Raw genomic sequence first — 144,179 nt, 5'->3', positions numbered from 1 at the left:
AATAAAGATTGTCTCCTGGCTGTCTGAGTACCTACTTAGTCAGAATGTAATCTTAAAGATCCATCAACAATTTGCACATCAAAAGAGGGGACATTGTTTCTACTTTTCACATAGACAAAACTGGTCCAGCCACCTACTGGGAGTCAGCATAAAGTTGATAAGTTGGTATTCAGTAAGATAGCTGAATAAAATCTAATTAATCATACATTTAGTATTCTAAAATCAATATTCAAATAAACGCTTGAATATACCTTTTTACATATGATTCTATATCCAAATTCTACTAGCAACTTCCGGAATGTTTTACATATAATACATAACATTATATAACCAAATAACTAATGTCACATTTATTACACTGTTTCCTTATCTTTCTTATGTTAGATTATTGATTAATAATGATTGACCCCTATCAACTCCCTGGTCCTGGTTGCTCGCTGCACAAACCTAACTTAATCGCTGCGAGCCGAGGGCCATGGGAGGAGGGCCGTTATTCTGTATGTAGCGAGTTATCAGGACCTGGGGGTGATTACATCTACCTGAATCTGGGACAGCTGGGACCACTGCCTATAAGGTGCTGGAGTAATGCCTATTACTGTGTATGGGTGTCTGTCTCTAATATCTTCAGTGGCTGAGTCTAATATACTCTGGGTGAGAAGTACAATGTAAAGGTGTCTCTTACCTGAGGAACAATAGAAGATGCATAACTAAGAGAGCGGCATCCAAAAACTGCCAAGGAAATGGACAGACAGAAGAGCAGAAGATTTGTCACAAGAAGAATAGAGTCAATCAAATATCCTCCAATCTGTTGGAAAATAATTGTTGTACAATGAGATGAGAGCAAAGACATGGAAGAAACCTCCTGCAGAAAAAGAGCACCTGGTACATCCAGTCTGCCCTTACAGATTCAGCAATCACTAACATGACATCGCGATGATTGTGCTAAATAGCGCTGCGGAATAAGGTGGCGCTCAGCAAATACAGATCATTATTATTACATTGTAACTGGAGTTTATATTGGTACCATTTTTGGGTACATATAATTTATTGCAAAACACATCAATGATGCCCCTGTTTCTTTTTTTTCACAGCATTAGGGCGCTTTCCCACTAGCCATATGTTTTCTTGCAATGCAAGAGCGAGTGAAAAGACAAGCCTCACAGCGCTACGTCAAGTCAGCGATGTCGCTCATTGTCTTAAATAGGGCCGGCGTCAGCAGCGTCAGCAGCATTGAAAACATAGGGAGTAAATCGCAGAATTCTGCCACAGTTGTGGAATGAATTATGAATGGCTCAGCACCCTCTGTGATTGGCTGAGTGCTGTGACCAATCATAGGCATCGCTCAGCTGTCATTTAATGACTGAATGCTGCCTGTGATTGGCTGAGCACTGAGTCAATCAGATCAGCGCTTTGTTGGGGCAGGGACTTTTCAATACCCGTCCTCCAGAAGACAGAAGCCGACTGCCGTGACGGAGGGAAGAGCTGGACGGCTCTTCTAGGGGAGTATACATTTTTTTTTTAACTTTTATTGTCAGCTAGCGATGATTTTCAGGGAAGGGCTTATATTTCCAGCCCTTCCCGGAAAATCATGCTGCGGGGGTTGCCTGCAACCACTGCTTTCAATGGGGTCACAACAGCGCGGGCCCCATTGAAAGCAATGGGAGAGCATCGCGGACTTCTGCTACGGCTATCACAGCTGTGGCGGAGGATTCCTTCATCCCCGCGGTCGCTGGTCAGCTGTGGCAGAAGTCCACAATGTACTCCCTATGTTTTCAATGGGGTTGGTGCTGCTGCCGCCGGCCCCATTGTAGACACAGAGTGATATTGCAGATTTTCTCTGCGCTGTGAAGCTTGAATGTAAAAATCACAAATGAATATGAAATCACTAAAAAATCATTGGTTTTATAATCATGGGTTTCACTCGCTCCCGCATCGCAGGAAACAATATCCTAGTGGGTAGGCGCCCTGAGGCTGGTGTCATACGAGCAATTGTGATGTTCTTGCGATATTTAAGTGTCAGCGATGGTTTTTCTTGAGAATAATCTGGCATTGCATCGCTGCCCCCCCCCCCCCACATTAAAATCGCGGGGATTTTTAACGCGAAAGTCAACAGGAATTTCCAATGTTAAAATCACATCGCAACACGTTGAGACGCAATAAAAAGGAGGCTCCATAGGAAAACATAGGGGATTAAAGAAAAGCGCAAAACGCAGAAAGATAGGAAAAGCTGCGCTTTTTTTCTCACTCCACATCGCATCAGTGAAAACGCTGCTAATGGGAAGGAAACCGTTGTAAATCATTGGTTTCATGATCTGCTTTTTTTACTGACTCTCGCCTCAGGTGAATTTTTATATCCCTGTACGGGATTTGAACCATAAAAGTGCTGATCGCTATGATAATGCATTGTTCTGCTTCTGTCATGGCAGGCCCAGACACCGTCGTATGTTGTCTGATTACATCACGGAGGGTCGATGAGGTTACAGAGGGAGTGCGCTCCTCTGAGCCCTGTACACTGATCATGGCATGAGAGCGGGGATTGGCATTCTCATCGATCCCCGCTGTTGCAGCGGGAGTCTGGCCACCATTCGCACTCGGCTTGTGCTGCGGGATGGCGCGGGATCACTTCTGAGCCTGCACCATCCACAGGAGGTAAGTTTTCGTGCTGTTGCATTTACTACCACCCTGCCAGGGGGTGAATGTACGTCCTGTGGCGTTAGGGGGTTCAAACTGTGTAAAAAAAATCATGGATAGGAGGACAAACATGGTAGCTATGCGTTTCGGCTAAACACCTTCTTCATAGTGTCACCTACTGCCTGATATACACATGTACAAACATCACGCGATGGAGAGATTAAATACGACATACGGGGCTCAAATCATTAGAATTCTGTAGCTTATTGGTCATTCGTAATGGAGGGATAGGGCTTGTCGGAGATTTAAGCCATTCGGAGCCCTGCATAGCAAAACCCACATCCACTTGGCTTCCGGGCTCCATAAAAGCCGCCTGGCGTCTCCAACTCTTTATCCTCTAAGCACTTTCTCAAAGCTTTGGCATATTAATGAGGTACCAGCACCAAGGAGAAGTGTCTAGCGGCAGCAGATACAGCCGCCACTGCAACGTTTTCTGTGGATCCGGACCTTTAACTCAGAGAAGTGTGACCCGCATACATTATAAGACCTACAAGTAATACGATATATCCCCATACAGCAACTGCAATTCAAAAAGCTCTGTTCTGCAGATCCGATATCTGCCTGGAAAGAAACCCCCAAAGGATAACCAGGTATTACCAGCGTTCAGCTGCATACCGGGGGACAAAGCAGACCCGAGGGAGGGAGGTGGGTTCCTATTATATCTTATACAGTAGAACCTCAACTAATGTCATTAATCCATCCGGAAGCAATGGACTTTAGTAGAAATCAATTTTAGTTGAGGACATTATTTCCATAGGAATTAATGTAAACCCAATTAATTGGTTCTACAAGTTCCAAAAAACACCCCAAACCCCAATTAATAGAGAATAACTCTGGTCTGTAATACCAAAAACAATAACAATACAGAATGAATATAAAACACTACTGGAAAGAATAAATTACCATTGCAGGGACACCATTATAGCAGTACGTATCACTGTGTTATCTGTGCTTTGACATAGGACTGCAGGGACATCATTATAGCAGTACATATCACTGTGTTATCTGTGGTTTGACATAGGTGTGCAGGGACATCATTATAGCAGTACGTATCACTGTGTTATCTGTGGTTTGACATAGGACTGCAGGGACGCGCCCTTTCACTTCCAGTAGCAGGGTGTGGTTCACTAGTGAGCAGGTGCTAGCAGCTCCAGGTCTCTCTCTCTCTTTCTCCTCCAGGGCCTGGGACTTTTTGCTCTTTCCTACCCAGGAGGGAGTGAGGTCCTGGGCTATGGCTAGAGGGAGGACCACTACCCCCCTCTCCGGAGCCAGCCGGCGGAGGATGGGGATGCTTCGCAACCGGCTACCCAGGAGGGGCTGAGGAGATCTAGCAGGAGACGCAGCGATGTGTCTCCTGCACCCCTCCTGGAGACCACCCGAGGTGGCCGTCGGGCTAGCCAGGGTGAGGGACGGCGGCCCTCCGGGACCTCGGCTGCTGGGACTTCCAGCAAAGGCCCTCCTGGAGCCAGGCCAGGTACTCCTGGGGGAAACCCCAGTCCTACCATCGAGCACTGGGGGACACTGCGGCCTAGGGAGGATGTAACCGTCTTTGCTGCCAGGCTCGCTTCAAGGACCCAGGAGTACCGTGAGGCCGGTGGCACCATCAGAAGGCTTCAGGAGGAGTTAAAGGGGTTGTCCCGAGGCAGCAAGTGGGTCTATACACTTCTGCATGGCCATAATAATGCACTTTGTAATGTACATTGTGCATTAATTATGAGCCATACAGAAGTTATAAAAAGTTTTATACTTACCTGCTCCGTTGCTGGCGTCCTCGTCTCCATGGTGCCGACTAATTTTCGCCCTCCGATGGCCAAATTAGCCGCGCTTGCGCAGTCCGGGTCTTCTTCTTTTCTGAATGGGGCTCCGTGTAGCTCCGTGTAGCTCCGCCCCGTCACGTGCCAATTCCAGCCAATCAGGAGGCTGGAATCGGCAATGGACCGCACAGAAGCCCTGCGGTCCATGAAGACAGAGGATCCCGGCGGCCATCTTCAGCAGGTGAGTATGAAGACGCCGGACCGCCGGGATTCAGGTAAGCGCTGTGCGGGTGGTTTTTTTAACCCCTGCATCGGGGTTGTCTCGCGCCGAACGGGGGGGGGGGGGGGGGTTAAAAAAAAAAAAACCCGTTTCGGCGCGGGACAACCCCTTTAAAGGCAGCCAGGTCCCTGGCCAACAATTCAGGTGGGTCAAGGAGGGCCCAATACAACCAGGCCGTCCAGGAATTGAAAAGCGAGATCCTCACCCTGGTTGAGAGGAGGGCGGACATCTTAAGGGGTGCAGGTCCGTTCGCAGAGAAGTTGGTGAATGGTGACCGGTTTGAAGGGTCTCAGCCGGCTCTGGCTGGGGTCTGTGAGGATATGAAGGGCCTAGTGTCCAAGATGGAGCAGGCCCCTGCTGGAGAACTGCAGACAGCGGATAGTCAGCAGTCCCTGTGCAGTGACCTTCCAGCTGGGCAAGCTACTATTATTTCAAGCTCAGACTCCTCTGGGGAAGAGGGCGAGGACAGCGGCCCAGGGGGGCAACTAATGGCGTACATAAGTCACCTGGAATCCCCTGGAGGCCTGGAGGGTCTCTATTTTGGCAATGACCTTCCTGAGCGAGACCCCCAGGCTAAAAAGAAGAAAAGTGGCAAAAAGATCACCCAGGTGGAGTACAGGTACGTCAGCCTCCCTGGGCAAGCCTCTGAACCAGGGGAGGGGGGTAGCTGCATGGGTAGCCCCCAGGTCCGACCCAGCCTGGACTCTGCTAATGTGGGTTCAGTGCAAAGGAAGGGGGAGAGTACTAGGCATCCTGATCCAAACACCCCCCCGGTTCGTAATAAAAGGAGGGGTGACGGGCAGAAGCTGGTGTCTGACAGTGAGATTCCTAAGAGTGGGGGTCATCCGGCGTCGGATGATCCAGGTAAAATATCAAAAAAGGCTGCGAAGGTGGGGGGTCATCCGGCGTCGGATGATCCAGATACAATGACAAAAAAGGTTGCGGAGGTGGGGGGTGCACCGGCATCAGGTGGCCCCCAAAAAGGCCCTGCGGCGGGCCTAAGTAAGGGGGGTCTCCCGGCGTCGGGTGATCCCAAGAGTTCAGGGAAGGTGGAGGAAAAGATGGGGGGTCATGCGGCGTCGGCTGGCCCCCCGAAGGGCCCTGCGGTGGGCCTGGATAAAGGGGGTTGCCCGGCGTTGGGTGGCCACCAGAAAGGCCCTGCGGCGGGCCTAAGTAAGGGGGGTCTCCCGGCGCCGGGTGATCCCAAGAGTTCAGGGAAGGTGGAGGAAAAGATGGGGGGTCATCCGGCGTCGGCTGGCCCCCAGAAAGGCCCTGCGGCGGGCCTAAGTAAGGGGGGTCACCCACCAGCAGGTGATCCCATAGGTTCACGGAAGGTGGGGGGTCATCCGGCGTCGGGTGGCCCCCAGAAAGGCCCTGCGGTGTGCCTGGAAAAAGGGGATTGCCCGGCGTCGGGTGATCCCAAACATCCTGGGAGTTTGGGGGGCCATCCGGCGTCGGGTGGCCCCAATAAGGGCCCTGCGGTGGACCCTAAAAAAAGTGGAGACCCAAAACGCCGGAATTCCTTTGCCGGGGTTACACGAAATATGATGGCAGGAGGCGGAGCCAAAGGTCGTGAATGCGTGGCTGGAAGTCCCTTTCCCCCCAGTGCTAAGGGGGGTGGGTCTGGAGGCTCGGAGGGGACTATATTTAAGAAACCCACCCTGGGTTGCTCCCCTGCAGGCAAGGGGGGAGCGGCTGGGAAACCTCCGAGCCGCCAGGTGCCCCTTACTCTTCCGGCCAAGAGAGAAGCCATTACCGGTCTGGTCGCAAAGAATAGGGAGAATGATGAGCGTGAGAGTATGGAAGGCATGGAGGTGTGTGAAAGGGATGAAGGGAGCAACATCATGGTGAGAGGTGTGCGTGAGGGAGAGTCCAGGGGTGTGGGGAATTTAAATAATACAAGATTAAATGTTGGGGTCTCTGCTGGTGGAGGAGTATCGGAGGGAGGTACAGGTAAATTTACAAAAGTCACAAGTGAGGGTGGAGTGTCTGGTGGTTGGGGGAGGAGTGGGGGCCCTGGTCCAGCTGCTGCCCCGGCGGTGACTGCTCCTAGAAGCTACGCTAGTGTTGCCGCCAGGGTAAGTGGGGGACCTTCACCTCCCGGCTTCAGGGACCCCAGGTCACACGAGCTATTCCTATCCGCCTTAAAGAGGGGAGAGAGGTCGGTCACTATAGAGGGTGAAAAGCACGACCTATCCTTTTGGATAGATAGGTTTGGCACAGGGGCCTTCCGAGAGCAAAGGCAGGGAGAAGAGGCATGGTCGCTTCCTACAGCCGGGCAGGGGGGGTCCAGAAGGAATGTGGTTCGTCTCCGATGGGGAGGCAGTGAAGCCTGCCCTAACCGTGCTAGGGTGGTGGAGCTTCTCCTCGGGATGGAATTCAGGGTGAGTGACATCTTTGCCCTGATCCACCCCTTTGGGACCTCCCTGTTTGATGTTAGCTTCGTGAGACCAGAGGGGCTCGAGCTCTTCTGGTCAAAATACGAGCTGGCTCAGACGGAGCCCGAGTGGCGGGATTTTGCAGTTCAAGCAATTACCCGCCAGAATGACACTAAGAGAGTGACCGTTCTGACTAGTAACGAGTCTCTCTCTTATGTTGACATCATGACCTGGATGGGCAGGTATGGGGAGATTCTCCATCCTCCCCAGAAAAACAGGGATGCACACGGTATCTGGTCAGGGGCCTGGACTTTCATGGTAAAGTTGAAACGTGCAGGTAATTCCGTTACCCACATCCCTTCTTCTGCATTCCTGGGAAGGGACAGGATTCTGGTTTTCTACCAGGGGCAGCCAAAGGTCTGCCACAGGTGCGGGGACCCCACACATTTCAGCGCACAGTGTAAGGTGCTGGTGTGTGCGCTGTGTGGGGGCAGAGACCACCCATCCTCCTCCTGTGGCAGCATTCGGTGTAACCTGTGTGGTGCTTTAGGGCACCCATTCAGTCGTTGCCCCTTATCCTGTGCCAACATCGGCCGAGCCCAGTCAGAGGGCCAGCGGGCCCGTCGCTCCGGGGGCGAAGCTGGTGGCAGCAGGGAGGAGGAAGAGCTACGGGGTCTCGGCGGGGTGCCTGGCCAGCCAGGGCAGGAGGGGAGTCGAGCTGCTGAGGCCCCAAGGGATAGCGATGTGGATGAGGAAACCAGAAGGATGGAGAGAGAGGAGGTGGCTGCCAGTTCTGCCGGATCCTCCCGCGAAGAAAGTGCGGACGAGGAAAGCGAGAAATGGCAAAAGCAGAAAAAAAAGGGTAAGGGAAGAACAAGAAAGAAAAATAGGGGTTCTTCCTCTCTAGAGTGGGATGACTCGGTCCCACTCACTCTGGTGCAGATACCAAAGGAAGGCCCCATCAGTTCCCTTACGGTCGACCTCTCTAACCGGTACCAAGCTCTCAATAACACCTCCTCTTCCCTGCCAGGGGGAGAGGCTGGGGGTGAGGTACCGGAGGTGGTGGCGGAGATAATTGAGGAAGGAACCCCGGGGGACGCTGGGTCTCTTTCTGTGGGGGACCCGGTTTCTTCCGGGAAGGGGGCCACCCTGAAGCCGGAAGGTGAAGGTAAGGATGAGTGTGGTGATATGGATGTTTCAATGTCATTAAAAAGAAATAAAGGAGAGACCTCTTCTTCCGACAGGGAGGAGGGGGAGAGTAAGAGGAAAGCCATCCAGCTCGATCACCAATGATGGCGGCACTCACCCTGTTGACGCTGGCATCCATTAATGTTGCCAGCATTAAGTCGTTTGCGGCCTTTGATTTTCTCAGCCGAGTTGAAGCTGACATTTTATTTTTGCAAGAGACCAGGCTGACAGATTTGTCGGTCATGAACAAAGCCAAGCGTGAGTGGAGGTGCGGAGCCTCCTATTGGTCTCTTGCGGCCGAGCCGTATAGCAGGGTGGCGGTCCTTTTTAAGACCGCACAGGTAGAATGCAGACGGGTTATCGAGCTGGAAATGGGGAGGTGCCTGATCTTGGATATTCTCATGGGAGGTCAAGAGTTGCGTCTTATTAACATCTATGGACCCCAGTCAAAGGAGGGGCGCAAAGACCTCTTTATGAGAATTAAGCCTTTCCTTTTTACAAGCCGGCAAGTGGTCTTCGGAGGAGACTTTAATAATGTCACGAGGCTCGGTGATAGAGGAGGTTCCAATAACCAGCTAGGCTATGATAGCGTCGCATTAAATAGAGTAGTTAGTGAGGCACGCCTTGTGGATGTCCACGTTCGGCATACCCCAGGGCGCACGGGATTCACTTGGTTTAGAGGTAGGTATTGCAGGTCTAGGATAGATAGGTTTTATTTAAAGGAGGAAGCCTTCCCCTCACCGTTATCAGTGGTGGAGGTGGAGTTCTCCGACCACTGTATGATTCTTTTTTCTCTGAATGTCACAGAGACCCCTCGGATGGGCAAAGGTTTATGGAAGTTGAATTCGTCACTCCTGGAAGAAGCGGAAATAAGACGGTCCTTTGAGGATTTTCTTCAGAGCCAGGAACCACTACTGGGCCTATGCAGCAGTAAGTCAGAGTGGTGGGAGATGTTCAAACATCGGGTAAGAAGGTTCTTCCGACAGATCTCCAACCTCAGAAGCCTGAACAGAAAGCGTATGTATCAGAGCCTGAGGAGGAAACTCGAGCGTTTGGTCTCGACTGGAGGTAGCCGCGAGGAGATCTCCAGAGTGAAATCCTTGCTCAAGAGATGTCAGTATGATAGGCACGCATCTTTGGTTCTTGAGAGGGACTTTGGGAAGTACCGCTCGCCTGACCCCTACAAGAACTGTAAGATGTCAGTGAGTTGTAAATTGGTTATGGGTCTGCTAGACAGTACAGGCTCCCTGAAAAGGTCCAGATCAGGGATCCTGGAGGTCGTCAGATCCTTCTACTCACATCTCTTGGGCGGGAAAGAACTTAATCGGGACGGAATCTCGACTTTCCTGGCAGAAACCGTTCCCGAACCAGGAGTAGACCCCTCTCTTGGCGTTTTGACAGAAGCAATTACGGAAGATGAAGTCGGACTGGCGATTGATGGGCTCCGGTCCAAAAAGTCGCCAGGCCCAGACGGCTGTTACGGCACTCGGCCCCCCGAGCTCCAAGTGGGATGCCCTAATCTTCCCGCACCCCACTGTCCCTGCCTACTTGCCTCGGCCCTGGCTAACCCCAGGCGGACAACTGGACGGCGGTCCCTGCCCTGGCTAGGGACCTGGCGGCTGACAAGCGGGAAACTACCTAATGGGGGGAACAGAGTGCCGACAGAGGAGGCAGATGAATCAGACCAACAAAACTGACACCGAAGGGACAACAGGTTCCGACAACGACTTATGGAACCCCCTGCGACCCCTCCTTTTGCGATTTCCAGAGGACCGGTACCCCTTCTGTCCCACCCTGTACGGCTCAAATACCGACAGACTCTCCTCACAACGCAACTGCGTACGAGACCCCACCCCTTTCTTCCGTCCCCTATGCAGGGCATCGGTGGCGACATCAGCAGCAGGGCAGGCGGACGGGGTTTGAAGGTAAGTGAGACCTCGGGGACTGAGTGCGGTATCGACTGGGCAGGGAGGAAGGGAAGCGTGATGGCTATGGCAGGACGGCCCCCACTGGGTTAGCTCCCCAGTGGCCCAATCGAATTGGGGGTTGTGCAACGCCAGCCACGGCATCCCTAGTATCATGTCTACCGACATTTTCTCCATTACCAGGAACGATAGACCTTCCGAATGGCGACCCCCCCACCGTGAGTTGTAACACTGGGGTCCTCCATCGTACCAAGCCCGAAGCAAGAGGAGTAGCATCAATGCTAGCAAAACGAATTGGCGTCTTTAGCGCCACAAATTCAGCCCTCAGGGGCTCAACGAGACGCATGCTTATCAGGTTAGCGGCTGCTCCGGAATCAATAAACGCCTGCCCTAGGCGGGAGAAGTTCCGGAATCTAACCTGGCAGGGTATCAGAAGTCTAGGACGTACCTGAGGTCCTAGGCGACCCTCCCTGCAATCGCCTAGGACTGGAAGTCTTTCTGCCGATTCAGACTGTGGACGCTGAGGCCTCCAGGGGCAAGTTATCACCCGATGTCCAGCTTTCCCGCAGTAGAGACAGAGATTATGTAATAACCGAATCCGGCGTCGCTCCTCGGGGGCCAGCAGGTCCAGTTCCATAGGTTCGGGAACAGAGACTGGTACGGACGGGGAGGGAACAGGACAAATGACCTCCCTGACTCTATGGGTCGGTCTATCTTGCTTCCCAGCCCTGAGCCTCCTATCTGCCTTCACTGCTAACTCCATAGCCTCCTTTAAGGACCCGGGAATGGGATGGGAGATCAACAGTTCTTTGACCGCGTCCGAGAGGCCTTGCATAAAAACGTCTTTCAGGGCGCTATCGTTCCATGCAGTATCACCCGCAAAGCGTCTGAAACTGGAGCAATAATCCTCCACACAAAGCGACCCCTGATGCAGCGCCAGCAACCGAGAAACCGCCAACCCCACTCTGTCCGGTTCATCGAAGATGCCCCCAAGTTCCTGAAAAAAGGAGTCCACCGAATGCAGGGAGGGGGAACCCTCGGGAATGGAAAAGGCCCAAGTCTGGGCAGAGCCCCGCAGCAGGGACATTATGAGCCCGACCCTCTGGACCTCCGAGCCGGAAGAGCGGGGACGCATCCGAAAAAACAGGCGACACGCCTGTTGAAAAACGAAAAACTTGTTCCTCTCCCCAGAGAACACCTCGGGAAGAGGGCACTTGGGTTCGGGACTGGTAACGGCATTCTGCTCCTGCGACAATGCCCACTGCTCCTGGGCCACCATGCGAGCTGACAAATCCCGGATCACCGGCACCAGGTCTTGCAGCTGGTTTGCGAGGGCGCTGATCGCCGCCATGAAAAGAAAAACAGTATTTTAAGGGCCAGTTATTATGTTACGGCACTCGGCCCCCCGAGCGCCAAGTGGGATGCCCTAATCTTCCCGCACCCCACTGTCCCTGCCTACTTGCCTCGGCCCTGGCTAACCCCAGGCGGACAACTGGACGGCGGTCCCTGCCCTGGCTAGGGACCTGGCGGCTGACAAGCGGGAAACTACCTAATGGGGGGAACAGAGTGCCGACAGAGGAGGCAGATGAATCAGACCAACAAAACTGACAAGGCTGGAGATGGAACTCACAGGCAAACTGGCAGGGTGCTGGATAGCAACTAGTGCTGACTGGGCCAGTCTAGATTAGAGGCAAACAGAACCAACTAAAACGGACTGAGTAATAGGGAACCAGAGGGAGCTGACCGACAACTAGGGACTGACTGAGGAGAACCGCAGACAGACTGGCTAGGTGCATGCAGAACCAATAACTGGCAATGAGCTCACTTCACTGCCAGTCTTTTAACCACAAGGTTCCGCCCAGGGGCGGAGAGTGGGAGGAGGCAACTCCGCCCACTGCTGTATAAGAAGAACGGAGGAGGGCGGGCGGCACCCTACGGGCAGACACGCCCATGCCGCCGCCCACAGCTGCTGGGATAACCTCGACACAGGGCTCCAGGCCGCCGGAGCCGACGCCGGAGCGACGCGCCGCGCTGTATGGTAACAACGGCTTAACATCTGAGTTTTATAAAGCCTTTAAGGAAATTTTAGTTCCCCTCTTGACCGAGGTTTTTAATGAATGTCTATCCTTGGGCGTTCTGCCGGAGTCAATGAGGAAGTCGGCCCTAATTATTCTGTCAAAGGGTAAAGATCCGCTCCGTATTCAGAATTGGCGTCCCATAGCGCTCCTCAATACGGACAGAAAGATTCTGGCAAAAGTGCTGTTCAGTAGGTTGGTGAAATTTGCACCCCAGCTCCTTTCTGGGGCTCAGCACTGCTCTGTTCCCAGTCGAAGCACGTTTAGCGCCGTGCTGAGTGTCCGGGAGGCTGTGGAGCAGGGCAGGGCGGGTCTCTGGAAGGGGTTTTTACTTTCCCTGGATCAGGCTAAAGCTTTTGATCGAGTAAACCACGAGTACCTTTGGTCTGTCCTTTTGAGATACGGTCTGCCGGTGGGGTTCGTAAAATGGTTAAAAACATTGTATTCAGGGGCTGAGAGTTTCCCGCTCGTGAACGGTTGGGTTGGCCGTCCTTTTGTAGTCGGGTCTGGAGTTCGTCAGGGATGCCCTCTGAGCCCCTTGCTTTACGCGTTCGCTGTCGATCCCTTCCTCAGAAGGGTAGATGGGGGACCGTTGGCGGGGGTGAGGATGGACCCGGGGGTCCCGGACCTGGCCTTGAGGACAGTGGCGTACGCTGATGACGTTACTATCTTTGTCTCCTCTCAGGAGAAGGCGGGGTGGGTGATGTCGGAAGTTGTCCGCTACTCGGAGGTCTCCGGGTCAAAGATCAATCGGGAAAAGTGTGAGAGTCTCTGGCTGGGAGGGGGAGATCCTGCTTTTGATCTTCCGGACGCTCTCCCAGAACCCCAAGATTCCGCTAAAATTTTAGGCATCGATTTCGACCAAGGGAATTATCCCGAGAAAAACTGGGAAGGCAGATTGAGGAATGCCGCTCAAAAGGTGGATCAATGGAAAGGGTGGTCTTTGACCCTGAGAGAAAGGGTTTGCTTGATCAAGACTTACCTGCTCCCTTTGTTAATGTACTTGGGAAGTGTTTGCATTTTGCCAGAACCTCTTTGGTCACGGGTCTACAGCCTGTTCTTCCAGCTGTTATGGGGGAATAGGCTGAACCCAGTCAAGAGGGAGGTTACTTACCGTACGAGGAGACTAGGCGGGTTGGGTACGGTCAACCCAGTGGTATTCCTCGTGAATACATTTTTGAAAGCTAATATCGCAAACCTCTGGAAAGAGAGGGCTCCTCCATGGGTATCCTCCTGTAAGGGATGGTTTCGGCCGTTCTTCCAGGAGTGGGAGACAGGAGGGGCGTGTGAAGGACTTTCGTACACCGCACGGACATCTTCCGGCTTACGTTGCACCGGTTCTGAAGGTTTTACGCCAATGGGGGCTGACCGTGGGAGAACTGTTTCCCGGTGGGGGGCTGGATTCTTTCACCCTAGCTTTTTGTTTTGTTTTAAGTTAAAAGTTGAATAAAAGGCTTACGGGACCCGAACCAGGGCTGGAGGTAATGGTTATATTTTTGTTGTGGATTATTATGCATTATATGGGTTTGTGGGTGGTATTATATGTTTGTTTGTTTTTTTGGTGGGTGGTATCATGTTTCATGGGTGGTATTATGTGTTTTCGTGGGTGGTCTCTTTATGGGTGGTAATATGAGTTTTTGTGGGGGGCTAGTATTACGTTCTGTGTATTTAAAAAAAAAAAAAAACATATATATATATATATATATATATATATAGTGTTCATAAGCATGATTGGCAGGTATTGGCATCGGACCAGGGGATGGGTAGAGGGTAATGTGTGTGTAGTTTAGAGGGGAGGGGGGGGGGGAATAAATTTAAAAAAAATTTATATATATTCTTGTTTTACTAATGTGTGTTTTTTCTCTGTTTAGTAGGTTGGAATATGCAGCCCCACGGGATTATGGAATAGGTTGTTTTGTTTTTGTTGTGATCTGTTTTCTTATGTCAATTTTGTAGTATAAATGGGACGTGTGAGATTGGGGATGCGGCCAGACCGGTTTTTCACTCCTGTACGGTTTCTGTAAAATTTTGTAAATATGAATATGTTTGGCTATTATTTCTTGCAAATATTTCTGTTTTGTAAATGTGTATACATGCTTCTTGCGAATGTATTTGGCAAATTTTTGTTATTTTGTTATATTACGCCCTGTAATGTTTTTCAATTTTATAATAAAAAGATTATCACTGTTATCTGTGCTTTGACATAGGACTGCAGGGACATCATTATAGCAGTACGTATCAGTGTTATCTGTGCTTTGACATAGGACTGCAGTATTTATTTGCAAACGTTTCTTGACTACTCATCTGTACAGAACTTACATTTTGCAGTACAGTGGGGATTCAGGAGGCAGGCAGCATTCATCCGGAACTTTGGGGATTCAGCTGCTGTACTGTGTCAGGAGGCAGGCAGACACAGCAACGTTCAGCCGGCACTGTGGAGAAGGGAGGAGTAGGCGCGCGCTGATGCAGGAGAAGCAGGAAGTGACTGGCATCAGCTGCGCGTCGGCTCACTGAGCGGCGCCCGGGGTCATGGAGTGGGCGGTGTCCTTATCTGAGGAATGCAACTTTATTTGAGGGACCGCCACTGCCCTGACACATCGACTTAAGTTAAAAACAGCTTTACTTAAAGGGGTTGTCCCGCGCCGAGACGGGTTTTTTTTTTCACCCCCCCCCCCCCCCCCCGTTCGGCGCGAGACAACCCCGATGCAGGGGTTAAAAAAGAACACCGGACAGCGCTTATCTGAATCCCCGCGCTCCGGTGACTTCTTACTTACCCGGTGAAGATGGCCGCCGGCATCTTCTCCCTCGGTGGACCGCAGGGCTTCTGTGCGGTCCATTGCCGATTCCAGCTTCCTGATTGGCTGGAATAGGCACGTGACGGGGCGGAGCTACACGGAGCCCAATTGAGAAAAGCAGAAGACCCGGACTGCGCAAGCGCGTCTAATTTGGCCATTAGACGGCGAAAATTAGATGGCAACCATGGAGACGAGGACGCCAGCAACGGAGCAGGTAAGTGAATAACTTTTTATAACTTCTGTATGGCTCATAATTAATGCACAATGTACATTACAAAGTGCATTAATATGGCCATACAGAAGTGTATAGACCCACTTGCTGCCGCGGGACAACCCCTTTAAGAGCAATGCTACTCAAGGGCTTACTGTATTACCAGGAATTAGCTTCCATACAATCACGTCTTCCGGTAACGTGGGGAACAGTCTGTGGGACTAGGCACTGAATACTCTGTGGAGAAGAGCTTGGCCTCGCGGATTACCTTCATACTCCCGGCACTTCGCCATTCTTCTATCCAGTAAATGATGTCTTAGCATTTCATCTACTCTCTCATGGAGATTAGCCTCCGCCCATAAGAGCAGCCCGTGCCTGGGGTTCTACTGAAGACTTCATGACATTGGTACAGAGAAGTGTAAAAAAGATTGTTGACTGTGACTCTGAAAAGGGGACGTCCAAAAAATTAGGTTGGAATTAAATAGCAGGTGAGACGCAGATTCCTGGAGTTCTGATTTACACAAGTAACAACTTCCTGACCTTGTCGACCCCCCCCCCCCCCCCCCCCCATACCGGAAGTAAATCATTAACATAACGACCGTACCATCTGACACGGGGAGTGAGCGGTCTATCAAACAGTTCTAATGGCCAAAGGCAAACAATCCCCCCTAGGTGATACCCCAAAGGCAACATGAAAGTTCACGTAGCGCTCATATGATCCGGGAATGTTCTGTGCTTTCGTAACATTCTGCTATAAGATGCCGTCTTCGTAGGGTAGAGTTTATCTTTCATACATATGATGCATGTTACATATCCTGTGGGGTGGATATGCACTCGTGTTCGTGGAAAATGACGCACAGATTACAAGAAATAGCGTGATATGTGTGATTGATATGCGGTGTCAGTGTGGAACCAATGGGAACCTCACAGGAAGACACTGGTAACGATTGGTGCGACGTGTGCCTGAAACCAGCGGGTGTCTATATATGGTACTTATGTGACACATATTTGATATTTCTGTGCATATTTATGGACTTTTTCTATTTTTTTTCGACATTTGTGCGTTTTTTGTGTGTGGAGGGCAACTGTGCAATAATTGCGATATTTGTGCGATTATATGTGCGATAGTTTTGGACATTTCTGTGAATATTTCCGCGGTCTATAACAGGAGAATCCATCTAGGATGCCGAGGTGAAATGTCTGCAGGCCTGTCCATTCATAATAAGCTGAAGGAGATGCAGTCTGCCTTTATGCACTAAAACCAATGGGTGTCTATATGTGGTATTTATGGGACAGGCGTGTGATATCCACGTGGATATTTAGGATCTTTATGTGATCTTCATGTGATTTTTGCTTGCGGAGAACAACTGTGTGTCAATCATGATCGTTGTCCAATATTCATGTGATACTTATGCGGATGTTATTGGGATTTTTGTGCGATATCTATCCAATATTTTTGTGATATTTCTGCCAATATGTGTGCGGTTTACAACAGGTAATAACTCATTTATAAGACGCGGGTTTGAACTGCCCATATTGTTCCATTTATAATAAGTTAAAGTAGATTCAATTTGCCTTTATTCGCTGAAATCTGAGATCAATGTGCGTCTATAGATGGTGTTGGGTTAGGGCGGAGGAAGAAGGTAGGGGTACTTAAATAATGACCTCATTGAAGGGGGACAGGCACTTGGTCTGTATCTGGGATAGTGCAGTTAAGCTGTGAGAGGCCGTTTACCGGACGACACGCGTCTAGCGGGTTTATCTGTTACCCACTATGTAATAGAAGAAAATAATAAAGGAAGAAAAATGTTTTGCACTGAGACTCGGCTTACTTATTTGTCATGGAGAAACTTTCCAGCTGCTGGACCGGAGTGGTATTAGTGTACCTTGACGCCACCGGAAGCTAGGGGTTTAACAGGAGGAACGCCTCTCTCACACCGCCAGCTCCTGATAGGGTGAAGGGACGAAGGTCCTAGTCGCACTGTGTGGGTTTATCAGTGCCAGCGCTGCAGCCTTACGCGGAGGGTTACTCTTCTGCTTAAGCTTACATTATGAGATGTAAATGGTGCCATGGTACAGCGGCAACATGCCACCATTTACAGGTAATAATGTAAGATGACTCAGAATACTAACCCTTTAGCGTAAGGCTGCAGCGCTACCACAAAGAAATCCAGACGCTTCAGCGCGTGTGCTTGGTGGTGGCCACCATGTGAGGCATGGCCTCTTAGGCGGCCACCAGGGCACCCCCTCTGTCAGGCCCGGCATCTCTCCTCTCCGTGTAGCCGGCCGCATCACTGCTCACTCTGTGCCGCTGCCGGCAAAGCACTGTGAGTAGGGGCAGCCGCCAACTCTCCGCTCCCTTCCGGCGGCCGCATCAGTGGTCCCTCACTGCCGCTCCCACCAAAGGAAACTCCCACAAGTTGCACTGCCTTCTGCTCTGTCGCCGGGGAACCAACTTAGTGCTGGGGGTGCGTGCCAGCAGCGGCGGCGGCGGCATCCACTGTATGGCTTCTCTAGAGATCTGAGCAGCCCTTCCTGGACCTGAAGCAGAGGACGCTGTCCAGCCAATCAGCATCAGTGGGCGTTACTCCCTGTCAATCTTGACTCCACCAGGAATTCCTGGTGGTGTCAAGATGCACTAATACCCACCGGAGTTACCTGTGAACTTCCAAAGACGCAGGAAAAGGTGAGCTTACAATTTTTCTAGTTATTGCATTGGCCTGGATGGCTAACTTCCAAAAGCCTATGTAGAAATTAGTAATAGTATAGATTAGATTTAACAGGGTTTTGGTGGTGCTGACTTATTCATTTCCACACAGACTTTTGGAAGATGGCCACCTAGGCCGACACTTTAGGCTTTATTCTCACGAGTGCATATCTGCCATAATTTTACAGCCGGACGATATATGCTACGTTGGGAGCGGAAAATCTGGTGAACAGGCGCACAAATCAAACATTTGTGCGCCTGTTCAGATGGCCTGATGAGCGCGGCGCAAATGTGCATAGCTCACCAGTCCATCGCCCATTTCCCCTCCCTCGCCATCGTAGGCTCACCTCTTGTTTTTCCCGTTCTGTGCAATCGGAGGGGGCGGAGCTAAGCGCCAGTCCACCCCACCTCCTCCTATTGGTGGCTATGGACAAGGGGCAGGCACTTAGCTCTGCCCACTTCCCACACCTTGTCCATAGCCATTAATGGGAGGCGGCCCCTCCAATTGCACAACACGAGCAGGGACGAACGAGAGGCTGCTAAACTCCCTCCCACCTACGGCCGCTGCCATAGGAGCCCATGCTGCGGCCGACGTATTCTGTCCCAAAACATAGTTTCAGGACTATCTTTTGGGTCCGACGTAAAAATCAGTTTCAGAGAAAGGAAAGGAGAGGAGAGAGCGTTGCAGTCAGTTCTCATTCAAGTCAATATTGCTGTATTCTTCATTGTGTTCAATTCACTGCATGCTGCTGTACCTACCTGTACCATGACCAAGTACAGGAGATTCTGTATTATTAAGTCATGCCTCAGCAAAGTACATCTGCGTCTTCCCAGATTATCACAACAAGCTACTGGACTAGTCTCAATTATTTCATCGGGATTCCATCCTGAGGCGTACTGGCGTCACGCGTGACAAAACAGGCCTTCCTGTTAAGCATACCACGGTACGTTCTTTGGGCCACTGCACAACCCCCGCGCAGACCACCCTTTGTGCCACTGTGGGGAGGGACCACAGAGCCCCCTGTGACAACCCTTCTACATACCCCGTGGTCTCCCTCACTAAGAAAGCACTGAGGGGCACAATAAACCCTCCCTTATCAGCCAATCTCACCAACAAATCTGTGGTTTTAATCTCCCACATCGCTTGTCCACGAGTCTGTAGTCATCCAATAGAAAATAACACCAATGAATGCAAATATGGAGGAAAAACCGATAGAAGGTAAATACAACAGAGACCTAGAGGTAGGTTGGCTCCACAATACGGAGTAAGACCTGCTCTGAAGGAGGCCACATTGAATAGATTACTGTTGTAGCCTCTGGGTAGGTGAACCTGATTCCACCAATGCACCGATACAAACACTCATTGCTTCGGTATTAGCTACTTTAAAAAACAAAAGGTCTTGGACTTACAATTCTTCTGTGGCACATCCTGCCAGAGGGACACCAGATGATCGCCAGGTCTACACAAGTCAACACCAGCCCAATGACACTGAAGGTTATAGTCAATATGGTCAACGACAGAGAACCTTTGATCTGTTCAAGACAAAAAGCAGAAAGGTCATTAAAAGCCAAATGTTGATGTCATCTGCAGCTCTTCCTCTCTGATATAACTGAGGTTTTTCAGATTGGGGCAAGGACTACAAATTAAGCTGGAAGGCCTCCAACAAAACCGTAGGATTACAGGTTGGACTTCATGGACCTGCTCCTAGTTTCAGCCTGATCACGTAGGTTACTTTGTTGACTGTGACATACGTTACATCCACATTGAGAACTGAGCTCATCTATGGTCTTATGCACTTGGCTATATCCAGGAGACTGCCATGGCTCCATACTGTAGGCAGACCCGTGGCAGGCTCCATACTGTACGCAGACCCGTGGCAGGCTCCATACTGTAGGCAGACCCGTGGCAGGCTCCATACTGTAGGCAGACCCGTGGCAGGCTCCATACTGTACGCAGACCCGTGGCAGGCTCCAGTGCATGCCATATTCCGGATGTTCTGTACTTTACCTGAAGAAGCAATGATTCTAGGAGAATACCGTGCCTCAAGAAGCTGTCACTGTGCAACATAGAATTTTTCTTGTGTGGCCTACTTAGAAAACTAAGGGTGGTTCCACATCTGCGTTGGGGGTTTCGCTTTTCTGTTCTACTTGGAAAGCAGGAAAAGGGAATTCCTGCAGCTCCATCTAAGGGCTCCTGTCCACGGGCGATTTTTCACTGCGCTCCCCACGGCGATGATCCGGCCGCGAGGAATGCAGTGAATGCTTTCCATAGACTAACTATGGAAAGCGCAGCCCCCTGTCCACAGCGATTCTCACTCGCGGGATTTGTTGCGATTCTCTGCGGTGAGCCTATCTGTCAGATAGGCTCAGCGTGGAGAGCCATCAGCTCTTCCCTGCTCCCTGGAGGCGGCTCCCGCGGGATATCACTACGCCCGTGGGCAGGCTGCCTTAGGTTAGAACGCAACAGCACCGAATGGACCTTATTGACTATAATGGGGTCCGTTTGCTTTCTGCTCAGTTGTCTGGCCTTTAGCTGGAAGAAAAAGTCCTGTATGCAGCGCTTTTCTTCCAGTATTTTGCGCCTAATCTGCACTGTAACCCCCAACCGGAAGGTGCAGTGCAGATGTGAGACCACCCTAAGAAGCTCTGATCCTGGATCAGCATCCCAACGATCACTGCACAATCTGAAAAAAAACATTTCATGTTGCTTTTATTACAAGAGGTGAGCAAGGAAATTGCATCACAGGCTCCATTTGGTACTGAAAACCGTAAGTGAGCAGCATAAAACCTCCATGAACTGTTGTCAGTAATTGAAAAAAACAAAATTTCAACACTTTTATATACACCGCGTTTCACCAAAAGTAAGACCTACCCTGATAATAAGCCCTATGCTGGGGGGGGGGGGCAAAATATAAGTCCTGGCCCGAAAATAAGACCCAGCTACACTATGTGAAAAAAATGCAATACTCACCTAGTAGGAGCCGTCTGATGGACATTGTCTTCATTCAGCCATACTATGTCTGGGTCCCTCCCGCTGCTCTCCGGTGTATCATCAGGCTTCCGCAATGATAGAATATCTCTTGCTGGTAACGGGGTTTGAAAACGCTGCCTCCAGCAAGAGATTGCTCTGATTGGTTCTTGGGTGCTGCTGCTCAGTCAATCAGAGCCAGCACTTGATGAACCAATCACAGCCATTCAATGAGTGATTACATCATCCTTGGCACAGTAAACAGGAAAGCTGGAAGTGGATGCTGAAAGAATCAGTTTCAGCACAGGTCCAGTATTTTGTTCATCTATCACTGTGTAAGCAGCAGGCGCTGCCCGCCTACACCCTGCCCGCCCACACCCTGCCTGCCCACACCCTGCCCGCCCACACCCTGCCCGCCCACACCCTTGCAGAAGAGCAGCATGCAGATGCTGAAAGAAGCAACCTATGACCATAGTGATAGGTCCCTCCCCCTTCGGTCCGGTACCAAGGCCAAAGAGGGGGACTGGGGGCACATGTGAGGGGGGCCAGCATTTCCTAGGGCCGGTCTGAAGAGCACTGACAAGCACTGTTTGTTCCCCTCCGCCAGCCAGAGACATGGCCAGGGAGGGTTGGAAGTTGAAGAGGCCCCCACCATCATGTTGGAGCCACTGGGTACCAACATTTTCGCTGAGCCTCATTGAGCCTTAAGAGACAACAGATTCCAGCGCCTTATGTGATATAGCAGTGACAGGGCTAGCGCTTCACTACTATGAACACTTGGCCCCAGATAAGGAATAGCGAAGTGTAGCAGAAGGTTTTGGTGCACTATAAAAGAATAGCAGCTGCGCCATCAAGGCCCGTGCAGCGAGTGCAGGCGCAGCTTAAGGTGCCAGCAGCATTGGGCGCCGTGTGAAAAAGAAAAGTACCCCAGCAGCAGTAAGATCATACCAGAGACATGGTGGCTGCCGCTGTGTGCCACCAGCAGCGTAATGGTGCTATACCCATGCTTGGGGAGGGCAGCGCAGGGTAACAGAGGGCCTCAGGGCCTGGATGACTTAGAGGACCGGAAGACATGCGCTGCATGGAAGGAGAGGGAGTCTCCGTTCCTGCAGGGACGTGGTTCGAAGAAGATGAGGCCTTGTACCCGTATATGACAGCGATGTGGATCCAAGAGGCTGCCAGACCTGTAAGCCGGTCCGATGACGTCCCTGTGCGCACACTGTGACATTATGTAGGACGAGATCAGAGAAGTATCTCCCTGACGTATGACCGTGAGGTGGGGTTTATGGTTAGCAGTGCTAGTTAGTGAGCGGAGAGGCAGCAAGCAATGTAATGTGTGTGCAAGGTGTATAGTATTGGGGCGCAGGGCGATATCTCTTAGTATTGGGGCGCAGGGCGATATCTCTTAGTATTGGGGCGCAGGGCGATATCTCTTAGTATTGGGGCGCAGGGCGATATCTCTTAGTATTGGGGCGCAGGGCGATATCTCTTAGTATTGGGGCGCAGGGCGATATCTCTTAGTATTGGGGCGCAGGGCGATATCTCTTACTGCCATACACCAGTAAGAGATATTGTGAGACGAGTGCGAAACAGTAATGCTACAATGTAGATGAGAATGTACGGAGATGTTGATTCCCACCAATGGAGCGTCAGTCCTCGGTGAGGCGGAGCTCTAAAATTTAGGATGTATCCTGGCACCAACGTTAGGCCAAGTAGTGATGCCACGGACCTTGGAGAAATAGTACCACGTTTGAGTATGGAGTATTACTACAAAGATGTGAGTCACTGGATGGTCACCCCAAGAGGAGGAGAAAAATGTACCTCTGCATCTACGGTGCTGCGGAGTACGGGGGCGAATGTACCCGCTATTGGTGGGACTTCTGGTTTATGTTAACATCGCATTTAATGTACTTGTACAGAAGTACTAATTACCCTGTTTGTTCAGTAAAATATATCCTCCATCTGTCATCGCTGCTTCATCCCAGCCGTGTACCACCTGACCGCTACAACTGAACAACTCAAAGCCGCCATGATGGATCCCAGGGCTGCATGCGAAGCAGAGGGGGGGCTGAATGGACGCAGCAGGACTGATTTTAAAAGGGTTCCTTGGGGAAGAAGCCTCTGCTTACTGCAAAAACAAAATGCCTGCGCCAAAAATGGGCTAAAGAACGTGTGAAATGGACTACTGAGCAACGGAAAGGGGGGATTATTCTGAGAGGAGTCCAAAATGAACGGTCTAGATGGTCAACAGATGGCTTGTGATAGAAGCAATGAAGGGTTCAGCCCGGACTGTCGTGGCTCCACTGAAGATGTCCCAGATGGTTGGGGGTGTTTTCTTATGAACAGATGGGTCAACTTGAGTTTATCATGGGTCTTTGTGATGCCTGAGAGTAAAGAGACTCAGAAAGTACTTATCAACCTCTGGTTCCATAAAACACCCCGCGACCATTTCCAAAACCCCTTCTTGCCTGCGCCCCATCGTTGTGCAGCCGACATAGAGGCCACGGGCGCTCCACCAAATATTAGCGTCAGCAGATGTTATTACAGCAAGCATTTCCCCTTTGGTAGTTGGATGTTCTATCTGTTGGCGCCCCCTTTTGTTCACAATAGATACAGCAGTGCAGACGGTTCCGGATTCTCACACGTTGCGCTAAATTCATAAATGAAATGCTTAGTTTTTTTCTATGATTTCCCGCGGTCCGCAGAGGTTTTACGCTGCTTACTTACTGGTTCAGTACAAACCCTGAATAGAGCATCTTGTCCGCCGCGGTGTGATCAGAGGTTTGATTCTACGGGTTTGTTACAGGTTTATTGTACAAGTTGTTACCCTCCATAAGAGGCAGAGGTGATGGGCTGAGCGCTGGGCCCTTTCTGCAGTCATCGTCTTTGCTTACTATTTACTAAAGGCCCATTTAGACCCAACGATTCTCGCTCAAAAATCGCTCAAAGTCGTCTTTTCAGCAAGAATCGTTGGGTCTAGCTGTACGGACATCGTGCAGTTTTCATTAATGAGTCGTTCATCGTTTGTTTCAGCTAGTATCCCGCTCGGAGAACACAGCCAGAGTATGAAGAAGACGAGCGGTCCAGCTGTGTTCTGCATACCCCGCTCAGAGCGCTTAGCTATACACCAGCTGTGCACTCCGTGAACACAGATGCTGGCACTCCTACAGTGATTTTCGAGGAAGGGCTTTAACTCTTTTTACAGCTCCGGTATCAGAAGACGTCCAGCAGGGTATTCTTACTATATATTACTGGCCACTCTGTTGTCGGGAGCCTCTCCAGCATGTCCCATATCGCAGTACTGGCTCCTGCTAGCAGATGGCGCTATTGTATAATGGCAGAAAGAGAAAAACCCCTAGGAAACCCTGAATCCAAAATTGGATTGCAAAGGGTTAAATATAAGCCCTTTGCTGAAAATCATCCCTAGAATGTGTTAAAAATAAAAATCTATATATATATACTCACCTCTCCACCTCTGCCAGGGCTCAGCCGCATGTAGCCGGGTCTTCTCCCTGCACTGCTCTGAAGTTCTTTCATCAGGTGGGGATTTTAAATCCCCGCCTGTTGAAAGGGCTGTATCTGATTGGCTGAGCGCTCAGCCATTCAATGAATGACAGCTAAGCGCTGCCTGTGATTGGACACAATGCTCAGCCAATTGCAGGCAGCGCTCGGCCATTCATTGATTTGATGGATGATCGTACTAGTGATCATTCTTCACTATAAGCCAATTCTCGGCCAATGCAGGAACAAACCAATGAGCACTGATTGACATGGCACTCATTAGATTGGGCTGAGGACTGGCCAGGTCTAAGAGGACCCTTCGAGGTGTGTAGGCTCATGGACTAGATTACAGACTTGATCACATAGGGGCATTACTCACCAGGGCGATGCTGGGTTTGGCCTGAGCCGCTACTGTCAGGGATCCTGCAATGATGTACTGAAAAATAATGAATCCCATTAATCAGCTTGTAAGGTGCTGCCCATCGCGGGGAGGCGCTGATTGGTGCACATGTGCATATAGCGCCTCGCCTCCCATTACTTTATCTAACAGCTGAAGCTGGAGGTCTACGGGCGGCTTCAGACGGGCGTCAGCGCAGATATGCTCACCTCAGCGCAGCGTATCGGTGGTGCGCGGTCCTGTACCTTTTTGCCTGTTTATATGCCTGAATGACACCCCCCCCCCCCCCCTATTTAGCCTAATGAGGCCCAGCTGTGTTCTATTCTTCACAAAATTGTACAGCCAATTGCGTATTTGCGCACTCCTATGGACTTATATGGGCGCTTTGGTGTGCAAATACGCAAAAAGATAGAGCAGGTACTATTTTTTTGTGTGCGACCGAAATCTGTGTAAGAAAATAGTTCATGAGAACGAACGCCTTGGCATCAATGGATTCTATTCTGTGTATTGCTCTATGTTTGGGCGCAACTGCACATCCTATCGGCACAAAATCGCGCATAACTGCACAATTTTGCGGTATCAGTTGCTAACACCAGGGAATAATTAGGCTGCTGATCCGGTTGAAAACTGTCATGGTAGATGTGAACCGGCCCGGCAAAAATGTACAGTAAAATGGTTGGGAATGCACGCAAAAGGACATTATCGCGCTTCACTAGAGCAAAATCCCCAGCGGGTGCCGCACAATACCGAGGTCAGATCTCTGTACTTACGATGATTGGACCCCAGAATGGAATTCCACTGGGTAATGAAATGGAAAATGTGGTGAAAAACAGACCGACCCCAACAGCAACCTGCAAGATGGCGGCCAAGATCAGCGCGATCTGCAAGTAAAACACAATCAGATTTCCATATCAGCCGGCTGTTATTTCTGGTCTTTTAGATATATAAGTTGCACCACGGACTCCGTTTGTACTTAAAAACAGCTTCTTTATTTCAGACAAGTAGTTCATTCATGAGGAGTGAGACATGGCGCCGTTCAATAATAGTGCAGAGCGGGGCTGGGCTCCCATCATAGCAACGCTCCGGACTGTACGTCCTCTTTCAAGACGGGGAGGGGGGGGGGGGGGATCTGTAAATAAAGATAAACAACCCCCACAAAGAACCAAGAAGCTCAGTCAGTTCCTGAGAACACACTCTGATGTCATCGCTGAGGTCACTAGCCCTCCTGCAGAGCGTTTAGACAGACAGACATCGCGGCTGGGGGGCTGGCTTCTCGCTGAGCGGAGGGCGTTTACATGGCACGAGATCCAGTGATGGTTTTTATGCTAAATGAAAGTGACCGATAATGACTTGCGAACGAATAGTGAGGGATTATTCTGCATTTACACCGCACCATCATCGCTCAGATATGTTTGAACAAATTGTGAGCGATGATCGTTACATGTAAATGGGCCGTAACATGGCAACCTACTGCAGGCCCCCAGGACGGCCATACAGAGATGCCCATCAAGCTGTGCCCAAGGCAAAAATCACTATAAACTGCAATACTCAAGTATTGCAGTATATAGTACAAGATGTCAAACGATCACAGCTTTAAGTCCCCCGTGAGGACAAAATAAAAGTGTAAACAAAGGTTTAATAAAAGTTTCTTAAGAGTTAAAAAAGTAAAGAATAACTTTTCCTATTAAAAAAGCTAGCAATTACAGCCACGTATTTGGTGTAAAAGTCCAAACGGTTTATATATCACACTGTTTATTTGGCGAGGGAAGGATGGAATGCTGGAATTGGGATTTTTATTTTTTTTTTCTTTAGTTTTTTTTGAATTCCAACTCACTAAAAATGTGAATGAAAGGTGATGCTGCAGATGTGCGCCCCTGAATGGTGGTGATACCAACTAGAGCCCACTCACACAATGAGCCCTCACACAGCCCAACTGACAAAGAAGGCTACGGGTCTCAGAATACGGAGACAGAAGGCAATTTGAGTTTAAGAAAAAAAAAATTAATTTTTAAAAATAGAAAAGAGTTAAAAAACTAAATGAACTCGGTATCACCGTAACCATGGTGACCCAGAGAACAAAGTCTGGAGGCCATTTGTAAAGCACAGTGAATGCTGTAAAAACTAAACCCACCAAAAATGGCGCAATTGCACTTTTTACATTTCACCTCACCTAAAATGTTACCTTTTTCTGTACATTATGCAGCACATAAAATGGCATAATTAAAAAAATACAACTCCTCCCACAAAGACCAGCGAGTCCGGAGACGGCTGCGCCAATGGAAAGATTACAAACGATGGAGATGGTAAGTGATAACTTTCTGATAAGGTTCAGCTGCTTCTGTCTGTCACGGCCGCGCCGCAGTACGATCAGCACAGCATCCACAGCCTCATGTTCTCCCTACAGCCCACACATCCTCCCTGCACTCCACGGCTCCCACCTGAAGGATTCTGGGTAATAGACAGACAAACGTCAGAGGCTCAGCATGGTGTGCACAGTCTGCTCCTCCAAGTGCGGCAGGAGAGGGAGGAACAAGCTGTGTTACCTGGGCATCGTCTCAGGGCCTAAACAGGCGGGTGTGATGCAGTATACATCATAACGGGGTGAAAGGTAACCACCGAGTTCAATGGTTTCGTTTCACTAGCGGGATTCTGGCGCGTTAATACTACGTGTGAGAAAGACCGCGCAGCACCTATCTTCCCGCTGTATTTTTCAAATTTGCAGAGCTTGAACAGCCCCCCAAAAACTACCCGGTGCATGCGCTAATAGGAGCCGTAGCGGCGAGCGTATTAGCGCACGCCCCGTGTTTTCGCCCTCACGTCATGATGAGGCGCAGCAGCATTAAGCCCGGATTCACATGTGCGCTCTTCTGTATGAACATTTTGTGTGCACGACATGCAGAGAGCACAACCCGTGATCAGGGAAGAACACATCTTGGACTCATGAAACCTGTTGGACATTGCAAGGGCTGAGAACATCAGGCAATGGTTTTTGCACAATCAGTGTCCCCTATATTGGCCTCAGTAGTAATAATTACCCCTGTATTGGCCCGAATAGTACTAGTGACCTCTCCAGTGGCCTCGGTAGTAATAGGGACCCCTATGTCAGCTTCAGTATTAGTAGTGGCACAGTACCCGCCCCCCCTCTCGCCCTCTCCCCCAAGACCGATATAGTTACCTCTTCCTCATCTTCAAAACAGAGAATACCAGCCGGGGAGCCGCGGTATCCTGACTGGTAATCAACTTCATGGTGACCAGGCGTCCCGAAAGAGGGGCAAAAGCGAGACAGACTGTTACGGTATACTACCCTTGATACGCCAGCCCGGGTGCCCTAGATCTCACCCACAACCCCCCTGCATACTTGCCTCCACTCCTGGCTAACCCCAGGCGGGCAACTGGGTGGCGATCCCTACTCTCACTACGGACCGAAAAAGGGACGCTGGCGTACCCGGATAGAAAGGGTAGAACACCGACAGAAAAGGCAGATGTAAATAACCAACATGAACAATACTAAGCAGACCTGAGGCAGATGGAAAAACATGGTGGATAATAGCAAGGTATAGCAGACAAGATGACAGAAGCAGGAGACCAACAGAGGCAGACTAGCTAGCACACTGAGGGAAACCAATTACTGGCAGTGATTGCAAGTGCCCGACCTTGAAACAAAAGCCTCCGCCCAGAGGGAGACAGCCAACTCCCAACAGACACAACCGAAAGTGAGCTTGTGCGCGACAGCTGCACGCACAGGTGTGTGCACACACGGCGCTGTGCACCACCAGCACCACGCCAGCCAGGCACCTGCACCCCCGGCAGCCAAACAACAAGCTGGGGGGACGTGCCCTGACTGCGGGACCCCGCACACCACCGCCGCGGAAGGACCAGCAACCGTCGCATGGTAACACAGACATCCCAAAAGCGGGACAGGAGGCCGTCCCGCTTAAGGACCCTGAAGAAAGCAGCACATAAGGTCCCAAAGCAGGACTGTCCCCCCTAAATCGGGATGTCTGGTCACCTTATGTTGCATCAGTGCCACTCGTCCAGATGTGATGCAAGAAGAATAGAGTCAGAATATTCAATGTTCTGACATCTTTAGAATGCTGTTTTGTGGGGTTTGACAAGGTCCGTAGTACACACTGATGCCGCACACTAGGGGGCGCTCCAGGCATTATCTTCCGTTCCCTTGTGCTTTGATTGCATAAAAATGCGGTTTGTCTGAAGGTTTTAGAGGCTAATTTATGAGGATTATGGTCCACCAGCAACTTAATCCAGTCGGTCTCATTTATCAAAATGGTCTAAGGGTGTGAAATACTGCGGAATCTCGTCAGCAGAGATGCAGCCAGACGGCAGGCTAGACCTCCCCTCACAAAGGCGCTTTACACCGTGATTAGCGCAACGCTTTCAGTACTGCGCTAATCGCTATACAACACTTTTATTGTTTTCAATGGGACCGCTCACATAGGCGCAGACAGCGGCTCGATCGCTCCACTTTTCAGCACCGCGATTTTTGAGCAATGCATGTTCTACTTTTGGGCATTTCAGCATTTTTAAACGTTGTGCGTCGCCCATCGAAATGAATGGGCAGCATTTTTTACAGCGCTAAACGCCCGAGCTACACTGCCTGATTAAAAAAAAGGAATACTCACCTAGCAGGCGCCGTCCGGGTCCCTGCTGCTGCCCTCCGGGTCCCTGCTAGCTTCAGTGAAGTTGTCAGCCTCCAACAGACCATCTTTTGCTTGTAACAGGGTTGAAAAACCCGCCTTCATAGTAGGCTGCCTGGAACTGCATGGATTGCTGCATAATTAGAGCCGTCTCCCATTGCTGCAGCCCGACAAAACTGTAATGAGGTAAGTAGGCCGGCCGCTTAATGTATCAATACCCGGAGGAAGAACACCAAGTGTGACAGTGCCTGTGAAGAGCCATATCTGACAGTCTACATCCAGAACATGGAGAGCAGACATGCCTGATACATGGGCTGTAGACAGACAACAGCGGGTAACCACTGTATGACTAACGCCAGACAGGCAGATATCAGAGCTTGGCCTTCACTCAGAGCCCATCTTCCGGCCTGTATATGCAGCACCCAAGACACAAGGCCCACACTGAGGAGCTGGGAGGGTACAGGTGTCACTTGTCACGGTGGCTCTACAAGACTCCTCCCCGGAGGGACACAAAGAACCTTGGCCAAGGCCCCGCCAGGTCTCTTCCAGGCAATGCTGGGTGGCGGTTACCTGAATAAGTGTAGTGGACTGTGTGAGTTGTCACGCGTGACGCCACCGTTTCTTCAGACCGTTGATTCTCTGGTGGTGGAAATAATGAGAGCCCACACATGGATAAACTTGAAAAACTCAATCCCTGGGAACGAGCCGGGAGCGGTGAACTTTACGGCATGCTTTGTAGAAATACTTTTTTCACAGAGGTGACTAGTGTCCAGAATCCCTAAACTATTATTCACTGACTGGACCAAAATAATATATAACCTTTAATATTACCCTTAAAATCTATCAAAGAGACCAAAGAAACAAGCGTCTAGTAATGATATGTTCCTACAAGAGTGGAGAACGTGTCGGGGTGAACACACTTGTTTTCCTTTAATATTTGATGAGAAAACTGAACTTAAGTGCAGATACTGTATCCCTGGAGATTTATGGGGGACAAGGAATCCTGTCTCATCGCCGGTAGTTTATAAGGGAGGCAGACAGCAACACATCAAAGTGCTATCAATGTCAGGGAAGATCAGTAGATTTACTATCCCACAACCAATGGAGTCGGAATGGACCACCTACTCGTGCAAGAGAGGAAGTGCTAACCTCCCAGACAGGAAACTGTGGCCAGTGGAGGTTCACAATGATAGCAGGTGATATCTAGTGTTATCAAGGAAAGGTGTCAACCTCTCAGAAGGACCAGAGGGAGATGCAAGACGTATCCCAATATATTGTTCACAAGGAGGGGGTAGTCAGTCATCCAGTGCCGTCTCCACTCGGTGACTGAGTCTGTCACCCTCCCGTTGATGGATGCAATCCTGAGTCTAACCTCTATATTACATAGGTCAGCTGCCTCATTAACATAATATTCTTTCCGTCTTTTCTCTCCCAAACCTTCCTAATTTCGTTCCCCCCTTTTGCAGTTTCTGCCTATCTCTTACTAGTTAGAGAGTAGTTGTATTCCCATGTAGTAGTTATCACAAAAAAGAAAAATGGAGTCGTGTGATAACATGACTAAGTTAACATGAATAAAGAATGATAAAAGGATGAAACCGACAACCCTGCTGGTAGGTTGTCAGGGCAAATGCGCCGCCTCCACGTCAGCTCATTTATAGGGATTGACTGGACACACCCATCTGGGTGGATACAAAAATAGTGTCCAATCACCACCGATCTATTTGCATGAGATACGCCCCCGCTACCAGATCAGATGTCAGATTTGTATCCTGTCGTCATGGTGACCGGAGACGCTCACTCTGTTTTAATAGAAAAGCGGGGCAGATGGATAGTCCTCTGTGGCAGTGTGCGGACGCCCCTATTACTAGTGCCTTCCACCAATCTGCAGGATCTGATCGCTTATGCAGGCCCGTATTGCTGTTAAATCTGTATAATTACGGAGTATAAGCTGAACTCCGTCTGTCCGGCCCATTTGGGGCCTTCTACCGACGTCAGAGCAGTGTCAGATGGTCCCGCCGCTCAAAAGAACGTGACGTGATGATGTCACGACGTCTGCGCATGTGCGGTTGTGCAATATCCAGCGCATGCGCCATAGACCATCATTAAGGATGCGTGCCATAGCATAGTATAGTGGAACGCAGCGTATGTGACGCCACGACGTCTGTGCATGCGCAGTCCTATTTTTATCGATCCCCTAAAAATTAGGACTTCTTCTATGCGGAGCATCAACAGCGCGCAATAAGTTAGCGCCCGCGTGGTATGCGTCCATTAGAAATCCTGCAATCATCCTCAACCATATATACTTAGAAGATGGTTGATTTTAATGGGGACATCAAAAATGCATATATGTATATACTATCAGCCCCCATAGCAATGAGGCGCGCAACACGAGTGCGCTACGTTATGAAACCGATCTGGTGAGTAAAAAGGCTAAATGGAGAATGATAAGTCGCGAGGACCTAACTGTATACAAGAGGAGAGGGAGTAGAGGACCTAACTGTATACTAGAGGAGAGGGAGTAGAGGACCTAACTGTATACTAGAGGAGAGGGAGTAGAGGACCTAACTGTATACTAGAGGAGAGGGAGTAGAGGACCTAACTGTATACAAGAGGAGAGGGAGTAGAGGACCTAACTGTATACAAGAGGAGAGGGAGTAGAGGACCTAACTGTATACAAGAGGAGAGGGAGTAGAGGACCTAACTGTATACAAGAGGAGAGGGAGTAGAGGACCTAACTGTATACTAGAGGAGAGGGAGTAGAGGACCTAACTGTATACTAGAGGAGAGGGAGTAGAGGACCTAACTGTATACTAGAGGAGAGGGAGTAGAGGACCTAACTGTATACTAGAGGAGAGGGAGCATACTCATGGATGCAGCTAAATGTTAGATATCGAGGATAGGATGAATCCCCCGGATCGGAGAGACGGACAGCATGGTCTATCCGGAGTGAGGAGTAAGCACATACATACTAACGGCGCAGATGGTTAAATAGAACAATTAAAAGAGATTCTCATTAAGGCATCCGGATTAAACTATTTAGTCTGTACATCCATCTGGCCTCTTTTTGGAGCAGAAGCCTATCGATATTACCGTGACGACCAAAGGTACGTATGCTCTCAATTCCCTGAAACCGCCAATGGCTCACATCGCCGTCATGTCGTTCCCAGAGATGGTTCGCAATGGGAGTATTTCCGTTTCTTTTCACATTGCCTATGTGCACTAGAATTCTTCTGCGCAGTTGCTGGGTCGTCTTCCCTATGTAATTGAGTGAGCACGAACACGTTGCCGTATATACGACATTAGATGACCTGCAAGAGATTGATGTCGATGCACTCACAAATGAGGAACTTTTGTTTATGTAAGGGCGAGCCGCGCAATTTGAAGAGGGTAAAGTACCCTGGAGGTTATGTCGCCCAAGCCACGTTTTATCCGCCGCTGCTGTTTCCACGTGACTGTTGCCTATCTCTTAAGCTTCTACTTCTTCTAAATGTTATGGCTGGGCGATCGGGCAATTGGCTTTTATGTTGTCGTCTTCTTTCAGTATAACCTAAAACTGATTAAGGATATTGCGAATCTCCGGAGCGCCGGTATCAAAAGCATCTGTAATCCACATAATATCAGATCGTCTTTTGTACTAGCTCAGATCCATGTTGGTTCTCTGAGACCGTTCTTGCTTCTCTAATTATTTCTTCTGGATAACCTCGTTCCTGAAACCTCACTGATAGTTTCCCGGCCTCTTCGGTAAAATCTCGTACCGAGGAGCAGTTCCCGTTGGCGCGAATAAACTGGCCTTTCGGGATCCCTTTCCTTAAGGAATAAGGGTGATGACTGTCCCAAGATAAATAGGAGTTTGTGTTTTCCTGAAGACGCTAGTGGCGAGGGTCCCAGACGACTCTTTCATTATTTGAAGGTGCAAAAATGAAATTGAGGACTGATTACATTCCGATGTCATTCTCAATTTGAGATCATTGTCACTGAGTTTGTCAATAAAAGATTTGAATGATTGCTGGTCGCCTGACGGGTTGGTTTCCTTATGAATTTTTGGGAGGATGTAGAAAGTGGCGATTTCTGGATGTTTGGGGAGCAAAATTTCAAGTTCGGTGGTCGAAATTAATTTTAATATGTGCGCCTCATTGACAATCGAGGATAGTTCTTTTGATAATGCTTCATTTGGATCTGATGGTAAATTGGGATAAGTATCTCTGTATCCTGGGACTAGTCACACAGACCTTAATATATTTAGAGCGATTCCAAAATGACTACATATCCCCCTTATCTGAGGGTTTTACCAATATATTTTCGTCACTTTCCAACCTCTTAAGAGCCAACATTTGTGTGTTAGATATATTGCAATCCCCTCTGTGCCTAGTAGGTTTGATGTTCTTTATTTCTTTCTGGATGATCTTATCAAATGTGTCAAGAAGAGGACATTGGGTCAGGGGGGGGGATGTATTCTTCGATTTGAGCTGTGTAAAGGGACCCTCTCCTGGTGCTCTGGTTGTCTCTTTATCAAGAGCCTGCAGGTCTCTGAGGCCCTGCATATCCTGAGGTGTAAGTCCATATCACAGAGCTCTAATTCTGTCTTGTTGGAAAAAGTATTTCCTCCATTTAACTTAGCGTATGAAGAGGTAGATGTCCTTCACCCAGACGAAGCAGTTGAATTGCGTCGTAGGGAGGAAGGACAGCCCCCTCTCCAAAACGCAAACCTCCACTGGCGACAATTTCCTGTCTGAGAGGTTAGCAATACATAATTTGTCCTCTCTTGCATGAGTAGGTGGTCCATTCCGACTCCATTGGTTGTGGGATAATAAATCTACTGATCTTTCCTGACATTGATAGCACTTTGATGTTTTGGTCAGGGGCGAAACTATAGAGGATGCAGGGGATGCGGTTGCACCCGGGCCCAGGAGCCTTAGGAGGCCCATAAGGCCCCCCTTCTCCATATAGGGAACCCAGTACTATGAGTAAAGCATTATAGATGGGGGCCCTGTTACAAGTTTTGCATCGGGGCCCAGGAGCCTCAAGTTACGCCTCTGGTGTTGGTGTCTGCCTCCCTTATAAACTACCGGCGAGGAGACAGGATTTCTTGTTCCCCATAAATCTCCAGGGATACAGTATCTGCACTTAAGTTCAGTTTTGTCATCAAATATTAAAGGAAAACAAGTGTGTTCACCCCGACACATTCTCAACTCTTGTAGGAACATATCATTACTGGACGCTTGATTCTTTGGTCTCTTTGATAGATTTTAATGGTAATATTAAAGGTTAGATTTTATTTTGGTCCAGTCCGTGAATAAAACTTTGTAGAAATACAGCTCACTCGTGCAGGTGAAGACAACGTTAGTAGATGGTGAGGGAGGAACAACCAAGGAAGAAATCCGACCTACAGTCTGTTATCTGTGATGCTCCGCTCCTGGACACACACATTCTCCGGGACTCAAGATAACTCCAGAGGGAGACACAACTCTCTGCTGACACTCGCCCAGTACTCTTGGGATAGACGCTTCCCGGCGGACTCTTTTTCTCCTTTCACTCCTCAGAGGTGGTTCCTAGAATGGTGGACATCCGAATACCTCTCCTCTTCTTCTGTCACTTCACCACATGAGGGTTGAAGGTACCCCCATGTGGCCAGCACTCCACTCCTAAGCGTTGAAGATGATGGAAGTAAGCTGAAGACCCACACCTAACTCTCAATCACTCATATTTATAATCATACTAGCTGATGTACCCGGCTTTGCCTGAGTTAATTTGTACATGTTGTTTGCACTGAAAACTTTATGACATTGTGGTTACTTCAGAGGAACCGAGGAATAAAATATGTATACACATAGGGGTGAGGTAGATTCTCCTCAGACTGCATGTACTGATGTCCCTCTGCAGAATGTGCCACCCCTCCCACTCTCCTCACTTTATACCCTTAAGGGTAACACCTTTTTTTAAATTTCAAGTTAACCCAGACTAGTTTGTAGACCCATCTTAGCCTTAAAGGCATGCTTTATCCCTGCAGTCCATGGCTGCTTTACAACATTTCAGTATATACACAGAGGTCAGTTAGATTCTCCTCAGTATATACACACAGGTCAGTTCTATTCTCCACCATATATACACATAGAGGTGAGGTAGATTCTCCTCAGTATACAAATCATTTCCCTAGGCTTTATGGTTTCTGAGAAAAGAACTGTCCTGTATCGCAGATTTTCACAGTTTTTCATGCTTAAAATTGAATATTGAAGTTGTGTCACCTATACTTTTCCTATGTAGAATCTAAGCAATGGTTGTGCCAAATTTCATGTTTGTACGACTCCGGGAAGTTAGAGAATTAGATTAGGTACATTACACAAGGGTGCGTTTACTTTTGCACTTAGCATTGAATAATCAATTTGTAACTCCTTTACTTTTCTTACTTCGTATCTACAGAATGCTCCTGCCAAATTTCACCTTTGTATAACACCGGGAAGTTAGAGAATTCGTGGTGAGTCAGTCAGTGAGGGCTTTTGCCTATTTATATATAGATACTAGCTGATATACCTGGCTTCGCCTGAGTTAATTTGGTACTGGTGTTTATCTGGTGTTCACACGGAAAATCTTATGAAGTCGTGGTTACTTTAGAGATACCGGAAAAAAATATGTTCACCATTTTGCATAGTTCTCTGCGTTACCCAGGAAACACCACGTGGAGGTAACCATGCGACGTTTCCTTTATATAAAATGACATCAGGAAGTGAGAGAATTAGATTACATACGTAAAATTTAGATGCTAATTCCTTTGTGCTTAGAATTGAATAATTGAGTTGGGACCCATTAGCTTTTCCTATTTATGACATAATCAATGCTCGTGCCAAATTTCAAGTTTTATGACATCAGAAAGTGAGAGAATTAGATTCCGTACGTAACATTTGGACGCTAATTCTTTTGCGCTTAGAATTGAATAATCGAGTTGGGACCATTAACTGTTCCTATTTATGACATAATCAATGCTCCTGCCAAATTTGATGCTTGTTCGAGTATTAGGGTACTCGAGATGCTCGTTACTCGAGACGAACACCACGTGGTACTCAAGTCAATTCCATTTCCTTCCCTGCATGTTTAGCGCCATTTTCTGGCCAATAGACATGCAGGGAAGGCATCACAACTTCCTCCTGTGACGTTCCAGCCCTATCCCACCCCCCTGCAGTGAGTGGCTGGCGAGATCAAGTGACCGCCGAGTACTTAAAGCGGTCCCGCCCGCGGCTCGCCTCACACACACTGGGAGAGATTAGGGAGAGTGCTGCTGCTCCTATAGGGAAAGTGTTAGTGTAGGATCCTGTGTACAAGAACCCCAATGGTGCTTCTTAGGGCCACATCTGACCGTGTGCATTACTGTTGTGGCTGACTGGGAGCAGTTTTGCACAATTTTTTTTTTTTCATCTCGGGCTGTGCAGGCCATTACAGCTATAGCGTTCTCAGTCTGCAGTCTATTATACAGAGTATAGGGAAAGTGCTGCTGCTGATATAGGGAAAGTGTTAGCAGAGGTGCTGTCTTCAAGAACCCCAACGGTCCTTCTTAGGACTACATCTGACCAAGTGCATTTTAATGGGTGACTGCTGGGAGTTGTGGAGCTTGCATTTTACTATTACGCAGCTAGGTCTGTTTGCAGCCTTCCGTAATAATTTTTTCTGCCTGGAGGGCGCGTTAAAATACCGCTGTCAGCGTGAAAGTGTACGCAAATAATTCCATACTTATTCATACCGTTCCCTGTCTGCAGTGAATTAGACAACGGTCTCACCCCAAAACAGTTCCGCTATATTACCGGGGCCACTGCAGAGTATTTCAGCTCTGCCGCTGTGCAGAGCGTCTCACAATACATTTTCCTTGGTGGGGTTGAGATCGTCGCAGTTACCAGCACTATCCACTGGCTTTAGAGTCTTCTCCCACTCCACACAGCCTCTATTATCTACAAGTCTCTGCGAGCAGTAAATTACCCCTAGGTATCAGCGCAAGACAGCAGGTTACTTTTTTCTTGTCACAGCATAGAGCCTCCGCTATCTACAAGTCTCTGTGTGCGGTGAATTAGCCCCAGTTGTCAGTGCTGTACAGTGGGGTAATTTATTTGGGCCCTGCTCTATTCTTAATCCGCCATGATGAGGAGTAGGGGTAAGGGTCGAGGACGTGGACGCGGACGTCCAAGTGAGGGTGTGGGCACAGGCCGAGTTCCTGGTCCAGGTGAATCACAGCCGGCTGCTGCGGGATTAGGAGAGAGGCGAGTTTCTGGGGTCCCCAGCTTCATATCACAATTTATGGGTCCGCGTGGTAGACCTTTATTACAAACAGAGCAGTGCGAGCAGGTCCTGTCGTGGATGGCAGAAAATGCATCCAGCAATGTATCGACCACCCAGTCTTCTACGCAGTCCACTACTCCTAGCTTAGGGACTGCGACTCTGAATCCTCTGGCTGCTGATCCTCCTTCCTCCCAGCCTCCTCACTCCATGAAAATGACAGATTCTGAGCAGGCAGACTCCCAGGAACTGTTCTCGGGTCCCTGCCATGAGTGGGAAAACCTGGTTCCTCTCTCACCTGAGGAGTTTGTCGTGACCGATGCCCAACCATTGGAAAGTTCCCGGAGTCCGGGTGATGAGGCTGGGGACTTCCGGCAACTATCTCAAGGGCTTTCAGTGGGTGAGGAGGATGATGATGAGACACAGTTGTCTGTCAGTGAGGTAGTAGTAAGGGCAGTAAGTCCGAGGGAGGAGCGCACAGAGGATTCGGAGGAAGAGCAGCTGGACAATGAAGTGACTGACCCCACCTGGTTTGCTGAGCCTATTGAGTACAGGTCTTCAGAGGGGGAGGCAAGTGCAGCAGCAGGACAGGTTGGAAGAGGCAGTGGGGTGGCCAGGGGTAGAGGCAGGGCCAGACCAAGGAATCCCCCAACTGTTTCCCAAACCACCCCGTTGCGGCAAGCCTCCGTGCAGAGGGCTAGGTGTTCAAAGGTGTGGATGTTTTTCAGTGAGAGCGCGGACAATCGGCAAACAGTGGTGTGCAACCTGTGTCGCACCAAGATCAGCCGGGGAGCCACCACTACCAGCCTCCCCACCACCAGCATCCACAGGCATATGATGGCCAAGCACCCCACAAGGTGGGATGAAGGCTGTTCACCACTTGCGGGTCACACCACTGCCTCTCCCCCTGTGCCGCAACCTGCCACACAGATCCAACCCCTCTCTCAGGACACAGGCACGAGCGCCTCCCGGTCTGCACCCACACCCTCACCTCCACTGTCCTCCACCCCATCCAGCAATGTCTCCCAGCACAGCGTTCAGCTGTCGCTAGCGCAAGCGTTCGAGCGAAAGCGCAAATATGCCGCCACGCACCTGCACACACAAGCTTTAAACGTGCACATTACCAAATTAATCAGCCTGAAGATGCTGCCGTATAGGCTTGTGGAAACGGAGGCTTTCAAAAACATGATGGCGGCGACAGTCCCGCGCTACTCTGTCCCCAGTCGCCACTATTTTTCCTGGTGTGCCGTCCCAGCCCTGCACCACCACGTCTCCCGCAACATTATACACGCCCTCACCAACGCGGTTACTGGGAAGGTCCACTTAACCACGGACACGTGGACAAGTACTGTCGGCAGGGCCACTATATCTCCCTGATGGCACATTGGGTGAATTTAGTGGAGGCTGGGACCGAGTCAGAGCCTAGGACCGCTCAGGTACTACCCATCCCCAGAATAGCGGGTCCTACCTCGGTGCTGGTATCTGCGGCAGTTTATGCCACCTCCACTAAACCCTCCCCCTCCTCCTCCAACGCAACCTCTACCTCGCAATTAAGAAGTGTGAGCAGCACGTCGCCAGCAGTCAGTGTGGGGCGGCGCGGCAGCACAGCGGTGGGCAAGCGTCAGCAGGCCGTGCTGAAACTAATCAGCTTAGGAGAAAAGAGGCACATGGCCCCCGAACTGTTGCAGGGTCTGACAGAGCAGATCGACCTCTGGCTTTGGCCACTGAGCCTCCAACCGGGCATGGTCGTGTGTGACAACGGCCGTAACCTGGTGGCGGCTCTGCAGCTCGGCAGCCTCACGCACGTGCCATGCCTGGCCCACATCTTCAATTTGGTTGTTCAGCGGTTTCTGAAAAACTACCCACACTTGTCTGACCTCCTCGGCAAGGTGCGCCGCGTCTGCGCACATTTCCGCAAGTCCACCACGGACGCTGCCACCTTGCGGACCCAGCAACATCGGTTTAATCTGCAAGAGCACTGACTGCTGTGCGATGTGCCCACACGGTGGAACTCTATGCTCCACATGTTGGCCAGGCTCTATGAGCAGCGTAGAGCTATAGTGGAATACCAACTCCAACATGGGCGGCATAGTGGTAGTCAGCCTCCCCAATTCTTTACCAAGGAGTGGGCCTGGATGGCAGACATCTGCCAGGTCCTCGGAAACTTTGAGGAGTCTACCCAAATGGTGAGCGGCGATGCTGCAATCATTAGCGTCACCATCTCGCTGCTATGCCTGCTGAGAATTTCGCTGCAAAGCATAAAGGCTGACGCTTTGCGGTCGGAACAGGAGACGGTGGATGAGAGTATGTCGTTTGATAGCCAGACCAGCCTCATGTCTATATCTCACCGCGTTTTGGAGGAGGAGGGGAAAGAGACAGCTGGGCCCACTGCAGAGGGTACCCATGCTGCTTGCCTCTCATCTGTTCAGCGTGTATGGGCTGTGGAGGAGGAGGATCCTGAAAGTCATCTTCCTAGTGAGGACAGCCATGTCTTGCGTACAGGTACCCTGGCACACATTGCTGACTTCATGTTAGGCTGCCTTTCTCTTGACCCTCGCGTTAGATGCATTCTGGCCACTACGGATTACTGGGTGTACACCCTTCTCGACCCACGGTATAAGGAGAACCTTTTCACTCTCATTCCCGAAGAGGAAAGGGGTACGAGAGTGATGTAATAGCACAGGGCCCTGGTGGACAAACTGATGCTAAACTTCCCATCTGACAGCGCTATTGGCAGAAAGCGCAGTTCCGAAGGCCAAGTAGCAGGGGAGGCACGAGATCAGGCAGCATGTTCAGCACAGGCAGGGGAACACTCTCCAAGGCCTTTGCCAGCTTTATGGCTCCCCAGCAAGACTGCGTCACCACTCCCCAGTCAAGGCTGAGTCAGATGGAGCACTGTAAAAAGATGGTGAGGGAGTACGTAGCCGATCGTACCACTGTCCTCCGTGATGCCTCTGCTCCATACAACTATTGTGTGTCAAAGCTGGACACGTTGCACGAACTTGCGCTGTACGCCTCGGAGGTGCTGGCTTGCCCTGCCGCTAGCGTCTTGTCAGAGAGAGTGTTTAGTGCAGCTGGGGGAATCATCACAGATAAGCGTACCCGTCTGTCAACTGCCAGTGCCGATATGCTTACACTCATAAAGATGAACAAAGCCTGGATTTCCCCAGACTTCTCTTCTATACCGGCGGAGAGCAGCGGAACCTAAATATACTTTTCGTTGCAACCGCTGATAAAAGCATTCTTCTCTATCACCGGAAAAAAGGGGCATTTAGCTTTGTCAATCTGTCTCTGATATTAGTCCTCCTACTCCTACTCCTCCTCCTGAAACATCATGTCATCACGCTGAATTGCAAATTTTTCTGCGGCCCAAAAGGCTCATCTAACAATTTTTTTCCAATTTTTCAAAGTTTCAAAAGTATTGATACTTTACCAGAAACCATTTTTTTTTCACAGGGCTGCCTCCAGGCTCTGTTACAAATTAAGCAACAGCGAGCTGTATCTTTTAAAAAATATTTATGGGTTTCATCTGCCCTCGCGGTTGAGCAATTTTTCAGGGGTACATTTGTACTGTTGGTACACTAATTTTTCTGGCCCTCGCCTATACTCTTATCCAACTAATTTTTCCCGCCTGCAACCCCCAATGTTTCAGGGGTTCGCCTATACTCTTGCTACAGAAATTTTACTAGGGTCTGCCTGCCTATACTTCTGCCACATTAATGTTACAGGGGTCTGCCTATACTTCTGCCACATAAATGTTACAGGGGTCTGCCTATACTTCTGCTACAGAAATGTTACAGGGGTCTGCCTATACTTCTGCTACAGAAATGTTACAGGGGTCTGCCTATACTTCAGCTTCAGAAATGTTACAGGGGTCTGCCTATACTTCTGCTACAGAAATGTTACAGGGGTCTGCCTATACTTCTGCTACAGAAATGTTACAGGGGTCTGCCTGTACTTCTGCTACAGAAATGTTACAGGGGTCTGCCTATACTTCTGCTACAGAAATGTTACAGGGGTCTGCCTATACTTCAGCTTCAGAAATGTTACAGGGGCCTGCCTATACTTCTGCTACAGAAATGTTACAGGGGTCTGCCTATACTTCTGCTACAGAAATGTTACAGGGGTCTGCCTATACTTCTGTTACAGAAATGTTACAGGGGTCTGCCTGTACTTCTGCTACAGAAATGTTACAGGGGTCTGCCTATACTTCAGCTTCAGCAATGTTACAGGGGTCTGCCTATACTTCTGCTACAGAAATGTTACTGGGGTCTGCCTAGACTTCTGCTACAGAAATGTTACTGGGGTCTGCCTAGACTTCAGCTTCAGAAATGTTACAGGGGTCTGCCTATACTTCTGCTACAGAAATGTTACTGGGGTCTGCCTAGACTTCTGCTACAGAAATGTTACTGGGGTCTGCTAGACGTCTGCTACATAAATGTTACTGGGGTCTGTCTATACTCTTGCTACAGAAATGTTACTGGGGTCTGCCTAGACTTCTGCAACATAAGTGTTACTGGGGTCTGCCTATACTTCTGCAACAGAAATGTTACTGGGGTCTGCTTATACCTTTGCTACAGGAACGTTACTGGGGTCCGCCTATACTTCTGCTACAGAAATGGTACAGGGGTCTGCCTATACTTCTGCAACAGAAATGTTACTGGGGTCTGCTTATACCTTTTCTACAGGAATATGGGTGCACTAAGTCTTCCCATCGCGGTGTTCTACCTATCTGGCCCAAAAACACTGTCTGACTAGGGCATGGAGTGTGGGCCGAGGCCAGTATGTATTTTCTCTCGTGTTCCCACAGTTATCCGGGGCACTGCATTGGGACAAACAAGAGGAGCGATACAGCGCTAATGAGACGTTCACAGCTGTACCAGCATCGGAGTCCGCTGTAGGCCCGCGATTGCAGAGGGTTTGTGCAGAGGCCTATGTCCTGGATGCAGTGAAAGTCTGCCATGTTTGGGCACTCTGATTTCTTTATGTGTACTGTCTTTAAATTCCTTGGACCCACCCATGCTGTGGGTGCACACAGACTTCCCATAGCGGTGTTTGACCTGTATGGCACAAAGATACTGACTAACTTGGGTAGGGGGCAGAGTGCAGATGGCTTTCGCCTTGCGTAGTTGATGAGGTATCCGACACCCAAACACAATGAGTAGTGTGTGGACACATGGAGTCCCCATTGCTATGTCACTCGCAGCACCTTGGGACACACAAGGTGGAGGCTGGGACCGAGCATGTAACCCAGGAGAAGTGGCAGCGGTGTGTCCCGCAGGCAGTGCTTGTGCTTTGTTGGAGGTAGTGTGGTGCTTAGCTAAGGTATGCATTGCTAATGAGGGTTTATCTGAAGTAAAAATCGTTAGGGGGGGGGGGGGGTGGAGGCTCTTGCCCCTATTGTGGCTTAATAGTGAGACCTGGGAGCCTGAGATGCAGCCATGCATGCTGCCCCTGCCCTTCCCTATCCATTTTTATGGTGTTTCCATGACTTTCGGATGTTTTCCAGAGTTTCACAAGTGAAGACCTATTTAGAGCATCGGTCATATACAAAAATGCTCGAGTCACCCATTGACTTCAATGGGGTTTGTTACTCAAAACGAACCCTCGAGCATCGCGGAAAGTTGGACTCGAGCAACGAGCACCCGAGCATTTTGGTGCTCGCTCATCTCTAAGTATGACAATTATGGAGGGGCCAGAAATAGGTGTTTTGGGCCACTACATGTACTATCACATGTGTGACAATGTCCACTGCTGACCAGGGAATGTCCCACAACCCCCCCGGTAACGACATGAAGTACCGGCTGTATGTTGGGCACCCTGGATATTTGCCAGCTCTTCTGGGAGATCTCGCCTTTTTCTAGGAGTCTCCCAGACCTTCTTGGAAAGTTGAAAGTGTGATTTAGAGTAAAGTATACAAATAATCCGGTCACTCACCCCGAGGGCTCTGGGTTTGCCATTTAGAAAGATTTGATAGAACGCTGATGATTCTGTACTTTGAGGGATGACAGCAGCAAAGCTCCATTGTGGAGCCGCCGTGGGGACCTTCCACATCTGGAGGTCGGGTGCAGCATTATATCCAGGAGGAGCATGATACTGTGGAAGCCTGTAAGGCGGAGCAGTAGGGGTCGTATCGCTGGCTGACGCTTCATGGCTGTGAGCACCGGCTTCATTCACTGATGACATCATGGAAGCTTACCGCATAAGAAGTAGTGGAGAAAAATGTAAAAAGTAGTGGAGCCCTCTGAGCGGCGCCGCGACGGAGGAGTAAATACCACCTTGTCATCATACCGGGATCTGTATGTTGCTTCCCTTCCAGCTAATTAGCATTAAATGTCTGAGCCCAGGGGACCACCAGGACACAATAACAAGGCACCAGCTGCACCCGGGGGATCCTAGGACTACAAGGGAACATTAACTCATCGTCAACCAGACGTCCTCATTGCCAGTCTACAATGTGTAGATGTCTTTATAGCGGCTGCAGCTCTACAAAAATGATCCTGATTTGGTGCAATTCTGAAAATTGCATTAAAAAAGTGTCAAAATAATGCCACAAAACTGTGCAGAATGACAGATATTTTTGTCACAATGATCCCGCGGGCACAATGATGGCGACAAGACCCGGGCTGTACTGCAGAGCCTTGTTTCTGCTGCCACTACCAACATCAGAGGAAACTTCGGCCCCAGCAGTTAACCCCTTCCGTGCTGCGATCAGACATGATCACAGCACTGTACAGAGGAGGCAGTCCTCTTCCATTGGTGATCGCTCTTCCCGGCAGCAGAATTTCTTGGACTGGAATCACTAAGGAGGTTTTTACTAATCATTGTTTTGGGTCATTCTGCATTTTGAAAAATGTTATTATTTTTTTTTTTACAAAACAGCTGTTTCTTTCACCCTCTCCAAAACCTTTATTGCACCTCGACCCATCCACACAATGCTGAGATGCCTTAGTGTACGCCATCGCACTAAGAGCTCTATCACACGTGAATACACAGCATATTATACATGTATCTGTACACGTGTAACACGCAGTGAATAGAGCCCAGTGACTGCAGGGATTCATTCACAGCGGCGGACTGAAAGTCATGAGTAATCCGGCCTCGTAGGTCAGGAGAACTCTTATTATGTATCTCATTCATCTAATTCTCGATCTCTGTAGATGTCAGATGCCCAGCGTGGCTCACTTTATATCTTTCGCTTGTATTATACTGTAATGCGCATTTTTCCCACCGTGAAATAAATAACAAAGAGATTGTTTTAAAAAAACAAAAGAGCGTCCTGATAAACGATTCGCAGCGCGTCCCATCTTAGTGTATGAGGCACCACATAGCCCATTATAATGAATGGTCGGGTTTAAACCTGCAGACTCTCTACATATTCGCAAATCAATTGGATTCTGTGCGTTTTTTACGGAGAGAAAATCAGCATATTTTGGTGTGTGAACACGCAGCCTACTCACGGACCGACATAGGCATACGCCCGAGGGAAAGAGTGCTAAAAGACATTGTAAGAGAAGAGTTCTCTGTCTTGGTTTGTGTTCCTTCATCCGCTTTTTTACTGATACACAAAATAGGGAGAGTGCTGTCACTCTGCATGATGCAGTCAGGGAGCAGCCGGTGTGGATGGGGAGCAGTCGGCAAGGGCAGGGAACAGCTGATGCAGGTGGGGAGCTGTCGGGGCGGCCCGTCTTTGTGACTCAGAGCTCAGCTCTGAGTCAAACTTGAAACTGGGTTCATTCTGAGATGCCACTGAGTCTTAGACTAAAGCCTACATGGGGGTGGTATTATTGTATTATGTCGCCACCGGAAGATAGGGGTGGCAATGTAATACAGCTGTCAAAAAACATTGTCACGCCCCCAGCTTGTGATTGGCTGGGGGGGTGTTTAATGGCCGAAGTGTCGTCCTGACATCTGCTGCAGCATTGCGAGCGTCAGCGGCACGGAGCACATAGCCGGCTGCAGGGATGGAGAAGAGAGACGGCTGGGGGGACGGACATGTGCAGGCTGCTGATGGAAGCGAGGATAGCTGCTCTGGTGAGAGTGCTCAGTGCAGAGTGAGGATTGCTTTTTGTCTTGTCTGCAGCCTTTAGGGTGAGGGTTTGTTTTCTTCTTTGGCTTACATTATTAGCTGTTAATGCTGGCATTTTAGAGCTGTAACATGCCAGCATTTACAGCAACGATTCCAAGCCTAACAGAAAAAGTAACCTTCATCCTAAGGCTGTAGGCCATGCAACAATCTATCCACACACTGCTAGGACCTTCTAACATTGACCCAATTAGGAGCTAGGGGTGTGACAGGGGGGTTCCCACTGTCAAACCCCTAGCTTCCGGTGGCATCAAGATACAATAATACCCATGGGGGCTCTGTGCATAGCTGTCCCTGTGGTTGGAGCACTCCAGTGGTGTTTTTTTATTCATTATGCAGATATCCCCCCTAACGTGTGCGTGTGTGTATATATATATATATATATATATATCTATGTGTATGTGTGTGTGTATATATAATGTGTGTATGTGTGTGTGTATGTGTGTGTAATATATATGTGTGTATATGTGTGTGTAATATATATATGTGTATGTGAACTAGTGTTGCCTTGATTAGTCGTTTCTCTCACACAACATATGTTCGGATTTATTATTCTTTTCATTTATAGGGTCAGGTCTCCTGTCCTGACCCGGGTATCTAATACTTCCCTCTCTTCTTATCCCCTCCCTATTTTTAATTAGGGAAAGATAGGGAGAGGCATGTCGGGTTCCAGTGTAGGGTCACCCTTTTTGGGTCGGTTACTCCACTTGCTCATCCGGATAATATAGTTTGGGACATTACAGGGTGCAGGTAGGTTTTATATACTTTGATTACTTATAGAATTGAAATGTTAATTAAAGGATGCAATCCACTTACCTGTCAATCCCTAAACATGTTTTATGGCTGTGCCTATATATTTTGGCCAGCGTTTATTCCTGATATTCTGTGAGCATACTGGGCGGACAGCTACATAATGAATAAAATATATATATACCAGGGTGACCCTTTAAAGTTTAATGTAGTTCCATGAGCTGCAGGTTTGCAGGGCAATGTGAGGAGGGATTGGGCCAGAGGCTGGGCTATGAGAACGTGCACAAAGAACAATGGCCTGACCGGGGAGTTATTACAAAGGACAGAGTCTGTGAAGGGATTCTTCATGATACTGAAGGGACAATAACTTAGAGAAGGAAACACAAAGTGAGAGACGTGACCACGAAAAGAGGAAGAGAAGAAACCTAGAAGAAGCCAGCGCTGCATCATTGAGAGTGAACAAGTAGGATAGAGACCGAAAACCAGCGGACAGAATACTCATACCCCTGGTTTAAAAAAAAAGTGTCCCAGACTGACTTTTAATTGGTTACCAGGGGCTTGATGTGTGAGCCCGCCCACCTCATGAGCCCCGCCCAACCAGCAATCTTCACATGCCGTGACTCTTCTTGTGTCTTGCCATTGCACAAGATTTGTCCTGGCCCTGAAAAACATGGCCGCCTGATCCTAACTATCCCAGTGTTGGGGGTGGAGGAGGGGGAGATTGGTCACGTGACCATTAACATGCTTGCCATGATTTGGAGCTGTAGTTGCTGAGGAGTGGGGTGGTTGTACACCATGCACATTATTGAAGAGTGGAGGGGTTAGTTTCAGCGCTGCTGCTCCCCTCTGAGGGGAGGGAGTAGTGTTGCAGATATCTGCGCACTTCTTTCAGGGATTAATATTGGAGCTTCATGGTCACATTTATCTGGGAGCTTTGCTAGTCACTTGTGAAGAGAGCTTCCACCCGGGGCTGGTGGAACGTTAAAGGGGTTGTCCCGCGGCAGCAAGTGGGTCTATACACTTCTGTATGGCCATAATAATGCACTTTGTAATGTACATTGTGCATTAATTATGAGCCATACAGAAGTTATTCACTTACCTGTTCCGTTGCTGGCGTCCTCGTCTCCATGGTTGCCGTCTAATTTTCGCCGTCTAATGGCCAAATTAGACGTGCTTGCGCAGTCCGGGTCTTCTTATCTTCTCAATGGGGCTCCGTGTAGCTCCGTGTAGCTCCGCCCCGTCACGTGCCGATTCCAGCCAATCAGGAGGCTGGAATCGGCAATGGACCACACAGAAGCCCTGCGGTCCACGGAGGGAGAAGATGCCGGCGGCCATCTTCACCGGGTAAGTAAGAAGTCACCGGAGCGCGGGGATTCAGGTAAGCGCTGTCCGGTGATCTTTTTTAACCCCTGCATCGGGGTTGTCTCGCGCCAAACGGGGGGGGGGGGGGGGTTTGAAAAAAAAAAAAACGTTTCGGCGCGGGACAACCCCTTTAATGGTCATTTCTTGCCAGGTTAGAGTCACATAAGTGGGCTTTCTTGGATTGTAGCATTGATGGCCTATTCTCAGCACCAGGATTCGTGTGAGTCATCCATCTAAGACCTAATTTCTAACATTGAACATTGACAGGGCTTGTTTCATTCGAGACAATTCCTTTCAGAACGCACCCCAGGGGGGATCAGCTGCTTGGACTGGATTCTGCTCCCAGTACCTCCGTCAAACTACTGATTTTGTTAGTGAAAACCATGGCCAGCAATACAAGGACAGGTTATAGTCCATCACAATGGGAGTTACTCTTAGAGAACCCTCTCCATACTGGCTCATAGACAGGGATCCTAGTGGGGGACCCTGCTCCATAGCATCCTATTGGCCATATGCACAGAGGTGGTCTTCTTGGGACAACCCTTGAAGTAATCTTTTATTGTTTCACAGATTAGGCTGTCTCCACACCTAGGATATTCACTCTCCTCCTTGGTTATGAAGATCCCTGCCCATCAGTGACATGGGGTTCCTTGGAGATAGGCATAAGCTGAGAGGGAGTAATCGGTTTTACAGTCCGTTCCTTACCAGTGCATGTGGCTACGACTCCAGTGCAGCCATCTTCATTACCGGTATACTGTGGCTCCGGTTCACTATGTTTGGAATTCCGTACTGGCATAAATTGCCCGGTCACATGGGTCTTGGACCAGTATTCGACGAGGAACACAACTCAGACAATGCATGTTAATGGCAACTGTTAACTTTATTCAACTGAAATTGAGGCAACACACTAAGTTCAGCCATTATGGGCCGGCTGGCTGCTTCAGCGGGCGTGGGACCGCTTTCTTTTGTAGATGGCCCAGGTATCATTCTGCTATTCAGGACTCACTGGCTACAATTGCGGGGTTCTTGTCAGGACTCTCACAGAAGCTCTTGCCTCTTCCCCTGCAGACTCACATTCCTCATCTCTCATTTAGAAAAAAATGTACTTGGGTCCCCCCCACAATACACCACTGAAAAAGATCATATTTATTGATACAAGGGGAGTTTAGAAGTATTTGAAGCTGCCTTTGCATCAGTAAGTATGGCCATACATTTGGTCCCGCATGTTTAGATCCCCTTTACACTGACAGATGATCGCTTAAAAGTCGCTCAAACGACCGTTTGAGTGACCGTTTTGAGCAATCATCTTTGCATACCTTACAGTAGCTACTATACAGTTATGCAGGTGGAGCGGGACACAGCCGCGGTTGCTAATAGAATAATACAGCTGTTTTGCATAAGCAAACAACTGCATTGTTCTGCAGGCTTACAGCCTGTGCCCCGCTGTGAATTCACAGCAGGACACAGGTACAGAGAATCTTATTAGCGCAGCCTACTGTGACAACAGCCGGCTGTGCTGAAAACAGCTGATCGCTCAATTCAAGAAAACTTGAAGAGAGGAAGGAACGACTCGTGCCTGAAAACTGCACAATGTCAGTGCATTTAGACGCAACGAGAATCGCTCAAAAGACGGCTTTAAGTGATTTTTGAGTGATTCTCGTTGTGTCTAAATGGGCCTTTAGTCGGGCTTTTCATTTTCATGTAGGAACTTGCAAGACAATGAAGCTCTTGAAGCAGGGTGTGAGCTTGCACATTTGGAGACCAGAGGTGTCAGTAGCCACGTGACTAGCACCATACAGAACCTTCTCTCTATGCAATTGGAAGACCAAGTGTCCAGCAGCGGTGGAGGGAATGTCATGGGTATTTTGCACATGTGCAGACTGGGACTTGTGGGCATCCTGCTGGTGGTTCCCCCTCTATCCGTGTGGCCTTTTTCAGTGGCATGCTGTAATTTGACCCCATATTTGATGACTAGCTTATAATATAACACAATGCATTGCTGTGCAGGCAGATGTTCAGTTATCCGTACCATCCTTGGACCATTACATTCCGCTTAGACAGGGCAATTGGAATGTTGCACTTTCGATGTCTGATGTGCCTGAAAATGATCAAATTAACTTGATTATGACTAACATTTAGAAAGAAGATAGATGCATTACATAACATATCCCATTGGTGTTGCCAGCAGGACCGTCCTCCATCTGTACAGAACACGTGTGCACCCTTGTAATCCATCTGACTATTGTACAGGCAGGACTGTGACATCTAAAAACTATTAGTGAATATGTAATATGCCATAACAAGTCCCTGATAGTAATGGGCTCCAAACTGGGTAGCCTTCTGAAAGATCTTTGGGGCCATTTCATATTAGAGTGCTTTATGGTGCCAGTACTTGAAGAGACTGTCCCCATCTTTTCGCATCCCTCTCTGAGTAGTGCCTGTCACGGTGATTACGGTGATATCTCTCCTGTGTGGATCTGTGCAGTGCTTTTGGAGAAACCTGCCTTTTTATCAGAAGCAACAAATGCCTAGAGGGCTACTTAAAGTAGTTGTGACTATTCATCAGCTACAGTCTAGCTCCACCCACCCTGCCCTCCAGCCAATGACTGACTGCTGTCTGCCTATTACTAAACATAAACAAACAATATCAAAAGAAGGAAAACAGTTGCAGCGCTATAGAGGTCATGTAGATGACATATACCCCCCCAAAAAGCGGCATGCAAAGAAAGGCAATGACTTAAGTTTTGGGGGGAGATCATAAACCCTCCCATACATCCACCGATCAGTAGACAGTGTATCCTATAAGCTGAGTGTTCTCTTCTCTGCTTCTTGTTATAGCGCCCCCTTGTTATAGTCCTGGGTATAATAGATGATGGGAGAGATCTCTGTACTGGCCCCTGATATATTATACATAGTTATTAGAGCGCCCCCTTGTTACAGTCCTGGGTATAACAGATGATGGGAGAGATCTCTGTACTGACCCCTGATATATTATACATAGTTATTAGAGCGCCCCCTTGTCACAGTCCTGTGTATAATAGATGATGGGAGAGATCTCTGTACTGACCTCTGATATATCTATACATAGTTATTAGAGCACCCCTTGTTACAGTCCTAGGTATAATAGATGATGGGAGAGATCTCTGTACAGACCTCTGATATATCTATACATAGTTATTAGAGCACCCCCTTGTTACAGTCCTAGGTATAATAGATGATGGGAGAGATCTCTGTATTGTCCCCTGATATATCTATACATAGTTATTAGAGCGCCCCCTTGTTACAGTCCTGGGTATAATAGATGATGGGAGAGATCTCTGTACTGACCCCTGATATATCTATACATAGTTATTAGAGCGCCCCCTTGTTACAGTCCTAGGTATAATAGATGATGGGAGAGATCTCTGTACTGACCCCTGATATATCTATACATAGTTATTAGAGCGCCCCCTTGTTACAGTCCTGGGTATAATAGATAATGGGAGAGATCTCTGTACTGACCCCTGATATATCTATACATAGTTATTAGAGCGCCCCCTTGTTACAGTCCTGGGTATAATACATGATGGGAGAGATCTCTGTACTGACCCCTGATATATCTATACATAGTTATTAGAGAGCCCCCTTGTTACAGTCCTGGGTATAATAGATGATGGGAGAGATCTCTGTACTGACCCCTGATATATCTATACAGAGTTATTAGAGCGCCCCCTTGTTACAGTCCTGGGTATAACAGATGATGGGAGAGATCTCTGTACTGACCCCTGATATATTATACATAGTTATTAGAGTGCCCCCTTGTTACAGTCCTGGGTATAATAGATGATGGGAGAGATCTCTGTACAGACCCCTGATATATCTATACATAGTTATTAGAGCGCCCCCTTGTTACAGTCCTGGGTATAATAGATGATGGTAGAGATCTCTGTATTTTCCCCTGATATATCTATACATAGTTATTAGAGTGCCCCCTTGTTACAGTCCTGGGTATAATAGATGATGGGAGAGATCTCTGTACTGACCCCTGATATATCTATACATAGTTATTAGAGAGCCCCCTTGTTACAGTCCTGGGTATAATAGATGAGGGGAGAGATCTCTGTACTGACCCCTGATATATTATACATAGTTATTAGAGCGCCCCCTTGTTACAGTCCTGGGTATAATAGATGATGGGAGAGATCTCTGTACTGACTCCTGATATATCTATATATAGTTATTAGAGCGCCCCCTTGTTACAGTCCTGGGTATAATAGATGATGGCAGAGATCTCTGTACTGACCCCTGATATATCTATACATAGTTATTAGAGCGCCCCCTTGTTACAGTCCTGGGTATAATAGATGATGGGAGAGATCTCTGTACTGACCCCTGATATATTTATACATAGTTATTAGAGCGCCCCCTTGTTAGAGTCCTGGGTATAATAGATGATGGGAGAGATCTCTGTACTGACCCTGATATATTATACACAGTTATTAGAGCGCCCCCTTGTTACAGTCCTGGGTATAATAGATGATGGGAGAGATCTCTGTACTGTCCCCTGATATATTATACACAGTTATTAGAGCGCCCCCTTGTTACAGTCCTGGGTATAATAGATGATGGGAGAGATCTCTGCAATGTCCCTGATATATCTATACATAGTTATTACAGCGCCCCCTTGTTACAGTCCTGGGTATAATAGATGATGGGAGAGATCTCTGTACTGACCCCTGATATATCTATACATAGTTATTAGAGCGCCCCCTTGTTACAGTCCTGGGTATAATAGATTATAGAAGAGATCTCTGTACTGACCCCTGATATATCTATACATAGTCATTAGAGCGCCCCCTTGTTACAGTCCTGGGTATACCTGAGGAATACTTGGCAGGTGTTTCATAGAGCGCCCTCCGGAGACAGCAGAATATATGAAAAGGGACAGCAGTAACACATCACTGACCAGAAAAAGCACAGAGGTTGCCATTCCTTCCTACAAACACAATACAGGTGATTAACAAAACTACAATATGAAAAATAAAAATAGTTAAATCATCACAGACATTTATAACCCATTATAAAGGCAATATTCCCAGATTTTAGGTGTTCTTAAATATGTGTATTGGAGAGATGACAACCAGGAGAAAAAGCCATGGCCTAGGCATAACCCAGTGAGACGTTCATCAATGTACTTATTTACAGATGTAGCAATCATTAACTTGACATTAAGGTGGTTTGATAACAGTTTACAGCATTGTAGTGCTCTGAAGTTATCAGGTGTGCCAGTCATGTTAATAATTGCTATATCTGTACATTGGTAATAAGGTTACTCAGCACCTGTTGACACTTTCTTGTAGCATTTCCAGTCTTCAAGGAATCTATTCTGTTAGATTATTGAAAAGTCCGTCCTTTAGGTTGGCAAGTTTCTCCTTTAAAATACAAATGCAGATTCTGAAAGAAGGCGATACGAATCCCCCGGAGAGCCACATCGCCCTCCTCCCCTCAATGAAGGGAGACCGTGAGCAGAATGCATCATACACAACGCCTTCCTGGGGCAGGACCATGTCGGATGAAGAATACAGAACGTGACAGTCCCAAGAACACTGGGCTTTAGGAAGCAGAGAGACAAAGAACACACAGCGGCACAGGGCTGTTAGAATGTATAAATGGCGGCATAGAAGGATATCAGCGCTGACACCGCTGGCCAAGGGCTTGGAGCTCTGATATTCACCCCCTGGTGGATCACTGGTTTTGCTGTATTTGGCATTCCTCCCATTGCGCAGTTCTATGGGGATACTTCGTAACAGTTGTATCTTTACACACATCACAGGATCTCATCTGGTTGTTTATATTACTGGATCATTTTTGTGACAACTTTGTCCCGTTGCTCCTCGTCTTCCACATTGTGGCCTCTATTATATTCAATAGCTATTATTATATTGTGCATTGTCTTCATTTATTTCACACTCTAATATTCGGTTCTGCTCTTCTCGCTTCTAGTGTTTGATAGACGTCCGTACAGACCGAAACATCACATTGTTTGGATTGTCAACGCGGTAGAACTCACAATTCTTGAATTGCATTTTGGAGTGCAGAATTCTTCATTTTGTCTAACTTTGGATTGGGACTCCTTCTCGCCATTTGAGTTGCTATATGGTCGGCACCCCAGAGGGTTGTTGGATATAGCCAGAGAAACCTGGGAGGCCGACTCTACTCCCTATAGGAGCGTCATAGAGCACGTGGCTCAGATGCAGGACCGCATTAATACTGGAATGCTCATTGTCAGGGAACACTTGCAGAGGGCACAGGAGGCCCAAAGCAGAGTGTAGAATCATTCTGCCAGGGTGAGAACTTTTAGTCCCGGTGACCGGGTTCTCATCTTGGTGCCTACTGTAGAGAGTAAATTCCTCACTAGATGGCAGGGTCCCTACAAAATCGTTGAGAAGGTAGGCGACATAAACTATAGAGTGCACCAGCCGGGGAAAAGGGAGCCGTATCAGGTGTACCATGTTAATTTAATAAAACTCTGGAAGGACAGAGAAGCGCTGGCTATCCCAAGCATCAGGAGGGGTGGGCCGCAGCCCTCCCTGCCCGATGTTAGAGTAGGTGAGGCCCTCTGGGTGTGCCAACGGCAGGAGGCAAAAGAGTTCCTGCAGAGAAACAGAGACAAATTCTCTGACCTCCCGGTCGTACACACGTCATAACACATGATATCATAACTGAACCCGGGATGAAGGTAAACCTAAAACCATGCAAGATTCCAGAAGCCCGTAGGGAAGCAGTCTCTGCCGAGGTTAAGCACATGCTGGAACTGGGGGTGATAGAGCAATCAAAAAGCGAGTGGTCAAGCCCCATTGTGTTAGTCCCCAAACCAGACGGGACTTGGAGGTTTTGTAATGATTTCAGAAGGTTAAAAGAAATCTCCAAATTTGATGCATATCCCATGCCCAGGGAGGATGAATTAATTGAGAGATTGGGTAAGGGCAGATATATCACCACATTTGACCTTACTAAAGGGTACTGGCAAATACCTCTGACTGACAAGGCCAAAGAGAAAACGGCCTTCTCAACCCCAGAGGGCTTGTTTCAGTACAAAGACATGCCGTTTGGATTACATGGCGCGCCTGCTACCTTTCAAAGGTTAGTGGATTGGATTTTGAGGTCTCGCCGTAACTATTCTGCTGCGTACCTAGACGATGTCGTAGTCTATAGTACCGATTGGGAGAGTCACCTTGGGAAGGTACAGGCGGTCATGGATGCCATAAAATGGGCGCGTTTAACCTTAAACCCTGGAAAATGTGCAGTAGCCCTGCAGGAAGCCAAGGACCTTAGCTATGTTATTGGCCATGGCGTCATTAAACCCCAGGTCAACATCGTAGAGGCCATACAGGCATGGCCTAGACCGATAACAAAATAACAGGTCAGAGCCTTTTAGGAATGACTGGGTACTACCATAGGTTTGTGCCTAACTTTGCCTCTATTGCAGCACCACTTACAGACTTGACGAAAGTCCCAGAGGGTGGGTCGAAACGTCGCTGTCTTAAACATGGAATAAAGAAAATTTCCATTTGATATTGAAGTTATCTTGATTATATGGACTGCTTTGTTACACCTTGGATGCTGCTCCTACCATTGGATTAAGGACAAGTTGGTAATGGTGGCATGGACAGCCAAGGCCGAGCAGGCCTTTCAAAGTTTAAAGTCGTCCCTTTGCCAACGGCCAGTATTGATAACGGCTGACTTCTCGAAAGAGTTTATTGTGCAGATGGATGCTTCTAATGTAGGGTTGGGTGCAGTGTTGTCCCAGTCCATAAATGGGGAAGAACATCCAGTACTGTATTAAAGCCGGAAGCTATCTCCTGCGGAGAAGAACAATGTTATTGCGGAACGTGAATGTTTAGCAGTAAAATGGGCTCTGGAAACATTGAGGTACAATCTCTTGGGGAGAGAGTTCAAGTTGGTGTCAGACCATGCCCCCCTGACCTGGATGAAGCAAAATAAGGAAAAGAATGCGAGGGTAACCAGGTGGCTTCTTTCACTTCAGAACTTCAAGTTCACCCTCGAGTATAGACCAGGCAAGTCACAAGGTAATGCTGATGTCCTGTCTAGGGTGCATTGTCTGACCACCACAAAGGCCCAGCCCTCCGCTGGAGAAGAGGGGGGGGGGATATGTTGGCAGTTAAAGGGTGAAGTTGTGGATGGAGTATATCTCCCTCCCAGGCTCTTAGTCTGGACAGGGTGGCGGTCCAGTCCATAACTTCAGCCTGGTCCTCAGAAAGCTCAGCTGTAGGCCCTGACCTCATTACTGGGCATAAAAGACTGCAGCTCCAGGGAGTCAGTGCCTGACAGCCTGAGGGGGAAATACAACATTACAGCTTGGACCTGAGAAAGCCTCTGAGCACCCTGCGTGCTGCATCTTTGCACTTGTTACGTTGAATGGACTTTTCTGTTGCTTTGCCTGGAGTGTACTTTAAAAGAATAAAACCAAAGTAAGTTATATGCACTTTCTAGTCCAGAGTGTTATTGCCGCCCCCCCCCCCCCCCGGAGGACTTTGTTACCATATTATATATATATATATATCTCTCTCAAAAGGGTATATAGTTTTTAAAGGGGAGCAAGGGGATGCATTATAATGGACTAGGACAAAAATGGGCATTATACATGGCTGGAAGCAAATGGGGGATAAGTGGATGAAGACAAAAGGGGTTATTACTGGGTGGGAAGTAGAGGAAGGTATTAATGTCAGGTGATGGCACTTTTACTGTGTGATGGTCACTATAAACAGCACTTACTCTGTAGTGTCTACAGGGAGGAATACTGGAGGTACTACTATTGTGTGGGGCACCACAGGAGGCATTCTTACTGACTCAGGAGGACTTTCAGCCGCACCGTAAGATCAGCAAGTGTTTCCTATTGCTTTGTATAGGACACCTTGCATCGCGCCCCGCGTGGTTTTACTGTCCTACTGAAAGCGATGCATTCCGAGGAACATGAACAGACCGGACATGCAGCGAGTTTATTCTAACTCCGCTCCGCTCGTGCATATGACGCCATTCAAAAGAATGAGGTTCAGATTCCTGTGAGATTTCTGCGTCTGGCAATGCACAAATATTGTGAGTTTCTGGATGTGTGAACCCGGCCTACATGAGTAACATGGTCTTGGACCTCATTGGGGCTTTTGCCCTCCTCTGGATCAATATTGGGGAGGGGAGGGGTAACAGGCTGAACTAGATGTCCTTTTTGGACTAACATGCTGTATGTTTACTATTCGCACGACGGCCGTATAAACGCTGGATAGAATGTGATGGACAATTACTGATTAATTAGTCTCCTGATTAGTCTCTTCGGACAGGAATGCTAAAAAGTCTACTAGTGTTATCTTTTATACCGTCAGTGTGTTTTGTGTCAGTTTATAACCGAAATACCGCCACCGTGTGCTTGGATGAACACATGACAAGCTAGGGCTATATTATAATTATATTAGGTAATGGAGGATGACTGGACACCTGATTATTTATACCTTTGCACTTCCAACACCCCTTCCATTGCTCAGTGTATGTTGCCTTCTCAAGAGCAGATGTGAAAGTTAAGTTTTTGGATTCCCAGGAAGATTAGTGGACAATAGTGACAACAAATTTACCCAGAATGTTGTTAATCAGGAAATATTTTAATTACACGCACTAACCAGAAAAGAACAGCCTGCCGTGACCAGTGTCTACGGAAGTAGGCCAGTAGGCCAATACGCAAAGGGACCGCCACGTTGGTTTGTCCGGGGGATTCAGTGTATTGGGAATAGCTGATGCTTTTGTATTACAACAATTTCCTAATTGCATTGCATAACTTTGGAGACTCGCTGCTAATGCCCCGATCGTTGGGCTGGGGTCCTGCGGTATGCCTTCATAGACTGCCTGTCAAAATGTGGTAATACTGCGATCTTATGGTTATTTGAGCATTCATACAATATAATATAAGTTTGTCGCCTTTGGGGACAAAAAAAAGGTAAAGGTTTTTTTAATCATTGGAAAAAAGATAAAATTAAAAGTTTAAAGAAAACCCCTTTTCCCATATTAATAATGATAAAACTATAATTTGGTATCCCTGCATGCATAAGTCTGCTCTATCAAAGTAAGACATTCGTCTGGCATGGGGGATGTAGGTGTAAACACAAAAAACAACTCCGCAGCATTTGTGGCCACGCTGACTCCAAGGAAAGATCTAATAAAGGTGATCAAACTCCAAGGTGATAGAAGAGAACCTACAGAATGTCCCACAACAAACGAGCCTCACAGAAAGATATCGGCAAGCCAAGAGGTCATGGTGGTCAGGAGAGAATTAGCATACTTCACAAGTCCTGCAGCAAAGCCCTGTGAGTGAGGGACTGTGTAATCGCAGGGACCGCAGAAGACAGTTATCAGATCATTTCGGCCGCATTGTGTATGCCATAGAAACAAGACCCCTCCCCCCCGAGTTGCCGGTTATCGTTTTTATTTCACTCCACTTAGACATTATTAAAAGCGTTCCAGTGGATTATGAGGTACCTTAATTAGTAGCCTGGAAACATACAACTTGCCCTGCAAAAGACAACCCTCATGTACGGATTTATGCAAACGGGGGAAAGACTCCGGTGTTATTAGGGGTTAAGGCCCGCCATAGAGCTTGCTGAACTATTAGGCATTTTGTGGATATTCGGTGGTCCCGCTCGGGTGCCGCTCCCAGTTTTCCCTCTTGGGGACGCTGTATGCAGTTAAACACTCCTGTTGCTGTTAATCGTACCGGCTTTTATACTTGATCTAGTGAAAGGCGCTGTTTTGAATGCCTTTAGGGGTCTTGTAGTATCTATGTACTTTGATGCTTCAGGGACTAAAAGTAGCAGCAGCATTCTTCCATTATTTGCCCATCAGTAGGGTTTTGTCTTTGTAGCAGATGAGCCTCAGTAATCTACCTCCATCTTCAAACCAACACTGATACTTGGGATTATCAACCAATTAGCACCTTGGGATCCTTCTCCTTTTTCCAAGATGTTTACTGTTCTTAAATGAATGGAAAGGAGTTGGAGATACAAGAGGAGGTCAGGCCCTAGAACCAGAGGAGGGGAGACATATCTGCTCCGGGGTCTTCTCTAGTGGACTCCATGAAGTCCTCTTATCATGATATTCATTATTATACTTACAAATCTTCTACAAACTGAATCAGAGTGAAAAGAGCCGCAGCGATGAGTAAGGATGCTGATGTCTATGCCAGCCAGTATCATCCCGATGCAGCTGATGAAGGAGGTTATGATGTTCAGAATCATGGAGCTGTTCACCTGTATAGGAAGAACAACATGGAAGGATGACTTCATCTCCAGGCTCACAGGGAATCCGTGTAACACTGGTATCTTTAGTTCCAACAGTCTAAGTGGATTCATTATTATTTACACAACTGATTATAGAGATTTGTGCTTAGCTGTTTTTAAGAGTTCCATATACCCGGTGAAGACTTAAAGCTGGGGGAGAAAATTCTTCTTGACTCCAACCCAAATTACAGAAACCATGAGACTTATTGCAAACTGTTTTACTATTGAGTTGCATGTATAAATCAAATGCGGTAAGCTACAGAGCGCCCTCTAGCTGTGGCTGCAAGCCGCCAGAATTCTATCCCTTTACTCTGACAGGCATGCACAAATTTTTCTGATATGAGGGCCACTTCCAAGGGCCACAGAGGTGTTCCCATCAGAGACATTTATGGTATACTAGCTGATATACCCAACTTTGCCCGAGTTAATTTGATACAGGTGTTAACTGGTTGTTCGCATGGAAAATTTTATGAAGTCAAGGTTACTTTAGAGGAACCAAGGAATAAAATATGTATACATATAGAGGAGCATTACATTCTCCTCAGGCTGCATGTATCGGTGTCTCTCTGCAGAATTTGCCACCCCTTCCACTCTCCTTATTTAGGACCTAAAGAATGCTCGTGCCAAATTTCACGCTTGTACAGCAGTGGGAAGTTACATTACATAGGGGTGCACTTTTGCAATGAGCATTGAATAATCGAGTTGTGACCCCTTTTACTATTTAGGGCCTTACTTATCCTATTTAGGACCTAAAGAATGCTCGTGCCAAATTTCACACTTGTACGACACCGGGAAGTTACATTACATAGGGGTGCACTTACTTTTGCAGTTAGCATTAAATAATTGAGATGTGACCCCTTTACTTTTCCTATTTAGGACCTAGAAAATGGTTGTGCCAAATTTCATGTTTGTACGACATCGTGAAGTTAGAGAATTAGATTAGGTACATTATATAGATGTGCCAATACTTTTACACTTAGCAGTGAATTTTCGAGTTGTGACCCCTTTACTTTCCTATGTAGGACCTAAAGAATAGTTGTGCCAAATTTCATGTTTGTATGACACCGGGAAGTTAGAGAATTAGATTAGGTGCATTACACGGGGGCACCAACACTTTTGCACTTAGCATTGAAAAATCAAGTTGTGACCCCTTAACTTTTCCTATTTAGGACCTAAAGAATAGTCGTGCCAAATTTCACGTTTTTACGACATCAGCAAATTAGAGAATTAGTGGCGAATCCGTCAGTTAGTCAGTGAGGGCTTTTATCTTTATATATATAATATTCTAAGAATATGCCATAATGAGTTGAAGTAAGTACCAACCTATTGGGATAATGGGGGTCATCTTCCCCCAATCAGCACTTCAGAGTGTCTCTCTCCATTGTAGGTGATGGATGTCGGTATAATGGCCCAGCATTTCATACGTCCTTTATCCTACAATGGAGAGAGCTGCATGTCTATACAATGCTCCAAGCTCATATCTTCATTTCTGGGACCAAACAAGTCAAGAGACTTTACTCTGCTAATATAAAGGGGACCAGACATGACTACACAGGACACCCTTAGTACTTGTCCTAATATATAGGGACCAGACATGACTACACAGGACACCCTTAGTACTTGTCCTAATATATAGGGACCAGACATGACTACACAGGACACCCTTAGTACTTGTCCTAATATATCGGAGACCAGACATGACTACACAGGGCACCCTTAGTACTTGTCCTAATATATAGGCCAGACATGACTACACAGGACACCCTTAGTACTTGTCCTAATATATAGACCAGACATGACTACACAGGGCACCCTTAGTACTTGTCCTAATATATAGACCAGACATGACTACACAGGACACCCTTAGTACTTGTCCAAATATATATAGACCCAGACATGGCTACACAGGACACCCTTAGTACTTGTCCTAATATATAGACCAGACATGACTACACAGGACACCCTTAGTACTTGTCCTAATATATAGACCAGACATGACTACACAGGGCACCCTTAGTACTTGTCCTAATATATAGGGACCAGACATGACTACACAGGGCACCCTTAGTACTTGTCCTAATATATAGGGACCAGACATGACTACACAGGACACCCTTAGTACTTGTCCTAATATATAGGAGACCCAGACATGACTACACAGGACACCCTTAGTACTTGTCCTAATATACAGACCAGACATGACTACACAGGGCACCCTTAGTACTTGTCCTAATATATAGGGACCAGACATGACTACACAGGACACCCTTAGTACTTGTCCTAATATATAGGGGGCCAGACATGACTACACAGGGCACCCTTAGTACTTGTCCTAATACATAGACCAGACATGATTACACAGGACACCCTTAGTACTTGTCCTAATATATAGACCAGACATGACTACACAGGACACCCTTAGTACTTGTCCTAATATATAGACCAGACATGACTACACAGGACACCCTTAGTACTTGTCCTAATATATAGGGACCAGACATGACTACACAGGGCACCCTTAGTACTTGTCCTAATATATAGGGACCAGACATGACTACACAGGGCACCCTTAGTACTTGTCCTAATATATAGACCAGACATGACTACACAGGACACCCTTAGTACTTGTCCTTATATATAGACCAGACATGACTACACAGGACACCCTTAGTACTTGTCCTAATATATAGACCAGACATGACTACACAGGGCACCCTTAGTACTTGTCCTAATATATAGACCAGACATGACTACACAGGGCACCCTTAGTACTTGCCCTAATATATAGACCAGACATGACTACACAGGGCACCCTTAGTACTTGTATTAATATATAGACCAGACATGACTACACAGGGCACCCTTAGTACTTGTATTAATATATAGACCAGACATGACTACACAGGACACCCTTAGTACTTGTCCTAATATATAGGGACCAGACATGACTACACAGGACACCCTTAGTACTTGTCCTAATATATAGGAGACCAGACATGACTACACAGGGCACCCTTAGTACTTGTCCTAATATATAGGGACCAGACATGACTACACAGGGCACCCTTAGTACTTGTCCTAATATATAGGGACCAGACATGACTACACAGGGCACCCTTAGTACTTGTCCTAATATATAGGGACCAGACACGACTACACAGGGCACCCTTAGTACTTGTCCTAATATATAGGGACCAGACATGACTACACAGGACACCCTTAGTACTTGTCCTAATATATAGGGACCAGACATGACTACACAGGACACCCTTAGTACTTGTCCTAATATATAGGGACCAGACATGACTACACAGTGCACCCTTAGTACTTGTCCTAATATATAGACCAGACATGACTACACAGGACACCCTTAGTACTTGTCCTAATATATAGGGACCAGACATGACTACACAGGACACCCTTAGTACTTGTCCTAATATATAGACCAGACATGACTACACAGTGCACCCTTAGTACTTGTCCTAATATATAGACCAGACATGACTACACAGGACACCCTTAGTACTTGTCCTAATATATAGGGACCAGACATGACTACACAGGGCACCCTTAGTACTTGTCCTAATATATAGGGACCAGACATGACTACACAGGACACCCTTAGTTCTTGTCCTAATATATAGGGACCAGACATGACTACACAGGGCACCCTTAGTACTTGTCCTAATATATAGACCAGACATGACTACACAGGACACCCTTAGTACTTGTCCTAATATATAGACCAGACATGACTACACAGGACACCCTTAGTACTTGTCCTAATATATAGACCAGACATGACTACACAGGACACCCTCAGTACTTGTCCTAATATATAGACCAGACATGACTACACAGGACACCCTTAGTACTTGTCCTAATATATAGGGACCAGATATGACTACACAGGGCACCCTTAGTACTTGTCCTAATATATAGACCAGACATGACTACACAGGACACCCTTAGTACTTGTCCTAATATATAGACCAGACATTACTACACAGGGCACCCTTAGTACTTGTCCTAATATATAGGGACCAGACATGACTACACAGGGCACCCTTAGTACTTGTCCTAATATATAGACCAGACATGACTACACAGGACACCCTTAGTACTTGTCCTAATATATAGACCAGACATGACTACACAGGACACCCTTAGTACTTGTCCTAATATATAGACCAGACATGACTACACAGGACACCCTCAGTACTTGTCCTAATATATAGACCAGACATGACTACACAGGACACCCTTAGTACTTGTCCTAATATATAGGGACCAGATATGACTACACAGGGCACCCTTAGTACTTGTATTAATATATAGACCAGACATGACTACACAGGGCACCCTTAGTACTTGTATTAATATATAGACCAGACATGACTACACAGGACACCCTTAGTACTTGTCCTAATATATAGGAGACCAGACATGACTACACAGGGAACCCTTAGTACTTGTCCTAATATATAGGGACCAGACATGACTACACAGGGCACCCTTAGTACTTGTCCCAATATATAGGGACCAGACATGACTACACAGGGCACCCTTAGTACTTGTCCTAATATATAGGGACCAGACATGACTACACAGGGCACCCTTAGTACTTGTCCTAATATATAGGGACCAGACATGACTACACAGGGCACCCTTAGTACTTGTCCTAATATATAGGGACCAGACATGACTACACAGGGCACCCTTAGTACTTGTCCTAATATATAGACCAGACATGACTACACAGGGCACCCTTAGTACTTGTCCTAATATATAGACCAGACATGACTACACAGCACACCCTTAGTACTTGTCCTAATATATAGGGACCAGACATGACTACACAGGGCACCCTTAGTACTTGTCCTAATATATAGGGACCAGACATGACTACACAGGGCACCCTTAGTACTTGTCCTAATATATAGACCAGACATGACTACACAGGGCACCCTTAGTACTTGTATTAATATATAGACCAGACATGACTACACAGGGCACCCTTAGTACTTGTATTAATATATAGACCAGACATGACTACACAGGACACCCTTAGTACTTGTCCTAATATATAGGGACCAGACATGACTACACAGGACACCCTTAGTACTTGTCCTAATATATAGGGACCAGACATGACTACACAGGACACCCTTAGTACTTGTCCTAATATATAGGAGACCAGACATGACTACACAGGGCACCCTTAGTACTTGTCCTAATATATAGGGACCAGACATGACTACACAGGGCACCCTTAGTACTTGTCCTAATATATAGGGACCAGACATGACTACACAGGGCACCCTTAGTACTTGTCCTAATATATAGGGACCAGACACGACTACACAGGGCACCCTTAGTACTTGTCCTAATATATAGGGACCAGACATGACTACACAGGGCACCCTTAGTACTTGTCCTAATATATAGGGACCAGACATGACTACACAGGACACCCTTAGTACTTGTCCTAATATATAGGGACCAGACATGACTACACAGTGCACCCTTAGTACTTGTCCTAATATATAGACCAGACATGACTACACAGGACACCCTTAGTACTTGTCCTAATATATAGGGACCAGACATGACTACACAGGACACCCTTAGTACTTGTCCTAATATATAGACCAGACATGACTACACAGTGCACCCTTAGTACTTGTCCTAATATATAGACCAGACATGACTACACAGGACACCCTTAGTACTTGTCCTAATATATAGGGACCAGACATGACTACACAGGGCACCCTTAGTACTTGTCCTAATATATAGGGACCAGACATGACTACACAGGACACCCTTAGTTCTTGTCCTAATATATAGGGACCAGACATGACTACACAGGGCACCCTTAGTACTTGTCCTAATATATAGACCAGACATGACTACACAGGACACCCTTAGTACTTGTCCTAATATATAGACCAGACATTACTACACAGGGCACCCTTAGTACTTGTCCTAATATATAGGGACCAGACATGACTACACAGGGCACCCTTAGTACTTGTCCTAATATATAGACCAGACATGACTACACAGGACACCCTTAGTACTTGTCCTAATATATAGACCAGACATGACTACACAGGACACCCTTAGTACTTGTCCTAATATATAGACCAGACATGACTACACAGGACACCCTCAGTACTTGTCCTAATATATAGACCAGACATGACTACACAGGACACCCTTAGTACTTGTCCTAATATATAGGGACCAGATATGACTACACAGGGCACCCTTAGTACTTGTATTAATATATAGACCAGACATGACTACACAGGGCACCCTTAGTACTTGTATTAATATATAGACCAGACATGACTACACAGGACACCCTTAGTACTTGTCCTAATATATAGGAGACCAGACATGACTACACAGGGCACCCTTAGTACTTGTCCTAATATATAGGGACCAGACATGACTACACAGGGCACCCTTAGTACTTGTCCTAATATATAGGGACCAGACATGACTACACAGGGCACCCTTAGTACTTGTCCTAATATATAGGGACCAGACATGACTACACAGGGCACCCTTAGTACTTGTCCTAATATATAGGGACCAGACATGACTACACAGGGCACCCTTAGTACTTGTCCTAATATATAGGGACCACACATGACTACACAGGGCACCCTTAGTACTTGTCCTAATATATAGGGACCAGACATGACTACACAGGACACCCTTAGTACTTGTCCTAATATATAGGGACCAGACATGACTACACAGTGCACCCTTAGTACTTGTCCTAATATATAGACCAGACATGACTACACAGGACACCCTTAGTACTTGTCCTGATATACAGACCAGACATGACTACACAGGGCACCCTTAGTACTTGTCCTAATATATAGGAGACCAGACATGACTACACAGGACACCCTCAGTACTTGTCCTAATATATAGACCAGACACGACTACACAGGGCACCCTTAGTACTTGTCCTAATATATAGGGACCAGACAGGACTACACAGGACACCCTTAGTGCTTGTCTTAATATATAGGGGACCAGATATGACTACACAGGACACCCTTAGTACTTGTCCTAATATATAGACCAGACATGACTACACAGTGCACCCATAGCACTTATCCTAATATATAGACCAGACATGACTACACAGGACACCCTTAGTACTTGTCCTAATATATAGGGACCAGACATGACTACACAGGGCACCCTTAGTACTTGTCCTAATATATAGGGACCAGACATGACTACACAGGACACCCTTAGTACTTGTCCTAATATATAGGGACCAGACATGACTACACAGGGCACCCTTAGTACTTGTCCTAATATATAGACCAGACATTACTACACAGGGCACCCTTAGTACTTGTCCTAATATATAGGGACCAGACATGACTACACAGGGCACCCTTAGTACTTGTCCTAATATATAGACCAGACATGACTACACAGGGCACCCTTAGTACTTGTCCTAATATATAGACCAGACATGACTACACAGGACACCCTTAGTACTTGTCCTAATATATAGGGACCAGACATGACTACACAGGGCACCCTTAGTACTTGTCCTAATATATAGGGACCAGACATGACTACACAGGGCACCCTTAGTACTTGTCCTAATATATAGGGGACCAGACATGACTACACAGGGCACCCTTAGTACTTGTCCTAATATATAGGCCAGACATGACTACACAGGGCACCCTTAGTACTTGTCCTGATATATAGACCAGATATGACTACACAGGACACCCTTAGTACTTGTCCTAATATATAGACCAGACATGACTACTCAGGGCACCCTTAGTACTTGTCCTAATATATAGACCAGACATGACTACACAGGGCACCCTTAGTACTTGTCCTAATATATAGGGACCAGACAGGACTACACAGGACACCCTTAGTGCTTGTCTTAATATATAGGGGACCAGATATGACTACACAGGACACCCTTAGTACTTGTCCTGATATATAGACCAGACATGGCTACACAGGGCACCCTTAGTACTTGTCCTAATATATAGACCAGACATGACTACACAGGACACCCTTAGTACTTGTCCTGATATATAGACCAGATATGACTACACAGGACACCCTTAGTACTTGTATTAATATATAGACCAGACATGACTACACAGGACACCCTTAGTACTTGTCCTAATATATAGACCAGACATGACTACACAGGACACCCTTAGTACTTGTCCTAATATATAGGGACCAGACATGACTACACAGGACACCCTTAGTACTTGTCCTAATATATAGGGGACCAGACATGACTACACAGGGCACCCTTAGTACTTGTCCTAATATATAGGAGACCAGACATGACTACACAGGACACCCTTAGTACTTGTACTAATATATAGGGGACCAGATATGACTACACAGGGCACCCTTAGTACTTGTCCTAATATATAGACCAGACATGACTACACAGGACACCCTTAGTACTTGTCCCAATATATAGGGACCAGACATGGCTACACAGGGCACCCTTAGTACTTGTCCTAATATATAGGGACCAGACATGACTACACAGGACACCCTTAGTACTTGTCCTAATATATAGACCAGACATGACTACACAGGACACCCTTAGTACTTGTCTTAATATATAAACCAGACATGACTACACAGGGCACCCTTAGTATTTGTCCTAATATATATAGACCAGACATGACTACACAGGGCACCTTTAGTACTTGTCCTAATATATAGTGGACCAGACATGACTACACAACACCCTTAGTACTTGTCCTAATATATAGGGAACAGACATGACTACACAGGACACCCTTAGTACTTGTCTTAATATATAAACCAGACATGACTACACAGGGCACCCTTAGTACTTGTCCTAATATATAGGGACCAGACATGACTACACAGGGCACCCTTAGTACTTGTCCTAATATATATAGACCAGACATGACTACACAGGGCACCCTTAGTACTTGTCCTAATATATAGACCAGACATGACTACACAGGACACTCTTAGTACTTGTCCTAATATATAGACCAGACATGACTACACAGGGCACCCTTAGTACTTGTCCTAATATATAGGGACCAGACATGACTACACAAGGCACCCTTAGTACTTGTCCTAATATATAGGCCAGACAGGGCTACACGTCCTAATATATATAGACCCAGACATGACTACACAGGGCACCCTTAGTACTTGTCCTAATATATAGGGACCAGACATGGCTACACAGGACACCCTTAGTACCTGTCCTAATATATAGACCAGACATGACTACACCGGGCACCCTTAGTACTTGTCCTAATATATAGACCAGACATGACTACACAGGACACCCTTAGTACTTGTCCTAATATATAGACCAGACATGACTACACAGGACACCCTTAGTACTTGTCCTAATTTATAGGGACCAGACATGGCTACACAGGGCACCCTTAGTACTTGTCCTAATATATAGACCAGACATGACTACACAGGACACCCTTAGTACTTGTCCTAATATATAGGGACCAGACATGACTACACAGGGCACCCTTAGTACTTGTCCTAATATATAGGGACCAGACATGACTACACAGGGCACCCTTAGTACTTGTCCTAATATATAGGGACCAGACATGACTACACAGGACACCCTTAGTACTTGTCCTAATATATAGGGACCAGACATGACTACACAGGGCACCCTTAGTACTTGTCCTAATATATAGACCAGACATGACTACAGAGGACACCCTTAGTACTTGTCCTAATATATAGGCCAGACATGACTACACAGGACACCTATAGTACTTGTCCTAATATATAGGGACCAGACATGACTACACAGGACACCCTTAGTACTTGTCCTAATATATATAGGCCAGACATGACTACACAGGACACCCTTAGTACTTGTCCTAATATATATAGACCCAGACATGACTACACAGGGCACCCTTAGTACTTGTCCTAATATATAGGGACCAGACATGACTACACAGGGCACCCTTAGTACTTGTCCTAATATATAGACCAGACATGACTACAGAGGACACCCTTAGTACTTGTCCTAATATATAGGCCAGACATGACTACACAGGGCACCCTTAGTACTTGTCCTAATATATAGGGACCAGACATGACTACACAGGGCACCCTTAGTACTTGTCCTAATATATAGGGACCAGACATGGCTACACAGGACACCCTTAGTACCTGTCCTAATATATAGACCAGACATGACTACACCGGGCACCCTTAGTACTTGTCCTAATATATAGACCAGACATGACTACACAGGACACCCTTAGTACTTGTCCTAATATATAGACCAGACATGACTACACAGGACACCCTTAGTACTTGTCCTAATTTATAGGGACCAGACATGGCTACACAGGGCACCCTTAGTACTTGTCCTAATATATAGACCAGACATGACTACACAGGACACCCTTAGTACTTGTCCTAATATATAGGGACCAGACATGACTACACAGGGCACCCTTAGTACTTGTCCTAATATATAGGGACCAGACATGACTACACAGGGCACCCTTAGTACTTGTCCTAATATATAGGGACCAGACATGACTACACAGGACACCCTTAGTACTTGTCCTAATATATAGGGACCAGACATGACTACACAGGGCACCCTTAGTACTTGTCCTAATATATAGACCAGACATGACTACAGAGGACACCCTTAGTACTTGTCCTAATATATAGGCCAGACATGACTACACAGGACACCTATAGTACTTGTCCTAATATATAGGGACCAGACATGACTACACAGGACACCCTTAGTACTTGTCCTAATATATATAGGCCAGACATGACTACACAGGACACCCTTAGTACTTGTCCTAATATATATAGACCCAGACATGACTACACAGGGCACCCTTAGTACTTGTCCTAATATATAGGGACCAGACATGACTACACAGGGCACCCTTAGTACTTGTCCTAATATATAGACCAGACATGACTACAGAGGACACCCTTAGTACTTGTCCTAATATATAGACCAGACATGACTACACAGGGCACCCTTAGTACTTGTCCTAATATATAGGAGACCAGACATGACTACACAGGGCACCCTTAGTACTTGTCCTAATATATAGGGACCAGACATGGCTACACAGGGCACCTTTAGTACTTGTCCTAATATATAGACCAGACATGACTACACAGGACACCCCTAGTACTTGTCCTAATATATAGGAGACCAGACATGACTACACAGGACACCCTTAGTACTTTTCCTAATATATAGACCAGACATGACTACACAGGACACCCTTAGTACTTGTCCTAATATATAGGAGACCAGACATGACTACACAGGGCACCCTTAGTACTTGTCCTAATATATAGACCAGACATGACTACACAGGGCACCCTTAGTACTTGTCCTAATATATAGACCAGACATGACTACACAGGGCACCCTTAGTACTTGTCCTAATATATAGACCAGACATGACTGCACAGGACACCCTTAGTACTTGTCCTAATATATAGGGACCAGACATGACTACACAGGGCACCCTTAGTACTTGTCCTAATATATAGGGACCAGACATGACTACACAGGGCACCCTTAGTACTTGTCCTAATATATAGGGGACCAGACATGACTACACAGAGCACCCTTAGTACGTGTCCTAATATATAGGGGACCAGACATGACTACACAGGGCACCCTTAGTACTTGTCCTAATATATAGGGACCAGACATGACTACACAGGACACCCTTAGTACTTGTCCTAATATATAGGGGACCAGACATGACTACACAGGGCACCCTTAGTACTTGTCCTAATATATAGGAGACCAGACATGACTACACAGGACACCCTTAGTACTTGTCCTAATATATAGGCCAGACATGACTACACAGGACACCCTTAGTACTTGTCCTAATAGATAGACCAGACAGGACTACACAGGACACCCTTAGTACTTGTCCCAATATATAGGGACCAGACATGACTACACAGGACACACTTAGTACTTGTCCTAATATATAGACCAGACATGGCTACACAGGGCACCCTTAGTACTTGTCCTAATATATAGGGAACAGACATGACTACACAGGACACCCTTAGTACTTGTCTTAATATATAAACCAGACATGACTACACAGGGCACCCTTAGTACTTGTCCTAATATATAGGGACCAGACATGACTACACAGGGCACCCTTAGTACTTGTCCTAATATATAGACCAGACATGACTACACAGGACACTCTTAGTACTTGTCCTAATATATAGACCAGACATGACTACACAGGGCACCCTTAGTACTTGTCCTAATATATAGGGACCAGACATGACTACACAAGGCACCCTTAGTACTTGTCCTAATATATAGGCCAGACAGGGCTACACGTCCTAATATATATAGACCCAGACATGACTACACAGGGCACCCTTAGTACTTGTCCTAATATATAGGGACCAGACATGGCTACACAGGACACCCTTAGTACCTGTCCTAATATATAGACCAGACATGACTACACAGGGCACCCTTAGTACTTGTCCTAATATATAGACCAGACATGACTACACAGGACACCCTTAGTACTTGTCCTAATATATAGACCAGACATGACTACACAGGGCACCCTTAGTACTTGTCCTAATATATAGGGACCAGACATGGCTACACAGGGCACCCTTAGTACTTGTCCTAATATATAGACCAGACATGACTACACAGGGCACCCTTAGTACTTGTCCTAATATATAGGGACCAGACATGACTACACAGGACACCCTTAGTACTTGTCCTAATATATAGGGACCAGACATGACTACACAGGGCACCCTTAGTACTTGTTCTAATATATAGACCAGACATGACTACAGAGGACACCCTTAGTACTTGTCCTAATATATAGGCCAGACATGACTACACAGGACACCTATAGTACTTGTCCTAATATATATAGACCCAGACATGACTACACAGGGCACCCTTAGTACTTGTCCTAATATATAGGGACCAGACATGACTACACAGGGCACCCTTAGTACTTGTCCTAATATATAGGCCAGACATGACTACACAGGACACCCTTAGTACTTGTCCTAATATATAGACCAGACATGACTACACAGGACACCCTTAGTACTTGTCCTAATATATAGACCAGACATGACTACACAGGACACCCTTAGTACTTGTCCTAATATATAGACCAGACATGACTACACAGGGCACCCTTAGTACTTGTCCTAATATATAGGGACCAGACATGGCTACACAGGGCACCCTTAGTACTTGTCCTAATATATAGACCAGACATGACTACACAGGGCACCCTTAGTACTTGTCCTAATATATAGGGACCAGACATGACTACACAGGACACCCTTAGTACTTGTCCTAATATATAGGGACCAGACATGACTACACAGGGCACCCTTAGTACTTGTTCTAATATATAGACCAGACATGACTACAGAGGACACCCTTAGTACTTGTCCTAATATATAGGCCAGACATGACTACACAGGACACCCTTAGTACTTGTCCTAATATATATAGACCCAGACATGACTACACAGGGCACCCTTAGTACTTGTCCTAATATATAGGGACCAGACATGACTACACAGGGCACCCTTAGTACTTGTCCTAATATATAGGCCAGACATGACTACACAGGACACCCTTAGTACTTGTCCTAATATATAGACCAGACATGACTACACAGGACACCCTTAGTACTTGTCCTAATATATAGACCAGACATGACTACACAGGACACCCTTAGTACTTGTCCTAATATATAGACCAGACATGACTATACAGGGCACCCTTAGTACTTGTCCTAATATATGGACCAGACATGACTACAGAGGACACCCTTAGTACTTGTCCTAATATATAGGCCAGACATGACTACACAGGGCACCCTTAGTACTTGCCCTAATATATAGGGACCAGACATGACTACACAGGGCACCCTTAGTACTTATCCTATTATATACGAGACCCATACTTACACAGCGTACTCTTGGTAATTGCCTGTCCCTGCTAAGTGCGGCTCCTTTTCAGTAAAACAAAAAAAGGTTTGGTACTTGACTTGTAATAATGCTGCCACCCATTAGGTGGTGCTGTATCTATTTCATGTGCAGGTTGAAGGAGAGATAAGACATCATAAAACTGTCACATTCCTGAGCTCAGTAGACTGATTAAGTATTTATGTCTCCACTCTGTTTGTTTGTCTGTTTTAAGTGCAAAACCGTCTCAAATTTCTTTGTGTGAACGTTTGTATTTCAATCAATAGGGCTGTCCTCTCTGCATTTGTATGTTATATATGCTTCCGCTCCCAACCAGTTCCATTTAGCCTGATAAAGGATCGATAGAAGACCTTTAACCTTGCTGTAACATCATATATTTTTGTTAGCCAGTAAAAGCTATCATTTCTACAAGATCGCCTGGTTTCTCTCACTGAGAACAGTCACACTCCTCTTCAGTGTGAGCAACCATGCCTAGAGCTTGTGTGTCCAGATGATTGGGGATGCACCTTGTGGGCCGCATGCTGTGCACCCCGGCCCTATGTCTACACATGGGACTTGGAATTCTGTATCAGATAAAACAAACTGTTATGAGAGAGATTTCCAAATTAATCGGAATAGTAGAACAATGCGGACAGGAATCACAAAGGAAGACAAGTGATATAAAGGAAGATGCAGATCTCATTAAAGGGATATTCTCCTCTCAGCCTCCAATTGTGGCTAAAATGGTAATCTAAATACAACGACCTTGAGTGGTTTGGATTACAGAAACAACCAAAATTCCCATAATTCTGCATGTTCTTCCATGCCAAAAACAGACAGAAAACCGCCATTTTCCTTGGCGACTTCATCTGTGTGCACATACCCCAATAGCACCCTCATAGAGTAATTAGTCCCCTTCGCAGGAGGCAATCACAGAGCAATTAGCCCCGCTCGTGCCTACACATGTATATTAAGTAGAATGAGCTCCTTCCTCTCAGTATTGGACTTCGTATTACTTTATAGTCATCTTCCCCCGCTCTCCACATGGCATGCAGGACCCGTCGACCTGTGTAACTACAATTCTGCACCCCGTCAACTCATCCTTTCTATTCTCTATACTATACGTCTTGTGACTCACTACTGCAGACTGGTGCTGAAATTGGTGGAAGGTGGGCCCCCCTAGACACAGGGGGCCCCAGCAGCTGCCCGTACTCACCGGGCGCTGGATCCAGCCCAGCATGCATCATCATTAACAAAGGCACAGAAGTGTACAGTCGGCAGAGCTCTCACTGGGGGACAAAGGCCCACTCTGAGTTTCGCTACGGGGCTTTATGATTTCCCTATATGTAAGGAGGAAACTGATTGTTTTCTGTCCATTATAGAGACACGGTATTAAGATTCTGCTCCCTTAACCCCTTAATGCTACAGGGCGTACACTTATGACCTGCAGCGTCACAGTATGTGTAGATGGGGATTGCAGGGCGATTTCTCTTCATACCACATGGGTGCCGGCTGTTTCTTACAGCTGACACCCGGCAGCAATAGCTCTGATAAGCTGCGCGGCTGATTGGAGCTATTAACCCTTTGAATGTTGCTGTCAATTATGACCGCAGCATTTAAAGTCACCGAACGATGCTCAGGGGTCCCGTAAAGCTCCCCCGCCATGAGTTCGCAGGGAGCCGTGCGGGTGTCATGGCAGCCAGGGCCCTTCTGAAAGGCCCCAGGGCTGTCTTGGCAGATTGCCTATCAAGCCATGGCCGTAGAGTGACTTCATAGACTGCCTGCCAGATCGCAGTAGGATGTAGTGCTATGGCATTACATTGTACTGCACGTGCGATCAAAGCATCGCAAGTTGTAGAAAAAAAGTAAAAATAAGAAAAATAACGTTTTAATAATTATTGAATAAAAGTAAAAAAACAAAAAAGCTTTTGACATAATCATAATAAGGTAATCTAAATAAAACACCAAAAATACATATGTGGTATCACTGCATCCATAGAGATTGATCTGTCAAAGTAGCGCATTATTTACCCCGCATGGTGAACGTCGTCAGAAAAAAAAAAAGATTGCGTCACCCCGTCTCCAAGAAAAAATGCAATAAAAAGCAATCAAAAAGTCATATGTATTCTAAAATGGTGCCAATGCAAACGGCAGGACGTCCCGCAAATAATGAGCCTCGCACAACCATGTCGATGGAAAAATAAAAGCGTTATTGTCCACAGAAGAGGGCGGAGGAAAAGTATTTAACAAAATTAAATACTTTGAAAAAAACACAAGTAGTACGGCAAAAAAAAAACAACTATCTAAGTTTGGTATTATAACAATCGTACCGACCCGTAGAATAAAGTTATCAGGGCATTTTTGTTGCAGTTTGTGCGCCGTAGAAACAAGACACACCGGAAGATGGTGGAATTTTTTTTCTTTCATTTTACTCCATTTAGAACTTTTTAAAAGTTTTTCAGTACATTATATGGTACATTAAATAGAACCACTGAAAAATACAACTCGTCCCGCAAAAAACAACAAGCCCTCATACAGCGACGGCGATGGAGAAATAAAGGAGTTACGATTTTTTAAAAAGGGGGAAGGAAAAAACGGGGAAAAAAAGGGCCACGTTATTAAGGGGTTAAGAGCATCTAAGGGAGGGGGAGTGCTCTTCCTGTCTGCATTGTGCTTCTAGTTGACTGAAGCCCAAGTATAACCGGCTAGTCAATAAAGATGCTGCAAGATGTGGTCTGTCCCTGTGCGTCCAATAATCTCCGCCCTGCACATGCCAGGTACTATTGTATCTTGTCACCACCGGAAGTAGGGGTAGAGACAAGATTTAGGCTGCTTGACAGGCCGGTGACGCCCCCAGGAGCTGATTGGCTGATGCAGTTGCTCACTGTCCCTGAACTTGTAGCTTTTGTTTTCCTGTTAGGCTTACATTATTAGCTGTACATGCTTCCATGCTACAAGTGTGACAGGTGTGACATGGCAGCATTTAGAGGTAATAATGTAAGCCTAACAGCAAAACTAACCCTACCGCTCACCCTCCAGGGCAAGCAAACATCACTACAGACACTGTCCTCTCCCCATGCTGTAGCGCTGGGAATCTTGTCTGGCCGGCCGCCTGGGAACATACTTCGCCCAGGAAGATACTACACGCCCCATCTGCCTCTCAGTCAGGCGGTGACAGCTGCTGAACGGACAGGAAGCAGGGGAGCAGTACCACACACCTGGTAGGGCAGTGCCAGCCCGGTGGAGGGAGATGTGTGCCAGCAGCGCTACACATGCCTGACACACAGCGCTTGACCGAGGTGTGAGGCAGTGGGCAGCAGTAGCCAGCACCCGGGATGTGGAGATATGAGGGCTGAATTTTTATGAAAAAACACAGCAGACCATGAGCCAATGGGAAGCCAGGGACGTGAGAAGGGTGTCTACTGCAGCTAATGCTGTCAGCCCCTAGCTTCCGGTGGTGACAAGGTGGTACAATAGTACCCATGTGCCATACTGTAGAGTTGTGTGGGATCCTTTGGTCCATGAGGGACAGCCGCCATTATACTCCTGTACGGCCACCTGTGGCCCCCACTTTCCACCCTACCCGTCTGCCCAATGCCCAGAGTCTGCTTCATACACTCCTGATTACTAATGCTGCACATTAAGCAGAGAATGCTACATTCCTAGTTGTGTCTTCAGGCTGATGAAAGATCATTCGGTTTCACAAACACTTTGTGTGAATGAGGTTTTATTAACAATATAAAAATCACCCATGTTTATAGACTTCTTACTAGCCAAGTTAGTCCACTGCACACTGATGAGGGGCAAACCCCCCCAAAACAGCTGTCTGTGGATGGGTCCTGGCTTGGCTTACAATTCCCAGTCATTGTTATAAGACTTGTCTAAAAAGTTCAGCATCGACTTGCAGGAATGCTGCCCTCTGACAGGTGGCGCTGCAGAGTTATTGTTCCGTCTTCCCATTTGGGAGCATCCTGGTATTGTACCAAGATCACACATTTATGGACTATGCTAACACCCTAGTAAAAGCCCTAATGTCCACTAATGGGTTCTGGTCTTCTTGTGGACATGTGCAGCAGGTAACAGTTTACATGGACCTGGCGTATTCCATAGTCTCCATGCATCCACAACACACCATGCTTGGCACTAAATACATGCTTCATTGGGGTGTCTCACTTACCAGACATATGGATACATTGTGTTTACCAGCAATCATCAAGGACCCCGTTATAATGTACTGTGGGAGAGAATGAAAAGTTGTCAGAATGTAACAAAAAGGGGATTTGAATGACAGATCAGAGTGAACTGAATACTTACAAAGATGGGAGCCCAGAATACGGTTCCCGTGAAGAAGGAGTACGGGCCAATCAAATAGCTTAGATGAAGAAATCCGTTAATACCTAGAGCAATCTGGATGAGCGACACAACAATGACGACCGTCTGTGGAGCAAATATGACAGGATTCACAGATCTTCGTTCTCCAGGCTCATTGGAGTTTACAACAAACAGAATATAAGAACGTTGACATATTTGCTGCATTAGGATACAGTTTCTGCACCGCCACGAGTATTTTGAACATGCAATGCGTTGTGGGATAGCAATGAGACCGATGTCCCTCCTTACAGAAGAAAAGAACATAGTTGGCAGGTTAATGAAACTAGATACTTGTGGCCACTGGAAGGCTTCTATCTTATGGCAAGAGGGTTGTTAGGGAAAGCAGGGGGGCTTAAAACATGGAGATCCTTGGAAGGGTGGGATGTGGAGGGACTTGTGTGCTAGTCGGCTGAGGGATGATTGGTCAGCCAAATATTCCATTTGGATATGAAGGGATCGAATGTTTCGGACTGCCAGCATTTTTTCATTGGTGCAGCTAGATGAGACTAGAGAGGTTATTTCTTTCGGAGCCTTTCCCGTTGCGTGCGATTGTAAGACGCGTTCTGTGTAGTGTATGGCAGATGACTGTTCTGTATTCCAATGGGAAATTATCGCTAACAGTGGAAGCGCCAAACCAGGTTTGTTTTTAGATGCGTAGGGGTGGGGCGTTTTTATCATTTTAAACACCGTCTTCCATAAGGTGGAGATTGGGGGGGCAACTCCAGAAAATATGGAGCAGCGACCCCCCTTGTCTGCAGTTTCTCCAACATTTAGGGGATGCGCTGCTATAGATGTATGAGAGCTGTAATGGACTATAGTACTATCTGACCAATAAGTCATAGTTCTGCTCATGGTGGGACACCCAGGATGTAGGTCTTACGGCCCATTTTGGAGCGGTTTGCCATTCTTGAAGGGAGAATTGACTTAAGGTCCGTTTCCCGTTTCAGGAACTGTACTGTTTTCTTTAGAGACAGGTCGTCAGATGAAGATGCGTAGATTTGTTTAGCGCGATTCTTGTATTGGTGAAGGGTATGAGATATTTGGTCTCTTAGGATCGTTGGAATATTGATTTGCATGGCTGGGGGGGGGGGGGTGCCAAGATGTTCTTATTTGGAGGAATATAAAAAACTCAGAGGGAATTTCTATATTTTTTCTGGATTGAAGAGAGTGGCAGCAGTTGTCCGTTACAGTAAGTCGGCTACAGATTTAATCCCAGTGTTTGATCATATTTCGAGGGAGATTTCAGGGATGAGAAAGTGTAATGTTGACAGGGGATCGGAGTGATCCGACTATCTTGGGTAAGGAGGTCTTTTTTGAAACATGTTCTCCATCCTAATATAGTCACCTGTAGTGGGAGAGTATCATTTCTACGGGTTCTTTCTAGACGCTCCAGCTGATAGCAGGGTCTCTTCATGGACTTTCTACGATGAGCATATAGATTAAAGCAGCGTTCCCAACTCCAGTCCTCAGAGACCACCAACAGGTCATGTCTGAAGAACGTACAGGCAGGGATGGAAAGCCCATATGCTGTCATGATGAGTTTAAGAAAGGGAATTAGCGGTAGGACAAATTCCTATTTTCCCCTCATCGTCATGACAGCATACACATGGAGAAATACCAAATCAAAAGGAAGGTCTTCAGGGAGGGACTATAGCCGGTAACACTTTTCTTCCAAAGGCTGTAACTCAACCGGCCTCCAGATCTAGTCTATAATGTTTAACAATGGCGTGGATGTTCAATCAAGCTGGCAGAGCCACATGGTCTGTGGAGGTGCGAGCTTTTCCTGCCCTGGTGCAGTAGGCTAGCAATCCTTCAGGGTAGGGAAAGGGAACCCCCTGAGAACTGTAGGCCTCCTAAATAGCTTGTCTGACCCATCAGATGTTCATTTTCTTAGAAGCGGCCTTTCCCTTGGCCAGCCCCTGAAATTGAAAAGAGGTTAGTTATCAGCATTTCTGAAAGAAATGTGTTGCCTCTAGGTAAGGTAGTACTGCCCTCCTGAGGTCTAAATTGTGGAACTTCCATTCCTTCTTGTTCTGGGGGTCCTGGTAAAAGGAAGGAAGAGTAATTGATTGCCCCCTATGAAAGTCCATTAGAACTTTGGGTTGAAAAAAAAGGATCTAGCTTAAATAATATTTTGTCGAGATGGATCAACATATAGTGAGCCTTAGGGAGAGGGCCTGCATCTCTCCCACTCGTCTAGCTGATGTAATTGCTACTAACAGGGCTACTTTATACGTGAGAGTAGAAGTAGGCAAATCTGCTATAGGCCCAAAGGGAGGCTCACAAAGCGATTGCAGAACTAGGGTTACATCCCAAAGGGGGTAGTATTCCTGATAAAGGGGAGAAGCCTGCTAGCTCCCTTAAGGAATTTCCTAACCCACTTGTATTCTGCCAGGGAAAGTCAAAGAAAGCCCCCAAGGCTGCAACCTGTACTTTTAGAGTATTTGGGCTTAAACCGTTATCTAATCCTGCCTGTAAGTAGTTAAGGATTTTGGGGGTCCCTGGCTGAGGAAAGTCCTGGAGATCCTGTCCCATACACTAGGAAAATCTCCCCCAAATTTTTGAGTAGACTTTCCTAGTCGAGGGTTTAAGGCTTTCACAGAGGGTTAATACGACTTTATTAGATAGGCCTAGATCTAAGAATTGTACCCTCTCAGCACCCGGCGGTTAGCCTGAACCTCTGAGTCTCCAGGTACTCTAAGTGGTCCCTGGAGTAGAAGGTCTGGCCTCATCGGTAGGTGAATGGGATCCCTGATTGAAAGAAAGTTTACTAGTGGGAAACAGAGCCTCTTGGGCCAAAAGGGAGCCATCATCATCACGGTAGCTCTGGACCTTTTTTAGCACCAGAGAGATTAAAGGTAGGGGAGAAAATGCATAAGCTAGGTCCCAGTCACATACATGTGAGGATGTTCATGCCTACTGACTGAGCATCCGTGCCCGGGAGAAGATTTTTCCCTGGAAGCGAACAAGTCTATTTGTTGGGATCCCCATTCCATGGTGAGCATTTGAACCTTTGAGGATGCAGTGCCCAATCTCTGGGGTCCACTTCCCTCCTGCTGAGGTAGTTTGCCATGAAAAGCCGATAGTGATCGGGTCAGTTTATCTTTGCTGGCACCTGTTGAACATGAGGATCCCTGGTGGGGAATAAGTGATAAAGCAGTTATGTTACTCATTTCCCACTTATCTGTAATTAAACAGTATGGGTTGCCAATACTACACTTAACTGCATGGGCTCATCTGGGTTCTGAACCTGGGACCTCTCACACCCAAAGCAAGAATCACACCCCTAGACCAACCATCTGTTGCGAAGGGATTTTCAGACTGTGCTTAATTCTTTGAAATTTGATGTTTGAGTTCCTTTGTGAGAACTCCAAGACCTCTGTACATACTTTCCTCGTAGGTGGGCCCCCCAGCCAGAGGAGCTGCAACAGCTGTAATGACGACTGAAGGATCTTGATTCCACTTTGTAGTTTTAGTAATATTATCTACAGACATCCACCAACAAAGGGAATCCATGACCTTAAGTGACATGGAGACCACTCGATTTAGGGAAAAACTGGGTTCTGTCCCAGATTTTCTAAGGATGAAGGATTGCAGTCCTCTGCTACGGAAATGGGCACAGGCACAATACCAACGCAGGAGGTCATTAGGCCCAAGACTCTCATGGCCTCTCTAATGGATACCCGTGAAAAACTGTAGAGGGCTACACAGGCTTCCAACACATGTTGCCTTTTGGAGGGGGGCAGGGAGGAGCACTGGAGGTGGAAATTTAGCATAACCCCCAGAATTTTTTTGGACTTGAGTTTCGGGCTGGATCCCTGTGTGTTAATAAGCCATCCCAATTTTCGTAGCAGAGCAAGTGTCAATTCAAACTGTGAATGCAAACTTGCTGGGGATTCTGTGATAAGAAGGAAATCATCTAGATAAGGAATAATAATTATACCTAATCTGCGCAAATGTGCCACCCTCTCTCAAACCACTTTAGAGAAAACCTGATGGGCGGAGGAGATCTCAAAGGGCAAACAAACAATTGGAAGTGGTGGACCGAACCCTCCATCTGCAATGCGAACCTCAGATATCTCTGAAAGTCAGGATGTATAGAGATGTGGCAATAGGCTTCCTTTAAAACTATAATGGACATGACAATGTTAACAATGAGCTACGTTAATCAAGGGGGGCATTGCTTTAACGGCCATTTAATTTTTTTAAAAAGTTTATTGTGGTTCGATAAGAACTGTCTAGTTTCTGTATCAAGAATAGCAGGGAATAAAACCCTTTCTGGTAGTCTTGTTCAGGAACACGAACACTAATCCCTAAACATAAGGCCTGTTGAAGGGAGGGTGACTGGTGAGAGATTTCCATGAATCTCCTTGGAAGTAATGAGGAGAAGTCAACCCATAGCCGTCTTAGATGTAATATTCTCCGGACTAAATATGTGTTGGCCTTGGAACGGCAAGGCGCAGAGTATGCTCTTTGACAAGCTATCCCCATACTTAACCCACACGGCTCTTCTGACAAATTCCATACAGATGACTGTTAGGAATCCTGCGGCCACCCTTTTGGTAAATTAACATAGCGAGTTGAACCCGCCATACTGACATTGATCTAGCCACAGACGTGGCCATGACCGCTATTATTGCATGAGTTGTCTACACCTGTGTAGATTTTCAGGGTAGTAATACTATTCTGCTGACCCTTTAATGGGGAAGTGTTCCCACTTAAGGCCACGTAGGTGGCAGTTGGGGAGTCCCGGGTGGTGGTTACAACGCAGGAATCGAACCGGGAATCTCCTGAGCTCCAGTCGGTAGCTCTCACTACTGAGCCATCCCCCTGTGGGCTGTTAGATTTAATTGTTAGGGCAGATGTAGCACAAGCTTTCCGCATCACACTATCCACTTTCTTATCCATGGGCTCCCGTAAGTGGGAGACATCCTAAAAAGGCAAGGCGGACATCCTGGATATTTTAGAGATGGATTTATCCACTTTGGGGATATTTATTAAAAACTGCTATATCCTTCTCTGAAAATAGGCGCCTATCTTTAACGTACTTTGATAACACGGGACCATGCTCCGTGTATTGCCATTCTTTGAATTAGGTGTTTCAGGGTCGCATTTACCGGAAACACGGGCTTTATGCCAGGGTATAAGACCTGCAAACATCTCGTCCTTGTATGGAATGAGGATGCTGTATTTCTTCCTCCATTTGCCCTGAGGGGTAGCTGATGGAGGCTGGGCATAGGGTCAGACGTTTTGTGTATCCCTGTCCTGTGAGACATGGAGTGCAGATGTTATAGTGTGTGACATGGTGGTAGTGTACATTGATCGGCCCATTGGACCACTCATGGTTTGTAGGTCTCAGATTTCTTCTAGCGGACATCCCAGCAGCAGATCCAGCAGAGTCCTGAAGAGTCCTGAAGAGCACTGGAGGATTTGGAGCCCATCCTTGCTTACACCTGCCGAGCTTTCATTGCAGCTGCAGTATCTCATTTCAAATCCTTGTGGGTTCTCCGCTAATCTACGCCCTCTCAGGCTGCGGACGAGGCTTTGCCCCTTTGTGGAACGTCTGACGTTAGTCCGGCGTCAGACCACGAAAAAGACGACTCCTACCGCTGGTGAGACCCACGAGGAGGCCACCACCCTTACTTGAGCTCCGGTCTGCACAGACACCAGCAAACCCCTTGTGGGACCAACCCCCCTGGGGAGGCCAGGCTATAAAGATGGAGACCGCTCCCGGACTGGCAGGCAGGGGGGCCCTTCCTTGGGTCCCTGCCCGCGCTGACACTGATGAAGCCCAGGAGAGTTACTTCCTCCACCGGGGAGGTCAGGCAGGATCATAGAGATCTTCCGCCTGCTGTCCTGTAGGGACAGGAAGACACTGGTGATCAGGTGGGGGGAGGTGCTTTTATACTCTTCCACTTCCTGTCCCAACAGGAGTCCAGAGGACAACCTCCATGTGTATGCGGTCATGATGACAAGGGGAAATACATGTTTAGTATCACTGTATCCCTAAAAGTCTTATCTATCAAAGTAATGCATTATTATTAATCACATGGTGAACGTCATCCGAAATAAAAATTAAGAACGCCAGAAATGCACTTTTTTTGGTCATTCTGTCTCCAAGAAAGAAATGCAATAAAAAGTGATTGAAAAGTCATATGTATTCCAAAATGGTAATAATGCAAATTACCGGACGGTCCCACAAGAAATGAGCACAACTATGTGGACAGAAAAATAAAAAGTTATCATACGCAGAAAATGATAAAAAAATGAAATGCCTTTGAAAAAAAATAAAAGTATAGCAAAAAGCCCCAAAGCATATAAGTGTGGTGTCATAGTAAACGTACTGACCCGGAGAGTTAGGCTACACTGGCATGTTTGTTGCAGTTTGTGGCCCATAGAAGCAAGACGCACTGAAAGATGGCGGAATTTCATTTTTTTTTCATTTTACTCCACTTAGAACTTTTTGAAAGTTTTTCAGTACATTAAATCGCACCAGTAAAAACTACAACTCGTCCCGCAAACAACAACAACCCTCAGACAGCGACGGAGATGGAGAAATAAAGGAGCTACCATTTATTTTAATGAAAAACAATGCTTGGTCACTGAGGGGTTAAATAACTTGAAAATGAGCCGCGCCGCTAATATTCAGCTTTATCAGCGGAATCAGCAGGTTTTAATTTTACAGAAACATCAATTACTTTCTGTTATGAAAATTTTTTAAAAAATTCTTACACGGTTATTAATGTCTAATACCCAGCTTCCTCCAACGGTGCGGTACGCAGGACCTGCTGCACACTACCACCAGTGCACAAGTCGCTGCAGCACGTAGGTTGGGAGTTGCACAGCTCATTTACATGCATCCACCCAGCTTTCTAGTAACAACGCTCTGGGCTATGACCACATAGAAAGCCTAATGTTCATGGCATACAGACAATGGCTCCTTCGTCTCACGCACACATAGTGCATGGACGTTATCCTTTATGCTTCTTGCATAAATACCAGTGCAGCGTCCCAAAGGGTGACTTAGGACATGGGGCATACGCTGAGGAGCTGGGAGGGTAGAGTGGTCCCTTGTCACGGTGGCACTTATCAGGCTCCCTCCCAGAGGGACACGCGCTGACTTGGCCAGAGCAGTGCTGGGCCTCTTCCGGACACCTATAGGAGAGGGATGGCCAATATAGATGGAACAGGAATACATTGTCACGCATGACACCATCGTTCCTTTTACCCACCGGTATGACCCTCGGCGGTAATAAAGAGAATTTACACACACTGTAAGGTTGAAGGACCTCAGTCCCTGGGAGCGGTCAGGGCCTAGCAAAACTTTACCTGGAAACATCAATGTCACGCAAATCAGGAACACACTGGTGCAGGTAAGAACAATTGGTTGGAGGTCAGGGAGGAAACTCAGGATGACACTGGTCCTGCAGGCCTGTGTTATCTGTCAGGTACCGCTCCTGGAAGGGAAACTCTCTGGAGGAGGATAGGGGTAGGGTCACTTCACAGACACTCTCGTAACACAGTACCTCTGCACGGTGGTCTTGGCCTTCTTTTCTCATGCGCTCTCTGTCTCTTTCTCCTCACTCTATTGGCTCCTGGCATTAATGTCCTCAGGATACCTCTACTCTTCCTCCATCATTTCACCACATGAGGGTTGAAGATACCCCCATGTGGCTCTCTGCTGTAGATTCTGTGATGGACTCAAGACTAGAGATGAGCGAACGTACTCGTCCGAGCTTGATACTCGTTCGAGTATTAGCGTGTTCGAGATGCTCGTTACTCGTATCGAGTACCACGCGATGTTCGGGTTACTTTCACTTTCATCTCTGAGACGTTAGCGCGCTTTTCTGGCCAATTGAAAGACAAGGAAGACATTACAACTTCCTCCTGTGATGTTCCAGCCCTATACCGCCCCTCTGCTGTGAGAGGCTGGCGAGATCAGGTGTCACCCGAGTATTAAAATCGGCCCCTCCCGCGGCTCGCCACAGATGCGTTCTGACATAGCTGAGGGAAAGTGCTATTGTGTTGGAGCTGCTGTAGAGAGAGCGTTAGGAGTTATTGTAGGCTTCAAGAACCCCAACGGTCCTTCTTAGGGCCACATCTAACTGTGTGCAGTACTGTGGAGGCTGCTTTTTGCAGTGTTGCACATTTTTTTTTTTTTTGGTATATCGGCCGTGCAGAGCATTGCGCCCTGCAGTAATACTACAGGGACAGAAGTGTGGAGGCAGGGAGAGCGTTAGGAGTATTTTAGGCTTCAAGAACCCCAACGGTCCTTCTTAGGGCCACATCTAACCGTGTGCAGTAGTATGGAGGCTGCTTTTTGCAGTGTTGCACTTTTTTTTTTTTTTTTTGGTATATCGGCCGTGCAGAGCATTGCGCCCTGCAGTAATACTCCAGGGACAGAAGTGGTGGTTAGGCAGGGACAGAAGACATATTAATATTATTGATTGAATATAGGCAGTGGGCCTTTTCTAAAAAATATTGGTCAAAAAATCTATTTGGCCTGCCTGTCACTGTGCTCAGTATTCTGGGTCTGTCTGTGCTGGGTGTAGTAGTTCTACAAAATCATACGCAGCCAGCTAAGTGTTACAGCAGGCTTGCGCCAAATTATTTCCTGGTGTTCCGTAAGCGAAGTCAGCCTCCAACCACAGGCCAATAAGCGGCACATTTAATTACAGCGTTCTGTTTCTGCACTACTGGTAATACAGCATGCTGAGGGGTAGGGGTAGGCCTAGAGGACGTGGGCGCAGGCGAGGACGCCGAGGCCCAAGTCAGGGTGTGGGCACAGGCAGAGCCAGTGCATTGGCCAGGGGCAGAGGCAGGGCCAGACCGAATAATCCACCAACTGCTTCCCAAACCGCCCCCTCGCGCCATGCCACCCTGCAGAGGTCAAGGTGCTCTACGGTGTGGCAGTTTTTCACAGAGACGCCTGACGACCGACGAACAGTGGTGTGCAACCTTTGTCACGCCAAGATCAGCCGGGGAGCCACCACCACCAGCCTCACCACCACCACCATGCGCAGGCATATGATGGCCAAGCACCCCACAAGGTGCGACGAAGGCCGTTCACCGCCTCCAGTTTGCACCACTGCCTCTTCCCCTGTGCCCCAACCTGCCACTGAGATCCAACCCCCCTCTGAGGACACAGGCACTACCGTCTCCCGGCCTGCACCCACACCCTCACCTCCGCTGTCCTCGGCCCCATCCAGCAATGTCTCTCAGCGTAGCGTCCAGACGTCGCTAGCGCCACTGTTTGAGCGCGAGCGCAAGTACGCCGCCACGCACCCGCACGCTCAAGCGTTAAACATGCACATTGCAAAATTGATCAGCCTAGAGATGCTGCCGTATAGGCTTGTGGAAACGGAGGCTTTCAAAAGCATGCTGGCGGCGGCGGCCCCGCGCTACTCGGTTCCCAGTCGCCACTACTTTTCCCGATGTGCCGTCCCAGCCCTGCACGACCACGTCTCCCACAACATTGTACGCTCCCTCACCAACGCGGTTACTGCCACGGTCCACTTAACAACGGACACGTGGACAAGCACAGGCGGGCAGGGCCACTATATCTCCCTGACGGCACATTGGGTGAATTTAGTGGAGGCTGGGACAGAGTCAGAGCCTGGGACCGCTCACGTCCTACCCACCCCCCGAATTGCGTGCCCCAGCTCGGTGGTGGTATCTGCGGTGGTGTATGCTTCCTCCACTAAACCACCCTCCTCCTCCTCCTCCTACGCAACCTCTGTCTCGCAATCAAGATGTGTCAGCAGCAGCATGTCGCCAGCAGTCGGTGTCGCGCGGCGTGGCAGCACAGCGGTGGGCAAGCGTCAGCAGGCCGTGCTGAAACTACTCAGCTTAGGAGAGAAGAGGCACACGGCCCACGAACTGCTGCAGGGTCTGACAGAGCAGACCGACCGCTGGCTTGCGCCGCTGAGCCTCCAACCGGGCATGGTCGTGTGTGACAACGGCCGTAAGCTGGTGGCGGCTCTGCAGCTCGGCAGCCTCACGCATGTGCCATGCCTGGCCCATGTCTTTAATTTGGTGGTTCAGCGCTTTCTGAAAAGCTACCCACGCTTGTCATACCTGCTCGGAAAGGTGCGCCGGCTCTGCGCACATTTCCGCAAGTCCCACACGCACGCTGCCACCCTGCGGACACTGCAACATCGGTTTAATCTGCCAGTGCACCGACTGCTGTGCGACGTGCCCACACGGTGGAACTCTACGCTCCACATGTTGGCCAGGCTCTATGAGCAGCGTAGAGCTATAGTGGAATACCAACTCCAACATGGGCGGCGCAGTGGGAGTCAGCCTCCTCAATTATTTACAGAAGAGTGGGCCTGGTTGGCAGACATCTGCCAGGTCCTTGGAAACTTTGAGGAGTCTACCCAGATGGTGAGCGGGGATGCTGCAATCATTTGCATCACCATTCCTCTGCTATGCCTCTTGAGAAGTTCCCTGCAAAGCATAAAGGCAGACGCTTTGCAATCGGAAACGGAGGCGGGGGAAGACAGTATGTCGCTGGATAGTCAGAGCACCCTCCTGTCTATATCTCAGCGCGTTGAGGAGGAGGGGGAGGAGCATGAGGAGGAGGGGGAAGAGACAGCTTGGCCCACTGCTGAGGGTACAGATGCAGCTTGCCTGTCATCCTTTCAGCGTGTATGGCCAGAGGAGGAGGAGGAGGAGGAGGAGGAGGAGGAGGAGGAGGAGGAGGATCCTGAAAGTGATCTTCCGAGTGAGGACAGCCATGTGTTGCATACAGGTACCCTGGCACACATGGCTGACTTTATGTTAGGATGCCTTTCTCGTGACCCTCGCGTTACACGCATTCTGGCCACTACGGATTACTGGGTGTACACACTGCTCGACCCACGGTATAAGGAGAGCCTTTCCACTCTCATTCCCGAAGAGGAAAGGGGTTCGAGAATGATGCTATACCACAGGGCGCTGGTGGACAAACTGATGGTAAACTTCCCATCTGACAGCGCTAGTGGCCGAAGGCGCATTTCCGCGGCCCAGGTAGCAGGGGGGGCGCAGAGATCAGGCAGCATGTACAGCGCAGGCAGGGGAACATTATCCAAGGCCTTTGCCAGCTTTATGGCTCCCCAGCAAGACTGTGTCACCGCTCCCCAGTCAAGGCTGAGTCGGCGGGAGCACTGTAAAAGGATGGTGAGGGAGTACGTAGCCGATCGCACGACCGTCCTCCGTGACGCCTCTGCCCCCTACAACTACTGGGTGTCGCAGCTGAACACGTGGCCTGAACTCGCGCTGTATGCCCTGGAGGTGCTTGCTTGCCCTGCGGCTAGCGTCTTGTCAGAGAGGGTGTTTAGTGCGGCTGGGGGAATCATCACAGATAAGCGTACCCGCCTGTCAACCGACAGTGCCGACAGGCTAACACTCATCAAGATGAACAAAGGCTGGATTTCCCCAGACTTCTCTTCTCCACCAGCAGACAGCAGCGATACCTAAGCAATACGTAGGCTGCACCCGCGGATGGAAGCATCGTTCTCTCTCACCATCCAAAACGGGGACCTTTTAGCTTCATCAATCTGTGTATAATATTCCTCCTCCTCCTCCTCCTGCTCCTCCTCCTGAAACCTCACGTAATGACGCCGAACGGGCAATTTTTCTTAGGCCCACAAGGCTCAGTCATATTACTTTTGTAAACAATTTTTAGACGTTTCAATGCTCATTAAAGCGTTGAAACTTTCACCTGAACCAATTTTTATTTTAACTGGGCTGCCTCCAGGCCTAGTTACCAATTAAGCCACATTAACCAAAGCCATTAATGTGTTTCACCTGCCCTCTTGGCTGGCCATGGCCAATTTTTCTGATGTACATTAGTACTGTTGGTACACCAATTTTTGGGGGCCCTCGCCTACAGTGTAATCCAATTAATTTTTAGCCCACCTGCATTAAAGCTGACGTAACATCAGCTGTGATGGGCACTGCAATGGGATATGTTTATGTACCGCCGGTGGCTTCCTGGCACCCACCCATGCTGTCGGTGCACACGGAGTTGTAACTGCATGTGTCCACTTCTAAAGAACCCCAGTCTGACTGGGCCATGCAGTGTGGGCCGAAGCCCACCTGCATTTAATCTGACGTTAGCTCTGCTGTCCAGGGCACTGCAATGGGATACATTTATGTACAGCCGGTGGGTTCCAGGGAGCCACCCATGCTGTGGGTCCACACGGAATTCCTATTGTGGAGTTGGGGATTCCCAGTTGTACCTGCCTGTGCCTATTTATAAAAAAACGCGGTCTGACTGGGGCATGCAGACACCTTGACAGAATGAATAGTGTGTGGCACATAGGTTCCCCATTGCTATGCCCACGTGTGCAGCTCCTGACGGAGGTGGCACAGGATTGGATTTCTCATTGCTTCTGTACAGCATTGTGGGCTATCGCCCCGCCCCTTTTAAAGAGGGTCGCTGCCTAGCCGTGCCAACCCTCTGCAGTGTGTGCCTGCGGTTCCTCCTCTGGCAGACGCACTTATAAATAGACATGAGGGTGGCGTGGCATGAGGGCAGCTGAAGGCTGCGCAGGGACAACTTGGTGTGCGCTGTGGACACTGGGTCGTGCGGGGGGGGGGGGGGGGGGTTGGGCAGCATGTAACCCAGGAGAAGTGGCAGCGGAGTGTCATGCAGGCAGTGATTGTGCTTTGTTGGAGGTAGTGTGGTGCTTAGCTAAGGTATGCCATGCTAATGAGGGCTTTTCAGAAGTAAAAGTTGTTGGGGGGGGGGGTGGCCCCACTCTTGCCGCTATTGTGGCTTAATAGTGGGACCTGGGAACTTGAGATGCAGCCCAACATGTAGCCCCTCGCCTGCCCTATCCGTTGCTGTGTCGTTCCCATCACTTTCTTGGGTTTTGCAGATTTTCACAAATGAAAACCTTAGCAAGCATCGGCGAAATACAAAAATGCTCGGGTCGCCCATTGACTTCAATGGGGTTCGTTATTCGAAACGAACCCTCGAGCATCGCGAAAAGTTCGTCTCGAGTAACGAGCACCCGAGCATTTTGGTGCTCGCTCATCTCTACTCAAGACTCATTCTTAAGGCCCCCTGTTCACGGGCGTAGCGGGAGCAGGAGCCGGCAGATGGATGTCTGCTGTCAGTCTATCTGACAGATAGGCTGACCGCAGAGAAGCACGGCAATTCGCAGCATGCTGTGAATTGCCGGCCGCGAGCGAACAATCGCAATGATTCTCCGCTCATGGACAGGGGGCCGGCGCTTTCCATAGCAACGCTATGGAAAGATTCAGATGGCGTGATTCGCCGGCGATATCACGCCCGTGGACAGGGGGCTTTACTCAAATCACTCATTTATAATCTCTCACATACCACATGACAGGACATAAATTGATACATTGCAGGCATCTCCCAGTCTCATGCAGACATTAACCCTTCATCTGCTGCAGCTGTGCAATACACATAACAGGAGACTAGACAATTTGCACAGTGCATATACACAAAAGACATGACATTTATGGAGGGGCCAGCAATAGATGTTCTGGGCCACTACAGCAGCAAGGGGTTAAAATGTCATGTTCTGCGTGAGCAAAGATATTATTGCCATCTGAAGAAAATTACCAATGCTTTCCACTATGCTAACTAAATCTGGGTACTGGTGTATCTTGACGCCACCAGGAAGTAGTGCTGAAGAGAAAACTGACAGCCCGGTGACGCCCCCTGTACCTCATTGGCTGATGAGATGGCTCCCCTGCAGGTCCTGGAAGGTGAGCACCATCCTCTCGTCCCAGCTCCCGGCAAGCAGTTGTCCTCCCCACTGCTGCTGTCAGTCTGGCAGGCTCCCCGGGCGCCCCGGATGTAACCTCCGTGATGCAGTGTTCAGTGTCCCAGGTTCCCCCGGCCGTTTTGTTGCTGCACACTGCTGTACTCTTTGGCCGGCCCTCCTCGCGGCTTCCTTCTCTCCCAACTGCTGGAAGGACATGCACTGTATGCAGAGCCAGTGACGGCAGTACAGTGCACTCCGGCCCTTCCCTGCTGCTGCTGTTCCCCGGTGTCCGTGTCCCTTGTGTCCGTAGCGAACAGGCTGTAGAAGGCAGATGGAAGGGGGTGGCTGCATCGTGTGTAGAGATCTTAGCCTGCCCTGGAGGGTTAGGGCTCCGGCACACTTGCAGTTTTTTCACGCAATTGTCAATGGGATTTTCTAACGTTAAAAACGCATCGCACAAAAATTGCAAAGCACAAACTTGTGATGCGTTGGTAACATTAGAAAGTCTCATTGACAATCGCGTAAATCGCGTATTCTACTGTTAGGACAATAATCCCTTAACCGTAACCGTCCAGGGCAGTCAAAAATCTCTACACACAGTACTGCTAGGATCTTACAAAATTCCACCTATCGGGAGCTAGGGGTATGACGGGCATACCTCCATCCAAGCCCTGTCAGACACAGAGCTTCTGGTGGCGTCAAGATACACCAGTACCCCAAATCTGTAGAGGTACCGTATTCTCATCTTGGCCAATCATGGTTGCGATGACAACAGCCCCCTGTACGAGGTGGCCAGAAGTATGGAAACAGCAGAGCGGGGCCGTGCTACACGGTTACTTCATTGGAATTATAAGAGTAGTGCAGCACAATGAATAACTCGGCAGCTGCGCTATTTCTGTAGTTCCCATTCACTTTCATGGGAGTTACAGCCACATCTATCAGACTCTTATGGCTAATCCTGTGGAGACTCCATAAAAGTCTGAGATGGAAATACCCATTTAACCCCTTAAGGACGCGGCCTATTTTGGTCATAAGGATGCAAAATTTTGGGGGGGGATTTTCATCTCCACTTTTCAAAAGCCATAACTTTTTTTTTTTTTTTTGCCATTTGAGCGATCATCTTGCCATGTAAATGCACAGCGATCATCGCTCAAAAGATGGAAGATGAGAGAACTTTGAGCGAGAATCATTGTTTCTAAATGTGCCTTTAGACTGCAGGACCGCTGTCATCCTGTGTTTCCTCCCGGACCTCAAATCTGCTGTTTTGCAGCATGTCCGTCTTTTGCATTTGTGCCTTGTACCAAGTTTTCTTCAAGTAAAGTTTTGCCAGGGCCTGAGGTAGTTTAACACTGTCTGCCGGTCCTTTAATTACCGACAAGGGTCATACCGGTGGGTAAAGGGAATGGTGGCGTCACCCGTGACAACCTTATCTCCTGTTTCCATGTTTAATGGCCATCCCTCTACTATGGGTGTCCGGAAGTGCCTTAGCGCTGCTCTGGCCAAGGCAGCGTGTGTCCCTCCAGGAGGGAGCCTGGTAAGTACCACCGTGACAAGTAACCACTCTACCCTCCCAGCTCCTCAACTTATGCCCTGCGTCCTGAGTCACCCTACGGGACACTGCCCATGGACTTCACAGAAGGACACTACGGGAATGAGGGAGCATAAAAGATATATCCCCAGCCCCCCAAACCCCACCATAACTTAGTTTGCAGCACTGTTCGGAGCGGAGAGGGCCCTTTAAGTCATGATGAAACACCTTTATTCTATAGTATACTCACTCCTATGGCCAAAGGCTTTCCCTTGAGGAACTCATGATAGAAGGTCAGTGGAAGAGAAGAGCCGGTCAACACTGGAAGGGGATTCACAATTGTCTGATCGTTGCCGTAGACATTTTGTGACATAGGGATGCTCGTATATGAATCCATAGAAGAACCTTTAAGGATGTGGGACCCTTTAAAGAAAAGAAGAAAGGATGTAATGTTACCATTCTACATTGCAAAGCATGAAGCTGAAGGGCTTATTCACACGAGCGCATATACACCGCGTTTTTATGCCGACCGTATATACGCATGTACGCGATCATCTGAGGCATTGCTTTGCAATGCATTCGTTCACATGGGCGATTATGTGGCACGTAAAAACATTGACCCGCTGAAAAGAGAACATACGTGACTGAAATACGTCCGCCATATATACAGCGGCCAAAAAGGAGGCTCTGGGACGATCTCGTGGCCAATATATGCCAGTGGGTCCCATAGACTCCTATGGAAACAGGGGGAAAAGGGAAGGGGAGACATTTTAGCAGTGTCCAACGGGCACCTGTGTGCCTGTATATAGGCATTGGAAGGCATCCCGAGGGGTTTTGCTGAGTGAGGGTTTTTCAGGGTGCAGTGTATTTTTTCACTAAAAGCGACACTCACGGTGAAAATGGTGGCGTGATCGCAGAAAAACGCCCATTCACGTGTTTTTATGGCGGGCAAACGTAAAAAACAGTATGCTCGTGTGAATGAACCCAGAGCCCCACAACGACAGACAATAATCTGTGGAGGTCATTATACAATTCTCGTCTAAGTCAATACGATATTCATGAAGTAAAAAGGACAAACACTGTTCAAACCAAGAGATGTTCTTTGTACAGATGGAGCAATCAATGCAATGACTAGTGGAGCGGGCCCACAGCCGAGGAGATTGGGGGGGAGATAAGGATTTATGCCATGGGGTTCTACCATCTCCTCCCCTGAGGGTAGCTTGGAAAACCTTCAAGTTACTGATGGCGGAAGTCACAAGGAAATGACAACTAGCGGTTACCTCAAAGTCCGTTGTCACTCGTGACGCCACCGTTCCATCCTCTACGGTAAATCTTGAGGTTGCAATAAAGTATTCCACACACAGGGATAACTTTCTGAACATAACTGGGAACGGTCGGTAATGTCCGTTTAATTCAACTTCCACCAAAGTTACAGTACGGCAATGTAAATTACACTCTGAAGGTGGTGTGACAGGGAGGCTCTCTCGGGGAGATCCAGACAAGCCACAGTCCTAGTTATCTGTGTGATCCTGCTCCTGGTGACTCTCCTTTTACTCTCTACCGGTCACCACTCCCACTTCAGGTGCTTTCCTGCTTTCTCTCTCTTTCGGTGTTCTAGTAATGACATCAGCACATCCTGGGTAAAGAAGTCCCAGGCCAAGCAGAGGGATGTCTCTCAGCCTCTTCCATTCTTTACCACACAGACCAGACAATGTCTGTGCGGCTCACTAACTTGCAGACTCTCTAGACTGACTCCAACCAAACAACTAAACTAACTCACTTGCATTCCCCTTGCAATCACATATATAAAAGATAGTCACATGACACACAAGATACAGTTCTCAGACATAACCCAGACTTTAACCCATTCAGTGCTGCAGAGGTGCAACACACATCAAATGCATACCACATAGGAGACACTGCCAATACAATTAGCCCGAGACAAACATTTACCACTATGGAGGGGCATGGCTATACTACACCAGTGCATTGTTACTAGAGTACATTGTATTCAAGGAATAATGCAAATACTGATTGAGCTAGTTCCTTCTTCTAGATGCTCCGCGCTGCCCGCAAGTTCTGCATCACATGTTTTAATTAACAGAGGAAACTGTCAGCAATAGGATGTAGGAGCAGAGAAAGAAGACAACACAGAAACAGCCATCCAACATAACGCAGAGCACAAGGTGACCTCCACATCTACACGGGTCTGACCGCGACCCGTCATAATCACTACGCTGGCTAGGAGTTGGCCACAGCAACTTAGCAATAAGGTTCAAAGTAGACTAAGTTGCACCTAGGCCCACAGGCTAGGGGACCTCCAGGGGGCCCTCATCACCAAAGACATAGCTGGAAAACTATACATAGTACAGGGCTCAGTGTTACATACTACAGGGCTCAGTGTATAAGGTGTCCTCCTCCTGCTATATATACTATACATACTACAGGGATCAGTGTATAATGTGTCCTCCTCCTGCTATATATACTATACATACTACAGGGCTTAGTGTATAATGTGTCCCCTCCTGCTATATATACTATACATACTACAGGGCTCAGTGTATAATGTGTCCCCCTCCTGCTATATATACTATACATACTACAGGGCTCAGTGTATAATGTGTCCCCTCCTGCTATATATACTATACATACTACAGGGCTTAGTGTATAATGTGTCCCCTCCTGCTATATATACTATACATACTACAGGGCTCAGTGTATAATGTGTCCTCCTCCTGCTATATACACTATACATACTACAGGGCTCAGTGTATAATGTGTCAGCTCCTGCTATATATACTATACATACTACAGGGCTTAGTGTATAATGTGTCCTCCTCCTGCTATATATACTATACATACTACAGGGCTCAGTGTTTAATGTGTCCGCCTCCTGCTATATATACTATACATACTACAAGGCTCAGTGTGTAATGTGTCCCCCTCCTGCTATATATACTATACATACTACAGGGCTCAGTGTATAATGTGTCCTCCTCCTGCTATGTACACTATACATACTACAGGGCTCAGTGTATAATGTGTCCCCTCCTGCTATATATACTATACATACTACAGGGCTCAGTGTATAATGTGTCCCTCCTGCTATATATACTATACATACTACAGGGCTCAGTGTTTAATGTGTCCGCCTCCTGCTATATATACTATACATACTACAAGGCTCAGTGTGTAATGTGTCCCCCTCCTGCTATATATACTATACATACTACAGGGCTCAGTGTATAATGTGTCCTCCTCCTGCTATGTACACTATACATACTACAGGGCTCAGTGTATAATGTGTCCCCTCCTGCTATATATACTATACATACTACAGGGCTCAGTGTATAATGTGTCCCTCCTGCTATATATACTATACATACTACAGGGCTCAGTGTTTAATGTGTCCGCCTCCTGCTATATATACTATACATACTACAAGGCTCAGTGTGTAATGTGTCCCCCTCCTGCTATATATACTATACATACTACAGGGATCAGTGTATAATGTGTCCCCTCCTGCTATATATACTATACATACTACAGGGCTCAGTGTATAATGTGTCCCCTCCTGCTATATATACTATACATACTACAGGGCTCAGTGTATAATGTGTCCCCCTCCTGCTATATATACTATACATACTACAGGGCTCAGTGTATAATGTGTCCTCCTCCTGCTATATACACTATACATACTACAGGGCTCAGTGTATAATGTGTCCCCTCCTGCTATATATACTATACATACTACAGGGCTCAGTGTATAATGTGTCCCTCCTGCTATATATACTATACATACTACAGGGCTCAGTGTTTAATGTGTCCGCCTCCTGCTATATATACTATACATACTACAAGGCTCAGTGTGTAATGTGTCCCCCTCCTGCTATATATACTATACATACTACAGGGATCAGTGTATAATGTGTCCCCTCCTGCTATATATACTATACATACTACAGGGCTCAGTGTATAATGTGTCCCCTCCTGCTATATATACTGTACATACTACAGGGCTCAGTGTATAATGTGTCCCCTCCTGCTATATATACTATACATACTACAAGGCTCAGTGTGTAATGTGTCCCCCTCCTGCTATATATACTATACATACTACAGGGATCAGTGTATAATGTGTCCCCTCCTGCTATATATACTATACATACTACAGGGCTCAGTGTATAATGTGTCCCCTCCTGCTATATAAACTATACATACTACAGGGATCAGTGTATAATGTGCACCCTCCTGCTATATATACTATAGATACTACAGGGCTCAGTGTATAATGTGTCCCTCCTGCTATATATACTATACATACTACAGGGCTCAGTGTATAATGTGTCCCTCCTGCTATATATACTATACATACTACAGGGCTCAGTGTATAATGTGTCCCTCCTGCTATATATACTATACATACTACAGGGCTCAGTGTATAATGTGTCCCTCCTGCTATATATACTATACATACTACAGGGCTCAGTGTATAATGTGCCCCTCCTGCTATATACACTATACATACTACAGGGATCAGTGTATAATGTGCACCCTCCTGCTATATATATACTATACATACTACAGGGCTCAGTGTATAAGGTGTCCCCTCCTGCTATATATACTATACATACTACAGGGCTCAGTGTATAATGTGTCCCTTCCTGCTATATATACTATACATACTACAGGGCTTAGTGTATAATGTGTCCTCCTCCTGCTATATACACTATACATACTACAGGGCTCAGTGTATAATGTGTCCCCTCCTGCTATATATACAATACATACTACAGGGCTCAGTGTATAATGTGTCCCTCCTGCTATATATACTATACATACTACAGGGCTCAGTGTATAATGTGTCCCCTCCTGCTATATATACTATACATACTACAGGGCTCAGTGTATAATGTGTCCCTCCTGCTATATATACTATACATACTACAGGGCTCAGTGTATAATGTGTCCCCTCCTGCTATATATATTATACATACTACAGGGCTCAGTGTATAATGTGTCCCCTCCTGCTATGTATATATACTATACATACTACAGGGCTCAGTGTATAATGTGTCCCCTCTTGCTATACATAATATACATACTACAGGGATCAGTGTATAATGTGTCCCCTCCTGCTCTATATACTATACATACTACAGGGCTCAGTGTATAATGTGTCCCTCCTGTTATATATACTATACATACTACAGGGCTTAGTGCATAATGTGTCCCCATCCTGCTATATATACTATACATACTACAGGGCTCAGTGTATAATGTGTCCCCTCCTGCTATATATATTATACATACTACAGGGCTCAGTGTATAATGTGTCCCCTCCTGCTATATATACTATACATACTACAGGGCTCAGTGTATAATGTGTCCCCTCCTGCTATATATACTATACATACTACAGGGCTCAGTGTATAATGTGTCCCCTCCTGCTATATATACTATACATACTACAGGGCTCAGTGTATAATGTACCCCCTCTGCTATATATACTATACATACTACAGGGCTCAGTGTATAATGTGTCCCCTCCTGTTATATACACTATACATACTACTGGGCTCAGTGTATAATGTGTCCCCTCCTGTTATATACACTATACATACTACTGGGCTCAGTGTATAATGTGTCCCCTCCTGTTATATACACTATACATACTACAGGGCTCAGTCTATAATGTGTCCCCTCCTGCTATATATACACTATACATACTACAGGGATCAGTGTATAATGTGTCCCCCTCCTGCTATATATACTATACATACTGCAGGGCTCAGTGTATAATGTGTCCCTCCTGCTATATATACTATACATACTACAGGGATCAGTGTATAATGTGTCCCTCCTGCTATACTGTATATACTATACATACTACAGGGATCAGTGTATAATGTGTCCCCCCTCCTGCTATATATACTATACATACTACAGGGATCAGTGTATAATGTGTCCCCTCCTGCTATATATTCTATACATAATACAGGGATCAGTGTATAATGTGTCCCCTCCTGCTATTTACACTATACATACTACAGGGCTCAGTGTATAATCTGTCCCCTCCTGCTATATCTACTATACATACTACAAGGCCCAGTGTATAATGTGTCCCCTCCTGCTATATACACTATTCATACTACAGGGCTCAGTGTATAAGCTGTCCCCTCCTGCTATATACACTATACATACTACAAGGCCCAGTGTATAATGTGTCCCCTCCTGCTATATACACTATACATACTACAGGGCTCAGTGTATAATGTGTCCCCTCCTGCTATATATACTATACATACTACAAGGCTCAGTGTATAATGTGTCCCCTCCTGCTATATATACTATACATACTACAGGGCTTAGTGTATAATGTGCCCCCTCCTGCTATATATACTATACATACTACAGGGATCAGTGTATAATGTGTCCCCTCCTGCTATATATACTATACATACTACAAGGCTCAGTGTATAATGTGTCCCCTCCTGCTATATATACTACAGGGATCAGTGTATAATGTGTCCTCCTCCTGCTATATACACTATACATACTACAGGGCTCAGTGTATAATGTGTCCCCTCCTGCTATATATATTATACATACTACAGGGCTCAGTGTATAATGTGTCCCCTCCTGCTATATATACTATACATACTACAAGGCTCAGTGTATAATGTGTCCCCTCCTGCTATATATACACTATACATACTACAGGGCTCAGTGTATAATGTGTCCCTCCTGCTATATATACTATATATACTACAAGGCTCAGTGTATAATGTGCCCCCTCCTGCTATATATACTATACATACTACAGGGCTCAGTGTATAATGTGCCCCCTCCTGCTATATATACACTATACATACTACAGGGCTCAGTGTATAATGTGTCCCCTTCTGCTATATATACTATACATACTACAGGGCTTAGTGTATAATGTGCCCCCTCCTGCTATATATACACTATACATACTACAGGGCTCAGTGTATAATGTGTCCCTCCTGTTATATATACTATACATACTACAGGGCTCAGTGTATAATGTGCCCCCTCCTGCTATATATACACTATACATACTACAGGGCTCAGTGTATAATGTGTCCCCTTCTGCTATATATACTATACATACTACAGGGCTTAGTGTATAATGTGCCCCCTCCTGCTATATATACTATACATACTACAGGGCTCAGTGTATAATGTGTCCCCTCCTGCTCTATATACTATACATACTACAGGGCTCAGTGTATAATGTGTCCCCTCCTGCTCTATATACTATACATACTACAAGGCTCAGTGTATAATGTGTCCCCTCCTGCTATATATACTACAGGGCTCAGTATATAATGTGCCCCTCCTGCTATATATACTATACATACTACAGGGCTTAGTGTATAATGTGCCCCCTCCTGCTATATATACTATACATACTACAGGGCTCAGTGTATAATGTGTCCCCTCCTGCTCTATATACTATACATACTACAGGGCTCAGTGTATAATGTGTCCCCTCCTGCTCTATATACTATACATACTACAGGGCTCAGTGTATAATGTGTCCCCCGCCTGCTATATACACTATACATACTACAGGGCTCAGTGTATAATGTGCCCCTCCTGCTATATACACTATACATACTACAGGGCTCAGTGTATAATGTGCCCCTCCTGCTATATATACTATACATACTACAGGGCTCAGTGTATAATGTGTCCCCCTCCTGCTATATATACTATACATACTACAGGGCTCAGTGTATAATGTGTCCCCTCCTGCTCTATATACTATACATACTACAGGGCTCAGTGTATAATGTGTCCCCTCCTGCTCTATATACTATACATACTACAGGGCTCAGTGTATAATGTGTCCCCTCCTGCTCTATATACTATACATACTACAGGGCTCAGTGTATAAAGTGTCCCCTCCTGCTATATATACTATACATACTACAGGGCTCAGTGTATAATGTGTCCCCTCCTGCTATATATACTATACATACTACTGGGCTCAGTGTATAATGTGTCTGCCTCCTGCTATATATACTATACATACTACAGGGATCAGTGTATAATGTGTCCCTCCTGCTATATATACTATACATACTACAGGGCTTAGTGTATAATGTGCCCCCTCCTGCTATATATACTATACATACTACAGGGCTCAGTGTATAATGTGTCCCCTCCTGCTCTATATACTATACATACTACAGGGCTCAGTGTATAATGTGTCCCCCGCCTGCTATATACACTATACATACTACAGGGCTCAGTGTATAATCTGTCCCCTCCTGCTATATCTACTATACATACTACAGGGCTCAGTGTATAATGTGTCCTCCTCCTGCTATATACACTATACATACTACAGGGCTCAGTGTATAATGTGTCCTCCTCCTGCTATATAAACTATACATACTACAGGGCTCAGTGTATAATGTGTCCCCTCCTGCTATATATACTATACATACTACAGGGCTCAGTGTATAATGTGTCCCCTCCTGCTATATACACTATTCATACTACAGGGCTCAGTGTATAAGCTGTCCCCTCCTGCTATATACACTATACATACTACAAGGCCCCGTGTATAATGTGTCCCCTCCTGCTATATACACTATTCATACTACAGGGCTCAGTGTATAAGCTGTCCCCTCCTGCTATATACACTATACATACTACAAGGCCCAGTGTATAATGTGTCCCCTCCTGCTATATATACTACAGGGATCAGTGTATAATGTGTCCCCTCCTGCTATATACACTATACATACTACAGGGCTCAGTGTATAATGTGTCCTCCTCCTGCTATATACACTATACATACTACAGGGCTCAGTGTATAATGTGTCCTCCTCCTGCTATATAAACTATACATACTACAGGGCTCAGTGTATAATGTGTCCCCTCCTGCTATATACACTATACATACTACAGGGCTCAGTGTATAATGTGTCCCCTCCTGCTATATACACTATACATACTACAGGGCTCAGTGTATAATGTGTCCCCTCCTGCTATATATACACTATACATACTACAGGGCTCAGTGTATAATGTGTCCCCTCCTGCTATATATACTATACATACTACAGGGCTTAGTGTATAATGTGCCCCCTCCTGCTATATATACTATACATACTACAGGGCTCAGTGTATAATGTGTCCCTCCTGCTATATATACTATACATACTACAGGGCTCAGTGTATAATGTGTCCCTCCTGCTATATATACACTATACATACTACAGGGCTCAGTGTATAATGTGTCCCCTCCTGCTATATATACTATATATACTACAAGGCTCAGTGTATAATGTGTCCCCCTCCTGCTATATATACTATACATACTACAGGGATCAGTGTATAATGTGTCCCCCTCCTGCTATATATACTATACATACTACAGGGCTCAGTGTATAATGTGTCCCTCCTGTTATATATACTATACATACTACAGGGCTTAGTGTATAATGTGCCCCCTCCTGCTATATATACTATACATACTACAGGGCTCAGTGTATAATGTGTCCCCTCCTGCTCTATATACTATACATACTACAGGGCTCAGTGTATAATGTGTCCCTCCTGCTATATATACTATACATACTACAGGGCTCAGTGTATAATGTGTCCCCTCCTGCTATATATACACTATACATACTACAGGGCTCAGTGTATAATGTGTCCCCTGCTGCTGCATACACTATACATACTACAGGGCTCAGTGTATAATGTGTCCCCTCCTGCTCTATATACTATACATACTACAAGGCTCAGTGTATAATGTGTCCCCCTCCAGCTCTATATATACTATACATACTGCAGGGCTCAGTGTATAATGTGTCCCCTCCTGCTATATATACTACAGGGCTCAGTGTATAATGTGCCCCCTCCTGCTATATATACTATACATACTACAGGGCTCAGTGTATAATGTGTCCCCCGCCTGCTATATATACTATACATACTACAGGGCTCAGTGTATAATGTGTCCCCTCCTGCTATATATACTATACATACTACAGGGCTCAGTGTATAATGTGTCCCTTCCTGCTATATATACTATACATACTACAGGGATCAGTGTATAATGTGTCCCCTCCTGTTATATATACTATACATACTACAGGGATCAGTGTATAATGTGTCCCCCTCCTGCTCTATATATACTATACATACTGCAGGGCTCAGTGTACAATGTGTTCCCCTCCTGCTATATATACTATACATACTACAGGGCTCAGTGTATAATGTGCCCCCTCCTGCTATATATACTACAGGGCTCAGTGTATAATGTGTCCCCTCCTGCTATATACACTATACATACTACAAGGCCCAGTGTATAATGTGTTCTCCTCCTGCTATATACACTATACATACTACAGGGCTCAGTGTATAATGTGCCCCCTCCTGCTATATATACTATACATACTACAGGGCTCAGTGTATAATGTGTCCCCTCCTGCTATATATACACTATACATACTACAGGGCTCAGTGTATAATGTGTCCCCTCCTGCTATATATACTATACATACTACAGGGCTCAGTGTATAATGTGTCCCCTGCTGCTGCATACACTATACATACTACAGGGCTCAGTGTATAATGTGTCCCCTCCTGCTCTATATACTATACATACTACAAGGCTCAGTGTATAATGTGTCCCCTCCTGCTATATATACTACAGGGCTCAGTGTATAATGTGCCCCCTCCTGCTATATATACTATACATACTACAGGGCTCAGTGTATAATGTGTCCCCCGCCTGCTATATATACTATACATACTACAGGGCTCAGTGTATAATGTGTCCCCTCCTGCTATATATACTATACATACTACAGGGCTCAGTGTATAATGTGTCCCCTCCTGCTATATATACTATACATACTACAGGGATCAGTGTATAATGTGTCCCCTCCTGTTATATATACTATACATACTACAGGGATCAGTGTATAATGTGTCCCCCTCCTGCTCTATATATACTATACATACTGCAGGGCTCAGTGTACAATGTGTTCCCCTCCTGCTATATATACTATACATACTACAGGGCTCAGTGTATAATGTGCCCCCTCCTGCTATATATACTACAGGGCTCAGTGTATAATGTGTCCCCTCCTGCTATATACACTATTCATACTACAAGGCCGAGTGTATAATGTGTCCTCCTGCTATATATACTATACATGCTACAGGGCTCAGTGTATAATGTGTCCCCTCCTGCTATACATACTATACATACTACAGGGATCAGTGTATAATGTGTCCCCTCCTGCTATATATACTACAGGGCTCAGTGTATAATGTGTCCCTCCTGCTATATATACTATACATACTACAGGGCTCAGCGTATAATGTGTCCCCTCCTGCTATACATACTACAGGGATCAGTGTATAATGTGCCCCCTCCTGCTATATATATTATACATACTACAGGGCTTAGTGTATAATGTGTCCCCTCCTGCTATATATACTATACATACTACAAGGCTCAGTGTATAATGTGCCCCCTCCTGCTATATATACTATACATACTACAGGGCTCAGTGTATAATGTGTCCCCTCCTGCTATATATACTATACATACTACAGGGCTCAGTGTATAATGTGTCCCCTCCTGCTCTATATACTATACATACTACAGGGATCAGTGTATAATGTGTCCCCTCCTGCTATATATACTGTACATACTACAGGGCTCAGTGTATAATGTGTCCCTCCTGCTATATATACTATACATACTACAAGGCTCAGTGTATAATGTGCCCCCTCCTGCTATATATACTATACATACTACAGGGATCAGTGTATAATGTGTCCCCCTCCTGCTCTATATATACTATACATACTGCAGGGCTCAGTGTACAATGTGTTCCCCTCCTGCTATATATACTATACATACTACAGGGCTCAGTGTATAATGTGCCCCCTCCTGCTATATATACTACAGGGCTCAGTGTATAATGTGTCCCCTCCTGCTTTATATACTATACATACTACAGGGCTCAGTGTATAATGTGTCCCCTCCTGCTATAAACTGTATGCTATATATACTACAGGGCTCAGTGTATAATGTGTCCCCCTCCTGCTATATATACTATATATACTACAGGGCTCAGTGTATAATGTGTCCCTCCTGCTATATATACTATACATACTACAGGGCTCAGTGTATAATGTGTCCCCTCCTGCTATATATACTATACATACTACAGGGATCAGTGTACAATGTGTCCCCTCCTGCTATATATACTATACATACTACAGGGCTCAGTGTATAATGTGTCCCCCTCCTGCTATATATACTATACATACTACAGGGATCAGTGTATAATGTGTCCCCTCCTGCTATATACACTATACATACTACAGGGCTCAGTGTATAATGTGTCCCCCTCCTGCTATATATATTATACATACTACAGGGCTCAGTGTACAATGTGTCCCCTCCTGCTATATATATTATACATACTACAGGGCTCAGTGTATAATGTGTCCCCTGCTGCTGTATACACTATACATACTACAGGGCTCAGTGTATAATGTGTCCCCTCCTGCTATATACACTATACATACTACAAGGCCCAGTGTATAATGTGTCCCCTCCTGCTATATATACTATACATACTACAGGGCTCAGTGTATAATGTGTTCCCCTCCTGCTATATATACTATACATACTACAGGGATCAGTGTATAATGTGTCCCCTCCTGCTATATATACTATACATACTACAGGGCTCAGTGTATAATGTGTCCCCCTCCTGCTATATAAACTATACATACTACAGGGATCAGTGTATAATGTGTCCCCTCCAGCTATATACACTATACATACTACAGGGCTCAGTGTATAATGTGTCCCCTCCTGCTATATATACACTATACATACTACAGGGCTCAGTGTATAATGTGTCCCCTCCTGCTATATATACTATACATACTACAGGGCTCAGTGTATAATGTGCCCCCTCCTGCTATATATACTATACATACTACAGGGCTTAGTGTATAAAGTGCCCCCTCCTGCTATATATACTATACATACTACAGGGCTCAGTGTATAATGTGTCCCCTCCTGCTATATACACTATACATACTACAGGGCTCAGTGTATAAGCTGTCCCCTCCTGCTATATACACTATACATACTACAAGGCCCCGTGTATAATGTGTCCCCTCCTGCTATATACACTATTCATACTACAGGGCTCAGTGTATAAGCTGTCCCCTCCTGCTATATACACTATACATACTACAAGGCCCAGTGTATAATGTGTCCCCTCCTGCTATATATACTACAGGGATCAGTGTATAATGTGTCCCCTCCTGCTATATACACTATACATACTACAGGGCTCAGTGTATAATGTGTCCTCCTCCTGCTATATACACTATACATACTACAGGGCTCAGTGTATAATGTGTCCTCCTCCTGCTATATAAACTATACATACTACAGGGATCAGTGTATAATGTGTCCCCTCCTGCTATATACACTATACATACTACAGGGCTCAGTGTATAATGTGTCCCCTCCTGCTATATACACTATACATACTACAGAGCTCAGTGTATAATGTGTCCCCTCCTGCTATATATACACTATACATACTACAGGGCTCAGTGTATAATGTGTCCCCTCCTGCTATATATACTATACATACTACAGGGCTTAGTGTATAATGTGCCCCCTCCTGCTATATATACTATACATACTACAGGGCTCAGTGTATAATGTGTCCCTCCTGCTATATATACTATACATACTACAGGGCTCAGTGTATAATGTGTCCCTCCTGCTATATATACACTATACATACTACAGGGCTCAGTGTATAATGTGTCCCCTCCTGCTATATATACTATACATACTACAGGGCTCAGTGTATAATGTGTCCCTCCTGTTATATATACTATACATACTACAGGGCTTAGTGTATAATGTGCCCCCTCCTGCTATATATACTATACATACTACAGGGCTCAGTGTATAATGTGTCCCCTCCTGCTCTATATACTATACATACTACAGGGCTCAGTGTATAATGTGTCCCCTCCTGCTCTATATACTATACATACTACAAGGCTCAGTGTATAATGTGTCCCCCTCCAGCTCTATATATACTACACATACTGCAGGGCTCAGTGTATAATGTGTCCCCTCCTGCTATATATACTACAGGGCTCAGTGTATAATGTGCCCCCTCCTGCTATATATACTATACATACTACAGGGCTCAGTGTATAATGTGTCCCCCGCCTGCTATATATACTATACATACTACAGGGCTCAGTGTATAATGTGTCCCCTCCTGCTATATATACTATACATACTACAGGGCTCAGTGTATAATGTGTCCCCTCCTGCTATATATACTATACATACTACAGGGATCAGTGTATAATGTGTCCCCTCCTGTTATATATACTATACATACTACAGGGATCAGTGTATAATGTGTCCCCCTCCTGCTCTATATATACTATACATACTGCAGGGCTCAGTGTACAATGTGTTCCCCTCCTGCTATATATACTATACATACTACAGGGCTCAGTGTATAATGTGCCCCCTCCTGCTACATATACTATACATACTACAGGGCTCAGTGTATAATGTGCCCCCTCCTGCTATATATACTACAGGGCTCAGTGTATAATGTGTCCCTCCTGCTATATATACTATACATACTACAAGGCCCAGTGTATAATGTGTCCTCCTCCTGCTATATACACTATACATACTACAGGGCTCAGTGTATAATGTGCCCCCTCCTGCTATATATACACTATACATACTACAGGGCTCAGTGTATAATGTGTCCCTCCTGTTATATACACTATACATACTACAGGGCTCAGTGTATAATGAGTCCCCTCCTGCTATATACACTATACATACTACAAGGCCGAGTGTATAATGTGTCCTCCTGCTATATATACTATACATGCTACAGGGCTCAGTGTATAATGTGTCCCCTCCTGCTATACATACTATACATACTACAGGGATCAGTGTATAATGTGTCCCCTCCTGCTATATATACTACAGGGCTCAGTGTATAATGTGTCCCTCCTGCTGTATATACTATACATACTACAGGGCTCAGCGTATAATGTGTCCCCTCCTGCTATACATACTACAGGGATCAGTGTATAATGTGCCCCCTCCTGCTATATATATTATACATACTACAGGGCTTAGTGTATAATGTGTCCCCTCCTGCTATATATACTATACATACTACAAGGCTCAGTGTATAATGTGTCCCCCTCCTGCTATATATACTATACATACTACAGGGCTCAGTGTATAATGTGTCCCCTCCTGCTATATATACTATACATACTACAGGGCTCAGTGTATAATGTGTCCCTCCTGCTATATATACTATACATACTACAAGGCTCAGTGTATAATGTGTCCCCCTCCTGCTATATATACTATACATACTACAGGGATCAGTGTATAATGTGTCCCTCCTGCTATATATACTACAGGGCTCAGTGTATAATGTGTCCCCTCCTGCTATATATACTATACATACTACAGGGCTCAGTGTATAATGTGTCCCTCCTGCTATATATACTATACATACTACAAGGCTCAGTGTATAATGTGTCCTCCTGCTATATAACCTATACATACTACAGGGATCAGTGTATAATGTGTCCCCTCCTGCTATATATACTATACATACTACAGGGCTCAGTGTATAATGTGTCCACCTCCTGCTATATACACTATACATACTACAGGGCTCAGTGTATAATGTGTCCCCTCCTGCTATATATACTATACATACTACAGGGCTCAGTGTATAATGTGTCCCTCCTGCTATATATACTATACATACTACAAGGCTCAGTGTATAATGTGTCCCCTCCTGCTATATATACTATACATACTACAGGGCTCAGTGTATAATGTGTCCCCTCTTGCTATATATACTATACATACTACAGGGCTCAGCGTATAATGTGTCCCCTCCTGCTATACATACTACAGGGATCAGTGTATAATGTGTCCCCCTCCTGCTATATATACTATACATACTACAGGGATCAGTGTATAATGTGTCCCTCCTGCTATATACACTATACATACTACAGGGCTCAGTGTATAATGTGTCCCCTCCTGCTATATATACACTATACATACTACAGGGCTCAGTGTATAATGTGTCCCCTCCTGCTATATATACTATACATACTACAGGGCTTAGTGTATAATGTGTCCCCTCCTGCTATATATACTATACATACTACAAGGCTCAGTGTATAATGTGTCCTCCTCCTGCTATATAAACTATACATACTACAGGGATCAGTGTATAATGTGTCCCCTCCTGCTATATATACTATACATACTACAGGGCTCAGTGTATAATGTGCCCCCTCCTGCTATATATACTATACATACTACAGGGCTCAGTGTATAATGTGTCCCCTCCTGCTATATATACTATACATACTACAAGGCTCAGTGTATAATGTGCCCCCTCCTGCTATATATACTATACATACTACAGGGATCAGTGTATAATGTGTCCCCCTCCTGCTCTATATATACTATACATACTGCAGGGCTCAGTGTACAATGTGTTCCCCTCCTGCTATATATACTATACATACTACAGGGCTCAGTGTATAATGTGTCCCTCCTGCCATATATACTATACATACTACAGGGCTCACTGTATAATGTGTCCCTTCCTGCTATATATACTATACATAGTACAGGGCTCAGTGTATAATGTGCCCCTCCTGCTATATATACTATACATACTACAGGGATCAGTGTATAATGTGCCCCCTCCTGCTATATATACTACAGGGCTCAGTGTATAATGTGTCCCCTCCTGCTATATATACTATACATACTACAGGGCTCAGTGTATAATGTGTCCCCTCCTGCTATATATACTATACATACTACAGGGCTCAGTGTATAATGTGTCCCCTCCTGCTATATATACTATACATACTACAGGGCTCAGTGTATAATGTGTCCCCTCCTGCTATAAACTGTATGCTATATATACTACAGGGCTCAGTGTATAATGTGTCCCCCTCCTGCTATATATACTATATATACTACAGGGCTCAGTGTATAATGTGTCCCTCCTGCTATATATACTATACATACTACAGGGCTCAGTGTATAATGTGTCCCTCCTGCTATATATACTATACATACTACAGGGCTCAGTGTATAATGTGTCCCCCTCCTGCTATATATACTATACATACTACAGGGCTCAGTGTATAATGTGTCCCCTCCTGCTATATACACTATACATACTACAGGGCTCAGTGTATAATGTGTCCCCCTCCTGCTATATATATTATACATACTACAGGGCTCAGTGTACAATGTGTCCCCTCCTGCTATATATATTATACATACTACAGGGCTCAGTGTATAATGTGTCCCCTGCTGCTGTATACACTATACATACTACAGGGCTCAGTGTATAATGTGTCCCCTCCTGCTATATACACTATACATACTACAAGGCCCAGTGTATAATGTGTCCCCTCCTGCTATATATACACTATACATACTACAGGGCTCAGTGTATAATGTGTTCCCCTCCTGCTATATATACTATACATACTACAGGGATCAGTGTATAATGTGTTCCCCTCCTGCTATATATACACTATACATACTACAGGGCTCAGTGTATAATGTGCCCCCTCCTGCTATATATACTATACATACTACAGGGCTCAGTGTATAATGTGTTCCCCTCCTGCTATATATACTATACATACTACAGGGATCAGTGTATAATGTGTCCCCTCCTGCTATATATACTATACATACTACAGGGCTCAGTGTATAATGTGTCCCCCTCCTGCTATATAAACTATACATACTACAGGGATCAGTGTATAATGTGTCCCCTCCTGCTATATATACTATACATACTACAGGGATCAGTGTATAATGTGTCCCCTCCAGCTATATACACTATACATACTACAGGGCTCAGTGTATAATGTGTCCCTCCTGCTATATATACTGTACATACTACAGGACTCAGTGTATAATGTGTCCCTCCTGCTATATATACTGTACATACTACAGGGCTCAGTGTATAATGTGTCCCTCCTGCTATATATACTATACATACTACAGGGCTCAGTGTATAATGTGTCCCCTCCTGCTATATATATTATACATACTACAAGGCTCAGTGTATAATGTGTCCCCTCCAGCTATATACACTATACATACTACAGGGCTCAGTGTATAATGTGTCCCTCCTGCTATATATACTGTACATACTACAGGACTCAGTGTATAATGTGTCCCTCCTGCTATATATACTGTACATACTACAGGGCTCAGTGTATAATGTGTCCCTCCTGCTATATATACTATACATACTACAGGGCTCAGTGTATAAGGTGTCCCCTCCTGCTATATATACTATACATACTACAGGGATCAGTGTATAATGTGCCCCCTCCTGCTATATATATTATACATACTACAGGGCTCAGTGTATAAGGTGTCCCCTCCTGCTATATATACTATACATACTACAGGGATCAGTGTATAATGTGTCCCCTCCTGCTATATATATTATACATACTACAGGGCTCAGTGTATAATGTGTCCGCCTCCCTTACCACTGGAAGATCACCACTTTTATATCCTTGCATAGAACATGTGACCAGAAAACAGTTACATTTTTCAGACACCCAGACATTAACTCCTTCAGTGCTACAAATCTTGCACAAGATCAAGAGACACTGAGCAGATACAAATGCATCCATACTGGTTAGGAGGGGCCCCTGTTTTACTGGGCCACTACACCTGTGCCTGATCTCTCCTCACACCCTGCAGCTTTACAGGAGAGATTTGGCGCCTGTCATGTGTCGCTTTCCTGAACTTGTGAATCCATTTACCAAAGAATGACATCCTCTCACCTTCAGAAACGAGCTCTGCACCCAAATAACCATTTATCGCTGCTTATGGCGTATCAGATGCTTCTCTTGGTCCAGGTGGGGCCCGGCTTCTTTCCCCAGTTTAAGTGTAAATCCCTCCCTTATCCACAGGATAGCGGAAAAGTTGCTAATCAATGGGGGTCTTAGTTGCTGGTCTTGAGCATAAGACTCCCGATTCCTGCTCTGCCTGTCAACGTGTTTTCCCCCAGTGACGTCAGGATGAATGAAGCATTGGCTGAGCGTGCACGGTCGGTGCTCCATTCATTTCCATAGGACCGACGGGAATAGCCAAGCAGGTGTTTTTCTGACTATAAGACGCAGTCTGTACCTTATGGTCCAGAGGCAGGGGGGTCTGTTAGATCCAGAGAGCCCTGACCGCTGCCTTAATGATCCAGCAGTGCACTGATACAGGACATAACTCTGCAGCCATACATACTTCCTCTCCCTGCCCGATCCGCTCCAGCAGATAACGCTGCAGATCGCTCACATATCCCCTCTGGGTTATAATGTGAACATTCCTGTTTGCACCATTTTTTAAATGTGAACCCTAAGTTCAATAGGAGCTGACCATTCACAGTCACGCCCTTTTTCTATACTGGAAATCAAGTAATAATGGTAGCCCCTCCGAATTGTTGGATCCCCAGGGATGGTAAAATTTGTATGAAATATTTTTTCCTGTTTTCTGTTGTCTAAACCCGGGGTATCTAATAGTCCGAAAAGTGCAGTATTTTACATGAGCCGGAAGGTGGCGCCTCTCCAGCTTCATCTCCGACACACATGTCTAGTTGAGCACTATCCTGTCCAAGCCCCGCTGCTCCTTCCTCTAGAAGAGGGATCACATGCAGTGACTATAATCTGGGTGCAGAGGGGGCTCTGTTTCAGAAGAGCTGCTCACTTAACTTGGGCATGGGAAAATTCTCCTTTCTGGGAGGTTTATGTGGCATGCAGGGGGCGTGAAAACTCTGGTGGGGTCCAATAGGTCGCCTGATTCTCCATGAGCCTCCTTCATGTTTCAGGAGAGTTTGCAAGCATGATTATAGCTGATCATTTCAGAGCTCAGCAGCAGGACACCCTGTAATCATCACAGCTGCCTTCTAACAAGCGGGGATTGTCCAGTTTTACCATAGAGATACAATGTGGAGCTAGAATCATAGACTGGTAGAGTTGAAAGGGACCTCCAGGGTCATCTGGTCCAACCCCCTGCTCAGTGCGGGAGGCCGACGCGAAGGCACGGTGCGGGAGGCCGACGCGAAGGCACGGTGCGGGAGGCCGACGCGAAGGCACGGTGCGGAGCCCGACGCGAAGGCACGGTGCGGAGCGCGACACGAAGGCACGGTGCGGAGCGCGACGCGAAGGCACGGTGCGGGAGGCCGACGCGAAGGCACGGTGCGGGAGGCCGACGCGAAGGCACGGTGCGGAGCCCGACGCGAAGGCACGGTGCGGAGCTTACTTACGTGGAGCCAAGATCCTTTCTTGCTTGAGCAGTTTCAATACTTCCTTAATCACAAGGGACCGTTCTGCCTTTTATACTGGTTGTGGGAACGTCTTCCTCTGATGCAAGCACGATTACACGAAAATGTTCCAGTAGAAATTAATCAGAAGTTTCCACCAGCATCTCATGCCTAGAAGAGCCGACCTGGTGGGATACTGATGCTCGGTGGCTCTGACTTCCATCCCATCATGGTCTCCACTGCCTACTAAGCTTTTTAAAGCAAACTGAATAAAACTATTAAAAAACTTGCCAGTCACAAAAGTTATTATATATAATATTTATATACACACTCGTTGTCAGTAACATTCCTCCCCTGGAAGGAGTATATAAAATAATGTGGCAAATTGGAGGGGGGCGGGGGTGGGAGTCACTCACCTCTGGATCGCCAACCTCTCGGACTGGAAATGGTCACCACACATGCAGAAGACATGGATTCTCTTAAATTTGGCACCTGCCAGCATTTACTTCATAGCACCACAGCACAAACATATGTAGCACACAATGTCCATAAGCACCCCACCTGGGTGTGAGTTTAGGGTCATCTTCCCTGTTAAACTTAAAGGAGATGTCTCGAGGCAGGAGTGGATTTTTTTTTTTGCCCAGTCCCCCTAATTAAGCACACATTACTAAGCCCCCCTGTAAATGACTTTTCTAGCTGGTTTGTGCTTACCGTTCCAGCGTTTCAGCAACTTATAAAAATTTTCCCAAGATGGCCGCCGGCTCTTTTCCCTTCGCTTGCTGTAGCCCGACGTGCGCGCTCCCGAGACGCTACTAGCTGTGTCTCCCTGACAACCAGACGCCCCGCAGCCGCTGACCGGACCCCTGGAGTGAACACGGCCGACCACTCACCCACCGCCAGGCAGCAGGTAACCGGCGCAGCCCCCCCCCTCCCATCGCAGCAGCAGCCCCCCCCATCGCAGCGGCAGCCCCCCATCACAGCGGCAGCGGTAGCCCCCCCGGCCCATCACTTACCAGGACGGCGGGACAGCTGGACGGCGGGACAGCTGGGTGGCTTCTCCGGACAGCTGGGCGGCTCTGCACCTTCCTCTAACAGAGGAAGGTACAGAATGGCCGCTCCAGCGCGCTCCCGAGCGCGGGTGCCGGCGCAGGGGAGCGGTGAGTAGCGGCTGTCAGCAGGAGGGAGCTATCTCCCCTCTGTTCCGCTCCCCTGCAGCCGGCACCCTAACATTTCATCTCGAGCGGGCAGGTACTCGATAAAGGCAATGCTTGCTCGAGCATTTGCCTTTACCGAGCATACTCGCTCATCTCTAGTCAGTAACATCCCTCCCCTACAACTTGTCAGAATGGAATTAAACATTTTGTGTGTGAGGGAGCCAATCTGCTAGCGATATTTTTTCTTGTGATGCGAGAGCGATGATTACATTGATTTTCAATGCTTTCATACTCATTTGCGATTTTTATTTTTTTTATTAAGGGTTTCTACCCGCTAGCAGTTCTTTAATGCTGCGATATCGCTGCATTTTTTAAATGGGACTTTCTAATGTTAAAATTGCATTGTACAAAAATCGCAAGTTTTTGCTTTTGCAGAGAAAAAATCTGCGATCTTGCTCAGTGCTTTCAACGGGGCTGGTGGCAGCGTCGGCCCCATTGACAACATAGGAAATACATTGCAGACTTCTGCCACAGCTGTGACAGCTATGACAGGGGATTCCTCCATCCCTGCGGGGACCGCAGTGATGAAGGAATCCTCTGCCACAGCTGTGGCAGAAGTCCATGATGCTATCCCATTGCTTTTAATGGGGTTGGCACTGCTGCGGCCCCATTGAAAGCAGGGGGTTGCAGGCAACCACGCAGCGATGACTTTTGGGGAAGGGCTTGAAATATAAGCCCTTCCCTGAAAATCATCCCTAGCTGTAAACAAAATGAAAGAAAATAAAAATTATACTCCCCTAGAAGAGCCGTCTAGCTCCTCTCTCTGGCACGGCAGTCTTCTTCTGTGTTCTAGAGGCAGGAGATTGAAAAATCCCTGCCCCCAGAAAGCGCTGGTCGCATTGGCTTAGCATTCAGCCAATCACAGGCAGCGCGTAGCCATTGAATAACATCTGACTTGTGTCAAGTTATTTTCCAGCCACTGACCACTTTAGTCACGGATCGGAGTGTTGGCGTCACCGTGACTGACCCCGTTTATTGCATAATGTAAAATTCAGTGTCAGGGTGTGACTGCGGAGTGGAATTCCATTGCCGCCATAGTCGGGGAAGACTGCAGAGCCGCCTCTGACCGCATCTTGAGATCCCCACTGTTTTCCTCACTCTGGTGCATTCCGCTCAGGTGTTTCACATGCAGTTTCTTAAAAGTGTTTGTGGGTTTTGAATACCATATGCAGTTTTTAATGTGTTTTTTTAAACTGTGGTTCAAAAACATGAACACAGCCCAATGCTAGGCTCACTCAGTCGTAAGTGTAAAACGCTGTCATGCACAGTCCACCTGGGTTTGATTTGTTTATATGTTACTGATGTCAGCTCATAGTTAATTTTGCCAGCACACCTTGTTCTGTCCAGACGAGCCAGGGTTAACAGCTCCTGTGCCTTTCAGTCAGGTTAATTACCCTGCTATGTGTCTGAGAGGGGTGCTGGTGATTGACAGGTCTATCTACCTATCTGCTCCTCCCGCCTTCCTATAATATCCAGCTCTGGCTGCCTGGGAGTGGCCGATTATTATTGTTCAGTGTTCGCTGAATAGCCCTGCTGCTCTGACCTACTGGTAATCTGGTCCTGGTACCTTGTGCCATTCTCTCAGTCTGCTAGCTAGTCTGCCTCTGGTTGTATCCTGTTTCTGTCAGCTTGTCTGCTAGACCTCACTGTTATCAGCCAGGGGTTTACCATCTGCCTCTGTCCTGTTTGTACTGTTCATGTTGGTTCTTGTCATCTGCCTTTCCTGTCGGTGCTAGTGGGTAGTAGTCTCTTGCATAGGTACGGTGGTCCCTGCCTGTCCTCCCCTAGGAAGCGTAGGGTCAGAATTGGTGGCCTGGACGTGTCCACCATCAGGACTATCTCCAGGAAGGGACAGTGGCATGGGTGAAGATCAGGGAGCCCCGTGCCGTGCGTACCTAGGCACCCCACTAGTACCGTAACATAATAATCTGCCCAAATTAAACTGCGCTAGACGCAGTGTGGATCCGGTTCAGGCTCGTTCAAGCCAGTTCAGTATCATGTCTGTACAGGATCCAATGGAAGTCCTGGTTCAGCAAGTGCTGGCGTTAATGCCGCAGCTGTCGGCCTTAAGTCTGTGCCTGCAGCATCTGACTTATCAGCACAATCTGAACCCAGGCTTGAACTACCAGACTGTTTTTCTGGCAACCGGAGTGAATTTGTTTCTTTCCGTGAGGCCTGTCAACTATATTTTTATTTGAGGCCAGTTTCCTCAGGGAATGAGGCCCAGCATGTGGGCATAGTTATCTCCCGGTCACAGGGAGACCCTCAGGCCTGGGCATAGTTATCTCCCGGTCACAGGGGGACCCTCAGGCCTGGGCATAGTTATCTCCCGGTCACAGGGGGACCCTCAGGCCTGGGCATAGTTATCTCCCGGTCACAGGGGGACCCTCAGGCCTGGGCATAGTTATCTCCCGGTCACAGGGGGACCCTCAGGCCTGGGCATAGTTATCTCCCGGTCACAGGGGGACCCTCAGGCCTGGGCATAGTTATCTCCCGGTCACAGGGGGACCCTCAGGCCTGGGCATAGTTATCTCCCGGTCACAGGGGGACCCTCAGGCCTGGGCATAGTTATCTCCCGGTCACAGGGGGACCCTCAGGCCTGGGCATAGTTATCTCCCGGTCACAGGGGGACCCTCAGGCCTGGGCATAGTTATCTCCCGGTCACAGGGGGACCCTCAGGCCTGGGCATAGTTATCTCCCGGTCACAGGGGGACCCTCAGGCCTGGGCATAGTTATCTCCCGGTCACAGGGAGACCCTCAGGCCTGGGCATAGTTATCTCCCGGTCACAGGGGGACCCTCAGGCCTGGGCATAGTTATCTCCCGGTCACAGGGGGACCCTCAGGCCTGGGCATAGTTATCTCCCGGTCACAGGGGGACCCTCAGGCCTGGGCATAGTTATCTCCCGGTCACAGGGGGACCCTCAGGCCTGGGCATAGTTATCTCCCGGTCACAGGGGGACCCTCAGGCCTGGGCATAGTTATCTCCCGGTCACAGGGGGACCCTCAGGCCTGGGCATAGTTATCTCCCGGTCACAGGGGGACCCTCAGGCCTGGGCATAGTTATCTCCCGGTTACAGGGGGACCCTCAGGCCTGGGCATTTCCCCTTTCTCCTGTCTCACCTGCTCTGTCTTCTGTTGACGGCTTTTTCTCAGCGCTAGGATTGCTCTATAATGATCTGGATCATGCGGCCCTCGCTGAAAATAAAATCCACATGACTCTACAAGGCAACCGTCTTGCTGAGGACTACTGTGCGGAATTTCGTCGCTGGGCAAATGAAACCCAGTGGACGATCCGGCTTTGAGAAGCCAGTTTTGTGTTGGTCTGTCATGCAGGGTGAAGAATGCATGGTTTAGTATGCTACACCTTGCATGTTGGAGGATGCCATGGCCTTGGCGATTAGGATTGATCACAGTCTGCGGGAGAGAAAGCAGGAGACTATGTTTGCGTCTCCTTCCTCATCGTCTATATCTCCTGAAGAGGTTGTGGATGAACCTATGGAGATAGGGACAGTCTCTATTAATAAAGCACATAGGGATATTCGTCTAAAGAAAGGTTTGTGCTTTTATTGTGGGCATGACGGGCACTTTATTCACAGTTGTCCAGTGAGACCCCGGAACAAGCAACCAGTGATTCAGCGGGATCCTCAAGTTGCTTGGTTGGCTAAGTCCAGGCAAAACGTCTTGGCTGAGGTCATACTAGATGATAACCTCATATCTGCTGGTGTTTGTCTGGATAGCGGGTCGGACATTAATGGGATTAATTCTCAGTTTGCCCTAAAGACTGGTCTGACGATAGAGACTCTCCCTGAACCAATGTCACTTACCACTGTAGACTCGTCCCCGTTGCGTCTGAGGCACATTGTTCCGGACGTACGTTTAAGGGTTGGGCATTTTCATGTGGAAGCCATATCCTTGTATGTATGTGAGGGCCTGCCCTCTGATATAATCCTTGGATTACCCTGGTTTATGATTCATAACACGATTGTTGACTGGGTCTCTAATGAGATTTCTGTGTGGGGAACCCATTGTGTAACCAGGTGTATTCCTGCAAACACCCCTGTCAGGGACTATTAGTCCTCATCCCGGTTCGGGGAAAAGTAAATACATTTTTTTTGGTGACCTTTTGTACTACATCTGCTCAAGGTGTCGTACGTATGCTCCCGCTCCTTATTGTGACTGCTATGCGTTATTCAGGCCGTATTCATAAGTCCTGTAGACGTGCGCCCATTGAAGGAGTTGGTGTTTTTATATATTTTTTGTTTGCCTAAAGGGTCCGGAGGCCTTTTTTTTGAGGGGGGATAATGTTACTCTTGTCAGCTCATAGTTCATTCTGCCAGCACACCCTGTTCTGTCCAGACGAGCCAGGGTTAACAGCTCCTGTGCCTTTCAGTCAGGTTAATTACCCTGCGATGTGTCTGAGAGGGGTGCTGGTGATTGACAGGTCTATCTACCTATCGGCTCCTCCCGCCTTCCTATAATATCCAGCTCTGGCTGCCTGGGAGTGGCCGATTATTGTTCAGTGTTCGCTGAATAGCCCTGCTGCTCTGACCGTGTTGGTTCTTGTCATCTGCCTTTCCTGTCGGTGCTAGTGGGTAGTAGTCTCATGCATAGATATGGCAGTCCCTGCCTGTCCTCCCCTAGGAAGCGTAGGGTCAGAATTGTTGGCCTGGACGTGTCCACCATCAGGGCTATCTCCAGGAAGGGACAGTGGCATGGGTGAAGATCAGGGAGCCCCGCGCCGTACGTACCTAGGCACCCCACTAGTACCGTAACATAATAATCGGCCCAAATTAAACTGCGCTAGACGCAGTGTGGATCCGGTTCAGGCTCTTTCAAGCCAGTTTAGTATCATGTCCGTACAGAATCCAATGCAAGTCCTGGCTCAGCAAGTGCTGGCGTTAATGCCGCAGATGGCAGACATCATGCAGCCGCTGTCGGCCATAAGTCTGTTCCTGCAGCGTCTGACTTATCAGCACAATCTGAACCCAGGCTTGAACTACCAGACCATTTTTCTGGCAAACAGAGTGAATGTTTCTTTCCGTGAGGCCTACCTAGCCACCCGCTAGTACCGTAACATTATATTTCCTGTGTCATTGCTACACAGTGGTGCATACCGCCCATATGCAATGTAATTACAGATGGGCAGTGATGATTGTGTCAATAGAGATCAATGGGCACTCCTATGTAATACACCGCAAGATGGACCATACTGCGCTCGCATATTATGCAATTCCTCCTCACAAATGTAAGTGGAACTACATATGGCAATGTATTTGATTGCCAGTGTATGAAAAGCACATGCAAGGCATGGGTAATATGCAGTAATCATACACTTGTGCGAGCGCGGCCTAAAGGGCTACAAATCTCACATAGTCCAGGAAGTGCGTCATGTTTGGAAAGCTTATGCCAAGGCGCAGACCATGGATGTACATAAGTTTTGCATCTGTATGCTGCATGGTTTAGGTACGGGGAGGGCAGAGCTGAACTTTTGCACCCGGGCCCCTGAGCCTTTAGTTACGCCCCTGGGTATGGCCAACACTAAAGGGTAAACGCACCGCAGAAAGTCATGTGAATTTTGCTGCTGAGGTTTTGAAATTGATAATTGCTTGTTTTGCTGCAGATCCACATGTAATCCGTAGCAAATGTATCCTGTGTACCTTTACCCCTACGGGATTGTAAAGATCCCCCTGTCATAGGAGAACAGAACTATAAATGATAGTAGGGTGCCCCCTAGCAGATGTTACATTGGGGTAACTTCGAGTGCTACTTGGCAGAAAACACAGAATATTCTACTCTATTGTCTCTACTTACCTCTGAAACGCCTGCCAGCCCACGGGAGCAATATATTCTCTACATGCATTGCTCGGTCCATTGAGAAAGACGAGCCCATTGCAGAGTCAGTGATTGAGTAAGACCGCTTTCCTGTTAGAAATGATTGCAATCTGTGCTTGTTGCTTCACACTAGAACCAAAACCGTGCTTTTCCCATCAGGAGAGTCATTACTGACAAATACCGTGGTTGGCGTTGTGTTGTCCAAGGACTTAACCAGCAATCGTAATGCTGCAAGGAAATATTGGCATCAGACCCCCAAACGCAAAATGGGGGTATAACACATATATTGCCATTGATATACATGTATAGGTGTGTAATACATACTGTATGTCCTGCTACATAAAGAACACGGCACACACGTTAGATACTGATCAGTGGGATTTTCTGCATCCACAGAAAGATCTAGCAGCAGTTTTCCCTTCTTTCTAGGTAATCCTACTAGCCCACATATTACCCCAGAACGTCTGCAGTAGAGATGCCAGAGTACCTGCCACAAATCCCACCCAATGTCTGGCCCCCGCAATCCTCCAAAAACCACCCACAATGGCCTCACAGTGCCAGCAATGACCCAACACCAGATATGCCCCCCGTAGAACCGACTATCTTCATACAGTATCAAAGATGACCTCCCTAGCTCTAGAGATACCCCTACATGGCGCCCACCACATGACTACCCCATGCATAGTAGTATGTTTCGCACACTGTATGTGTGTATTGTTGCCATGTCCTGCTCCCTGGTTCATATCACCCAGTATTTGTTGCGCACCTTGTTGGCCCTTATTCCGTACAGCGCTGTTGGACCTTTGTACGTGTATGTAGCTGTGCCACCAGACTCTGCCAGTGTTGGAGGAGACAGTGTCCAGTGTATACGCAAGCCCATGCAGTTATGTGCACTGATGTAGTGGTGAGCACTGTGCCATAATACTGGTTAGGAGGGGCCCGGTGATGTGGTAAATGGGCAGAGTTTGGCACCAATAGGAGTATGTGTAGCCAGATGGCTGAGGAGCCTGCTCAGACCTAAGTACAGCCATGGTGCAGTGTACCGCCAGGTAGATGAAGCCTGTGTGGGTGGTTCAGCCTGATCCAGTGGAGGGCTGTGAGACTAGCAGTGGGCTAGGGGAAGTACAACTCCCAGAAACCCACAATAGCATTGTTGGGTGGGCACACCCTGACTCTGGTGGACCTGTTAGGGTATCGCATAGTCCTGAGTCAGAAGCCACGCAGACAACGGACATGTCACTATCCAGAAAACTAAAGGGCTCTTGTTCAACTGCAAAAGGTCTAAGTCGTTCACAAGGGGAGTCCTCCTTACAAACGCTGGGCCAAGCTTTCCAATGCTCGATGGGCAGTTCCCAGATCCCATGTGAAACACCTTCAGATGCATTTAACCAATTAAAACAAGAGGCACAACCCTATATGAGCTCCCTGGACTTGTTCTTCAATTCAGCCGATTGGTTCAGCTACATTTAAACAATTGCTAAAAGGGATACCTAGCATTTTGGCAACTCTAGTAAGACATATGGGGAGATGGCTTTTTTGGCGATCATTTAACTTATTTATCCTATGAACTTATAATTAGTTCCACCCAGAATATGCCCCTGCCACAGAGGTAAATGTAACTGCAGCGTCCGAGGAGCGGGCCCACAGCCAAAGAGACAGTGGGGCAGAGATGGGGCAGAGAAAGGGCTTGTCACAGGGCTCTACCATCTCCTCCCCTGGGGGTAGCTCAGGACCCGACAAAGTCACTGCTGGGGGAGATCACAGGGGTTATAACTGGGGGTTACCTTAAGTTCAGTTGTCACTTTTGCCGGCAGTGTTCCACCTCCTGGTGCAGATCTCTCATTGAAATAAAGTAGTCCATACACAGAAGAGTATTTTCTGAACAAAACCGTAAACGGTCGATTATGTCAGTTTACTGTAACTTTCCAAACTTCATTTCAAATAAACAGTTCTGGTACAACAAGCCAAAGAGGATACTGGGGGTCTTTGAATGAGCCACAGTCCAAGTTATCTGTGTGATCTCGCTCCTTGGACTCTCTCTCAGTCAACGCTCACTCACGTTGTCCTCTTTCTGCTATGAAGTGGCTTAATTCTCCTAGCACTCAGCAGTGGTACTGAGGCTCTGGGTGCTCAGGAGCCCAGGCTGAGCTTCAGGCCATCACTCGGCCCCCTCCATTCTCCACACACAGACCGACCAGTGTCTGTATGGCTGACTCAGTCAGACTAACACCGCAGACTTCTGCAACTCGCAGACTAACTCACCTTGCATTCTGCAAACACATACATATGTAAAACATAGTCACATGACACACAAAACGGTGCATTTTCCAGACATTAACCCATTCAGTCCTGCAACCATGCAATGCACATAACCCAAATGCATTCTACAAGCAGGATGCTAACAAAACGTGACACAAGACAGATGTAAAACATTATGGAGGGGCCCCACTAACTCTGGGCCACTACATAACCTTAAAGGGGTTGTCCCGCGCCGAAACGGGTTTTTTTTTTTTTTAACCCCCCCCCCCCCCCGTTCAGCGCGAGACAACCCCGATGCAGGGGTTAAAAAAACAACCCCCACAGCGCTTACCTGAATCCCGGCGGTCCGGCGTCTTCATACTCACCTGCTGAAGATGGCCGCCGGGATCCTCTGTCTCCATGGACCGCAGGGCTTCTGTGCGGTCCATTGCCGATTCCAGCCTCCTGATTGGCTGGAATCGGCACGTGACGGGGCGGAGCTACACGGAGCCCCATAGAGAAGAGGAGAAGACCCGGACTGCGCAAGCGCGGCTAATTTGGCCATCGGAGGGCGAAAATTAGTCGGCACCATGGAGACGAGGACGCCAGCAACGGAGCAGGTAAGTATAAAACTTTTTATAACTTCTGTATGGCTCATAATTAATGCACAATGTACATTACAAAGTGCATTATTATGGCCATGCAGAAGTGTATAGACCCACTTGCTGCCGCGGGACAACCCCTTTAAGGACACAGAAGTGGTAGCCTGTAGTATGGAGAACATGTATAGCTAAAAAGCCTAATAATGCTTTAGTCCGGCCAGTAATTGGTGCAGGAAGAGAAAAAAATGGAATGCTTGGAAGATCACAAAAAAGAAGCCTCTGCTCCGAAACGGCTGGCGGTTCGTGCAGCATCCTTAGAGTAGTATACAGCAAGGAATAGTATACACAAAGTAATGAAACGCCGACTCCCATCTTGTATATGAACAGCGATGAAATAAACCCTGGTGGGCACAGAGTTCTGTCCCCCGCAGCCAGGACCACCGCTGTATACACTAGTCCAGCCTCAGAAGTACCTCACCATCTACTCCAACTTGTATGGAGCTTATTGGCCTTCATCAGACTCTATAGAAGAACACAGTGGGGAGCAATAATCCAAATTAGGGCGGTTTCAGGGGGCCATATTTACCTGTGTTTTTGTGTGCGTATAATACATGCCTGCAACACGCAGAGAATAAAACCCACTCACTTCAATGGGTTAATTCTCACTCATTATTTTTCTGCACGCATGCAAAAAAATGGGACCTGGTCTATTTGCCTGCGGATTTGTGCACCAAGGGCCGCATAGAAGTCTATGGGAGGTGCGCAAAAATGCACAATACGCCACACAATTCCACGGGAAAAGAAAGATCTGGAACTGGTTGCGCCTTTTAAATCCCAGAAGGGGAGTGTGACCCACGGATGTGAACAAAACCTTGTTCAGGCCACAAATGCATTGCGCTGAAGTGAGCGCCGCAAGGTTAGAGCATGGAGGGTAGCAGAAACCAAATGACCCCCTTCTGAAACCATTTGGCATACATCAAGGCCCTCCTAGAAGGGGCCCACACGCTCACTGCCATAGCTTACACTAATCCAGTCCGTGCCACGTGTGGGCTACATTAAAGGACTCTGCACATCACAGTGTGGAGGGCAGCAGAGGCCACGGGCACAGTTCAGCAACTTCAGCTTTCACAATCTGGAAGTGCTCAGCAGGTTAACCCCCAATCCCCTGTCCCCATAATGATAACTAAACTCCGGGAATCTCAAGGCCTTCTTTATTTAGTCTTGAGCTTCAGGTATGGAAATATAAAACTTAGCCACAAGTATAAATAATGAGTTCTAGGACAAAGGCATTATCCAGCTCCGAAGACCCCACCATGAAGAAGTCCATTTCCATCAGCCGCTGCCCCCTACCGGGACGGCACAAGAGGGGGCTGTGTAGACCACTGCAGCCGCCGGCGGGGTCACCACGTTCTGCACCAGATAGACCTGCAAAGAGTTAAAAGGCGGATTAGAAAAATCGTTTCTCTTATATTCCTATTTCCATCACTAGAAGAATCCTCTACAACAGAAGCCCATCGACTAACACAATAAGGAGGAAGATTCATGTAGGAGACTCCGATCCGCCCATAGACTACGGGCATGTCCTGTAGAGGCTAGGCACTCTGGGCATGGGTTTCACTTAAATGCAGGTATTTTGGGCTGGCAACCATAGGGTTAATGCATACACTTGTTGTGTTCTACGTATCACTGTATACAGGGGGCCCTTTTACACGAGCCCAGAAATCATTCAGATTCCAACAACCAGCGGAAATCTGAACAATGGTCATTCAGCGTGAATCCACGCCCCAATAGAACAAGGAAAGAGAAGTCGCTCGCCTCTCGTTCATCAGTTATGATGGAGCGTCCCGACTGCCTGTATACTGTGAATGGAACGATCCCCGCCCGCTCCATGTCTGTTCACTAGTGATGGTCCTTCCTGTGTAAACGCATGGCAATGATTATCACTGGGATGACCTGTCCGGCATCTGCATCCAACAGGCAGTCCCATGTAAGAGGCTCTTAATCCCAGTAGGAGATCTGTCAGCATGCTGGACCGGCGGCTGTTTCCCTCTGCCATCTCCTCTGCTGCACGGTCTTGGCCGATAATTTATGACCACAGCAGATAAACACATGCAGGAAAGGAAAAATAAGGACTGAAAGCCAAGCTGCCAGTCCAGCCTCACTGACGGATCTCCTATTAGGACTTGGGGTCTATTTACAAACGATGCCCGACACTCGTCCCCATGCTCTCACATGGGAGTAGGGTAATCCCCCGGTCTGGCCGATATTTATTCTGTCAGGCCAATGTCGGTATTCTTTTTTTTACCGGCCCTATTATAAGCTGGTATTTTTAGAGCCTGCACTGCCCCCTAGCGCCGGTTAACTCTCCTCCGGCAGGGGGAAACACAGACCTGCAGAGCCGACAGCTTCCAGGGCCTCCGATGATGTCATGCCATGTTATATCCCGTGTGGGAGGAGTCAGCTCCCATGGTCATGTGATCCCTAAGTAAATGTAGGACTCTGCAGCGGTGTGTGTGTCTCTGGATGGATGTAGTGGAGCTGTGTGTGTTGGAGCTGTGGGGTTCTGGATGGATGGATGGATTGAGTGATTGGAGCTGTGTGTGGAGGTCAAAATGGATGAAGCTGAGCTGTGTGTGTGATGTCCGGGGATCAGGATAGATGTAGTGGAGTTGTGTGTGTGCGCGATGTGTGTGGGGGTCAAAATGGATATAGCTGAGCTGTTTGTGTGTGATGTGTCTGGGGATCAGGATAGGTGTAGCGGAGCTGTGTGTGCAATGTGTGTGGGTTCAGAATGGATATTGTGGAGCTGTGTGTGATGCCTGGGGATCAGGATAGGTGTAGTGGAGCTGTGTGTGTGAAGTGTGTGGGGGTCAGAATGGATGTAGCGGAGCTGTGTGTGTATGTGATGTGTGTGGGGGTCAGAATGGATGTAGCGGAGCTGTGTGTGTATGTGATGTGGGGGTCAAAATGGATGTAGCGGAGCTGTGTGTGAATGTGATGTGTGTGTGGGGGTCAGAATCGATGTAGCGGAGCTGTGTGTGTATGTGATGTGTGTGTGGGGGTCAGAATGGATGTAGCGGAGCTGTGTGTGTATGTGATGTGTGTGTGGGGGTCAGAATGGATGTAGCGGAGCTGTGTGTGTATGTGATGTGTGTGTGGGGGTCAGAATGGATGTAGCGGAGCTGTGTGTGTATGTGATGTGTGTGGGGGTCAGAATGGATGTAGCGGAGCTGTGTGTGTATGTGATGTGTGTGTGGGGGTCAGAATGGATGTAGCGGAGCTGTGTGTGTATGTGTGTGTGTGGGGGTCAGAATGGATGTAGCGGAGCTGTGTGTGTATGTGATGTGTGTGTGGGGGTCAGAATGGATGTAGCGGAGCTGTGTGTGTATGTGATGTGTGTGTGGGGGTCAGAATGGATGTAGCGGAGCTGTGTGTGTATGTGATGTGTGTGTGGGGGTCAGAATGGATGTAGCGGAGCTGTGTGTGTATGTGATGTGTGTGTGGGGGTCAGAATGGATGTAGCAGAGCTGTGTGTGTGTATGTGATGTGTGTGGGGGTCAGAATGGATGTAGCGGAGCTGTGTGTGTATGTGATGTGTGTGGGGGTCAGAATGAATGTAGCGGAGCTGTGTGTGTGTGTATGTGATGTGTGTGGGGGTCAGAATGGATGTAGTGGAGCTGTGTGTGTATGTGATGTGTGTGTGGGGGTCAGAATGGATGTAGCGGAGCTGTGTGTGTGTGTGATGTGTTTGTGGGGGTCAGAATGGATGTAGCGGAGCTGTGTGTGTATGTGAGGTGTGTGTGTGGGGGGTCAGAATGGATGTAGCGGAGCTGTGTGTGTATGCGATGTGTGTGTGGGGGTCAGAATGGATGTAGCGGAGCTGTGTGTGTATGCGATGTGTGTGTGGGGGTCAGAATGGATGTAGCGGAGCTGTGTGTGTATGTGATGTGTGTGGGAGTCAGAATGGATGTAGCGGAGCTGCGTGTGCGAGGGTCAGAATGGATGTAGCGGAGCTGTGTGTGCAAGGGTCAGAATGGATGTAGCAGAGCATTGTGTGCGAGGGTCAGAATGGATGTAGCAGAGCATTGTGTGCGAGGGTCAGACTGGATGTAGCAGAGCATTGTGTGCGAGGGTCAGAATGGATGTAGCAGAGCATTGTGTGCGAGGGTCAGAATGGATGTAGCAGAGCAGTGTGTGCGATGTGTGTGGGGGTCAGAATGGATGTAGCAGAGCAGTGTGTGCGATGTGTGTGGGGATCAGAATGGATGTAGCAGAGCAGTGTGTGCGATGTGTGTGGGGGTCAGAATGGATGTAGCAGAGCAGTGTGTGCGATGTGTGTGGGGGTCAGAATGGATGTAGTGAAGCTGTGTGTGTGATGTCTGGGGATCAGGATGGATGTAGTGGAGTTGTGTGTGCGATGTGTGGGGGTCAGGATGGATGTCCAGCTGGTGCTGCAGTGACGGTGTCGGGACCCGAGGAGGAGAGTGGAGCAGTACATGCGGTACGAGGCATGCACCATGTACTGCATGTAATCTTGTATGTTTAGGTGGTATATGTTATACCAGCTGTACATATAATTACATACAGGACATATCTCCCTTACATCAGCATCACTATGTACAGGGGAGGTATATCTCCTGCATATAGTGATATGGACCATGCTGGGGTAACCTGGGCATCTACCCGTGAGAACACGCTGGACGGGATCCAGGAGGTAAAGGAGGGAAAAAATGCAGTGATAAGCCCCGCCCCAAGCCACGCCCTGCACGCCCGTGCCATGCCTGCTTTTTTTACCATGGGCGGTATTTTTTTATGACAAAGGTGGCAACCCTACACGGGAGCTACTGGTGCTGGCTCACTCACGGAGTGGCCAGCAGGGGGCGGGGGCAGTGCAGGAGATTTTTCTCCTCCCGCTCCCCCACCCTCCATTCACCTAATACAGTGGTTGTTCACTACTGAACGGACGCCATTTACACTGAGCAATGAGCTCACCATCCAGGATGTCATGTTGCATAAACGATGAACTGATCGCTCAGTAGTGAACGGCCGCTGTGTAGCTCAATGGAGGGGGGAGCGAGAGGAGAGGAATCTCTGGCACTGCCTCGCCCCCTGCTGGCCGCTCCGTGGGTGAGACAGCTCTGCTAGCTCTCGTGTGACAGCACCGCAGCGAGGACATGCGGGGATGAGTGTCAGGCATCGTTTGCCCAACAGTCGTCCCGTGTAAATGGGCCTTCAGACTGCAGTGTCTATATACAGCGATATGTAGAACCTGCAAAGACAAACAATGCAAAACCCTACAGAAATGGTGGTCCGTCCACAATACCGGCATCGTGATCGGTGCCCGCAGCCTTCAAGCCACTCTGTATCTCATACCCAGCCCGTATCTGCAGAGTCAGGACCTTCTGTCACAGGTGAGATGTTTTTGCACATTGATGAGTTAGAAGACGTTTATTTCCAAGGTTTTATGTAAAGAATTTCTTTAGCAGTTTGTATTTTGTCTACAAATAAACAAGAAAGACCAAATCCCGGAGGCAGCAGCTGTGCCGCCCCGCTCATAGCAGCCCCGCTCATGGCAGCCCCGCTCATGGCCGCCCCGCTCATAGCAGCCCCGCTCATGGCAGCCCCGCTCATGGCAGCTCCGCTCATGGCCGCCCCGCTCATGGCCGCCCCGCTCATGGCCGCCCCGCTCATGGCCGCCCCGCTCATGGCCGCCCCGCTCATGGCCGCCGCGCTCATGGCCGCCCCGCTCATAGCAGCCCCGGTCATGGCAGCCCCGGTCATGGCAGCCCCGCTCATGGCAGCCCCGCTCATGGCAGCCCCGCTCATGGCAGCCCCGTCATGGCAGCCGTACGGGACCGTCTAATGTGCTCATAACATAACCCTTCCTAGTATGTCAGCGGGGCTCCGAGATTAATTGTGTGCATGCTCATCACTGGCAGAACCGGCTGGGACCAGAACCGAACTGACTGACAAAAAGAATTCCGCCTAGAGAAGTAGGCACGGCAGCCCCTCTCCCCATGGCAGTAGGCAGGGGTAGTCATGGCATTGGCCACAAAGGTTGGCATAGCAAGACATCCCGCCCAAATTTTCTCAAATTTCTGTGGGCCTCTCCAAGCCAAATATAAAATCTTATAGCCTTTCCAAGCAGAGGAGAAGCCGGAGTGTTCCAGATAAGAGCTATATAAAGCGGACGGGCGAGCCGTATGCCAAGTGTTCCGTATTCTAAAGTCTGTGTGACGTGAGATTAGTGACTTTAAAAAAGTTTTTAAATATTTCTTTATTTCTGCCCATTTAGTTTCCACTTGCAGATATTCCTTTTATCTAATCTATACAAATGTGAATGTACAATCTTCATTTAGAATGCGCTCCATGACTGACAGTGCCGTCCAGTGGACATCTGGTGTCATGTATGTGGTCCCCGACCAGCCGGGTGCACACTGCTGTATGTGAGCGCCTTGCACATCCGGATCAAATTGAGCAGCTTGTAATATTGAGATCCATTGGCACCATGGAAAGGAGTTTGCTGCTCACTAAGCAGGCACTGGGGTAGATGTGGCGATGGATGGTAGTACGGGGGAGCAGGATGATCAAGCTAGGTGGGTGATAGGAGAAGGGGTAGAGGGAAGAGATCCAGGGAGGCTAGTCCTGATCTAGTACACCCCAACAAGTATGTAAAGCTGGTCAATGAGGGGGATGCAATTACAGGATTAGCACTGCTGCAGCACAACATGGCCTCTGACCACCAGGGGGTGTCTGCTCCAGTAAGAGGGGAAGGAGAGCGCAGGGCAGGCCAGACCGGTCCTGGTAGTGGGGGACTCAATTATTAGGGCAATCTGCCACAAAGACCAGGATTGTCGGTGTGTTGTCTTCCTAGCCCTCGAGTTCGTCACATTGCTGATCAAGTTGACAGATTGCTGGGAGGTGCTAGTGAAGATCCAGCAGTCATGGTACACATTGGCACCAATGACAAAGTTAGAGGTAGGTGGAGGGTCCTCAAAAACGCTATTAGGGAACTAGGCTGCAAGCTTAAGACAAGGACCTCCAAAGTAGTATTTTCTGAAATCCTACCTCTACCATGAGCCACACAAGAAAGACTGCGGTAGATTAGGGAGATAAACAAGTGGCTCCAGAGTTGGTGGAGGAAGGAGGGTTTGGGCTCTACCATAGGCATGGGCGGCATCTCAATGGGGAGGGGACAGCTGTGCTGGGGGAGAAGATGGCTAGAAGGTTGGAGGAGTGTTTAAAATAGGGACTGGGGGAGAAAGCAACCAGAGAGATGGGGGGGAAGACATTGACCTGGGACTAAGTAATGAGAATGGGGGGAGCCATGGGAAGAGTTAGTACGGCTAGAACTGGCAGAACAGTTAGGAGGGATACACTTAATATAAAAAATAACCAAAAACCCCTAAACTGTATAGTGACTAATGCTAGAAGTCTGACCAATTGAGTTGACAAACTGGAAGTAATAATGTCAGAGGAAAACTACGACATAGTGGGAATAACTGAGACCTGGTTGGATGAAAGCCGTGACTGGGCGGTGAACGATTAGGGTTACAGTCTGTTCAGAAGGGATTGTAAAAACCAGAAAGGGGAAGCAGTTTATCTATGTAAAATCCTGTTTAAAGCCCACATTATGGGAAGATATATGGGAGAGAGATGAACATGTGGAATCTGTATGGGTGGAGATATATGGAGGGCAAAACAATAATATCCTCACAGGGGTTTTCTGTAGACACCAAATATAACAGAAGCCACAGAAAGTCTATTACTGGGGCATATAGATGAAGCAGCCAATCACAAAGAGGTCATTATTATGGGGGACTTTAGATATAGACTGGGCAGCTTGAACCTGTAGATCTCATAAGGGTAACAAGTTTCTGCCAATACCTTAAGGTTATTACATTTCCCAACCTGTACAGGACCTGACTACGGGGACGGCCATCTTGGACTTAATATTAACCAGGGGAGCTGTTTGGGGGCACCTGGGAAATAGTGACCAGAATATAAGACATTTCTACTTATCTTTCAATAGGGATTTTTGGGGGCCCTACAAAAATACTAAACTTTAAGAAGGCAAAGAGTTTAAATAGCTGCGAGCTGCTTCACCTTATTGACTGGGATAATGCCCTCCGAAACAAAAGTGCAGACAAGAAAAGGGGAACTTAGAACCCCTGAAATGTTTGGGGCTCCGGCCATGACTGTGTCTTCACCGTGTATCGGTGGTGCGGATCTGCAGCGGTTTTCAAACCTTCAGTTGAAGGGGGTGAAGTCTTTTGTGGATCCGCCTCAGACTTTACACCCGGTGATGTGGATTGTGATGCAGATCCGCAGCAGACTTCACCTGGATTGGGTTGTGGATTTGCACCTTACAAGTCTGCAGCAATTCCATGATAAATGCGCTGCAGATTTTGGTGCCGATTTGTCGCTGGTGTATTTTTACACCCCATGTGAAAGCGCCTAAAGATCTGCTCACACGGCGGATTCCACTGACCAATTTCCCATGCGGAATCTGTAGAACCGCAACAGAAATCGGCAGCCATTCTGCCCTGGTCTCAGCAGCTCTGCATGCAGCTTGAGTCCCGTCAGTGGGCCAAATCTACATGAGGAGCTTCTAAGACGTTTCTGTGGAAGGAAGTGACAAGTCGCTGAGCGATACACGGTGATCATTCAATAATGTAACTATATACCAGCATAATACTAGATAAGGAGCTAATGATGGACCGTACCTGGGGCACACCTGGGGCAGGCTGCAGAGCTTGGCATCCATAAGCAGCAATGGATACAGACACACAAAACAGGAGCAGGTTAGTGATGAGAAGGAAGGAATAGACGACAAGTCCACCAGTCTGTGAAAAATAAGCCCATCATAAAAGGGGTGAAGAACAATGCTAGTTAAAACGTCTTCATTACAGTTGAGTATAATAAGAGTGCTGGTAAGAAGTCTCATCCCGACAACCACTCTCCGTATGGGTGTCAGAGGGGAGCCCCCTGCTCAGGACCCCCCTTAATAAGGCAGAGCAAAGTGTTTTTAACGAGTACCAACTCTGGCCGCGGTAGACGTAGTGCATATATTAGGGTAGGGCCATGTGGCCACTTTGGCCTCGATACGAGTCCAATGCTGGGAGTCCCATAAAATCCAATCCTAATGGAATTTTTATACGTATCTGCGGGCCGCAGTAACGTATAAGTTGGACCACGACCCCATTGATGTCAATGAGGCTGCAAGGTCACAGGGCTACACTGCCATTTTTGGTTGTGCGATCTGTGTCTTGCCCAAAGTCCCCATGCAGTCCTAGCTAACACGGATGTCCATACATAGGGCTGTTTCTGCAGCGTGCGCACGGATTCCTACAAACCCCATTCAGATGAATGTGACAGTTGCAGAAATCTCTGCAACAAATCTGCCATGTGGGCAGCACCCTCTGGGCCGGTTCATAACCGCTGACCAAAAATGTGCGTGAAGGAGGCCGAACTCTGCATGTCCCCGCTGGGACCGCTGCAGGGCAACTAAGCAGCCGTTTGACGAGGGTCCCAGGAGTCACGCCTCATATTAAGGCCTCATTCAGGGGAGCGTGTTTTCAGCGCAGAACAGGCGCGTGAAAAGGACGTATCAAGAAGAACCAATAGTTTCCTTTAGAAGCGTTCACATGAACAATGTTTGCACTCGCATGTCCTATCTTTGGCAGCTGCGAGTATTTTGCGCATCTAAAGGACTGTGCTGCGTGAACAGATGGGCCCTGACCTATCCTTGGTGCGTGCCTTCCATAGACTCCTATGGGAGCTGGATAACACGCACCGCGCACCTCGGATGGTGTGAACGGCCTACTACAAGTAGTTGGATTCACCCGTTCACACGATCTTTAGAGCAGCATAGAGGTGATCTTCTTGTGTGCCTAATCTGCGTAAGAAGGAGTTGTCTACGATGACCGGTGGGTGAGGAGGCGTTCTACACAAACTGAGCATTACTTAAAGGTAAGGCAGGAAGCGCACTTCGGGTTTCCTGTTGAGGTTCACATACGGTTTCACAATGATCCTTTTCTATTGTCTAATCGGCTACAACGTTTTGATGCTGAAACAGTAATGAAAGAATCGCTCACTGTATGGCCTCGGCAGATCCGGTCAAACACATCGTCGCCTAAGACGCATCCGGTGGCTGAGATGACAATATCCAGGCAGGCCATTATAACTCCCAGACAACCGTTGACGGCTCCTAGGATATTTAAGGCCAGGGAAGCTTTCATCTACAAGGAGAGATAGAAGGTTATTGTCAGCAGTGCTGTCACTCTGAAGCTGCCGCCGTAGCGCTGTCAGTCATGTTCTATCCATTACACGTCTGCGCCCAAGCTCACAGAGGAAGCAGCAGTCCAAAATCTTACTTTAAACTTTTGGTGCCTTGTATGTAAATTTTGGCTTTCGAATCAATTGGGCAGTGCCAAGAACTAAGATTCACTGCGTCATGCCACTCTCCACACCCCTCTGTGACTGCCTTCTCCAGCTCCTGATGTCAATGCTTGTAGCGCTGAAATCCCGTGCATGCACCATGCCGCCCGCTGCCTACATCCTCCGGCACATGCACAGTTCAATATATCTATTGCACCTAAGTGCCCATGTGTGGCAGAAGACGCGGACAGCGGGCAGTATGGCGCATACACAGGATTTCAGCATTACAAGCACTGACATCAGGAGAAGGTGGTGATTGAGAGGAAGGTAAGTGGAGACTGGTGCCATGGAGCTCTTGGCACCTCCCGGTTGACTTGACACCTGGTATTTACATACAGGGCGCCAAAAAATAAAAGTAAGATTTGGGGCTGAGGCTTACTCTATTAAGATTCAGTACAAACATGTTTACTGCATAGAGCAGGAGTGATAGCGCTATGGCAGCAGCTCCATAGTGAATATACTAGTAATTATCAGGAAATTATAGTACCAGTGCTTCTGGTGGCGCAATGTGCCACACAGCTCTGCTACATGCACATCACACACACAGCTCTGCTACATGACATGTGCGTCACAAACACAGCTCTGCTACATGACATGTGCGTCACAAACACAGCTCTGCTACATGCACATCACACACACAGCTCTGCTACATGACATGTGCGTCACAAACACAGCTCTGCTACATGACATGTGCGTCACAAACACAGCTCTGCTACATGACATACATCCATGCTGACTATACACATTACACGCACAGCACATCAGACAAACAGCCACTCGCAGCTCTACTACATTTATGCTGACTGCACACATGACACACACAGCTCCTGGATACAGTGATGAGCCCCTGGTCATGTGATCCCTGACTCTACTCATACAGGTGATCACATGACTGTGACATCATCACAGGCCCCGGTAGTTTCTGTTGGCTTATTCAGTATACAGTACTACCAAACTCCAGAATGGCTCCTCCCACTGGTGATGTCACCGCAGGTCCTTCAACCCGCTGGATCTCTGTGGTGACGGTAGGTTGGTGTCTCCTGTCAGGACTGCTGAGTTGTGGCTTAGTTGTGTTCTCAGTGTGTTAGGACCAGCTATGACTATGTCAGGGGGTGGAGCTATGATGGTGCCAGGGGCGGAGCTATGACATTGCCAGGGTGCGGAGCATGAGAATCCCTCACTCACATACATACTAACGGACAAGTGGTCGTTAGTAGTTTGATTGCTGTTTCCTTTAACCTGTCATACATAAACAGTAAGATTGAAGTTCCTGAGCCTCAGCGCATATTCTATAACAGGGCTACACCTACCATGTGTTCATAACATTAGTATCCTCTTATTTTTGGGCACCATGAGGCATCGGGGCGCAGGTACAACTGTTACCTCTACACTCTTTATAGCAATACACCTGAATAATGAAACTAACTTTGGCACTGAGTGCCTCTTAGCCATAATGCCAAGTCTTTCTTGCTCTTATGGTCAGCACACGTTCAGCATGATCGATCTGCCTGGTCTATCCAGTTCAATGCTACAGCAGGGCACTAGTAGTAATTTACAGTTTTTACTGCACTGCTTGACTGTTGCTGACCTCCATTTATTCCAGCACACATTGCACCTTGACCACCGCTGATGACAACCATGGCATATATTGCATTGCCCCCCACAATCCATAGTCTTAAGTTAAGAGCAGCATAAATGGATCTTACTATCCCCAAATCTTGGGGGTAATCCATCTGAGCGCTGCGGAATAAGATGGCGCTATACAAATAAAGAGGATTATATCATTATGAAGATTCCGATACCCCACACATAGACCATCACACATATTCAGCTCCAGACTAAACAGTAAGAACAGGCGTAAGCGGCTACAAGTCAAGGACAATATAGTTGCCATCACGATTTTGCAGCCCCATTGACCATTATGTTTATTTGCCAATTTTGCAATCTCATTTGTTTACAAGTCAGCCTGCGGTCCGTTCTGCAATGCTCTGCAGTTCGGGGGCCGCAGACGACATTTTCCATCCCCCGTTTCTTGGACACATCGATGCATTGTATCGTTGAACAGGTCCTGCCGGCATCATTCTTCAGCACGGTGTTGTCTGGTTAGGACTCTGCGATGGTCCGGGCCCATGCTTCATGGCTGGGTCTTCAGGCAGCATTCTACAACACTAACCTACATAAGGGCAAGTTGTGTTTACAAAGGCAAAAACATTGGCCGAGGCCTTCAATGATGGCTTCTTGGGCGCTTCTGATAGACCTTACCTTATCATTCTCCAATAAGAATGAGGCGTTGTCCGAACATACAGGATTGGAGTTACATGTAGGCCGTGTTCATAGATCACCGACGGACAATATTAGGCATGGAGGGATCCGATGCTTCTGGCAGCTTCTGGATCCAATACTCCATAGAGCCCTCTTCCCCATTTTGCAGGTCCTTCTAGTTTATTACGTTTGGTCAGCAATCAAATTCTCCAAATAGGAGTAAAATGGTAAAACAAGATGACTTCGGTTGTTCTAAGCTCCACCATGTTGTGCATCATCTGTAGGGTCAGACGCTCGCTTTGCATCATATGAGTCATGTTGTGCATCATCTGTAGGGTCAGACGCTCGCTTCGCATCATATGAGTCATGTTGTGCATCATCTGTAGGGTCAGACGCTCGCTTCGCATCATATGAGTCATGTTGTGCATCATCTGTAGGGTCAGACGCTCGCTTTGCATCATATGAGTCATGTTGTGCATCATCTGCAGGGTCAGACGCTCGCTTCGCATCGTATGAGTCATGTTGTGCATCATCTGTAGGGTCAGACGCTCGCTTCGCATCATATGAGTCATGTTGTGCATCATCTGTAGGGTCAGACGCTCGCTTCGCATCATATGAGTCATGTTGTGCATCATCTGTAGGGTCAGACGCTCGCTTCGCATCATATGAGTCATGTTGTGCATCGTCTGTAGGGTCAGACGCTCGCTTCGCATCGTATGAGTCATGTTGTGCATCATCTGTAGGGTCAGACGCTCGCTTCGCATCATATGAGTCATGTTGTGCATCATCTGTAGGGTCAGACGCTCGCTTCGCATCATATGAGTCATGTTGTGCATCATCTGTAGGGTCAGACGCTCGCTTCGCATCATATGAGTCATGTTGTGCATGATCTGTAGGGTCAGACGCTCGCTTCGCATCATATGAGTCATGTTGTGCATCATCTGTATGGTCAGACGCTCGCTTCGCATCATATGAGTCATGTTGTGCATCATCTGTAGGGTCAGACGCTCGCTTCGCATCACATGAGTCATGTTGTGCATCATCTGTAGGGTCAGACGCTCGCTTCGCATCATATGAGTCATGTGGTGCATCATCTGTAGGGTCAGACGCTCGCTTCGCATCATATGAGTCATGTTGTGCATCATCTGTAGGGTCAGACGCTCGCTCCGCATCATATGAGTCGTGTTGTGCATCATCTGTAGGGTCAGACGCTCGCTTCGCATCATATGAGTCATGTTGTACATCATCTGTAGGGTCAGACGCTCGCTCCGCATCACATGAGTCATGTTGTGCATCATCTGTAGGGTCAGACGCTCGCTCCGCATCATATGAGTCATGTTGTGCATCGTCTGTAGGGTCAGACGCTCGCTTCGCATCATATGAGTCATGTTGTACATCATCTGTAGGGTCAGACGCTCGCTTCGCATCAGATGAGTCATGTTGTGCATCGTCTGTAGGGTCAGACGCTCGCTCCGCATCATATGAGTCATGTTGTGCATCGTCTGTAGGGTCAGACGCTCGCTTCGCATCACATGAGTCATGTTGTGCATCATCTGTAGGGTCAGACGCTCGCTCCGCATCACATGAGTCATGTTGTGCATCATCTGTAGGGTCAGACGCTCGCTTCGCATCATATGAGTCATGTTGTGCATCATCTGTAGGGTCAGACGCTCGCTTCGCATCATATGAGTCATGTTGTGCATCATCTGTAGGGTCAGACGCTCGCTTCGCATCACATGAGTCATGTTGTGCATCATCTGTAGGGTCAGACGCTCGCTCCGCATCACATGAGTCATGTTGTGCATCATCTGTAGGGTCAGACGCTCGCTCCGCATCACATGAGTCATGTTGTGCATCATCTGTAGGGTCAGACGCTCGCTCCGCATCATATGAGTCATGTTGTGCATCGTCTGTAGGGTCAGACGCTCGCTTCGCATCATATGAGTCATGTTGTACATCATCTGTAGGGTCAGACGCTCGCTTCGCATCAGATGAGTCATGTTGTGCATCGTCTGTAGGGTCAGACGCTCGCTCCGCATCATATGAGTCATGTTGTGCATCGTCTGTAGGGTCAGACGCTCGCTTCGCATCATATGAGTCATGTTGTGCATCGTCTGTAGGGTCAGACGCTCGCTTCGCATCATATGAGTCATGTTGTGCATCGTCTGTAGGGTCAGACGCTCGCTTCGCATCATATGAGTCATGTTGTGCATCATCTGTAGGGTCAGACGCTCGCTTCGCATCATATGAGTCATGTTGTGCATCATCTGTAGGGTCAGACGCTCGCTTCGCATCATATGAGTCATGTTGTGCATCATCTGTAGGGTCAGACGCTCGCTTCGCATCATCTGTAGGGTCGGACGCTCGCTCCGCATCATATGAGTCATGTTGTGCATCATCTGTAGGGTCAGACGCTCGCTCCGCATCATATGAGTCATGTTGTGCATCGTCTGTAGGGTCAGACGCTCGCTTCGCATCATATGAGTCATGTTGTGCATCATCTGTAGGGTCAGACGCTCGCTTCGCATCATCTGTAGGGTCGGACGCTCGCTCCGCATCATATGAGTCATGTTGTGCATCATCTGTAGGGTCAGACGCTCGCTCCGCATCATATGAGTCATGTTGTGCATCGTCTGTAGGGTCAGACGCTCGCTTCGCATCGTATGAGTCATGTTGTGCATCATCTGTAGGGTCAGACGCTCGCTTCGCATCATATGAGTCATGTTGTGCATCATCTGTAGGGTCAGACGCTCGCTTCGCATCATATGAGTCATGTTGTGCATCATCTGTAGGGTCAGACGCTCGCTTCGCATCATATGAGTCATGTTGTGCATGATCTGTAGGGTCAGACGCTCGCTTCGCATCATATGAGTCATGTTGTGCATCATCTGTATGGTCAGACGCTCGCTTCGCATCATATGAGTCATGTTGTGCATCATCTGTAGGGTCAGACGCTCGCTTCGCATCACATGAGTCATGTTGTGCATCATCTGTAGGGTCAGACGCTCGCTCCGCATCACATGAGTCATGTTGTGCATCATCTGTAGGGTCAGACGCTCGCTCCGCATCATATGAGTCATGTTGTGCATCGTCTGTAGGGTCAGACGCTCGCTTCGCATCATATGAGTCATGTTGTACATCATCTGTAGGGTCAGACGCTCGCTTCGCATCAGATGAGTCATGTTGTGCATCGTCTGTAGGGTCAGACGCTCGCTCCGCATCATATGAGTCATGTTGTGCATCGTCTGTAGGGTCAGACGCTCGCTTTGCATCACATGAGTCATGTTGTGCATCATCTGTAGGGTCAGACGCTCGCTTCGCATCATATGAGTCATGTTGTGCATCATCTGTAGGGTCAGGCGCTCGCTTCGCATCACATGAGTCATGTTGTGCATCATCTGTAGGGTCAGACGCTCGCTCCGCATCACGAGTCATGTTGTGCATCATCTGTAGGGTCAGACGCTCGCTTCGCATCATATGAGTCATGTTGTGCATCATCTGTAGGGTCAGACGCTCGCTTCGCATCACATGAGTCATGTTGTGCATCATCTGTAGGGTCAGACGCTCGCTCCGCATCACATGAGTCATGTTGTGCATCATCTGTAGGGTCAGACGCTCGCTTCGCATCACATGAGTCATGTTGTGCATCATCTGTAGGGTCAGACGCTCGCTCCGCATCATATGAGTCATGTTGTGCATCGTCTGTAGGGTCAGACGCTCGCTTCGCATCATATGAGTCATGTTGTGCATCGTCTGTAGGGTCAGACGCTCGCTTCGCATCATATGAGTCATGTTGTGCATCGTCTGTAGGGTCAGACGCTCGCTTCGCATCATATGAGTCATGTTGTGCATCATCTGTAGGGTCAGACGCTCGCTTCGCATCATATGAGTCATGTTGTGCATCATCTGTAGGGTCAGACGCTCGCTTCGCATCATATGAGTCATGTTGTGCATCATCTGTAGGGTCAGACGCTCGCTTCGCATCATCTGTAGGGTCGGACGCTCGCTCCGCATCATATGAGTCATGTTGTGCATCATCTGTAGGGTCAGACGCTCGCTCCGCATCATATGAGTCATGTTGTGCATCGTCTGTAGGGTCAGACGCTCGCTTCGCATCATATGAGTCATGTTGTGCATCATCTGCAGGGTCAGACGCTCGCTTCGCATCATATGAGTCATGTTGTGCATCATCTGTGGGGTCAGACGCTCGCTTCGCATCATATGAGTCATGTTGTGCATCATCTGTAGGGTCAGACGCTCGCTTCGCATCATATGAGTCATGTTGTGCATCATCTGTAGGGTCAGACGCTCGCTCCGCATCATATGAGTCATGTTGTGCATCGTCTGTAGGGTCAGACGCTCGCTCCGCATCATATGAGTCATGTTGTGCATCATCTGTAGGGTCAGACGCTCGCTTCACATCGTATGAGTCATGTTGTGCATCATCTGTAGGGTCAGACGCTCGCTCCGCATCACATGAGTCATGCTGTGCATCATCTGTAGGGTCAGACGCTCGATCCGCATCATATGAGTCATGTTGTGCATCGTCTGTAGGGTCAGACGCTCGATCCGCATCATATGAGTCATGTTGTGCATCGTCTGTCGGGTCAGACGCTCGCTTCGCATCATATGAGTCATGTTTACATCGTCTGTAGGGTCAGACGCTCGCTTCGCATCATATGAGTCATGTTGTGCATCATCTGTGGGGTCAGACGCTCGCTCCGCATCATATGAGTCATGTTGTGCATCATCTGCAGGGTCAGACGCTCGCTCCGCATCATATGAGTCATGTTGTGCATCATCTGTGGGGTCAGACGCTCGCTCCGCATCATATTAGTCATGTTGTGCATCATCTGTGGGGTCAGACGCTCGCTTCGCATCATATGAGTCATGTTGTGCATCATCTGTATGGTCAGACGCTCGCTTCGCATCATATGAGTCATGTTGTGCATCATCTGTATGGTCAGACGCTCGCTTCGCATCATATGAGTCATGTTGTGCATCATCTGCAGGGTCAGACGCTCGCTTCGCATCATATGAGTCATGTTGTGCATCATCTGTATGGTCAGACGCTCGCTTCGCATCATATGAGTCATGTTGTGCATCATCTGCAGGGTCAGACGCTCGCTCCGCATCATATTAGTCATGTTGTGCATCATCTGTGGGGTCAGACGCTCGCTCCGCATCATATTAGTCATGTTGTGCATCATCTGTGGGGTCAGACGCTCGCTTCGCATCATATGAGTCATGTTGTGCATCATCTGCAGGGTCAGACGCTCGCTTCGCATCATATGAGTCATGTTGTGCATCATCTGTAGGGTCAGACGCTCGCTTTGCATCACATGAGTCATGTTGTGCATCATCTGTAGGGTCAGACGCTCGCTTCGCATCATATGAGTCATGTTGTGCATCATCTGTAGGGTCAGACGCTCGCTTCGCATCATATGAGTCATGTTGTGCATCATCTGTGGGGTCAGACGCTCGCTCCGCATCATATGAGTCATGTTGTGCATCATCTGTAGGGTCAGACGCTCGCTTCGCATCATATGAGTCATGTTGTGCATCATCTGTAGGGTCAGACGCTCGCTCCGCATCATATGAGTCATGTTGTGCATCGTCTGTAGGGTCAGACGCTCGCTCCGCATCATATGAGTCATGTTGTGCATCATCTGTAGGGTCAGACGCTCGCTTCGCATCATATGAGTCATGTTGTGCATCATCTGTAGGGTCAGACGCTCGCTTCGCATCAGATGAGTCATGTTGTGCATCATCTGTAGGGTCAGACGCTCGCTTCGCATCATATGAGTCATGTTGTGCATCATCTGTAGGGTCAGACGCTCGCTTCGCATCATATCAGTCATGTTGTGCATCATCTGTAGGGTCAGACGCTCGCTTCACATCGTATGAGTCATGTTGTGCATCATCTGTAGGGTCAGACGCTCCCTTCGCATCACATGAGTCATGTCGTGCATCATCTGTAGGGTCAGGCGCTCGCTGATTTCCCCGTGAGACTGGGGGTCAGCAAACCCTTCAAAGGTTTAAAAGGGGTGGTCCCACAAAGCCAACACATTCTTTATCCACAGGGGCCCAGAGGGGTGTCATCTCCCCTTAAGGAGAGCACTCAAAGTGTGTGGAGACGTGGGTCGGAGGGCATCACCTCTCCCTAAGGAGAGCACCCAGAAGGGGTGTGAGAAGACACCTGAGAGGTGAGTGAGGAGACTCATAAGGCCATGCTTGCTCCTCTGGGTAATTTATGCAAATAAGGAAGATGGAACAATCCCTCTGCAGCGCCACCTATTGGATGGCAGCATTCCTGCAAATAAATGTACGACTAACAAGTCTGTAAAACAATTCCTATTCCCAATCATTGTTTTACAGACTTGTTAAAGAGTCAGACATTGATTTGCAGGAATGCTGCCATCCAATAGGTGGCGCTGCAGAGGTACTGTTCCATCCTCCTTACTTGCCTTATCCACAGGATACTCAGGGACCCCACCAATCATGAGAACGGAGGTCTCAATGGTCCCTGATTGAATGAAGTGATGGTCACACGTGGACACTAGTATTCCCTGCTGCCAGAGATAGTCGCGTACAAGCATTGAACTAGAGCTATAATCGGGTCCATGAGGTCCAGCAGAGTTTGCTGCACTGTCTCTGTATACCTGTATGATAAGCCTCATCCACTGCTGTATGGTAGCCCAGTCCAACGTAGTATGTGTGTGTGTGTGTATATATATATAAAATTGAATGTATGTCTGTCTGCGTGCGTGTCTGTCTGTCCTTTATACATTACTACACCATTCATCCGATCGCCATGAAACTTTGGGAAGTTGTTAAGTACACTCCTGGGAAGATTACTGGCGTAGTACAACTATCCTACGATAAATGGCGCGCGTGCGAGCGTCGTCGAAAGTTACGCCCCCCCCACGTAGATCGTTTGATTTCCATCACTGGATGTCTGACAGTTAAAAGCTACATTGTGATGTCATTAAGGCTCTATTATGACATGTACAGAGCCACGTAGATTGTTCGATTTCCATCATTGCCACTAATTCTCTCACTTCCCGATGTCGTAGAAACATGAAATTTGGCACGAGCATTGATTATGTCATAAACAGGAAAAGGTAATGGGTCCCAACTCGATTATTCAATTCTATGCACCAAAGAATGAGCGTCCAAATTTTACGTACGGAATCTAATTTTCTCGCTTCCCAATGTCGTAGAAACATGAAATTTGGCACGAGCATTGATTATGTCATAAATAGGAAAAGGTAATGAGTCCCAACCCAATTATTCAATTCTAAGCGCCAAAGAATTAGCGTTCAAATTTTTACGTCACGAGCATTAATTATGTCATAAATAGGAAAAGCTAATGGGTCCCAACTCCATTATTTAATTCTAAGCGCCAAACAATTAGCGTCAAAATTTTACGTACGGAATGTAATTTTCTCACTTTCCGGTGTCATAGAAACATGAAATTTGGCACGAGCATTGATTATGTCATAAATAGGAAAAGCTAATGGGAAGTTGTTAAGTACACTTCTGGGAAGATTACTGGCATAGTACATCTATCCTACGATAGGTGGGGTGCGTGCGAGCGTCGTCGACAGTCATGCCCCCCCAGACAAAGATCGTTTGATTTCCATCTCAAGCACAAAAGCAAAAGGCATTACGAGCAACGGGAGGCGTGTTCAACTACAAAATGATGCATCCGTCGAACGTATCACTAAACAACTGCTGGATATTGAGAATGCTGAGGTAAAATGAAAGCTGTGCTGTGATTGGTTGTTATATATTATACTGAGGTAAAATGAAAGCTGCGCTGTGATTGGTTGTTATATATTATACTGAGGTAAAATGAAAGCTGCGCTGTGATTGGTTGTTATATATTATACTGCTAAGGTAACATATAAGCTGTGCTGTGATTGGGTGTTATATATTATAAAGCGATTATTCAATACTATGCGCAAAAGAATTAGCATCCACATTTTACGTACGGAATGTAATTCTCTCACATAGAAACTTGAAAATTATAAAGCTGAGGTAACATGAAAGCTGCGCTGTGATTGGTTGTTATATATTATACTGAGGTAACATGAAAGCTGCGCTGTGATTGGTTGTTATATATTATACTGCTGAGGTAACATGAAAGCTTCACTGTGATTGGTTGTT

The 144,179-nt window shown here is 47.3% G+C and overlaps 1 protein-coding gene across 1 annotated transcript; it reads right to left on the bottom strand.

The window, feature by feature from the left end:
* Positions 1-48,850: 48,850 nt before the first annotated feature.
* On the bottom strand, positions 48,851-113,476 carry LOC136587305 (membrane-spanning 4-domains subfamily A member 4A-like). The gene is made up of 7 exons (XM_066585860.1): positions 113,423-113,476; positions 93,226-93,398; positions 77,664-77,786; positions 77,527-77,583; positions 59,133-59,267; positions 52,838-52,954; positions 48,851-50,077 (listed from the first exon to the last, which is right to left on the bottom strand). The coding sequence occupies exons 2-7, from the start codon at positions 93,370-93,372 to the stop codon at positions 50,033-50,035; spliced, it is 624 nt and encodes a 207-aa protein (XP_066441957.1). The 5' UTR covers positions 93,373-93,398; positions 113,423-113,476; the 3' UTR covers positions 48,851-50,032.
* Positions 113,477-144,179: the final 30,703 nt, after the last annotated feature.

This window comes from Eleutherodactylus coqui, chromosome 13, assembly GCF_035609145.1.
Source record: "Eleutherodactylus coqui strain aEleCoq1 chromosome 13, aEleCoq1.hap1, whole genome shotgun sequence".
In the NCBI taxonomy this organism is placed as follows: domain Eukaryota; kingdom Metazoa; phylum Chordata; class Amphibia; order Anura; family Eleutherodactylidae; genus Eleutherodactylus; species Eleutherodactylus coqui.
Note: the sequence above shows the minus strand (reverse complement) of the source record. Positions and strands in the feature narration are given on the sequence as shown.

Coding starts and splice junctions, on each gene's coding strand:
- LOC136587305 (XM_066585860.1), bottom strand. CDS start 93,372: ATGGATTCATATACGAGCATCCCTATGTCACAAAATGTCTACGGCAAC. Junction 77,787..93,225: donor GAAAGCCTTTGGCCATAGGA/GTGAGTATACTA, acceptor TTTGCTCCACAG/ACGGTCGTCATTGTTGTGTC. Junction 77,584..77,663: donor TATTCTGGGCTCCCATCTTT/GTAAGTATTCAG, acceptor TCTCTCCCACAG/TACATTATAACGGGGTCCTT.